The sequence below is a fragment of the Xyrauchen texanus genome, chromosome 23, assembly GCF_025860055.1.
Source record: "Xyrauchen texanus isolate HMW12.3.18 chromosome 23, RBS_HiC_50CHRs, whole genome shotgun sequence".
Classification (NCBI taxonomy): Eukaryota; Metazoa; Chordata; class Actinopteri; order Cypriniformes; family Catostomidae; genus Xyrauchen; species Xyrauchen texanus.
In genome coordinates this window covers 16,111,604-16,252,287 of record NC_068298.1, presented here as the reverse complement: position 1 = coordinate 16,252,287, position 140,684 = coordinate 16,111,604, and the positions used below count along the sequence as shown (strand labels likewise).

At 36.6% G+C, this 140,684-nt stretch overlaps 8 protein-coding genes across 15 annotated transcripts; 4 read left to right on the top strand and 4 right to left on the bottom strand.

The window, feature by feature from the left end:
* Positions 1 to 1,336: 1,336 nt before the first annotated feature.
* Positions 1,337 to 2,318, bottom strand: her5 (hairy-related 5). The gene is made up of 3 exons (XM_052155054.1): positions 2,271 to 2,318; positions 1,956 to 2,051; positions 1,337 to 1,867 (listed from the first exon to the last, which is right to left on the bottom strand). Exons 1-3 carry the CDS (start codon positions 2,316 to 2,318, stop codon positions 1,337 to 1,339), a joined length of 675 nt encoding a protein of 224 aa, XP_052011014.1.
* A 27,259-nt stretch (positions 2,319 to 29,577) lies between these two features.
* LOC127617236 (fibroblast growth factor 20-like) lies at positions 29,578 to 31,902 on the bottom strand. The gene is made up of 3 exons (XM_052089176.1): positions 31,321 to 31,902; positions 30,720 to 30,823; positions 29,578 to 30,501 (listed from the first exon to the last, which is right to left on the bottom strand). Exons 1-3 carry the CDS (start codon positions 31,595 to 31,597, stop codon positions 30,256 to 30,258), a joined length of 627 nt encoding a protein of 208 aa, XP_051945136.1. The 5' UTR covers positions 31,598 to 31,902; the 3' UTR covers positions 29,578 to 30,255.
* Positions 31,903 to 34,378: 2,476 nt separating this feature from the next.
* On the top strand, positions 34,379 to 59,610 carry LOC127617323 (calcium uptake protein 3, mitochondrial-like). Of its 3 annotated transcripts, XM_052089302.1 has the most exons (15): positions 34,379 to 35,406; positions 37,339 to 37,480; positions 39,266 to 39,297; positions 39,391 to 39,469; positions 45,547 to 45,594; positions 45,714 to 45,796; positions 45,874 to 45,948; positions 47,056 to 47,097; positions 48,437 to 48,532; positions 49,403 to 49,494; positions 49,724 to 49,895; positions 53,426 to 53,534; positions 53,636 to 53,793; positions 54,539 to 54,607; positions 57,989 to 59,610. In XM_052089302.1, the coding sequence occupies exons 1-14, from the start codon at positions 35,149 to 35,151 to the stop codon at positions 54,605 to 54,607; spliced, it is 1,455 nt and encodes a 484-aa protein (XP_051945262.1). In that variant the 5' UTR covers positions 34,379 to 35,148; the 3' UTR covers positions 57,989 to 59,610. The 3 variants fall into 3 exon arrangements, with proteins under 3 accessions (XP_051945262.1, XP_051945261.1, XP_051945260.1); XM_052089300.1 differs by lacking the exon at positions 48,437 to 48,532 and having other exon boundaries at positions 34,380 to 35,406; XM_052089301.1 differs by lacking the exons at positions 47,056 to 47,097; positions 48,437 to 48,532.
* Positions 59,611 to 61,829: 2,219 nt separating this feature from the next.
* LOC127663526 (palmitoyltransferase ZDHHC2-like) lies at positions 61,830 to 79,329 on the top strand. The gene is made up of 13 exons (XM_052155145.1): positions 61,830 to 62,106; positions 67,696 to 67,722; positions 68,215 to 68,309; positions 69,288 to 69,408; positions 70,668 to 70,737; positions 70,833 to 70,865; positions 71,255 to 71,375; positions 71,788 to 71,920; positions 73,103 to 73,229; positions 73,325 to 73,417; positions 73,608 to 73,711; positions 77,806 to 77,879; positions 77,975 to 79,329. Exons 1-12 carry the CDS (start codon positions 61,986 to 61,988, stop codon positions 77,844 to 77,846), a joined length of 1,086 nt encoding a protein of 361 aa, XP_052011105.1. The 5' UTR covers positions 61,830 to 61,985; the 3' UTR covers positions 77,847 to 77,879; positions 77,975 to 79,329.
* A 765-nt stretch (positions 79,330 to 80,094) lies between these two features.
* On the bottom strand, positions 80,095 to 84,931 carry cnot7 (CCR4-NOT transcription complex, subunit 7). 2 transcript variants are annotated; one of them, XM_052089042.1, is made up of 7 exons: positions 84,787 to 84,931; positions 83,631 to 83,839; positions 83,014 to 83,207; positions 82,700 to 82,861; positions 82,260 to 82,404; positions 81,630 to 81,740; positions 80,095 to 81,316 (listed from the first exon to the last, which is right to left on the bottom strand). In XM_052089042.1, exons 2-7 carry the CDS (start codon positions 83,745 to 83,747, stop codon positions 81,185 to 81,187), a joined length of 861 nt encoding a protein of 286 aa, XP_051945002.1. In that variant the 5' UTR covers positions 83,748 to 83,839; positions 84,787 to 84,931; the 3' UTR covers positions 80,095 to 81,184. The 2 variants fall into 2 exon arrangements, with proteins under 2 accessions (XP_051945002.1, XP_051945004.1); XM_052089044.1 differs by lacking the exons at positions 83,631 to 83,839; positions 84,787 to 84,931 and having other exon boundaries at positions 82,700 to 82,932; positions 83,014 to 83,123.
* Positions 84,932 to 95,674: 10,743 nt separating this feature from the next.
* On the bottom strand, positions 95,675 to 106,862 carry mtmr7a (myotubularin related protein 7a). 4 transcript variants are annotated; one of them, XM_052154978.1, is made up of 16 exons: positions 106,802 to 106,862; positions 106,694 to 106,726; positions 106,348 to 106,597; positions 105,685 to 105,807; positions 105,359 to 105,521; positions 104,200 to 104,357; positions 103,841 to 103,969; positions 101,298 to 101,432; positions 101,052 to 101,184; positions 99,252 to 99,361; positions 99,057 to 99,182; positions 98,034 to 98,083; positions 97,276 to 97,476; positions 96,996 to 97,130; positions 96,481 to 96,607; positions 95,681 to 96,335 (listed from the first exon to the last, which is right to left on the bottom strand). In XM_052154978.1, the coding sequence occupies exons 3-16, from the start codon at positions 106,369 to 106,371 to the stop codon at positions 96,012 to 96,014; spliced, it is 1,938 nt and encodes a 645-aa protein (XP_052010938.1). In that variant the 5' UTR covers positions 106,372 to 106,597; positions 106,694 to 106,726; positions 106,802 to 106,862; the 3' UTR covers positions 95,681 to 96,011. The 4 variants fall into 4 exon arrangements, with proteins under 4 accessions (XP_052010936.1, XP_052010939.1, XP_052010938.1 ...); XM_052154977.1 differs by having other exon boundaries at positions 106,694 to 106,856; XM_052154979.1 differs by lacking the exons at positions 106,694 to 106,726; positions 106,802 to 106,862 and having other exon boundaries at positions 95,677 to 96,335; positions 106,348 to 106,380.
* A 9,865-nt stretch (positions 106,863 to 116,727) lies between these two features.
* slc7a2 (solute carrier family 7 member 2) lies at positions 116,728 to 136,924 on the top strand. Of its 2 annotated transcripts, none has more exons than XM_052089193.1 (12): positions 116,728 to 116,950; positions 118,381 to 118,768; positions 118,914 to 119,069; positions 119,281 to 119,446; positions 119,556 to 119,692; positions 120,271 to 120,493; positions 123,734 to 123,870; positions 129,290 to 129,392; positions 129,704 to 129,903; positions 130,044 to 130,210; positions 132,067 to 132,175; positions 135,171 to 136,924. In XM_052089193.1, exons 2-12 carry the CDS (start codon positions 118,399 to 118,401, stop codon positions 135,323 to 135,325), a joined length of 1,923 nt encoding a protein of 640 aa, XP_051945153.1. In that variant the 5' UTR covers positions 116,728 to 116,950; positions 118,381 to 118,398; the 3' UTR covers positions 135,326 to 136,924. The 2 variants fall into 2 exon arrangements, with proteins under 2 accessions (XP_051945153.1, XP_051945152.1); XM_052089192.1 differs by lacking the exon at positions 123,734 to 123,870 and adding an exon at positions 122,379 to 122,518.
* A 1,839-nt stretch (positions 136,925 to 138,763) lies between these two features.
* LOC127663445 (platelet-derived growth factor receptor-like protein) lies at positions 138,764 to 140,276 on the top strand (the record flags this gene model as incomplete). The annotated part of the gene is given in 5 exon segments (XM_052155053.1): positions 138,764 to 139,004; positions 139,174 to 139,227; positions 139,230 to 139,250; positions 139,253 to 139,296; positions 139,953 to 140,276. Coding segments are annotated over 5 exon segments (603 nt in total), but the record flags the coding sequence as incomplete, so codon positions are not given.
* Positions 140,277 to 140,684: the final 408 nt, after the last annotated feature.

Below are 140,684 nucleotides of genomic sequence, written 5' to 3'. Positions count from 1 at the left end.
TGTAACCTTCCCGTAGCCTAACAAGCTGAAAATATTGTTATTATTATTTTTAATAATCAACATTATCCCACAAATGTTGTCGATTGAGCTTTACTTATACTGAACCCGGAATATTCATTTAATGTTTAGTGTTTGTGTGATTTTGGTTTGTGGCTTTAACCATTTATTGTCAAATATCATCATTATCTCAGCAATCAAACAGTTTAAACACTTTTAAAATATTTTTTTAGGATATAAAAGGCCAAGTAATTTAATTACCATGAATATTTTTTTTTTTAGATACGCATGTCAAACAGGTTCTGATTAGCAATCATCAATTATTTAGACACTTCAATTGATGCTAACTGTTTTTAGAAAAGCCTGCAAAGACCACACCTAAATTCATAGACGGTCAGTTAAGCAATCTGCAACTCAATACTTTATATCTGCTAGACACTGGCCTAGATTAAGTGACCATCACTGAAATGACCAAGTGAATGCCCAATAAAAATCTGTAAATGTCAGGCCTGTTATCAAATTGAAATACTCAACATTAACACCATGATTGAAGAACAATGCTGAACAATTTAGAATATCTCTCAGGAAATGAATGAAATGGACATGCAAAAATGTAAAAACAGGAACAGACCAGATCCAAAATAAAAGAATATATCCCCAGAGAGGTTTAATTCTTTGTTCATATTCAGAAAAATCCACTTTCACTCAAAGAGTTCTTTGGAAATTCTACCAAAAACAAAATAAAAATTGAACAAATGTTGCCTTTAAAAATATAAAATATCTAACTCAATCAAATGTAGATAAAAGTAACATTTTTCAAAAATAAAAACATAAAGCAATTATCACAGTGGGAAAAAAGGATTACATGAACTTATGCTCTACATTCTTGATTCTTGACACTCAAGTTCAAAAAGGAATCCTGATGCATTCAACACATTAAGTACATGATTCCTCCATCATCAGTGGAGTTTTTAACAGTTCTTAGTCATTTCATTGACTGACTGCAATGATTGTTACAAAAATGCTAGCAAATCTGCTGCTAAAAAGTAATTAAAAAGGTTTCAGCTGAAAATATACATCAACACAACGTGTGTCTTGTTTGTTTGGCTGTAAGCGCAACAAACACATACGTACAGGCACAATTTTGTCAATGCCCTTCTATAACAAAATAAAATTTGGCATCTACTGTACAAAATCCACATATTTACACATGCTGAACATTTACACATTTCACATTTTCCCAGTGTTGTTCCCACTCTTCATCACTTTGCTACACATTAATCCTCATTGATGAAGGATTTGGGATGCATCGCTGTCGTCAAATGAGAGCCATAATCTTCTATTGTGGCCAAGGTCTCCAGACAGGGTCACATAGCATTACAGGTTGTTTAGAACTTGAAGTCATAGTGGGGACAGACAGAACAGTTATTTTTGCAAGTTTTGAACAGATGGACGGTGGGCAGGAATTGCCCAATTGGACATGAGTGAGTTGTTGTTGTGCTAATAGAGATGAATCATCATAGAGATGCATCTGAGTTTCTCTTTGGAGTGGTGTAGCAGACATTGTTGACAGTGTTGGGCGGTCTAGTGGTTTGTGTTGAAGGTTTTCACATGCTTCCTCTGCTCCCTGCTCAAACTCATGGCTCTTGCTTGCAATGAAATGGCTGACTCGTAGGAGACATGTCCTCATTCCATTACGGTAGCTCTGACGTTTGCAAGGTGATCTCATGTCTTCATCAGACTCTTCTGTGCGCCCCCTTTTTCCTCTGTTGATCTGATGAGGGTCAGTCTCTGATCCTTGTTCAGCTCTTAGGAAATGCACAACACTTTCCAGGATTTCAGCCTTTTCCACTTTTGGATTCATGAGTTTCTGTCGACAAGAATATGAAGATGGTCTGATAAAGGCATTTTATATACCTGTAGGTATAGGATCAATTAGAACAGAAAAAAGAACGAACCTCATTGTGTGTGTTCTCCAGTAGTAGTGTCCTCAATGTTTCCAGGCTTTGATTAATGCGATCTCTCCTCCTTTTCTCCATGAGAGGCTTTGGTACCTATAACATTAAATAGGTTCAGTATTAGTAAATATTTCCATCCTTAACGTCCTATGCCTATAATAATAATAATAATAATAATAATAAAATATTTTGTCATACTGACACAAAAGAACGTGTATATGGCACATGTGCATATTTTAAACACGTTTCAGTGGTCTGACATATTTGAGTAGCTAGGCCTAAATGTAAACTAGTTAAAAACGTTTCGTTTCTTACCCGTCTCGAGTCTTTTTGTTGCGGCATGTCAGCAGATTGGTTGCTCATTTTGAAACACAAACGGCGAATCATTCAATTGAGAGATTATGAGCAAAATGTTACAATTCACGACTTTTATTGTATAGCCAGGCCACGCCCAATCTCCTCCCCCCAGCGCTGAATAATAAATAATTGAAAAACATAGACCAATCGTATCTGCTTCCTTCAGTTTACCGCCCTCATTAATATTCTCCTGAGTCCTGGACGAACAGGGCAATGACTGTAGAGAATACACTTGTGAATAAAAGCCAACAATGACCCATTTAGGCTATTCAGTTAAGCTATTACTGAAGATTATCAAAGAAGGCTTGGGTCATTCAAATGCGCCAACAGTTAAAAGATCCGTTAAAAGGCGATTGTGTCCTTTTGTAAATTCAAAGTATCGTGATTATTGATAAACGATAAACAAAGTACACAGTGCAGTAGGCCTATAGGACTATATATAATTATAACTCTTCAATCGCTGTCTCTGTTCCATGTAGCCTGCTATAGCCTACAGCAACACAATCATGATCTGTCACAATTTAGTAATAATAATTACAGTTGGTTTTCCATCAGGTTACCTTTTCCATTGTATAACTGATCGGATGCAGTTTTCCTCCAAAGAATGATGCCATATAACGAATATAATTGGGTTTCTAGGACTGGTTTAAGTTATGAAGCGTGATCTTTTTAGTCTTCTGATAAACCGATATAAATAATTTAGTCTATAGATCCTGTCTAACGAATTAAAATTTTAAACGAAATGTAGCCTTTGCATGTGTTTCTTTAGGTGAGATTTCAATACTCAACATATCTTTCACCTCAGCCAATGACATAGCTGGAAATAGTTAATTACTTGCTTATGTCACACACAACACCTTCTTATCATGTTTACTCTACTGACTCGTTAAGTTTAGATAAGGGTAATGGCATAGAATTAATAAGTAGCCTATGTCATTAACGCTATGTGCGCTGAACTCGTGCTTATTTCCGCATTAAACATCTGGGAACTTGTCATTCTTGTCAAGAAGTCATAGGACTTTATGCCAACAACATCATAGGAGACCATATGAAATAGTCAACTCGTAAACTATGTACGGGTTTTCATCAGATCGTGTTGGTGTTTTGCAAGCGGTAGTGAGATCGCAAATCATTTTCAATGGGAGAAAGAGAGCGGCATCGCTTTCATCCTCATTCATTCCGCCAGTAATAAACTTAACTTAACTGCATAGGGAACACCAAGTAAATATTAAAAGTGTCTGTCATATAAAAAGACAAACAATGACCTCGAAAATGTGTCTTGAAAAAAGTGACATCCCTTAGGTGAGTTATCAGTAATACAATATTAATGGAACCATGTTTATATTTTCCAATTTCCTATTCTGATCAGTATTTTCATATTGCTATTTTATGTTGCAGCAGGTTACGATGATGACGAACAGTTTGCCATTGCAGTTATTTTGACCTGGAAAGGATGAGCGTCTCCTGGTGACGGAAACCTTTCTTTAAAAAGGATGCTTCAAAGTTATCAACGTATAGTCCTATTCTCTTATATTGCTTGATTGAAATGAAATTGATGCCAAACCTGTTCTGAGGACTTGACATAAACAAAGCTATACAATTTTGTTATTAACAAAAGCATAGTATGTGACAAAAAAGTAAACTACATACAGTATACAATACAATTGGGAAATATTAAACAATGTGTTTGTTCTATGGAGATGGACATAATTTTGCCTGACCCATAGACAAAACAGATAATAAATCACCCAAAAATAACAATTCTGTCATAATTTACTCTCACTTACACAATAAACCCTTGTGACTTTTTTTTTATACCTCTACACTAGTCTTTTCAACACAATGGCAGTTGATAGCAACTGAATTTAAAGCACCCATAAGTGTAAAAAAAATAAATAAAATTGAAATAAACTATGCAATTTTTTAAGTAAATGAAAATCAATATAAACAAGCTTCTCTCATAGCATGAAAACACTAAGATTTTCACTGAAAATGATGTAATTATTATTATTATTTTTCTCTCTCTCAAAAACCTAGCATATGTCTCCAGAAGACTTGGAATATGTCACACAATCTCTTGCTCCTTTCACACATACAGCATTTTCTAGAAAATGCACTGCATTTTCCAGGTTAGGGGTCATGTGTGAACACAACCTTTTTGAAAATACAGGTCAATTTTGCTCTGGCAATTTCCCATATTGAGAAGTTGTATCATTACACATTTCTATACAGATGGTATGTGTGAACAACACATAGTACGTTTAGTAAAGGCAACCCAGCAGTTTTCCTGTAATTTACCTGGTTGCATGTGTGAAAGGGGCTACTGACTTTTGTATGATACATTTGGGTCCTTTTAGAAGCTTTCAAGTGAATCAATAGCATCTGACATATTTTTTACTTAAATGAGACCAGTTGTTTTTTCATAAAGCACATTTTTGAGGATACCTGACAAAACATGTTTACAGTGTAAAATGAAATGCATATAAGTGCAATCGAAAAAGGATAAATAATTGTTTAAAATGTTAAAAAAAAGAAAGGGTTTACTCTAACAATGTTTTTAAAAAGTGTTTACTGGTATTGTAACAATGGGAATGGACAGTACTTTTGTTGCCAATAATAAAGAATGCTTTAACTTTGAAATATGTTCCTGAAATTGAGATATGATATGATTTAACTAAATAAATTTAATTTGAAATCAATCCACTCATTATATGATTCATTTTTAATGATCACATTCATTTTATAAAGTACTTTTTATAACAATGGTGGTCCTTTTTTATTTAATTTAACAAAATATTTTTGTAAAAAAATATTAAAAGTGTATTTATTTTTCTTATGTTCTGTTTGCATCTACTCATTTTGAATACATTACTTTTAAGGACCTCAATTGAACTCAATTTTAAGCATTTTAAAAATATTGCTTGTAATCTGTTGCCATTATTTAATTAAGTAGATCTTCTGTAATAGTTTATAAAGTGTAAGCTTTAACAATATGCTGTTGTAAATGTTGACATTAGTGCCAGTAATGATTTTTGGCTTGTTAACAAATAGCCCACACATGCATGAATCATCACGATAAAAATCTTATCAAAGATAGAACAACCGTTTTTTCTTTTTTCGATTATTCAGCCCATTTCAATAAGATTGAAGGATTTCAAATTCAATCCGGAGTTTTCAATTACTGACGATCACTTGACCATCTTGGCTCCAATAGTTCATAAGTATAAGCGTGGGACAATAATGGGTGGCTCAGTCACGCACACTTCATTCAAAGCACACTTAACATATTTCTTCTAAAAGCTTGAACATCACTCCTCTCCACCTCCCCCACATCAACCATAAAGCACTATTCCTGTGCTGGTCACGAGCTTGTCTCGCTTTGGCGCGCGACTCCATAAAGTGCAGGCACTATGTAGGCCTACTCATTACTCATTATTCTTGGGAAAAAATCTTCAATGATTTAAAAGTTACAATTTTCTATTAGCCACATCTAACACCATATTAAGCAAGAATAAAAAAAACCCCAGTAGTGTCAAGCACAACTCTCAATGTAGGCCTATTACTTACCATTTACATTTGTTTTTGCAACAATTATAAATCAGCTATAACCACCAACACGTCGCCGATCACCTACACAAATGTTAGAACTATAGCCCTCCATAATGTGTCCTCCGTTGTGCCCAGCTGTTTATCCAAAAACTTTTTGCTGCAACTTATTTCTCTTGCTTATTATATATTACAATTATTGCCTAACGAATTATCTAAATAATCGATGTATTAATATTGTTTGAAACAGTAAAAGTTGTCAATTTGGACATTTTTGTTTACTGATTGTTTAGTTAATGCAGTAAAATGATGGGTGGAAAGTTCACAATGTCTACGTCATTCCCACCTCTCCACCAATCAAGTCCGACATCAGTGTGCATTAAAATCCCTGTTTGTCTCGACTTCAACAGTTGTCCACATCAGCAACAAGGACACATTTACAGTTATTCTGTGAATGCAAGAAAAATAGCAGTTCAAACTTTCAGCATGGCGAAGACAGAGGGCATAAAACGAGTATGTTCATTTAAATATGTTTCTTTCAAAAAACAAGTTGTGTAAACTTTAAAAGTTAAAGCAACCAGCTACAAAGCATATTTGAGTTTACTCAACACCAGGCAAATTTGTTGTACCAACTTAATTCATGGTAAGTTTCATGAACTCAATACAATATGTTGAGCTAGCAAAAAAATATGAATGATTAACAAGTTCATTAAACTTGCATTTTCTAAGTACACCTGTCCATTATTTTCCATATTCTTGAAAATAACTTAGAAAGATATTTTTTAGTAATCAGATCTACTGTGATCAAACTGAGCATGTCCAAAAGCCTTTAAATTCTGCCTTCACCACCAATCTTGACATTGTGACAAATTTCAACATTTAAGTTAGTCTGACTTAAATGTCAAAGTTGACTTTATCGATTGTTTTAAGCAATCTCAGCCTTTTCTACATTTGATAGTTCAATCAACTATTTAAAATTGAGTTTATCTTATAACATCTGAGTTGGATATTTTACAGTGTATTTCCCAACATTTTTATTTTTAAACATATTAATTAAACTACATTTTATTGGATTCCACACAACTGCTTATTCTTAAACTATTTAATGCTATCTTTGGAAAAATTCAATTATAATTAGGCCTACTGATATCTTTTAACTTCTGTTTTAGAAGTTAAGAACACTGTTGACACCGTGAGTTTCTGTGCAGTTCCCTCACATCATTTCTGATCCACTTTTTTACTTGACAAATGCCTAAACATAGTTCTTCTCTTCCTCCTTTCCATCTTTCAGCATTTACAAAATCAAAAACTGGATAAGGCAGAGATTTTAAACCTCACAGTTCAGTACATCAGAGAGACCACAAGAAGGAGACAAAAGGTAATTTATCCTTCATCCATATGCCCAATCTGAATTTAATATCCATCTATGTTTTAAAGTGGTATGTGTAGATATTTATAGTATGTGTAGGTAAATATTTAGCTTGAAATAGCATTTTTAAATAGCCTTTATTTTCTTTCTTTACTCTTTAGGGACATCCAGTGAAATACATTCCAAGGCTACTATGAATAAAACTGTTTCTGTGGGCAGCATCTACAAAAATGACTTTCCAGCATATGTATTAGATTTCAATAGGAGATTTAATCCATCTGAGCAGAAAGCGGTTCTCCTAAAACTGGGGGCTAATCTTAATTTCTTAACTTTGGCACTTCCAAAGTAGGAAACAATCCAACAGTTCAGACAAGCATCTCACAGGTTAAGAACTTTTTGCCATCTGTAGGCAAAAACTACCATCAAAAACTTCTCTTACACACTTGTCTTTGTGTGGCTCGAAACATTCAAATCAAATAACTTGTCCTCTCAGTTCATCATCATCACACTATAATTCTCCACCATCATCTCCCACATTTACCAGCACAGCCTCCTCTCTCAGACGCTCTCCATTCCACATCTTGTCCCCAGCCTCTCTCTTTGTCATGGCATCCTGACGCATTGCCTTCTCTTTTAACAACACTAATTTCAGTATCGTCTCTGCCATTTCTCCATCACATTGCTAAAGATTTTACCCCACCACAATCACATGACCTTAGACAGGAACCATTTCATCTCCCATCCCAGTCCACATGGAGACCTTGGAGCTGAACTCATACTATGGACACTTTGGGTTAGAATTTTTTTCTCAGTGCCTGCCATTGTGTCATGAAGAGCATATGATATATAAAACTTTGAACTAAATAAATACAATACAATAATATTACTAATAATGCACTGCATCAGAAGTTTTCAAGTTTCCAAAAACAGTCCAGAATACACAAAACCCCCAAAGGTGTTATATATATTGGACACCGTTTCTCTAACACATAATAGGGTGTTTCTTCGAGTATGGTCATTTTGACCTTGTAGACTTTTAGAAAGTATTCTTATCTTAAAATACTAAAATACACTTTATATACTTAAATATATCTTAAAACATACTTTTTACACTATTACTTATTTCATTTTCCACTAACATTGTACAACAGTGGACATACTATAACCTTGTATGCATCAAAAGAGAATTCTGTCATTTGTGTAATATTAATTATCTAAACATTTCCACCACTTTGTCCTTTTCACCACATCTCAAATCACATATTGTGTTTAATAGCATTCTGTGGTGGGAATTTTTTATTTTCTTTTGGAAGAAAAGACTCTTTTCTCATATAGGCTAATTTCATAGATAGCATTTTATTTATCCTACATACACAAAAATAAATATATATATATATATATATATATATATATATATATATATATATATATATATATATATATATATATATATATATATATATATATATATAAACAGGGTTGGGGAGTAACAGAATACATGTAACAGGATTATGTATTTAAAATACAAAATATAAGTAACCGTATTCCACTGCAGTTACAATTTAAATAATTGGTAATTAGAATACAGTTACATTTAAAAAAGTAATTTGATTACTTAAGAGATTACTTTGCACTTTATTGTTTCATTTAATATTTAGTCCTTTCAGATGAAAAACATTTACACATATAAATTATGTGATCCAAAGTGCATTTGAACAGCAGTGAAACACTTTCTTATGATGTGTCACATTCATACGAGCAGACAGAGAAGTCAGTTTGAAGTTTGGAGCGCAAGAAATAGAAATAAACCTTGTGTAAATTGTCAGCTTTTCGCTAAGTTAAAATGCTACTTCTAGCCATTTTACATGCACATGTTACCAGACACGATCATAATTCTTTATCAAGAATATTCACATTGGACCGTAACATCTTTTTTTCTAGTAAGACCTTTGATATTAGGGCAAAATATGATTTTCAAAAAGATGATAATTTGTTTATTGTTTTCCTGTAAAAATATCAAAAAATCCTTGAAACGAGATCAAATTTGATTTATCTTGTTTTAGAAACAACACTGCATAAGATATTTAGGTTTTTCAGAGAATGTATTTTTAACATGTTTATTTTGTCTTACTGTAGTAGTGGAGTTCTTATAGTCAAAACAAGTATAAAAATCTACCAGTGCTGAAGAAGTAATCCAAAGTATTTAGAATACGTTACTGACCTTGAGTAATCTAACAGTATACGTTACAAAATACATTTTACAGCATTTATTCTGTAATCTGTAGTGGAATACATTGCAATAGTAACCCTCCCAACCCTGCATAAAAGTCATTTGAAAAGTAGCAAAAAATAAATAATGAAGGCTTGATTAAAAGTTTCATATAGCAAAAAAACAAACAAAAGTGTATGACTTTTAATGAAAATCCACCCCTTGTTGAAGAAAGGTCCAATAATATGTGTTATTAATAATTTCTGCACAAACTTTCCGAAATCTCGGCACACATTTAACGTATATTTCGATATCAAAATGGAATTGAGCCAAATTGCATGCCTGCCCAATACTGTTCTGCCATCTTGTGGTTACCCTTTTCAAATAATAAAATGAAACTCATTACAATTTATTTTCACCATGATAGAAAATTCTGCATTTTTAATGAGTCAATCAAAATGTTGTAAAATTGTTTTTGTGTTTGTTGCAGTTACATTTTAAATTTTAGCCTACTTTTGCCATATGGATTGAAGCAGATATCTGAACTTGGACTGAAGGCCTAGAATATTGTTCCATGTCAATGTCTTGCCAAACATAAGCATTGTGGATTTATTCTTTCGATAGCTCATTTTATAATGGTGAAAACGATGACAAGAAACATTTACTATACAAACCAATACCAAAACATGAGGAGTTCTTGCAGTAAAATTCTATTATTTGCATTTTGAAATATTCCCTTTCCACATTTGCTGAGAAGTGCATCGATTCAGGCTAATGGTCAGTAGAGGGCAATATAAGATAGAGCTTGCAGATCCAGCAACTGAACGTTGCTCTGATTTTCAGACACAAGAGGGCCCGTTATTGTTTCCAGTCTTCCTGGGCTATAAGCCGGGTATACATGACTTGTCTCTCTCATAAATGTCAGAATTTTTCTATCAGTCTTTCAGTCTCAGATAAATCCGTATAACATCTTCCTTATCTGCCATTCGCATCTCTATTACAAAGCCTGAATATTTTCTGAGCAAGGCACCAAGGGATTTGGCTGGAGAAAACAGAGTTTCTGACATGATAGAACATGTCTTTGGATAATGGTTATTTTTTTCTCTCTCCTCTCTCCTTCTCCCGTCTTCACATTCAGAACATCTCTCTGTACCAGTGCCATTAGGCTACTTATAAGATGGCCATTGTTCATTGTGAGGTAAAAGAAGTGAGGACATAATGGCTAGTTTGATTTTTCCTCAGTGTCTTTCTGCAAGTTTTGATCATTGTGACAACCTGCAAAAAAGTGAAAAAGTGAAGCACAAATTAAAGAGGACATTCTGCCTGGACAAAGGCATGCTGTCTCAATAATCATAATTAAATGTGTAGGGGATGAAATTCCCCCCCCCACCCCAAGCTTCTCAGGCCATTCTGATTACAGCTGATCCTGTTACCTGTGAAGTCTTTGTCTTGTTACTAGTGAATGCAGCTCATACATTCCTGATTTGGCACAGAACAGGGAGGGAGAGAGAGAGACTCAAAGAAAACACTGAACGTGGAGATGTCACTACTCTTGCCACGCTTTATTGGACTCAGAGTTAAATACATTTGTGTTGGCACATCTCAAAAGCAATCTGTCGAGGCAGGGTTGCTGTCAAACTCTTTCATCACACGTGCACACACTTGTACATGCCCAGTCCTTCAAAGAACAGGCAACCTCGCAGGCATGCACACACAAATGTTGTGACTTAATTGAAAATGGATCCCACTTTTATTTTCTTTCTTTGAGACATATAATCTGTGATAAACCTTGATGTCCCATCAATTACATTTCATTGCTCAGAATGGACATAGTCAAAAGTTCTAACTAGGAGAAAGAGTTTGCTTTCCTTTTCAAAATAATTCTACCTAGCTGCAGACCAATGGTAAGTCTCAATGTGCTCAATTTTAATGTTTAGCTGCAAGGTTAATGAGTCTACATTAATATTCCAACTTCCTTGTAATGTTGACAGATCTGGTAAATAGGGCAAAGGGGTCCATTTTATATCCTCATTCCACAGATTGAGAAAAAGTTTTTTTTTTAGGTTATGTCAAAGCAACGGAGAACTTTTAAGAACTGCTTAAAACCTTATTTATTATTATTAATATTTTTTGCATGTGCCAATACCAAACATTTTATAAAGACAAAACTGTGGGGTCAGATAAAAAAAAAAAAAAAAAAAATATATATATATATATATATATATATATATATATATATATATATATATATATATATATATATATATATATATATATATATTTTAATTACCATAAGTTAGACAACAATATTTTTTAATTGTGCAATTTGTCGAATGAGTTTCAGAGCAATAGCAGCACTATCGGAGTACTCTTTGTTCTAAGTTGACATAGAAATGCAAAGATATTGTTGAGATTTGGCTTGGCGTACTTAGAGGAAGACACCTCTTCCTGAGTCCATCCCAGACCTCAAGAATTCAATCTTTCGCTACTCACAACTAAACACCATTTTCCCCTCTTTCATTTCTCTTTTACCTTCACAGGGGCTTTTGTAGTTAACAGAGAAAGGAGCACTGGCTGTAGCAAATTACCTGGGCTGAAACATTTTTGACATAAGTCCTAAAAGGCGGTGTGAGCCACTTTTTCTGAAGGCCCCATCGGGAGCGTTTAATCTTGGGCCATGAGAGGCAGTGTTGCTGACAGAGTGACAGGACAGCTGAACATGCTTCCAGGCAGCAGTGATGGACAAGGCAGCCTTTAGAGTAGGGCCACTGCCCATGCACCACCACAAAGGTAACCACAGGGTGGGGAGACCAGCTCGGCTGTGCCATGACTAGTAGAAACCGCACTAGACATTGTTCTTAGCCACTTACATCTTAAATGTCAGACTGACCTCACAGTGAAATCGTAAAAAGTAGGTTGATTTCTCTTTAAATAAAATCGGTCTGTTCTTACTGAAATTCGAAACACTGTCCAGTGCCAGAATCAGTATTGGTGGTCATATGGGCACGTCTGAGCTTAATTTTCTGTATGAAGTGTCCACAAAGGGGTGCCAAAAGAGAGTTGCAAAACGAGTTGTTTTTAGCAGTACAGGGTGTTTTACTGTATAGTGAAGAGGATGGCATATTTTATAAAGTGAACTCCCCAACCCAAACCTAAACATAAACATTAGTGGAGTAATACTAGAATGTTAGGGGAGGAAATGCAATCTCTGAATTGCACTCGTCACTGTTTACGCAAATGCGATTGCTTTTTTTTGGTTTAAATATGAGATGCAAACCCATGCCTCCCATGCTGCAACACGCTTCCGGTTACGTGACAAGGGAAGGTAAACATGCTTGAGCTGATGCAAAAATGTCTGATGGGAGATGATGCTTGTCAGTGAGTTGTCATAATGTGGCTGATCCTAGGGTACTGGAACTATCGAACACAACATGCTGACATCCCGTGTGATCATGTTGTAAAGGTGCATTTAGTAAAATTGTAGTTTATGAAAAAAATTAGCTACACTCAGTCAAGTGTAGTTATATTCAAGTTATATCAGTCAAGTTATATTCATAGCATGATCTCATGAAAATTATGTAACTGTTGTGACAGTTTTGCTAAATTATATTATCTGATTAATTACATGTTGCGCCTGTTCACAGGTGAAATGTCAATTGTGTGGCGCTAAAAGTTAATTCTCAACAGATGAGGATTTTTAGATTTATGCTCTATCAAGTTTTAAATAAACAAAACCTACCTCCCGACCCTAAGCATTAAACCTAAACCTAACAGATAGACATAAAAGCAAATGTGAGATGATAAACACATTGGCTGAAGCAACCACGTAATTTTGTGGTGCTTGTATGACATTTTCAGCTCTTGCATCAACTTGTGTGCTCATTAGGACTTATACTCAACCTTTGCATTGCAAGAATTAGTCAAGAAGCATGTTTTGCCAAACATTAAATAATGGTTTTAAGTTTATATTTATGCTTTTGAAAAAGCTCTGTCATGGCAGCCTCCTTCGAACATAAACTGCAGTGTTGAATCTCAGCAGAGGCCTATTTTACCATTGTTCATGATCATATTTTGGTCAGGAAGTATGATGAATATTGTCCTTATCACAGATCCCAAGTCCTTAATAGCTGCTCTGTGGGCCAAATCTGTTTTTATAACCCACAGTTGTAAAGAGCAACGCCCAATTCTGTAACCAAGAGTAAATAGATGTGATATGCTCTATTCCCAGATAGTCATAACAAAAACTTTTAACAATAGCTTTGGAGACTGGCAATTGTGCTGCACTTGTCCATTTTCATTCTGCTGAATAATGTCTTTCAGTGGGGAACTATACAAATGCTCTATTAATTTGGAGTCAATTGTTGGAATTTGTCTTTGAATGCATCAAAAATAAACTCTTTCACAATGTCCAGCACAATTATTCCATCTTATAAATAGCTCCTTTGAAACCAACAATGTGATATTGTTTGCATTTTGGACGATGAACTCACAAATATGAAGCACATACATTTTTCCCCATGTTTATCAGTTTGAGCTTCATTGTTCAAGCGTTTGCCATTAACAGAGGCTTTGGTAGACGTTTAGTTTGTCATGCCCTGAGGTTGTGTTAACTAAGGAGTCTCTCTGCTTTCTGAGAGCAGTGCTCTCTGCTAGCTCCTTTGACCTAGCACCCCCTGCCATGGGTGGGCTTTGACCCAGATAGCCTAAAGTGATGCTGGATAACAACTTCTGCTTTGGAGGTTCTTGTAATCCTTCAGGATGTACTTCAGCTCAATCAAGAGGTTATACTATTCTACCATCACTAACACCCTTTTTTAAAAACCAGGGAGAACTTAATAGTTCAAAGGTCAGAGCAAGAAAAAGCTGGCGGCAGTTAAAAATAGTGAGCTATTTCTATTTTGGCTAAAAATACTAAAAGAGAGATGGTTTTGATCAGGCCTGAAAAGCAAAGTGAGATGCACATCAAGGTAATTGGTGGGGAAAAGATGGCTACATTCATTGTATCTTACGAAAACATGGACATGGACACTTTTTACTGGGTATTTAAAATGCTACTTTTTTTAGGCATTAACACCTGGTGTCATTGCTTCAGGACTGTATATTTTGAGAAAACAACTTTTGGCCTACATGAGGGGTTTCCCAAAGCAAATCTAGTGAATCCAATCGGAAAACCACCATAGTCATATTTGGAAAGTACAGACTGGCTCTGAGCCAAAAAAAAGATGCCTTTTATTGAATTGCATACAGATCATAAAAACCACATTACAGCTTAAAAAATGTTTTGGAGTGATTCAGATGCTACATGCAAAAATGTTTTTGTATATAATGGCATTTGTTTTTTTTAAATAATTTTTGTCAACTTAAAATGACATTTTATTTATAAATATCAATCATATGTATGGAGATAATTCCAAGAAATAAATAACCACTGTATATAAATATATGAAAATTCATTATAGGGTAGAGTTAGACTTTAAACCAATACATTTTGTGATTCATCACTGCCTATAAATTTTTCTTTTATGAACAATTATTAATAACCTTGAAATAATACTTGAAGTGTACTGTCCAGATACTGTCAAGGCTTCAGAATGTAAAGTGATTTTTTTTTAACTTGCACCCCATTTGAGAAGATCTTTCTATATGAACTTGAAACAGCACCTTCAGCCAAATCCACATTAACAGGAAAGCACCTTCTTCAAGAGGGGCTTTGCAATTCCTCCCAACCACAGTCACCTTCATCTTGCCCTCTGTGTTTACAATACACATCTTCTAACAGCCCGCAGATCAATGGTCAATGCAGGATGATTGTGCTATTGAGAAGGCTTGAAGACACATGGATACAAGGAGGACAGGTACTTGTCCCAGAGTATCAGAGCAATACAGATCACAAAGACTGTTGAACAATATAAAATCAACCACAAGGTGGTCCAGGTGGAACAAACTTTTAGTGTGGCTTTGGTTAAGCTGAACAGGTAGGTAGATAGTCGTAGGTGTCATGATTTCAGACTGAAGGTGGGGCTGGGTCTTAAAAGTGTGAATGGCGCTTCACTCTTCTTTTGAAATGGCTCATTCCATCATTGTTTTTGCTGTCCTTTTTCCTTTGATGTTTGAGACTGAGATGTTACTCCAAAGAAAAGCTTTGTGGGAAGTTTTTAATGTGCTGGCATGCCATCAGAAATAATGGCTGTTTTGACATTATTCGTGCAGAAACATTAATCTTGGCATCATTCATGTGTCATTCAGTGGAACAAAAAAATTATGAAAATGCATTACATGTCAGTGCACAAAATAGCACATGCAGGGCGCACAGTTGTTATGACTGCGGTCTGCATTTTTTACTTTTTTTTTACATTGTGAGTGCTGATGAAAGTGCTGCATTGTCCTGTCTTGAAATCAACACCACAATGTATCCATCAACCCCGTAAGAATAGCCTGTAAGTGTGTGTGGCTCCAAGGATCTGTGGCAAGACTTTGTTCCTTCTTATTTGTTAAACCGAGGTTAAAACGCCATGATATCTCCTTTGGATATATACAAGCGTCATCATGCGGTATTCAGGGTAGATGTGTGGTCCACCAGGCAGAGATCCTCACATACAGGAATAAAGGTAGCATGATTTGAGCTTAACTTCTTATGCTGAGAGTGATTATGCTCTCTTAAGTGGTAGAGGTGCTTTGTCTGGCTCATCTAGATTTCAGATAGAATGCAATGATAAGTGCCCTGAAAGAAGCTTGTCATCAGTTTTTTTTTTTTTTCAACAGCACCATGATGATGGCATCAGGGGGCAGCTGAAAGGGCTGTGGAATTGGCAGAGATGCAGCATGGGTTGACAGGCAGGCAGAGCTTCTGTGTCTTTGAAGAAAATAATCTGAACAGTGTGTTCTCCACAGTTTTCAACTCATGCCAATTTTTATATTCAGTTATATAATATGTATATATATCAAGTAAACACTCCTTCACCTATCTACACCGATCAGCCCCAACATTAAAACCACCTCCCTAATATTGTGTATGCCGCCCTCGTGTCACCAAAACAGCACCAACCCTCATCTCAGAATAGCATTCTGAGATGCTATTCTCCTTACCACAATTGTACAGAGCGGTTATCTGAGTTACTGTAGACTGTGAACTAGTTTGGCCATTCTCTGTTGACCTCTCTCATCAACAAGGCATTTCCATCTGAAGAACTGCTCCTCACTGGATGTTGTTTGTTTTTGACACCATTCAGAGTAAATTCTAGAGATTGTTGTGCGTGAAAATCGCAGGAGATCAGCAGTCAAACCAGCCCGCCTGACACAAACAATCATCCATGCGATTATCTAATCAGCCAATCGTGTGGCAGCAGTGCAGTGCATATGCATACCATGTTATGATTGTTGGTGCCAGACGGGCTGGTCTGGGTATTTCTGTAACTGCTGATCTCCTGGGATTTTCACGCACAACAGTCTCTAGAATTTACTCAGAATAGTACCAAAAAACAAAAAACAAACATATGTCTATCTATCTATCATCTCTCTGTCTGTCTGTCTGTGTATCCATCTGTCCATCCATGTGTCTGCCTGCCTGCCTACCCACCCCCATCCACCAATATATATGGAGAAAGAAAGAACATTTTAGTTTTGTAAAGAAATTCAATTACAGGCAAAATTTATATTAGTCTTCAAAGAAACTTTAGGTTAAAAGCTTTTCAACAAGGCTCCATTTTTTAACATTAGTCAACAGCATTAGTTAACATTAGTTAATGCATTATGAACTAACTTGAACCAGAAACGAATCATTTAATTTTTTTACAAGCTAACATTAAACAAGATTAATAAATCATCTAAAAAAATTAGTTGATGGTTCATGATACCCAATGCATTAAGTAATGCTAACAAATGGAACCTTATTGTAAAGTGTACCAAACGTGTTTACTGGTAGTGGGTCTATAGAGTATATACATAGCATATATATATATTACATATATTTATGTCCCCATTATTACATTGACAATACCAATTTAAGTGTACTTTGTGAATTTCCCAAAATAAGTTGTTTGCTGTTTTTGAACCCCCCATATCACACAAAGCACACTAACCCTTTGTTATCAGTTCTACATGTCAGTGGACATCAATGTCAAGTTTAAAAAGGCTATTTCCTCCCAGCTAAAACGTTACCTTTATGTATCTGAGGCCAATATTATATCTGTCATCGGCCCAGTGGCCCCTGCATAAATTAATCTTTTGTTCGTGTTATAATTTGGACAATATTCAGCTCTCTGGTGCAAAAAGACTACAGACTACAGAGAGCAACACTATACTGTATCTGCTCTTAAACATGGCAAAACTGTTTCTTGATGACAGAACAAGATTTTTTTCAGCATGACATCACTACATATTTAATTCCCTGTTTGTTTTTTTCTTTCAAACACTTCATGGTTACAACATACACAGAACTGTACATACCTAGCCTGCTAATAAGGAATTTATTCCCATGATCAAGGGTCTGTGATATTGCCAGTTTGTGATGAGGAAAATTATAGCAGTTAACAAATACAGTGGCCCTAAAAGTATTTAGACACTTTAGCCATATACTTCAAAAAGCATTAATGTCATTTTGCTTGATAAAATAATATAAAATCAACACAGTGAACCAGCAGATTATCCTGTCCACTCTCTCTGACCTGGGCATCACAGGAACTTCATGGTCACCTGGAGAGGAAAGGTGTCCAAGTCACATCAGCAGACCACTGGTGTTCCTCATCTTCTTGATCTACACTACATTACTTGGCCGTTTGTTAAGGCACATGGCTTTTCCTACTACTGCACAGATGACATGCAGCTCTACCTGTTGTTCCAGCTAAACGAAATCATGGAGATCTCTGCCTGGATGAAGGAATGTCACCTTCAGCTCAATCTTGCCAAGACAGAACTTCTTGTGATCCCAGCCAACCAGTCTGTTGACCACAACTTCTCTATTCATCTTGGTTCAAGTATGCTTCCGCCAACCACCTGGGAGTGATGGTCGATGACCAACTTAACTTCTCTGCCTACATCTCATCAACAACCCGGGTTTGCAGGTTTGCACGTTACAACATCAAGAAAATCAGACCTGTCCTGTCTGAATATGCTGCACAGCTCCTGGTCCAAGCTCTGGTCATTTCAAGACTGGACTACTGTAATTCCCTGTTGGCTGGCCTCCTAGCTAGCACTATTAAACCACTGCAGATGGTCCAGAATGCAGTAGCATGTCTAGTCTTCAATCAATCAAAGAGCACTCATGTCACCCAAATCTCGATTTCACTCCACTGGATAACTGTAGCTGCCCACATCTAATTCAAGGCTCTGACCTTCCGGACAGCCAATAGAACAGGACCCTCTTAATTCAGTTCATTCCTCTAGGTCTATATTGTAACTCGCTCACTTAACCAATAGCACTTAACCAATTCACCCTAATTGCACTTACTATCTATCTACAATTACATATATTTATTCCTTGTCTGTCTCTTTCTTCTGCTTCTATACTACTCCAGCCACTTTGAGAACTTATATAATGCATATAATGGTAATGCAAAACTGCAGATATTGTTGAAATTTGTATGACAAATTGCTTGGCATGTTCCTCATTTTTATGTTGCTTGGTATAAAACTGTATGATAAATTACTAAATGTAAATGTATGGAAATGTAAATAAACTGGCATTTATTTTATAGAAAGATAACTTGAGGGGAACTGACTCTTGGAAAATGTAGCCTTTTACTGTCAATTCTACATATTAGCGAGTTAATGTAAACATTACTGAAAAAGTAATGTAAAAATATTGGTAAGCTATTCCCCAACACAGCTTCATACATCCACTAAAATGGGTTTACTTGCAGATAAACTTTTATATTCAAATATTTTGCATTGGAATTTATACATTTAAATGTTGATTAAGTGTCCACATACACTTAAGCAACAAAAATTACTTTTTGTGGACACTTTAATTAATAAATACATTTTAAAAATCCTCCCCATGTTTTCAGCCTTTTATCTTTTTTGAAAGGTTTTCAAGAATGTAAGCAGAAACACTGAAAAGAATAACATATGATGCCTTGTAAGTGACAACATAAACCTTACTGTTTCTTGCCTCTAGGCAGCAGATTGTGTACACTGTTGTGATTGGTCACCATAGCTGAAGCTCATCTAGGATCTTACACCCCTTTCGAGAGAGAGAGAGAGAGAGAGAGAGAGTGAGAGTGAGAGTGAGAGAGAGAGAGAGAGAGAGAGAGAGAGAGAGAGAGAGAGAGAGAGAGAGAGAGAGAGAGAGAGAGAGAGAGAGAGATGCTTTTGTTTGATGGTGACAGGGGAATGTCAGAGTAAGCAGCACTTCAGCTCCTTAAAACCTCAGAAAAGCCATAGTGTGCACAAAGATTTACTTGATGCACAGATTCTACACATCTGCATCAAGCGTAGAATAAATCTGAATTCTTTTTACACTTTTGTTAGACAGGCCCATGTGAACTTAGAGCCTTATATTTTCTGGAATCATTGAATGTATTATGGAACACTTTTGTATAGAAATATGCAAAGTCTACCTTCTTAACTGATAAAATAGTTTCCTACTTTGGACAGCTCAAAATCAGCTCTACAGCACAAAACATGTTTTGTGGCATCATGCCTCACCAAGCAATCCTTTGGATCAATGTTCAAAGAACATCTTTTTCTGATTTTGTTGATGCCTCACAGATTGTCCACTAAGACCAATTATAGAATTATTTAATCTAATTTTAGAAATGTAGTAGCCTACATGTATTTGTTTTTATTCAATTTGAAAACAATTTCAGTTTGTTATAAAACACTAATGAGAATTTTGTTATTGCACATCTGTAACTAGACGAAGATGCCCAGGTGGGCCATACTGCAACTATGCCTCTCAGATCAGACTGCTTGCAATGAAACTGATTTCACTTCATAAGTATTATTTACTTTTAGGTACTAAAATAAATATGTATGAATGAACTGTACATATGGATTACATTTCTATTAAAAAGGGTGTATAAAAGTCAGATCTGACAACAATGTGTTGAACACCCTGAATTATTCATGTTCCCTGAGACCTGTTGTTTGATAAAACAGGACCACATTCACACACAGAAGGTATTTTTTGACAGGGAAGAGATGTGAGGACTACAGGGACATGGCAGGGCAGAGGCCAAAGGGGGTGTGCATACATTACTGTGGGATAATTAACATCTAAGGTACTGGGTCATTTTAAGCCCTGCTCAGTAAGGAAACGCTGGCACATGCATTCTTCAGCTACTCACTCGTCTTTGATCAATTGTGATATCTCCTCTGGATCTATACAGGAGCATTAATAGATTAACTGAAACTCAACTAGTATAACTACTTTGATTTAAAATCTCTATTTGGAGGAAGAGCATGCCATTTTTATGCTTATTGCTCAGGACCGTGGTACTTAATTTCGGTGGGAACTCCAAGTATACCTACACGCACAGCAATTTTCCCTTTCGGATAATTACGGCTGGGGTCAGATTGGTCTCGGGAGCCGAACTTAAATTCAGAGGACAGGAAGTTTTTCCAAGCACTTCACAGAAATAACATTTTAACCCCAAATTATACAGATTCAGTTCAAAGGAAGAAAAGTACAAGTTTAAATATTTTTTTCTTAAATTAATTGGTAAAAATCTTCTTAGCTTTCAGGATTAGTGATCGTCTTTTTTAAAAAGGTGCGTTATTATAAAACTGTCATTATAATTTCAGATACTGAATTAATGACAGCCTACCTGTCTGCCACACATAGGCCTATTATATGAATTGGTTCCCAAACCATCTTTTAGTTTGCTGATAAACTCTTTTTTGCCTTGATTATCGCACCCTTCTGTCTTCTCAAACTCGTACGATTTTCTTTCTTCCGCTGAACACAAACAAAGGTATTTTATTGACGATGTGTTGTCGGTTTGTTCATACATTGCAGGTGAATGGTGACCAAATTTTTAAGCTCCAAACAGTATATAGAGACAGTTTAAAGGTAATCCATAGGAATCCAGTGGTTTAATACATGTCTTCTACAGTGATCCAATAGATTATGGATAAGAACAGACCAAAACATAACTCCTTTTTCACTATAAATCTTGACAAAAGCAGTTTCCTTGACGATCATGATTTCAAGCTCGATTACATTTCCTAGCACCCGTCTACAGTAGCTCCGTGCATGTGTCAAGCACCAGGAAGCGCAATCAAGCCTGAAATCATTATTGTGCCACGAGACTGCAATATTATGATGGATAGTAAAAAAGAACATACACTTTGATCTGTTCTCACCCAAAATCGATTTGATCGCTTCAGAAGATGGATTATCTTGATGCCGCCTTTATGTCCTTCCTTTTTAGAGTTTGAGTATTTGGTCACATTCAGTTATTAATATTTTAATTGCTTGAAATTTAAACCCCAAATTTAGACATTAGGCTTGGAAATGCCCTTAGAGAGATTTGAACTGAACCATATCTAATAAGTGACCTTTGCATATCAGAATCTCACATTTCTAATTCAGCAGGTACTCTCCAGAAATTCTTCTGCCTGTCAGATGTTATACATCTTATCACGTTGTGCAGCATCTTGTTGTGGTGGCTTGTATTGCCTTTGATATCGGAGAACATAGAGGTTTCACCAAAATAAAGGGCGCCTTTGTACTCCGCTGATTAACTTCTGTACCTGAGCTCCCTGATAAGGCAAGAAAAAATCCATCCTCAAAAAGCCGACAACCGTGGATCCTGTTGGTTTTATTTATTGACTTTTCCATGACGGGTCTTGATTTTCTTTCAGTGCTTAAAATGTCATACTCTTTCAGGCCACTATTGACAGTTGCTATCTTTGCCATGATCAGCTTTTAATATACAGTACATGTTACAAACATTTAATGGAATGGAATGTCTTTTATTCTTTTCATTGGTTGAGTCTATTTCATGGTAAATCTTGTTCTTTTCCTTCTTGAACAGGCACATGATCTTTCGAGCTCAGTGACATTTATGTCAGTGACTTCAATGCATGTTATGAACTGCTAACATTCAGCAGATTCAAAATTATAAGTACATGCTCGTTTGATAAACTGCCTGTGCACATTTGATCTCAAGCCATTTGAATTTGTTAGTATCAAGTAAAATTTAGAGCCCTAAGGCAATATTGTTTAATAACATAGCACAGAAGAGACATCACATCAAATTAATTGTGATGTTGGTTTATCAGTCTGAGATTTAGAACATGGAAATACACACATCAGTCAACTATCTTCTGATGCATAAGTAACATGTGTTCAACAAAACGAGGATAAATATGGATGTAATGTCATAAGTATGGGCCTTTAATGTTGTAGCATCTCGACTTAGCAAATTGATCTACAAAACCCTTGCAGTTGTGTCACAAGACATTTAGATAAATAACCAAGCTGAATATGATGTTTGTGTGCGCAAACTCTTTATCTCTCTCCACAACTTTCGATCAGGGTAATAGAACTCTCAAAGCCAGGGGATTTCCTTTCCTCAGAAGGCCTCCGAAATTACTGTGAAGGAAGTTTAGTGTTGTGCTGAAGTGTCTTTTTGAAGTCCCCCACAATATCAGGTATAGCTTACACTCCTGCGTGCCAGTCGAGCCCAATATATGCTCTTATTTTCAGATCTTTAGAGAGGTGAGGGATGCTGGCATGTTCACTGACATGTTAAAATTAGTGTGAAAAGGGAAGGTTGTTTCTCGCATTCATTAAAAAAACCCTCTTCTATTATGTTTCACAGTGTCTCACCTACATTTTTGTATACGTTTGTCTTTTTTTTTTCTGAGCAGTTCTGGATCTTTGTATTGTGGCACTGCTTATGTTGCTGTCTCCCTATGATACGTCTTTGCTATAGATCCAAGTGTCCTATAAACAAATAAATGTAGACTCAGTGGTCCAATTGTTTATTTATTTATTTTGACTACAGAATAATGACAAATCCTTATCAAGTCATTTAAGCTCTTCAGTCATCTTCACATGCTGCTCATGATTCATTGTAGTGCTTTCCTTCACTTCTGATGGCTTGTCTGAACCTGCAGTGCTCACCCCTATGATTTATAAACTGTCTTGATGGGAGTGTTTTAATTGCATAGGTACACATTGATAGGTGGGCACTCTTTTTGATATTTACACTTTGATCTATATATGTACAAACACTGCAGGCCATGTCAAAGAAATCAGGACACTGCACATGAGATTTTATCAAGGAAAAACATGTGACATTACAGCTGATGTAGATTGAAAAGAAAGTATGCACATGTGTTTTGGTATCATTAAAATTAATTGAGAATTATTTGTGTGGAACATAAACTGACAGTGTATGTCCTTTCCTTTGGAATTCCTTTATACTTTAGAAGGTTAATAAGATTAGTTGTAGTAGAATGAAACAGCTTTTTTCAATGAAAAACATCCACAGGACCCAATGAGGGAGGAGACTATTGATTTAGGCAACTGGAATCCAGAAAAAGTGCCTGACAAAGCGGAAATAATTTCTCCTCAAGAGAAGTCAATAGATTCTGATGGGGTTATTAAGGGGAATCAAAGATATTTGCATTTAGACAACAAGCAATTTGTCATGTAAACTGAAATCGTCACTCAACTTTAAACGTAGAACTCAAATCAAAGTTAATTTGTAATGATCAAAGCAGTATTTTAATGCTGAGCCAGGAAAACCAACAAAGTAATTTCAATGTAATGAGTTTGTGGGAAACAACACAAAGAGCCCTGTTAATTGTTTTCTGAATCGACAAAAATTACCTTTGAGGCCAAAACCTTGTAATAATTTCCTTGTAGTAGATCTGTTGTTTCAGGCTCATAATAAATTCTGGAAAAGGTATGAACTAAAATGCTATGTACACTTTAAAATTTGCCAATTGATACCTTAAAGGAATTGTTCACCCGAAAATTTTGATTCTCCTTCATTTAATCACCCTCATGCCAGCCCAGATGCGTATGATTTTTAGAATAATATTTCAGCTCTGTGGGTCCATAAAATGCAAGTGAATGGTTTCCAGAACGTTGAAGCTCCAAAAAGCATATAAAGGCAGCATACAAGTAATCCAGAGGACTCCAGTGGTTTAATCCATGTCTTCAAAAGCGATAGGATAGGTGTGGGTGAAACAAAGACCAATATTTAAGTCCTTTTTACTATAAATCTCCACTTTTGACCAGTAGGTGGCGATATGAGCGAAGAATACAAAACAACAAAATCAAAAGAAGAATGTGGAAGTGAAAGTGAAAGTGGAGATGTAGAGTAAAAGGACTTAAATAATTATCTATTTTTCACCTAGATATATATTATATAACTTCTGATGATTTAACCACAGGATTCATATGGATTACATTTATGCTGCCTTCATAAGCTTTTTGGAGCTTCAAAGAGCAACAATTCACTTGCAATGAATAGACCTACAGAGGTGAGATATTCTTTTAAAAATCTTTGTTTGTGTTTTAAGGAGCTGAAGAAAGAACGTCATACACATTTGGGATGGCATGAGGGTAAATAAATGTTGAGAGAATTACATTTTTTTGAGGGCACTATTTCATTTAAGGAGCTATTTCTACATGATTTAACCCTTAAAAATGTAGCTTTGTTGGTGGAACCTAATGTTATCAGGCTGATTCAGACATGTTAATTTATATTTTTAACTTGAATCAGACCATTTAATTTAAATGTTTTAGGTTAGATATTTTAAGGTTAAATTTTTCCAGTGGTTATCATATACCTGGTCACGGTGGGAGTTGTATACTTTCCTAATTTCATTTTACAGTTTAGTTGATTTTGTGATAAAATCACAAAGATTTCCTCTGTCATTAATGGTTTATACCCTCTATTCATGCTCAATGACGATGTATAAATGGGTATGCTCAGGCAAATTGAACGTAGCCAGTAGGAGTTCTAAGATGCATGACAAATTCCTCTAACCTATCAGTTTTCCTTGGTCTACAAGGCAGTCCTCCGCTAAACCCTCTTTTCAACTGCGCTCCCCTTGTTTTGTTATTTTACCTGGCAGTCCAGGTGTGAAGGGGTGAGGCCGTGGAAAAACATTCAATTCTGCAGGCTTGTCATGAAAGAATCCATTGATTGACCTTTACATCAAGGAGCACAATGACAAATGGGTTAGCAATTTTCCGCCTCACTTGTGGCCAACAATGCACATTTCCACTTTCACTTGCTAGCATAGAGTGTACCGTGCACATGCCTTTCGTGGACTCTGCAAACTTTGCAGCGCTGTCTTTACACGTCTTTACAAATAAATCTAAACTATGACCTGATTTTATTATTTCCTTGCAGTATGTTTAATTTTTCAATCAGACATGGTTATTTTGAACTGAATAGCTTTAATCTACCATTCATTTTTGTCTTAGCGTGTAAAACAAACACTTATGATTTCTATTTCATTCAAGGATGTTATTGCATGTTAAAGCTACTGACTGAATTACTCTCAGTGCTTTAAGAATGTTTTGGGTGGAAAGTATGGAAATTAACCAATTGACCTTTGTTGTGACCCTTAGGTTAAGGGAGCCTTGTAGGAAAAGCCACAGTTGGCCTGCTCCAATCCTGGAGAATCAAGGACATCCATAACGCAACTCAGAGTCAGACTTATTCTTCAATTCCCACAAGTGGAAATGCTAACAAATGAATTTTTAACAACTGATTGATCTAATTGAGATCCTACAGGTGAGAAGTGATTTTTTTTTTACCACATAAAGTATTATGTAATTAATATGATCATAATCTGGATTCAGTTTTATTACTGTGAGTCAAGCTATATCTGTGATCTGTGAGTGCAACAGTTTGCTTTGAATTAACTCAATGAACCCAGCTTAACATGTATCTCGGTCTCTGTGTCCGGCCCGGTCAGGCAGTGGGCAGGTCCTGTCTCCAGAGCAGACATATCCTATAGGGATAAGCTGTCACAATGCTGGGAGCCTAATTGATGCCTCATGCTTTTGAGGAGCAATTATAGTGCCCAAATGTCAAGAGCTAATTTGTGGCTTTATAATGTGGACACATGGGCCAAGGAGAGGGCCAGATCTGTGCCCCTCCGGGAGAACTGGAATGGTTTGCTCAGCAGATGTGAGATGGTCTGGGTAAAAGTCTGGGGGTGGGGAAGAGCCTGCAGAAGGCATGAAGTATTCGACCAAGGGTCACACATGACTGCAGAGAGACACTCAAAAGGACAATTTCAGAGATCTGTGATGAATTCGCTATTGTGACATTTCTTGCTTAATATAAAGATGACTTTGATGTCATTTTACCTGAATGCATGATTAGTCACTTCAAAAATCATATACCTAAAAATGCACAAATTCAACAAGACCTATCAATGTTTGTTAAGTTCTTATCTTAAACCCACAAGCCGACTATGTTCACTCTCTGAAATAGATGGCAAAATTAGGCCCATTGTTTGATAGTTTGCAAAAGACATGTTTAGAAATTCCCATAATTTGTTAAAATGCACAGCATTACTCATTCCTAAATAGACCATAGAACAAAGTAATAAAACAATATATTTGAGGTCAATCGTGCAAGTCATTTTTGATGTCTCCATAGTGATGCAAACAATAAAACTCAATCTTGCTGCAGCTGACAGCTGTAAAAGTCAAAAGTCAATCACATTTTTATTGCGTACTTGCGGTGTGGTAGGATATACACAGCAAAATTCAGCAAGATGAATGTGCATGTGCATATTCTAACATAATGAAATAACATTATTCTAATCAAACTTCATTTTAATCTAGAATCTCATAATGGTAAAATGTGCCATTATATGTTGAAAAAAGTTTAAATTGTATTAATGAAAAGACTTTTCAGGTGTCAGCCATGCATGTCAACATTTCAGTATTGTCCTTTGGCTTTAAAGAGTTCATTGACAAAAAATTGCTCTAGATAAACAGTTGCTGAGGATATTGTCAGACACCACCCTTGTGCAAACACAAATCTGCCATGAGACTACAACTTAAAACACCAGGTGATACTTCCCCTAGTCTGTAAATATATGAATTATGCACTATTGTTATCCACACAGACTACAAAGCTACTAAGGCTGTATTTCCATGGGGTGGTGTGAATGCCCACCCCATATTCACAGCTGACAAACACTGGGCCTTGAAGATCAGAGAGCCAGGACATGCTGACATGTGCTGTGGGAACACCTGCAGTGTCTTATTGGGCCACAGAGGCAGAAGAGATGGAGAGAGAATCCTAATTTACACACCTGTCTATGGAACCATGCCACACACTCTCTCTCATGCACACACAGGCACACACCCCTATCTTGAGAGCTCTTTGAGGCCATGTCTGAGGTGATAAAAAATAAGAGCACATCCATTAAGTGCAAAAGGCAGGGCTGAGAGAGGGCATGGATGAAGGATTTAAGTGTAGCCTGTAACGTGCCTCAGACCACCTGCTGGAGGGACGGACAAAGGCATCTATTTCAATCCAGACAGACGGCAAAATATCAGTTCTTCAAGCGCCAGGGAGTATTTTGTGACACAAAACTCTCTTCCATTAAAGTGGCGACCTAATAGTTACTGAGACATTTGCACAAGACAAACAAAATGATTTATTTTTACAAACATTGTAAAATATATTTTTATTGGCTAAAGATAATATGAAATAATGCAATTAATAGGTTAAAATGATTGAGGAAGTTCTGTATGTATCATTATAGGTTTTAAAGGGATAGTTCACCCAAAAATAAAATTCTGTCATCCTTTTTTTTCCTTACGCTCACGTTGTTCCAAAACGGTGTAATTTTCTGTCTTCCAGCATGGAATACAAAAGAAGATGAAAGGCAGTATATTAGCTTCAGTCACCATTCACTTTCATTGCATAATTTTTCTATTCAATGAAAGTGAATGGTGACTGAGCGTACAATGAAAGTTAATTTGTGTCATTCTGCCAAACGTCTACATTTGTGTTGAATAGAACAAAGAAAATCATATGGGTTTGGAACAACATGATGTTAAATAAATGATGGGTGAACTATCCCTTTAAACAAAGTATATGATTATTATAATCAGTGCATTTGTGGTTTAATTATACAATAGTGTTCCATCTCTGCTTTAGATGTAATTATTTGTTCAGTTGTTCACCTTCATATTCAAGGTGTTCATCTTTTAGCCTTTTATGGTCTGAAGCACATATACACTCATCCTCTACCTTCCTATACCTGTTGTTAACAAGCTCTCTATGGTTTTGAGATGGGGGAAATCCCACATTGTAACACCGGCAAAAAGTTACAGGTAAACTCCCCTCTAAAGACAGACCCTGGCTCTCCATCACAGAGAAAATGAGATCATAGACCATAAGCTTCATGCTTCAAAATAAGATGTCCTCTTATCTCCTGCTGAAACTGATTATAGATTTGCCTCTTTAGTCATTGTTGTGGAAATTGCTCATTCAGCCATTGATCAACATTAACGCAAGTTTAGCCCATGGTGTCTAAATCTCATATCATCTTGCTCGGAGCGTCTTGCTTGGGTTAATGTGACAATGCTGGTTCTCAGAAGTTTCTATCGCTCTTTTTGAATAGAAGGGGTATTTGAAAAGAATATTTCTATTTTTGGAAAGTATTTTTGGAAACTTTTTTGATCTTGATACAAATGCCCACCATTTATAACTTTTCTGGCATTTTAGTAAGTATCATACAGAGATTACTGACAACTTTGGGGCTTGACCCAAAAGAAAAGGCCAGTGTTTATATCACTCAGATTCAATCATTGTGTAGCTATTACCTGAGAAGGTCTCCAAGAAGAACTTTGATGCTGATGAGCGGCTAAATGGCAACCTTGAAAAAGAAGGCACTTTTGATTTGCTTTTTTTTCCTTTCTTTGATTTGATGCGCAACCTAACCTGTAGTTTCAAAACTGTAGTTTCAGAATCTGATGTTGCCATGCCAATTATAAATCAATTAGATCTACCAAGTTTTCATGATCATGTCAGAACAAAGAAAATATATCAAACCAAACAATCATTTTCTTTTAATTCTTGATTTAATGGCCTGTAAAATGTAATGTGCAGCATGCCATTATGGGGAAACCATGTTTAATACAAATCTATGAAAATCACAGAGTCGTGTGGCATTCTTCATAAATTTGCTATTGGAAATCACAATCTTTCTTGCCGTCCATAATATCATAGCAGTGATAATAAGTAACTAGTTTCAATCATATAAAGAGAACAGTTAAGTCGCTATTTCAAAGCACCTTCTACTGTTTGGTCTAATAAAAACAATCTACTTTTAGATGTAAAAATATATATATATATATTCAAATAAATAAATACATACAATAAATAGCCTATGCGTATCAATAACTGTATAAATAACATCTCGTGAGATGGCATCTCTCGTTCTCCACTGTTCCAGTTCTGTCATCTCTGAGCATCATATAAGCATTGTTCCTTCAAGCCCTTCTTAACCCATATAGAATATATCCAGAGCAGAGAAGCACCATGTTAAAACCTCCAAATCTCTCTTTAGGTTTTCATGGACATCTTATGCTACTACTCAGTTTTCATTAAGATTTATTTTTGTATGGGTGCATTTAGAACCATATAAGCAACCAGGGCACAAACTGCTTCTTGACGTTCTCACTTAGGGAGTCTTTCGTTACTGTTTTCTTCACCATCAGTACTGGCCTGTGCATTTCTAGAGCAGATATCAGTCACTTCTCACATCTTTTCATAGCTTGGACCCTGTGGTCAAGGCCAACCATTACCATCTCCTCCACTCGAAGATTGGAAACTCGGCATCTCTCTCACATCCCTTAAATGTGACTGATGGTCTCAGCTTTGTCCAAGCACCTCTTTGTAAAGTTCTGGAACTTTATCAGGGTCCACTGGTCTTGGAAGAAAGTGTGTGAACTTCTGATGTCTCCTCGATTTTGTCCCATCACGTGGTGTGCCATCTTTGTTCAGAGCCACAAAATATCGTGTTCCTCTCTCCCCATGCTTGTAGAGATTAGAGGAGTATGTGTTGTACCAGTTCTCCTCAAACTGCTCACGGAAGACACATTCAGCTGTGAGTTTCTCCTATGAAAAAAAAAAACAACAACATATATAGTAACTAAATAATGCAATATCTTTCTTATTCATACAGACATAAAACATACACGTCATCTGCTGGGCTCAAATAACAAAAACAAGAGGAAAAAGTAAACATTCAATATCATTCCATACAACATAGGGCTATTGATATCATTTTAAAATGTCAATGCTCACATAAATACATTGAGTAATAGTTGACTTACAGAGCCATAAAGTTCCCCCTTGTCATTCATCCCAAGGTAAAGACCACTGTCCACTCCTCGGATGCTTATTAATCCAACTGCGAGGCTTATGAATTCCAAAATACCTGGAGAAGAATAAATCAATTGTTCCAATGATGTTCTTTGAAGTTTAAACCCTCAGCTCATATTGTGATAAAGTTGCTTGAACAGCAGTGCATTTCCTATCTCTGTCATGCACAGGCAATTATATATAGCACAATTCGGATACTCTGTAAAAAAGTGGAAACCTGCAATTTATACCTAAAGGAACTATTTCCACCTGACCTAACCCTTAGAATTAGTTTTGTTTGTGCAACCCAATGCATTCAGATTAATTCAGACTTCTTAAATAGACTTGGATCAAAAGAGTTAATTTAGGTGTTAAAACATGAAGGTCATTTTTTCAGTGTACACTATAAAAAATTTTAAGTTTACAATTGTATTTTAATAGTTTTTTGGGGGTAAGATAATGTAAAACTAGATCCTTGAGCTAACAATTCCAAATACCAAAGCGTTCAATGTTACACACGCGTTATAAATTTAGATCAAGCTCAAATAAAAATGCTGAAAAGTAGTGTATTACCAAAACGACTGTGGTCCTTTCTCGTTCCCTGCACAGTGCCATCCGGGAGTATTTCAAGGTGAAATCCAGTCCTGCAGTACAACTGTCTTCTCCGCAGGATCCCTTTCAAGTGTGTGAAATCTGCGGAGGCGCTCCTTGACAGTCTCTCCGCGGGAACTAAATGATCGTTCAACAAGCCGAGGTTTTCTCTTTGAGGTGGTAGAAAGAACTGTGATCCGACCTGTCCGAAACCCTCTTGGCTCTGTAAAAAGATACCGATCTCTCCAATAGCTGCCATTACAAAACTCAATTGACCAGGATCGGTCAGGTAAACTTGATCAGGAAAGTGACGCAACCGTCCAATGCTGCAAGTTACGACGAATAATATCCATATGAGCACGTTACTTGTAGTGGTTCCATGCTGAGCGCATATTAAATATCACTTGCCTCCTGTAGAGTATAAAAGATCCAGTGGGGAATATATTTACACGCACTTCAAATAACTGGATTTTTGTGCAGAAAAGTTAAATAAGTTCTTTAATCTCTGCTCTCATCCACATGGTGGCCAGTGGAGTTTGCTGAGAGCGAGAACATGTTCATGAATAAATCTGCAGCAGGTCTGAGACAGCAGCAGGTATGTGTTGTTGTGGGAAGTAGGCTACTTTGCGCAGTGAGTGGCTGGTATGCGCGTGGGGCAGGTGCAGAGCTGGGGGTTCTGTGGGCGGGGCCATCAGTTCGGTCCAGCCTTGAGACTCTTAACAATCACAGTTAGAATAGTGCATGTGTATTCATTTATGTGTGGGTAATTTCTACAATTCGGTGCCTTAATTTTTAGAAAAATGTAACATACTTTTATACGAATCTTCATGTTTCATTTTTAAAGGGACATGTTCAAGATTTTATAGCTAAATCCTACAGGTTAATCTGGGTAGGCCGACAAGGGTGGAGAATACAAGGGTGGGCATTTAGCAGGTAAAAGTAGCCACTACATGGTCTGTGAATGATATCTAACATATTTATACATTTGTGGCTCGTTCTGCACAGTTGATGCTTTTTCCATTTCATATCAACAAAATCAAAATATATATTTTTAAACATTTTAAACATTCTATCACAAACATAATGTAATTAAGAGTTAAGAAATTGCACTATGCCATCTAAAGCTGTTGGGATATAGCTATGCATTTAAAAAAGATACTGGGTTGATTGTGACAGAGTTGACAGTTTTACAGTTCATTTAACCATTACTAGGTCATGACACTAAAAGGTGTTTGTTAGAAAGATAATTTAATGCTGATATTTCAACAAATAACCACTTTCTTAATTATCAGTTGTTTTCTGTACACAATCATGGTGAGAGGGATGAACATTTAAATCATCACCATACTGACAAACCTAACAAAATCTAAGATAAAGTGAAAAACAAAAAGAGGAGAAACTTATACTGGTATTTTTTGAGTTCACATCCTGAGAGGACGATTTTGTCATTATGACAGTCTGTGTTTTTTTAATTTATGAAAGGAATTGTACATTATTTTAATAAGTTGGAGTTAAAGTATGATGGTAACAAGGTTTACAACACTTGAGGAAGAAGTCTTTAAAAATATATATTATGTCTACTATAACATACACATATTTACATACTAAATAGCTTTTATTACCATGTTTTGCTAATACACATGGAGAAGTTGGAAACAGGGCTGTTCACAGGCCAAAAGTCATCCTCATAAAGAAAGACAATTAAAATGAAATAAAATGACTGGAATTTAGCTGATATTGCCTACAATAACACATCGTAAAAGTTAGCAACAGATAATCATTGTTAAAGTCATTGTTTGCATACAGATCACTGAGGACATTATTAGGAACACCTACTTATTCATGCAGTTATCTAATCAGCCAATCTTGTGGCAGCAGTGCAATGCATTAAATCACGTAGAAACAGGTCAAGTGCTTCAGTTAATGTTCACATCAACCATCAAAATGGGGAAAAATGTGATTACAGTGATTGTTGGTGCCAGACAGGCTGGTTTGAGTATTTCTGTAACTGCTGATCTCCTGGAATTTTCATGCACAATCTCTAGAGTTTACACAGAGTGGTGCCAAAAAACAAAAAAACATCCAGTGGGTGACAGTTCTGCGGACAGAAATGCCTTATTGATGAGAGAGCTCAACAGAAAATGGCCAGACTGGTTCGAGTTGACAAAAAGGCTACGGTAACTCAGATAACCACTCAACTGTGGTGAGCTGAACAGCATTTCAAAATGCACAACACGTTGAACCTTGAAGCGGATGGGCTACAACAGCAGAAGAACACGTCGGACACTTTATTAGGACCATAGTGTTCTGAATAAAGTGCTCTGGGATATGTTAATGAGGGACACAAAAGGCACAGATTTTGCAGAATGACCCGTACTGATTATTTGATTTTAAATACATAAATATGTTAAAAGTACATTACATTATATTAATTCTGCATGCATCTTCCCACTTAACAGAGTGGACAAGTTATGCTTGACTACATATGACTAACAATATCATAAAAAGGAAAACATAAATAAAACAGAAGAGTTGCACACTTCAAATAACAAAACATTATTTTGCTGTATGACTGATATCATATCCAGTGTGTGACATGATGTAATTTGATAACATAGATCTTCAATTAAAGGTCACAGTTTCATGACACAACAGGGTGGACAATAATTCAAGGGATACACAAAATCCTCTAATACCAGTGCTAAAATTACACATTCACCACAAATAATAACAGATTGGTGAGAGAATGCAATACAAAACACCCATTGTATAGAAAAATGGTAGAAATCCAATGATTTAGCACATATGTTTGTCACAGATGTTTGATGTGGATCTCTGAGAACATGAGTAAATGACACTGTAGTGTAATACATAAAAAATATTTTAAATTATTTTACTTTTAGGCCGACAGTAGTGTGTAAGATTACAAATACTTTTATTTTCTTTTTAGCAAGCCCATTATGTAGAAATCGATTGAATATTATCGATTGAAATTGATTGAATATTAGCCTATACCATAGTTATGTGGCTAATGTGATTTAAAAGGCACCAAATTGTAGGAATACCCTATGTGTGTTTGTCTATGGTAAAGGGAGAGGATATGAAATGTACCATGGTTCTCATGATTTCCAATAAAATAGTTAATGCAGTTATAATTAACTACTGTAAACTCATAATTATTGAATTGATTTGTATTTGCACCTTTCAGATTGTTCAGATTTCTGATTGTTCCAAATCAGTTCTAAAAAGATCAGTGCCTTAGCCAGACCTAACAAACTCCTCACTGAGCATGCCAAAGACAACAATGGCAAAGTTGTTTTAGTTGATAAATGTATAAAGATCAAATTATAATGAATTAATATGACATCTTCCAGAGTGTAAGAAGGTTTTAAAATATTTCTGTCATTTTTTTATTTTTCATTCATTCATTTATTTATTTTGATGTCACTGTTGCTTAAACCACGATATTATAGTTGTAACAATGACTAGGAATGAACTATGGTATTTTGGGACCATACTATGGTGACCATGGGCCTTTTATTTTTATTTTTTTTATTTTTTTTGCAAGAAGGCGATAGAAAACGACACTAAACCACACTTTAATCCCAATGTTTTCAAACCAGTATTTTAAAAGGAGGTCTGAGGGCTAAACTCGACTTCCCAGATACGGACTTCCGAGGAACGTATATATATAACCGCAGAAACAGCAGCCTACACTGTTAATGTGTTCTTGCAGAAGCATGCACGAGTGAGGTAGTATATTTCATCTCGCGATGAGTGAGCGCAATCTGACCGTTGTGTGACACAGTCATGATGGCCGCCGTGCGTCGGTTTCTGGCTCTTCGAAACAAGTTCACCAGCTTCACAAATAGTCCAAACATTTACTTTAACAGCAGACAATCATTCAAGGGAAGAGCTGTTCTGAAATGTGTAGGGACAGGTCTGTGTATCACTCTCGGTGGATTCGCTGTTTACTGCCATCACAATGCGACATCGGATCGGGGATCCAAAGCGAGACGGCTGCAAGCATTGATTTCTCCGCTCCCAGCAGTAGCTGCAAAAGAGAAGGCAAGCATTACAATTTAATGACATTTTTATAATATTAGCGATTAATCCGCACATTTTAACACTGATTCTTGCTATAGCATCCCTTTTAATTTATTTTATTCTTTAACATTTAAATTCGGTGGAGTGACATCAGTGTAGGCGCTCTCCACCAGAGAAGTGCTGAATTCATTTGGTCTCAGTTCTTCAGTCAGGTGATGTACTATGGGTCTATAACGATATATTAAAGAAATAATGAAACAAATATGTTATATGTATTTTAGATTGTCACAGATCACGTATTCTGTATGTTCCCTGTTGACTAAAGCTCCCATGGGTTATTTTACTAAGCATGCAAATTCAAACAAACCCAGACAAACAAGGCTTTTCTGCAAACATGATCTTGGCATGAGTCTGTCAGGCAGGGTCGCTGGACAGTGATCTACGTTACTGTTGCCGAAAAGCCTTCATCAGATTGTTGGATAATTAAACCAAACAGGATTGAATCACTCTCTACATCTCTTCCTGCACCTTGTTCTCGTTTGTTTTTGTACTCTTATCTGCTCGGGTTGGATGCAACCTTGACTTGTGGATTGAGACGCAGGAATCCAGGGTTGAGGTAATTGGACACGGTAGTTTGGAGCGAGGTTGACGTTTGAAGAGAGAAATAAGTAATGGGGCACACATTCCCAGGGTGTTTGCACAGTGCCCAGTGGGCCTGGCTGTCGGCCACTGTTGAATAAGAAGACACTATTCATATGAGGTTTAGCTCTTACATGTCTGCTTGTGGATGTTTTTGAGAAAATTGTGTACAGGAATGGTAGCAGTATTAAAAAATATATATTTCTGATGTTTTCCATTAGGAAATAAATAAAGAAAAACAAAACAAACACAAAACATAGGAGGTCTATAAATACCTGGAGAAAGCTGCCTATTAGCATTCACATTCATCTCAATTGCAGTTGCTCAGCATCTACCTGCAGAGACTACCTGGACCAAATCATAACTCAAACCTGGTTATCAATAAAACACAAAGAAAAAAAGAAAGACTTCACAGTGCCCGCCCACAGTGCCTGTATAAAAGTGTTATTAGCCATTAACCAAAACTAGCCAAATCTGAGGTGCATCACAACATTACAAACTTTGATTTGAAGCAAAAAAGTATTTGAAAATTGGACAAAAAGTCAAAGGTGCAAAACTGATGGAACTATTGATTGAAAGTTGTTGATTATAAGTATAGAAACAATATTAGAATTTTAATGCAAAATATTCTGATATTTGCAAATATACAAGTAGTTTGAGAGTGTAGGGAGACCGACTCGATTGCGTCATTCATAGAGCGTCATTCATAGAGCGTCAAAAACTGTTTTGCGCAGTTTGTTAGCCGTGATTCTCTGATTGGTGTATCTTTCTCTGTTGGAACATGAGATGTGTAGATTTTCACAATCATTTCACAACGATGTTGAAATAGAGTGGTGGTGGCGTAGTGGCTAAAGCACAGGGCTATTAATCAGAAGGTCACAGGTTCTAACCCCATGGCCACCACCATTGTATCCTTGAGCAAGGCACTTAACTCCAGGTTGCTCTGGGGGGATTGTCCCTGTAATAAGTGCACTGTAAGTTGCTTTTGATAAAAGCGTCTGCCAAATGCATAAATGTAAATATTCGGACTGATGGCTTCAACAGCAGCATAGGCCATCGATTAACTGCCTTAGAGCTCACACTAGGTCTGTCTTTAAAGGTTTTAAAGTTAGCATTAAAAATCAATTGCCCCGTAGAGAAAATAATTGGGATTTTTACTTCTGGAACCCGACTGTTGCATTATATAATGTTTTATATTATGATGGCCCCCATTCATGAGATAAGTATCTGGCAATTCATTTAATAATAATGTTTCTTTATATCCTATATTTGTACAATGTCCTCTAATTGGTATGTGTATTTGTTTTATTATAGACCAATGCATTGGCTGAAGATGAGGTTTCGATGTCAGCTCACGAGCGCAGGTTCAGACTCTTCAGCTCATTGGAGTATGACAGACAGCTTTACATGACCCCCCTTGACTTTATTGAGTCTGTCACTATGAGTGAACCAAAGAGTGAGTTTCAGTTCATCTACCTAAGCCAACCTGATTTCATAGTAAAAAAGTGACTCTTTTGCTAAACTTGTTATATGTGTCTCCAGGTACAATTTCCACAGTTTTCAGGTGAAATGTACACTAGAGGCACTTCAACAACTGTGTGTTTTATTCACTTTCACTCAAATCATGACTTTATTTGCTGATTATGACTTTAAAATACTTATTTTTCCTCGCTTTTACTCAGACCCTGCTATTTTATATCCACACACTTTTACTCAAAAACATCTTTTGAAAAACAATACAATTTAATCCTTGTATTACAGACCCACCTACATATATACACTTATTCCAATATTACTAGTGTTTGCAGTAGATCACTTAAAAGTTGGAGAACTGTGGTTCAAGTCCAGATATGAAATCAAACTGACACATGACATTACAGATTTGTACAAGTGACACAGAATTATGTCTTTTTTAAATGGCTCATTTATATTTTAAAACACTTTTGGTTAGGTTCTAGCAAAAGTTTTAGTTTAGGGAAGTATGTTTTAAAAAAATCCATCTAAAATTCACCTTTAAACCTCCTCTGAAAAGACACGATTTTACTTGCTTTTGGCGCCCCCAGCTGGACATACAACCTACAGGTTAACGTAAATTTCTTGAAATCTGGCTGTCCTAAGCAGAACATATGAACTCAGATTCTAAATGTGAAGCTCTCAGATTGCTAGTGTCTGACCAATGCAAAGTAACTTTGATTGAGATAAACAATGAGAAGCACTAGTACTACCTTAATTTGAGTTCATTTCAGAGTTTTGTAGTAACTTTGACTGTGAGGTTTTTTACCCCTTTTATCTTAAAAGCAAATGGCCATGTAGACCAAAAACAAAATATGTAGCTTTAACACCTGCATGAAGATAATCATCTCTCTCCGCCAGCATCACACTTATGGCTCATTTCTGTTACCAAAATCTGAAACCAAATAGAAAGACAGCTTCTAATCATGTGTGTCAAGTACAGAGGATTTCTCCTAAGTCCAGATGGAAGAGTACTTGTATAGGAGTTGAGTTTCAACCAGTCATGTTTGCTGCTATCTGAAACTTAGACTTCCTGGAATGTACAGACAGGAATAAAATTTGAACTCTAATATTGAGGGCAGGCATTGCGTCACCATCTTTAATGGCATACGCGTGATGGAATGGAATCCTGACATTTATGATTTTATGCTGTGGTTGTAAAGCACACTTTGAGTGCATTATATAAAAAGAAGCTATAGTTCGTAGTTTAACCTATAGTTGTTTTGATTTTTACCAAAGACTTTGAGACTGTTGAAGGGTGTTTTTTTTTCACACACACAAAATGTAATATTGAATATATATATATATATATATATATATAAAAGCAGTCTTGCATTGAAGGACATTTTATCTGTATTCACTTGCTTTTTTTGTAGATAATGCTAAAAAATAAAATCATGGTTATATATGTAGGTACTGTCAAACTGCTGAGAAAGGGGCAACTGATTTACCTAGCCAAAACATTTAAGTGTTCTGCTTCATCGTAAGAGTGTATTTTCAAGGTTATCCAACTCTTAGGTTTTCAACTCTTATTTTTCTTATTCTACAACTTTCTCGACATATTTAAAAAAAAGGTGGAATTTTTGTATGTTGTGAGTATTTTATTAATTATTTGTTTTATTAGCCTATATACAATTAGGCCCATTTTCTGATCTTGATCAAGATTCTCTGCATGTTTCATGTACCATTAATGACAACTTGCTTTAATATCTGTTTTTTTGTTTTTTAGAAAAAAGTTTTTGGAGATCCCTCACAAAACAGGTACATTGATTTTCTTTTAACTGTTAAATTAATTGATCAATTTTTGAGTTTCAAAATTTTAAATGATCCTGAACATATGTACTCTATTACAAGGATCTAGACAAGATTATATCGGATACACCACCAGTTTGGAAAGGATCTTCCCGTCTTTTCAGAGACCTGCGGGAAAAAGGTGACCTCATAACATCTCACTTTGAATATTGAAATATATTGCACAAAGACAGCATCCTTTGCTTTGCCGCTTGATCACTATTTACTCATCGTTGGGAAATCCCTTTAAGAAGCTTGATTTTGAGAGGATCTACTTTCAAAGTGCAGGCTATTTGTAGATTTAGTGTGCAATAGCAGCCAAATTATGGATGATATGCATAAAGATGCAACATCCTTAATGAAAAGATGTTGTGATATAACTGCAATTAGGAAACACTTTTTACAGATGCTTTCTCTATGCCATCCACAAACACAGTATTATGAAACATTAAGGATTCTGAAACTCGGCCTTGAGAGAGAACAATGGCTGTAAATTGTCTTTTATCTCTCAAACAGGCTGGCATTACTGTGACATTGCTCTGGGATAATAGCAGATTGGAAAGTGACAAAAAAGCACCCAGTGCATAATGTGTGGTGTCCGAGAGTGAGACAAAGAGACCCAAGAGCAGAGGAACATTTCAAAGGATTTATTAACAATAAATGATAGCTTTAACGATGCTGGCAAATACTGGAGATCCCAGCAATGGCTGCGTTTGAGGGAAGAAGGTTTGGGGATGAGTGCACGCTGTAGCTGCACAATGGGCAGATCCATGAAGAGCGTGTTTGCGTGTGTGTGTTGTGGAAGTCAGGTGCAGATTTGTAGGAATCCTCCATTGAAGCATAGTGAGGCACAGAGAACAAAGGCCAACAGATTGAATGGCAATCACTTTCCCGACACGCAAGCAAAGATGAGGAATCCTCCGTTGAAGATTCTTGAACACAGAGAACATGGGGGCAGAGATTTGCAAAAAAAAAAAAAAAAACAGATACATGAGACAGGTCCAGCTAGGCAGAGAGAGTGAGTTAAGTACACACAACAATAACTAAAGACTACATTCAACAATCCAGCAATGACAATGACACAACAAAAGCTTTAAATGGACAGGGAATCAGTGGAGAGGCAGGTGCTGTCAGTACGTTAATTAGCGGCATGATCAGCATTCCCATTTGAACAATCAGTTTTCCTATGGAAACACTGATCATGCACACCTGCAGTGGGAGAGATGGATGAGGGAGATAAAGAACAAACAAACAGAACATGGAGCATGTGTCCAGATCCTGACACAGACCCAAACGAACCACACAGGAAGTCAGGATCCAGACACCTTGCTCCGGACACGAACAAGACAGACCGAAGAGCGCACGGTAACTCACAAAAGAATGTACTCTAAACTCAACCTGACAAAGTGACAGGACCATGACATTACCCCCACCTCCTGGTAACCCTTTGGGGGGTCAAAGGACAGGGGTCAGTGGACTGGGCGGTGGCCGCTGGACAGGGTTCAGGAGGGAGCGGCTCAGGGGCCAGAGCCATGAAAGGATCAGGGGTGGAGCCAAGGTAAGCTCGGGTGTGGGTGCTGGTCGCTGGTCGCAGCAGGGGAATGGCCTCCGCAGCTGTGAGCATTGGCAGCTGCAACTGGGGAGCGGCCTCTGTGGCTGTGGGCACAGACAGAGAATGGGGAACAGCCTCCATGACTGTGAAGACCGACATGGACTGAGGAACAGCCTTCGTGGCTGTGAGGACAGTTAGTGACAGGGGAGCAGCCTCCGTGGCAGTGAGCACAGACAGTGCCAGGTGAAAGACCTCTGTGGTCGTGGGAACTGGCAGTGACAGAGAAATGAACAACCTCCGTGGCCGTGGGCATAGACAGTTACAGGAAAATGACCTTCGTGGTTGTTGGCACTGGCAGTGACAGGGAAATGACCTCTGTGGTCAAGAGCACATGCAGAGAATTGGAAACAACCTCCAAGGCCTTGAGCGCTGATAGCGGCAGGAGAACGGTCTCCATGGCTGTGGATGCTGGCAGCAGCAGGGCAACAGCCGCCATGGCCGTGGGCACTTTCAGCGGCAAGGAAATGGCCTCCGTGGCCGTGGAGCCTTGTCAGTGATGGAGGAGAAGGCACCTTGCTCCTCCTCCACCTTCTCCGGGCAGTGACAGGTTCGTCAAACTCGGAAATCGGAACTTGCCACTTGGACACCACATCGATATCCATGAAGCTGCCTTCAGCTCTGGAATCCACCAATGCAGAAACAGCCTTACTGGCTGATCCACACTGCAGCAGGGCCGGATCTCTAGGAATGACGTGTAATAAGGAAGTCCGTTGTCCCACATGGCGGTTCCCTAAACAGCGGCCCTTCTGGTGAGGACCGTGATGACGTATGCCACCTTAATTGATGGGAAAGCAGAGGGCTGCAGTGAGAAGTACATGGAACACTGTGCAAGGAAGGTGTAACAGCTCAACTGAGAATGGGGATGTAGGGTTTGGGCAGGTCTTGGAGCATCCAGAAACATGGGGAATCGCTGGAGCGATTTGAGTGTTGGATGACTGAGGTGAGCTCAGTGAGCTGAGCCGCCATCTTCTCCAGAGCCTGGTTATTATAAAGCTCCCTGCTGAGACAGGGTGGAATGAAGAGTAGATTCCTCTGCTGTGTCCATCTTGGCTGGATGGTTCTATCTGAGAGCGAGACATTGAGACTCAATTGCAGAGGAACAGGTCAAAGGATTTATTAACAATAACTGATAACTAACTGTGCTGGTGAAGACTGGAGATCATGGCACTGGCTGCAGTAAACAGAAGGAATTTTCAGGACGAGTGCGTGCTGTAGCCGCTAATGGGCAGATCTGTGAAGAGTGTAAGTCAGCAGCAGATTCATAGGAATCCTCCATAGAAGCGTAGTGAGGTGCAGAGAACAACGGCCAGCAGACTGGATGGCAATCACTTTTCCGACACGTAGGCAGAGATGAGGAATCCTCCATTGAAGATTTGTGAGTTCATAGAACAAGCGTACAGCAAGCTGGAAGGTAACCACACTCCCGGCACGTGGGCAGAGATGGGCAACCAAACAGATACATGAGACAGGACCAACTAGGCAAATAGATTGAGGTAAATTATTTCACATCAAACAGCTTTCTATAATGATAGCTCACAACAATCACTAAAGACTACATTCAACAATCCAGCAATGACACAAACGAATGCTTTAAATGGACAGGGAATCAGCGGGGAGACAGGTGCTGCCAGTACCTTCATTAGTGGCATGTTCAGCGTTCCCCTGGGAACAATCAGTGTTCCCATGAAAACACTGATCACACACGCTGGCAGTGTGAGAGACGCATAAGGGAGAGAAAAAACAAACAAACAAAACATGGAGCATGTGTCCGGATCCTGACACAGACCGAAACCGAACCAGACAGGAAGTCAGGATCCAGACACCATGCTCCGGACACAAACAAGGCCGACCGAAGAGTACATTTGTGTGGGTTCTTTGTGAGAGCACACGGGTCCCGTTGTGAGTTACCACCATTCGCCCACACAAAGAATGTACACGAAACACAAGACAGACCATGGGGTGATGATGTCATGGTCCCGTCAGACAAAAACCCAACCTTACAAATTGACAGGACCATGACAGTGTGGTATGTTGTTTTAAATAGAAAAAAAGAGCAGAGTGGTGCACATGCACACACAATCACACACTAATCCATAAATTACCCAGCTCTATATTGCCCTGAGGTTTTACTTTGTAGACATGCCTTTTGAAAATACAGTGTTTGCATATCATTCTTGACATATTAACAACAGTGCACAAATTAAAAAGCAATTTATGCTATTGCATGAATTCTAAATATAGTACTACATTCAGAACAGATGTCAAAAGGGTATTTTTTATTTATTTTTTATTGGGTCTTACTCATGAACACAAGCAGAATGTATTTATATTTAAATTGTGTGTGAAAACTTTATTTTGTAAATTGTTGCATTCAATTCAATTGAACAATTTACATAAGAACTGATTAATTTACGATTTACACCAAAATTCATTCTGCTCTTGTTTCATGAATAGGGCACATGGTCCCAGTCATTATAAAATAAAAGTAGATTTAAAACTTAAATTGAACAGATTTGTTCCCAAGGAACAAATACCCAAGGAACCAATCATCAAGAAACTAACAGTACTTTCCTTGTAGGGTTCTTTCTTCCACTGAAAACATTAAAACGCTCTACGTAGTGCATGATATCTCTGCTTGCTGTTGCTCTCCTTGAGCGCCAGTGCCTGGATTTGGGCTTTTAATCCACCTGTTAAATGTTAAAGCTGCACTTAGGTAAAAAAAAAAGAAAAAAGAAAGAAGGAGATAGGCTTGATCTGTGAACAAAGCCTTGCTTCAGAAAATGAAAAGAGCTGTTTGAACTTTGCAATGTTGAGACTTGTCCTAGTGGCAGCCCCGTATCACTCTGGACAGTATGAATTCTAAGAATGGCCTTGGATTACATCTCCATCACTGACTTTGTGTTCTGACAACTGTTTGAGCTCATGGGCTGGGTTTCTTTCTGCAAGACTGAAGGTGTGTGGCTCTAATGAAACCTGTCTAGGATCCTAAAGACTAAATGCATGGGTAGCCACAATTCAAAAATCTTTGCCTTTAGTAAAGCTCTACACATTCTCTCAACTAACTTCACGAGAAGCTTTTTAAACAGTACTAGTAACAGTTAGGAGTTCCCATATATACTGGCCACATGTTGGATGCTTCTCCTTCACCATCTGGGACACCTTATCCATTTCCCAAAAAACTAAATCAACAACAAAACAAATAAAATTAAAATGTTATGTTCATGTTGTAAAGAAATTCAGATCTAGCCACATTTATTTTTGTTTACAAAATTAATTTCGAGCATATAAGCACAAACCTTTTGATCAAAAAGGTTTTTAAAGATTCAGTTAAGTGTGTCCAAATTTGTGACTGATAGTGTGCAGTAAATATATCAAATATAATCAAATAGAAGGAACATCAAGAATCAAGGTGGCCTGAAATGTGAAAATATATTTGTGGTCGATAATATGTTTTATCCACACCTTACTTTATCCTTAGACACGCCAAAGTAATTTTCCCACTGCACTCAAAGCAGCCCTCCTGAACTATCTGTGCACAAGTCACTATCATCTCCTTCAAACAAAAGCTTGGGAATGCTTTCAGCGGCAGGAACAATTCTCCTTATGTCTCTCCTAGACAGAGACCTGACAGTTACTCTTCCTTTCTTCTCCTCTCACACAACAAAGGACTTGCAGACCTCAAAAAGGAAAATAAAAACCCACATCAGGCTTCAACAATCAGTTACAGATCACTTGAGAATGTTTTACACCTAGGAAAATAAACAGAGGGAAACTTAGGAGCAGTGGCCTGCTTTAATTTTGTTTGGGTTGTGTCCATTCTGGTTAATTTATGTTTTAATGTCTCTGTTTGTGCAAAGAGAACACCAAACATAAGTAAAGAATGGGATCTGCTTAGATCTTATCAACGTAAAAGAAGAAAGGTTCTCTATGTTAAACAACGTGATTACACATGAAGTCGGCATGATGTTTTCGATAGTTTTGGTATACTAGGATCGGTAACTGTATGCCGACACGCTGACATGCAACATTCTTATCAGCCATGTTTGCAGTGGTTTCAGTGTGTTTACCTTTCCACCTGGCATGATTGGCGTGTTGCATCAACTGTGTGGGAGACTAGGGTTCAAAGCCAGGCAGTAACCACGTTTGAATAATCAATGACAAGCATGATTCTGAGGTTTCACTTTTCCCTCTAACATTACTTTTTTACACCACTAATGGTTAAAGTAAGGTTTGGGTTTGGGTTGGGGGATTGAATCTATAAATATTAGCTTTTCTCTTCATTTTATAACTTCCTGTAAAGCTAAAAACAACTTGGTTCACTGCTAGCTTTTAACAACCTCTCCTGGACATAAATGGAGCTAACATGGTGCCCATATGCCCTACAACACTTACCGCGTTTTCCTCTGGGGGCAGTGTTTCGGAATTTCAGTCAACTTATATCGATTTTGACGAAAGAAAAGTTGATCTACTCTTTCCGAATTCACTGTGAGATCAGGCTGAGTTTAAAACAACATTTGATGATGAAAATTATTCTGGAAACAGGTTCCCGGATGTTGGAACACAAGCTTTGTTTAAACTCTTAAAAATGTTTATGTGCTGTTTTTCAGGCATCATCGCTTACACAGAGTATCTGTTTCTGCTTTGTATTTTGACAAGTGAGTATGTGTTTTGGTTTGATTCTCCACGCTTGTTTAAGCCAAAAAACATCACAGTCGCAAACAGTATAGATACTAAAGGATCTATAGATGTCTCATGTGTTTTTGTTTTCTTTTAGAGCCGCATGCAGGTTTTAAAATAGCTTTCAACATGTTTGATGCAGATGGCAATGAAATGGTGGATAAGAGGGAATTTATGGTGGTAGGTGTTGTTTGTGTTTGTTTATAACATATGCATGCCAATCTACATGAAGAAAAGGTCTTCTTTATTTCATTTAGCTTGAGGAGATATTCCGAAAGAAAAATGAAAAGAGAAAAGAGGGGGAAGAAGATACTGACACTTCATCTACACTGGTAAGACAAATGTGCAACAATTCTTCTAATCTTTCCACCAAAAGCCTTTTATAGCCCTCAGTAATATGAGGACATTATTTTGCCACATCTAGATAAAATGGATATTTCTGATTCTAAATTCTGATTGCACGAGTTGCTTTCAAAGCAGTTTTGAAATGACTATTAATACACACCTGTGACCATACATTATATTTTGATGTTCCAGGTTGCTATGTTACTTGGTAAACACAAACAGCTGATGGTTTCGGCTAATGATATATATCCCTTGGCAGAACATTTGTTTATTCCAATTATCCACCGTTTTCCTGACCAACCACTGGGCACTGCCATGTTGATTCTGAATGCCGTCGTACTGATTTTTGGTTCCAGTATACATATGCAATATAAAAGCTACAAAAACAAGCAATCCAGAACAACAACCACTTTAAGTGGAAACACATTACAATAAGGTTCCATTTGTTAACATTAGTTAATGCATTAGGTATCATGAGCTAACAACTAACAATATATTTATATATTTTTTACAGAATGAATTAATCTTTGTTACTGTTATTTAAAATACAATTGTTCATTGTTAATTCATGTTAGTTCATAGTGCATTAACTAATGTTAACTAATTAAGTAATCCATAAATAAGTATATGTTGAAATGAACATGAACCAATAGAAATAAATGCTGTAAAATTATTGTTCATGTTAACTAATTTTGTTAACTAATGTTAACAAATGGAACCTTTTTGTTAAGTGTAACCTTTAAGTGTTAGTCGGAGTAAAAATGAATCAGGCTCAACTTGGCTGTCAATACAACTCAAAGAATTTAATAACAGCAACGCAACTAACCTTGGGCCATAGATTCAAATAATCTATGCCCACTACTTAAACTTTGACTAGCGAGATATTACGACCCAGCAAAGTACCGTTACTATGGAGCCAAATGTTTTTTTGTGTTGCTGCAATTTTTACAAAGGTTTAATATGCAGAACATCACATTAACCACTAAGAACGCACCTTGCATTGAGACTTCATTGTCTTTTAAAACGTTGTGAAAAATGACAGATGCTGAATGATGATTTTATTTTTCACTCCACAATAATCTTCTGTGTGTAAGAGTGTGGAACTGTACGGATATCAAGGCTCTGTCAACAAAAATGTATGTATCTGTAGAATTCTACAAGCATGAATTTGACATGTATTCTAAGCATGCCAGTTAACATGGTTGGTGCATTATTGATCTTTTATAGTCTTGGTCTTCAGCAACCATGCATGCCCATCCACTAATGTGTTGACTTGCAGCTCAATCTTAATTAGTGGTCAATAAATCAGAAGACTAAAACTTTGGGATACCTTTGGCTTCTTTTAGTCAAGCAGGCAGCAATATTATTTTACATAAGATGTTTGGGTAAGGTGTAACGGGGTGACTCTCATGCATGGCTCACCTCCAGAGAAGAAGGACAATGCAGCTCTAATGGGGCTCAGCAAACGCAGTCTGAAATGCAGCTCTATTGTCTAGGAGACCAGAAAAATCATCCAGAGACTTACACAGATGATTTATGTTGCTTGTCTACTGTCAGCTGCTTTTTGTTAAAGAATGGTCTCACAGAATCATGTTAAAAGGCCCTCAACTGAAGAATGACAATTCAACCTGGACCCCCATGTTTTATTTTTACTGTTGCTTGATAAGTGGTATTTGGGTTTGGGTTACTTCTTTCAAAGGCTTGACCATGAAGAGTTTTGTGTCATTCAAAGTATATAACTCAAGAATGAGTCAGTCTCGGCACCAAACAAGAGATGGAAGGAGCTGTAACAGCATTGTGCAGTACGTTCCTGCTGTCGTCTAAAGGAACTGATGTTGATTTAAAGGTGATATGTGTACATTTCTTTTGTTTTTAAAATACTTTGTCCTATGTCAACGTAATATGCATAAACAACTTTTAAAAAATCATTATAGGTTTAGTCCCCCCAAAAGTGTAAACACTGTTACCCTATGGCGCTATCACATCATTACTCTATTTGTTTGAGCATACTGAGTATCCGACACAGCACCATTGGCATGAATTTTGGGGCAGGCCTGTCATTTTGTCCGACTAATAGAAAACACATAAAGTCATAAATCACTGCAGTGAAGTCAGTAAAATGTGGGATAATCATTGACTTTGTTAGACATGTTTGCCCTCTCTAGCTGAGAGCTTTGTTTGGGTCCTTGTATTAAGATGAAGGAAACAAGCCCTGCTCATTCAAAGACTAAAAAAATCTAGAAAACAAAAAACATAATTGTGTTTCTTTAAGGCCACAATTGTGATGATCTATGATAGAACAGCATTGATCCCTTAGGGGACATTCTGTGTAAAGGTGTGGCTAAATGTGACATTTTGTTGCATTATTCAGATGGATCTTGCATGTGGATTAAACATTTTACATGTGTTGTCATTCTGCTTGATATTTTTGGTGAATCTTGTTAAGCCTTTAACATCTTCACCTCTGATATGCAGGTACTTAAAAAAGAACAGCCTCAGTTTGAACCCAGAAGTTTCTGGGATGTTCTAAGGCATGGTGCAAGAATAATTGTCTTTTCAGATCTGATGGAGGTACAAATATCCTCAAGTTCATGTGTTTTTTCATTCTAAATCCATTATTCCTTTGGCCATTCACTGTCCCACCATCTCATGTAAGGTTAAGCTCATTTTATTTATGTTTTTGGCATTATTTAATTTTGTAATTATTAATTACTGTATCACATTTCATGTTGGTCGAGTTAGATATAAGACTAAAATAAATTGCAATTGTTTCCTAAAGGATCTATTTCTACTTTTTTTGTTTATACAGTGTAACATACTTTCTGATAGTAACATTAAGAAAATTGTAAATAGGCTATTCAGCAAAAGATATTTTTTTCCATTTGAATACATTTGAAAAGGTATTGTATGACGTTTAGTAAATGGATCTTGGTCTTGACCCATTTACCATGACTGTATGCTTGGTTGTACATGCAAATTTAGTATATAATGATAAAATATATCTCTAAAATAATTTCAATTGACATTTCAATGCATCATTTTGAAAAAGAAATAGCTACAGAAAATGATACAGAATAGCTCTTGTTTTGTATAAGATAAAGTATAAGGCTGCAAAGGAAGATTGAATAAGGTACAATAGGAGCATGTTCCAATAAACAAACAACTACAGCCTGAAATGCAAAACACTGACATGCAGATGTCTGCACGAGGAACCTGTTGTCTGCTTGGCATGAGAGGATGCGATGGCTGCTCCATGAAGTGACTTTGCTTTCACTTTATTGAAGTCATGCCTAGCTTTTGTTTTTGTTTTTTGTTCATGGTACATACTGTACCATGGTCAAACTATTTTTGTGTAAATGTTATGGTTTTATTCTGATAATATTTATTTCCTCATTCAGTTAGTACAGCTGAATAATGTGTTTTCATAATTTGCTTTCACAGCACAAACCAGAAAATGCCACCGACACAACCCTGCTGGTGCATTTTTTTGGAAGAAAGGGCAAAAGTGAACTCAACTTTGATGACTTCTACAGGTGAGAGACAAATTATGAGCATATTGTGATATTGAATCTTGGCTGCTGGTGATGTCATTATTAATGCATTGCCTTAAAATGATGTTTAATGCCCAGAGGCAATCAGAGAGGAGCATGTGTGTTCTCATCAAAGCAGGTTAGGATGGTTCTGTCACTCAGTCTGGTGTCCCACTGAGCAAGTGATGGCATCTTCTCTTAACACTGTGTCTGTGTCACACTCTGTCGGCAGATTCATGGACAACCTGCAGACAGAAGTCCTTGAGATTGAGTTCCTCAGCTATTCTAAAGGAATGACCACCATCAGTGAGGAGGATTTTGCTCGGATCCTGCTGCACTACACCACAGTGGAGAACATTGCTGGCTACCTTGAGAATGTGCATCAAAGCATACCAGATGAGAAGGTAATATGTTTACTCTGGACACACACACTCAAAACCATCATCACTCAGCAGAATAAAATGTAAGGTTTGAGTCTTTCAGAAGAAAGCACCACAGGTACCACATCTAGATTTCATGCCCATTTGCATTTGGTTAGTTGACAAGAGATATTTCTGGGAAGCTGACGTCCTGCAGTGTGACATGGTGAACTATTTTACAAAACTGCATTTTGCTTATTCTTTTATAATATGTATTAATTTGCAGATTTTATGATTTCATATTAATTGAGACTACATTGAATATTTGTACCTGTAAACATTAATTTGCCACACCACAGGACCATTTAAAATGAACTAGTGAAGGCAAATGGTGACCAGTGACAGCACCTAAAATATACACTTTTCCTTACACTTAAAATTACTAAAATTTTACCAAGAGGTAAAATACAAATAAAAAAATAGAGAGGACCTAAGACTGAGCCCTGTGGAACCCCAGTATTAACATATGAAAGCTTTGATGTAAACTGCTTCAGCTGTACAAATGGAGTAAGACCCATAAGATAAGATCGAAACTAAGTCAGGGCAGTGCCCATATATAAATGTTAACCTAAAATCTTTGTTTTTATATATTAAACCATATTCAAAATGTATTCCAACATGTTGTATGGTTGCCTAATGATTATAAAGTAGATCAGATTGGTATTAAGTATGTCATGTTCACTGTTGTCTTTTGTTTTTGTGCTTTTATGTTGAAGTTTAGTTTAGCTCCTGTTTCCTGTTTGGGTTTCTGTGACGAAGTGCAGCTTTTATTAATAAAAACAGGAAAACTCAGGACAAAGGAAACCTGGCACAGAGCATAATAACACATGCAAGAACTAACAAAGCAAACAAGAAAAACAAGGGCTTAAATACACAAAGGAACAAACAAGGGAATGAGGAACACCTGGGGAAACAATTATGGAATGAGAAATAATCAGGGGAAAACCAATCATAAAATGAAACTACAAAAGGACTACAAAACCCAAACAGGAAACAGGAGCTAAACTAAACTTCAACATAAAAGCACAAAAACAAAAGACAACAGAGAACATGACAAAGTACTTAATCAAGTAACACCATGACAATATTCCACTCCAAGATCTGCATTGCTACTTCTTTATCTTTTTGAATTAGTTCATTCATATCAGTGCATAGCAAAGCAAAGACCATCACTAAGTGGATAGAGGAGGATATTTATATTCTGTTTTTATAATCTGTGTTTATAAAGGTTGTTTACCTCGTTGCACATTGACCATCACATTTTGAGGTTAGATTCCTTTCAGTTGCTTGAGGAGGCTGTTGGTGGATGGTAATTGATATATAAGTGGTTCTTTTTCTTAAGTTAAGAGATATTGCAATACAGCTTAACTTGTAAAAGCAATGAAGCGTCACATATTACTCATTAGTTCATTTGTAAAACAGAAGTTGTTAGTTGCAAGAGGGTGTTCAGAGAAAGACATGGGTCTAGTGCCTGGAAATGGATGAGTGGAAATCAAAAGGACTGCTGTTCAGGTAATCTGTTAGTGGTGAAATATTTTGGATACATACCCTTTGTTTTTATTTATGCAAGTATCAGGTTAATCTTCTTTAGACGAGTTGACAATCCACCCGACCTCTCCTTACACAAAACAATCCAGAGGTGTTGACAGCTCAGATTGTATAGATAGGGAGCAAGGGCTGGAGACGTGTGCTGGGATTGTTTGACTGCGATTTTCTGCCTTGGGATCTGTCTCCTCTTGTTTGAAAGGTTAGGTGTGATACAGTTTTGCATTGATTAGATAGTTACATTTATTACATGGATAATTATTTACATTATAATTGATTAAGTCATCAATTTTCTGTTTCTTCACAGCATGAGCGCTATCATTTTATAAGGAAACTGGCTTAAGCTAATTACCTTTTTATTGCCCAAAACGTCTTAAAAGGAACTTCTTAATTAATATTTAATAACTGGAATGAATTGTAAATATATACAGTTCATCCGGAAAGTATTTCCACATTTTGTTATGCTACAGCCTTATTTCAAAATTGATTGAATTAATTATTTTCCTCAAAATTCTACAAACAATACCCCATAATGACAATGTGAAATAAGTTTGTTTGAAATCTTTGCAAATTTATTACAAATAAAAAATGAAAAAAATCACATGTACATAAGTATTCACAGCCTTTGCCATGACACTCAAAATTGAGCTCAGGTGCATCCTGTTTCACTGATCATCCTTGAGATGTTTCTACAACTTGATTGGAGTCTACCTGTGGTAAATTCAGTTGATTTGGAAAGGCACACACCTGTCTATATAAGGTCCCACAGTTAACAGTGCATGTCAGAGCTCAAACCAAGCCATGAAGTCCAAGGAATTGTCTGTAGACCTCCGAGACAGGATTGTATCGAGGCATAGATCTGGGAAAGGGTACAGAAACATTTCTGCGGCATTGAAGGTCCCAATGAGCACAGTGACCTCCATCATCAGTAAATGGAAGAAGTTTGGAACCACCAGGACTCTTCCTAGAGCTGGCCGCCTGGCCATACTGAGCGATCGGAGGAGAAGGGCCTTAATCAGGGAGGTGACAAAGAACCCGAAGGTCACTCTGATGGCGCTCCAGCATTTCTCTGTGGAGAGAGGAGAACCTTCCAGAAGAACAACCATTTCTGCCACACTCCACGAATCAGGCCTGTATGGTAGAGTGGCCAGACGGCAGCCACTCCTCAGTAAAAGGTGCTTGACAGCCTGCCTGGAGTTTGCCAAAAGGCATCTGAAGGACTCCCAGACCATGAGAAACAAAAGATTGAACTCTTTGGCCTGAATGGCAAGTGTCATGTCTTGAGGAAACCATGCACCACTCATCACCTGGCCAATACCATACCTACAGTGAAGCAAGGTGGTGGCAGCTGTGGGGATGTTTTTCAGCGGCAGGAACTGGGAGACTAGTCAGGATGGAGGGAAAGATGAAATCAGCAATGTACAGAGACATCCTTGAAGAAAACCTACTCCAGAGCGCTGTGGATCTCAGACTGGGGCGAAGGGTTGTTGTCCTGTTGGAAGATTAATCTAAGCACACAGTCAAGATAACAAAGGAGTGGCTACGGGACAAATCTGTGAATGTCCTTGAGTGGCCCAGACAGAGCCCAGACTTGAACCCGATTGAACATCTCTTGAGAGATCTGAAACTGCCCAAAAATAGGTGTGCCAAGCTTGTAACATCATACACTAAAAGACTTGAGGCTGTAATTGGTGCCAAAGGTGCTTCAACCAAGTATTGAGCAAAGGCTGTGAATACTTATGTACATGTGATTTTTTTTTTTTTTTCGTTTTTTATTTTTAATACATTTTCAAAGATTTCATACAAACTTCTTTCATGTTGTCATTATGGGGTATTGTTTGTAGAATTTTTATGAAAATAATGAATTTAATCAATTTTGGAATAAGGCTGTAACATAATAAAATGTGGAAAAAGTGAAGCGCTGTGAATACTTTCCGGATGCAATGTAACAACTGGGTCTTTTATTACAGGGAGTCACCTTTGAAGAGTTTAGGTCCTTCTTTCAGTTCCTCAATAACTTGGAGGATTTTGCCATTGCCATGCAGTTGTACAACTATGCAAATCGCCCAATTGGACAAGGTAAACGTGTTACTATAATCCAATTACTCCACAAACTCTTGCTGACACAAATTACTCTGGAGATCAGCTGTTTCTAATCATGTTTGGCTTTCTTGTCACAGATGAGTTTGCTCGTGCGGTCTATGTCGCCACTGGTCTAAAGCTCTCAGGACACCTTGTGAACACCATTTTCAAGATCTTTGATGTGGACCATGATGACCAGTTAAGCTACAAAGAGTTCATTGGGATTATGAAGGATCGGCTGCACCGTGGTTCTTGGGTAAATTTGTCTTGAAGGTTGATGGTTGATGTTGTTTAAATGCCATTTATCCACATTTGAAAGCACAAAGGCAGTTATAAATCTAGACTTCAAGCCTTTAAATGGATACATGGCATTTGTATTTATATTTAGTAGAGTGTTTCCAAGATTTGTTTATGCTGGGGAATTTTTTTTGTCAAAAGTTTGATATTATGAGTGCCTGGGTTTGCCAAAATTTGCCTTCAAATCTTTTAAAGATATATTTAAATATATAAATAAATTATTAAAATAAATTATATACAATATATATACACTAAGGCGCGCACACACACACACACACACATATTACCTGCCCTTAAATGGCACAAAAAACGAAACAAACTGTTGTTAATTGCAGGAAATGTTGGCAAGATGATCTCTGCATAAGTGGCTGTTTTCTGACTAGGCTGCAAGTGGAACAGTGATTGAAGTGAAAAGTATAGCTACATAAGGCTAATGTTGTTTTAATACATTTAAACCCCATACAAACCTATACTGTTGTTACTAGCTTTATTATTATTATTACATCCCAAATTCACAATAAACTAGAACAAAAATATAATTTGTGTTCTTGTGGGTGAAAATTTGCTGCCATCTAGTGGCTATGTATTGACCTTTCAGTATGCTAGTAATCTCGATGACTAACAGCCAAATCGTCAAAAATATATATATTTTTGTCATTGTCAACTAAAAGATAATGTGTGTCATGTTACCATTTTGACCTCAGGGATACAAAGGTGAAGAGAGATTCACATCCTTTAAAGCCTGTATGAAGAAGGAACTCACTAGCAAATAGGTACGTTCATGGTTGAATAGCAGAAACAATTGCACCTTAGTGTCATAGAATGAACATTACTATAACAACATTTTTGCAAACTGACTTTTACTTGCTGGTTGTTATGTTTTGCTCCCGTTTTTCTGGTGAAATTAACATTAGAGGTGCTTTGACAATTGTGTGTTTTATTGACTGTCACATAAATCACGAGAACAATTGCTGATTCTGACTTTATAACACTTATTTTCACTCCATTACTTAGAAACTGCTATGTTATGATACCAAAACACTTTTACTCTAATGCATTATTTGAAACATGATACATGTTAGCACCCATATTTACACACTTATTCCAAACAGTGTAAGCTTCGGCTGTAGCTCACCTGCTAGAGTGTTTGACTTTACATTTGGAAGACTCAAAACAAAATCTCAAGTAAAGCAAATGTGACAGATGCAACACGAAATGACGTGGGTGCTTCAGAAAATAACATTTGCTTTACTTGTCGAATTTGCTTTTAAAACACTATTGGTTAGGTTTAGGCTAAGTTTTAGGTTAGGGATGTAAGTTTTACTCATTAAAACATCCATCTAAATTCACAATTGAATTAACCTTTCAAACCTTGTCTGATTAGAACATCATTTCACTTGTTTTTGGCACCCCCCACTGGACATTTCACAAGGAAACTGCAGTCAAATGTGTAGTAGGGTACAATGGGGCTAAAGGCTCGATGGAGTAAAAGGCTCCTTTGATTTTATTTTCTCCCAAAACACTAAATAGCATCAAAAACTACCACAGGACTTCCCTAAAGACCTGTTTGTCACTATGAACTGCAAAATGTTCCTCTTCCATGAGAGCAATATGTGTAATGTATAAAGGTTGATTTTAGAATCAGAATCAGAATTAGCTTTATTGCCAAATATGCTTACAAATACAGTATATGGAATTTGTCTTGGTGACAGAAGCTTCCAGTGCACAAACAATACAACAACAAGACAGAAATAATAAAAACATTGAATAAAAATAAAAAGCGAATGAAAATATATTTTCATATGTATTTTGTGTGTGTATTGCACATAATTATTGCTCAATGGGGCAGTTTTAACTGTTCATGAGATGGATAGCCTGAGGGAAAAAAATGGTTATTGTGCCTGACAGTTCTGGTGCTCAGAGCTGTGAAGCGTCGGCCAGAAAGCAACAGTTCAAAAAGGTAGTGGGCTGGGTGAGTGGGGTCCAGAGTGATTTTTTCCAGTCCTTTTCCTCACTCTTGAAGGGAGGGCAAGGGGCAATCAATAATCCTCTCAGCAGTCCGAACTGTCCTTAGTAGTTTTCTGATGTCTGATTTCATAGCTGAACCAAACCAGACAGTTATTGGAAGTGCAGAGGACAGTGCCTGTGGCAGGTTGAATTTCCTTAGCTGGCGAAGGAAGTACAACCTCTGCTGGGCCTTTTCACAATGGAGTCAATGTGGGTCTCCCACTTCAGGTCCTATAAGATGGTAGAACCCAGGAACCTGAATGACTCCTCTGCTGCCACAGTGCTGTTCAGAATTGTGAGTGGGGTCAATGTTGAGGTGTTCATCCTAAAGTCCACAATAATCTCCACTGTTTTGAGCATGTTCAACTCCAGGTTGTTTTGACTGCATCAGACAGCCAGCTGTTCAACCTCACTTCTGCATGCAGACTCCTTGGTGGTGCATGTCCTTGGTGGTGCAGTCATTTGTGTACAGGGAGAAGAGTAGTGGGGAGAGCACACATCCCTGGGGGGCACCAGTGTTGATTGTACATGTGCTGGAGGTGAATTTCCCCAGTCTCTGCTGCCTATCTGTCAGAAAGCTGGTGATCCGATGACAGATAGACGTGGGAACAGATAGTTGGTTTAATTTAGTCCGGAGTATATTTGGGATGATGCTGTTGAAAGCCGAACTGAAGTCCACAAAAAGGATCCTTGCATATGTCCCTATATATAAAAAAGTCAATAACTGTCCAATTAGTGAAAGGATAGTATTTTGGGTAAATAAGCTCCCCTGTTGCAGGGGCTGAAGGCCTGAATAGATTTGTTCTGAAAAATGTTCAAAGTGGGTTCACAATGACTGATCCAATCACAATGGAGACTAATTAGTTTATAGAATACTCGAAATGTTCTGAGCATTATCTTCTATATAATATATATATATTTGTTTTACTAAAAACTATTTTGCATAATTGACAATTTGTGCCCTATAACTATTGCCTCAGTATCTACATGATATCACTAAAAAAACTCCTGTGGGCCTTTTACCCCAGGTGAAGGAGCCTTTTATCCCTCACCACTTTCATTTTTTATTTTTGTCTTATGAATTTTATTTAAAACAACCTTCTGTTGTTATTACTTTTCACACAAATGATGTTGCTCCTTCAATATTCAATCAAAATAAATGTATTTCTTGAATCTTGATACACTTTCTGACCATTTAAAAAGCAAATTTTCCTTTATCCCCATTGTACCCTACAGCATGTAATTTTGGTTTGCAAAAATGTTGCCATGTTCACGTAAATTTCATGAGATCAAGCTGAAAAATTAAGATAGTATCTTAATGGTGCGCTCAGTAATTTTTGTTTGTGTCATCTTGGACTAACAGTGACACCTAGTGGTGTGATATGAGCATCATTCAATAGTTTTCAGTTACAGATGCCATTGTATAAAATCACTATTCACAATCTAAGAGTGAAAGTGTCACATAACAAGATGGTTACTGCGATTAAGCAAGTAGAATTCTGTTGGTCATGTAATTCTAAAATATCAGCCCCCATGAGGGCGCCCCTGCCAAATGTAGAATAAACAGCTTTTATAAGATTACTGATATGACTAGATGAGTCCTCATCTCATGTGAGTGGTTATGATTTTATACACATGTTTCAAAATTACAATTAACTTCTTTAGAAGTAAAACTGTTTTAATGGGGGGAAAATTGAGTGCACCTTTAAGTTATGCAGTGTTTTAAGTTTAGCTTCATGATATTGCTCTGGGGAACTGTGAATTAATGATACTGAACCACAGCTCTAGCACTGCTCAGCATTCAGGCAAAGCTCTTTCTCTAGCATCAGATTACTCTGTAAAATTAATGTGTGCTATCAACAGATACAAGATACCAGCCTAACATAGTGTATTCAGACTTAACATAGAAATAGAATACAATGGCCAATGGCCAACCCACAAGCAAAGTACATTACACTATTTTTATCTTCTACAGTGTATATAGTATATTTTTTATTATGAATGTAGTAATTTATTCAGAATATCACTTAATGGATACAGTTATGTTGTTCTTCAAAGTAGATAAATAATCAGAATGTTCTTTGTTTGATGTTTATTCCTCTGTGAAGTGATATTGCTATTCTTCTGTGTGCCTTTGATTTCTGTAGGTACACTTCCTGCTCAACTTCACATCCTTAATCATCGCGGTGAAGGAATCTCAAGTTGGTTTAAAGTTCTCAATGAATCAATGCAATTATACCTGACCCGTTTCAAACTCTTAAGAAACAAACACTGCCATAACTAGATTAACATGCTACCTCTTTGGTCTACTTTTAGAGCTTTGTCAGACCTTTTCTAATCTCTTTAAAAGCCATTAACTAAAAGATATAATAGCCATGACTTTTATTTATTAAGCAGGGTTATTAATTAATGGTCTTACAAATTTAAATCCAGTGCCCACATTTTGGGATAGATGATGCTGCTTTAATGGTTTGTAAAGACTCTCTATTTTCAAATGTTACTAACTAAAATGTTTAATTTTTTTCAGGAACTGTTGTTTTTCAGGAATATTGTGAATATGCCATACTTGTATTGTAATGCTTTGTGCGGGGTTCCCACAGTCACTGAAAACTTGGAAGTGTCAGGGAATTTTAAAATCGTGTTTTCTAGGCCTGGAAAAATCATGGAAATCATTAAAGTCATATAAATATCTTTGAATAAATACACACACACACACACACACACACACACACACACACACACAGTATGTCATATAAATGTAAAAAAATATAAATAATATGCATTTTTTTATAGTTATTCTCTAAAATATTTTATCGAGAGTAAAACTTGCTTGTAAGTCATACTGATATCTGAATTTTTATTTTTATTTTGTTATTTTCAATGAATCGGTCAAACATGTTCACAAATTAATTAATCATTCACAAACAATTATAGGGTCCTGGAAAATTCTTAGAAATGATTTGATCAAAAAGTGTGGGAACCCTGATTGTGGCATCCCACAAAACATCCTCTTTATTATGTTGAACTGAAAATGTCAATGATAAAAGTGCTGAATTCTAATGGAATATAGAGTTATTGAATATCTATTTATTTATATCTATTTTATGTAAAGAAAATGTTCTCCTGGGTTTTAATGCTGAGAGACTGAAAAGTTTGTATCTTTCCCTACTTTGGTGCTGCATCAGTAACGCATTGTTGAGTTTGATTCTGTATGAGATATAAGCCAGCTAATCTTTCCTTACAATGAGCACATTGCTAACAGTTTCTCTGAGCTTGTCCACTACTCACCACCCAGATCAGCTTACACAGGGTCTGACAGTACAGAGCCCACTGAGCAATAATTATTCCTCAGTAATCTTACAATGTGCTGCACATACAGATCTCTCCTCTCCTCTTATGAGTTGCTTTCTTTGTTGCTCCTTCACCTTGCAAAAAATCAGATGCAACAGAACTCTAATAATATTAGAGGAGACACCTAAATTAAAATGTTTTAGGGATATGCCATCAATCTCTGTTAATGTCATTATAACAGTTGGCCTGTCTCACTGAATATAACTGAATGATGCATCAGGCTTTAGAATATTGACCATGTTTTATTATTCACCTTTTTCATTAGCTATTTCATATCTTTCTTCTAGGCAATTAAGGTAAATTATGTTTTCTTTTTGCATATGACAGTGTGCATCTTCCAATACTGCTGTCAAAAATGAAGTATGCTTTTTATGCATTAGTATTCAGATTGACTAGACAGTTTTAATGACTTATTTAATACCACAATCAAAATAAAATATTGTGATGTTAATTGTTTGTTTCATGTCTTGTTTATGTATTGCTTGCAGTGGTGTGTGGTCTAATACTTTCAAATCATTTTAAATAACTCTAAATAAAAACAAAAAAGGAGCAATTATTTTGGTAGTTACTTACAATTTCATTCAATAGCTTGTAATTCGTTACAGAAACATGATGCATGTGTACACTAAAAAAAGTCTATTAACCTAAAAATGTGCTTCATGTGGTAACAGCTAAATTAACTGGGGTTTTTATTCAAGTCTGTATTAACTATGGAACACTAAGATTTTTACAATACATTTACAATAAGATTGCATACTGTATGATATCATTAGTAAATACATTAGTGTGACGAGGAGGAGGGAGGGTCAGGGCCTGGAGGACACATGGGTGGCCCTAGATTGGGCTAATCAGCCGGGAGGGGGATAAAGACGAGCCAGAGGTGCCAGTTTGAGAGAAAGAGATGCATTCGGCCGCTCTGCATGTGTGTTCGTCTTATGTTTTATGTTCTATGTTGTTTTAAGTTTCCAGTTCCCGCCTCCTCCTTGCCCGTCCTTATACTGTTACAGTGCTGCCGAAACCCAGGAAGGAGGAGGGATGCGCTGTCGTGGAATCCTTACTGCTGCCATCTGCGAAAGGAGTGGCCGCGGCCGCAGCCGTCTGCCTGGGGATGGAGGGGTTGCTACCGGCAGCCGTGAGCCAGAGGAACCGCTGCCGTACGATGAGAAGGAGAGGAGTAGTTCCGTCCACCAGGGGTCAGAGGGCTCGCTGCCGTCTGCTGTGGGAGGAGCGATCTGTCGTCTGTAAGAGGGCAAAACCTGCTGGCAGGCACGGCCAGAAGGGCAACTCCCCCCCTCCAGAAAGAGAGGGGAGTGTGTCATGCCGGAGCCGGGTGATGGAGTAGTGTGGCGAGGAAGAGGGAGGGGGCAGGCCATGAGGAAACATCGCCAGCCCTGGATTAGGCTAATAAGCCGGGAGGGGGATAAAGATGAGCCGGAGACACCAGTTCGAGAGAGAGAGACACACGCATCAGCACTGCATGTGTGTTCATCTTATGTTTGATGTTTTTTTTAAGTTTATTTATGCCATTAAACTTTATGTTGACTTTTCAGCCAGTTCCCGCCTCCTCCATGCCTGTCTTTATACTGTTAGAATTAGGTATAATAAAATACCAATGAAATTTTTTTTTACAGAATTTATCAATGTTAATTTATGAAAATATATAAGTTCATGTTAGTTCACAATACATTAGCTAATGTTAACACATTTGTTAACGCAATTCAAAAAATTTAAAATGAACATTAACCAAGATTTACAGTATGCATGCTGGAAAAGTATTGTTTGTTTTTAATTTAGAGGGTGTTTTAGTTAATTAACTAATGCTGGGTACAATGGGGTAAAAAAGTCAGTATTTTATTTTCTCCCAAAACGCTAAAAAGCAAAAATGTTTTGTAAATGTTGCAAATATACGTAGCTAATAAAAATCCCTGAAATTACCACATTTATTTTGAGACAAAATACTTATTTGTCATTTTCAGTTTTGTTCAAGGTGATTACATAAAAAGATTTCAATTAGTGCAAGGATATTAATTTGCAGTAAAAATTATTATTTTTTTTTGCTACAAAGGGGCCTTGCAGGGGCTTAATGCCCCTATTAAACACACACACACACACACACACACACACATATATATATATATATATATATATATATATATATATATATATATATATATTTTTTTTTAAGAGGGGGAATTTATTTGTAACGTTCAATGTAGGCTCACATTTACATATTCAATCCCAGTGGAGTATATTTATTTGTTTAAAGACTTTAGAATACAGGCTATGTGATGAAATGCCAAATGTGATTGAAATTAACAGAAAATGGTGCACCCATCTCTGCAGTGGTTATTAAGCATTATCTTAATGTGCTTCTCAAAAAAGCATCTTGCTGTCCACAAAGTATTTGAATAAGTTGACAAATGTTGCCCTTTTGCTACCATATCACTATTACTAGTCAAGCTTTATGTCCAGTTTTAAAAAGATATTTAAGTAAATCGCCTGTAGCTCAACTAAATTACTACCGACAGACCAATGTTCATTCAGCATATGATTGAATTAGGTTGTAGTGTAGTAACACATTCACAGCATCATGTCAAATTTGTAGAAAGGGGCGGTACCGTTATGTTACACCGCAAACGAGAGCGGTCAGGCGAACCGGAGGATGGAGGAGCAGACAACCCGTAGCGGGTGGTCAACAGCTGTACGCTGAAGATACAATGCTTTAGCATCAGCGCAGTCAGTCGGTGTGGCTAAACTTGTCGTTTTGGCCACTTTTGGTGACCAAACAGAAAGATGGCGCCGTCGGGTTCGCGTAGCGTTGACTGCTGGAGAGTTCTGTACTGGATCCCCGTGCTGTTCATCTGCGTGATCGTGGCATGGTCCTACTACGCGTATGTGGTGCAGCTCTGCATAGGTAAGACTGAAAACAACTAGAGAGCTCTCTCTGGATAAAGTTGGAGTGGTATCGAGAGGAATTAATAAATAACACTTATCGTCGACCATGTGTTTTGCATATGCCTGGTTACATATATGCGTACTTCAATGTTATTAGTGCTTTTGGGATCCATTTGTCTATTAACTGATTTACTTAGTGGATATCATAATTAGTGTCATAGTTATTCATATGTTATTGCATGTTAATACCATCAATAATCAATAGTAATTATCTTCTTTAGTCTCAGGAAAAACAAGTTTTGTGATATATATATATATATATATATATATATATATATATATATATATATATATATATATATATATATATATCACAAAACTTGTTTTTTCCTGAGACTAAAGAAGATACAATCACATTTATATATATTCAATCACATTTATATATATTCTGTTAAACACCCCCATACACAGTGTATACATACAGTGCATTCTTAAAGTATTCAGACCCCATAATTTTTTTCATGTTGCAGCCTTATGCTAAAATGCTTTAAATTATTATAATTGTTTTCTCATCAATCTACACTTCGTACCCCTTAATGACAAAGCAAAAACACGATTTCTGATAACTTTGCAAATTTAAGAAAAACAAAAAACTGCTACCACCACCATGCTTTGCCATTGGGATGGTATGGTGATGAGTTGTGCCTGGTTTCCTCCAGATATGAAGCTTGGGATTGAGGCCAAACAGTTCAATCTTTGTTTCATCAGACAAGAGAATATATATATGTACATATATAATATAAACGTGTTATAATATTATAATATCGGCACCCTAATTACAAAATAGAAATCCCTATGTGCATTACCGTGTACAGTGAATCTGGCATCACTATAGCTACTCCATTGCCCTCATACTTGAAATCAGTAATTGCTCTGTCCCAATACTTTGTTGCTTTCAAGATGGGATATCACCACTGTACCTTGCGCTTTATTATGCAATGTATCATATGCTTAGACTGTGGCTTGTTTACAAGCAAAGACTTGTTTACACATAGACTTAAACATATCTAACATTTTCTCATAAAACCTTGCATCAAGAGACTTCATTGTTCTCTTGAAATGTGGGTGATCATGAGGATGCCCCATTTTTCCTCTGAAGACTGTTGCTGCATTTGTTTGGACTCCTTTAATAGAATCAAATGACGTCCAAGTACAAAAACAGCTTCTTTGTGATGAATTGTGTTTTCCATGTCACATATGCTTTTAATATCACTATCAGTTAAAGTTTAGGGTTGGAAGGTACACTGTAAAAAAACACTGTTGTTTTTACCAAGAAATTTGGCAGCTGTGGTTGTTAAATTTTCAATAAAACATATACATAAACATGTCTTCTGAAACTGTACAAATTAGTTGTTTACTTTATATGATATTTGTTAATTACTGTAGTAACTACAGAAGGGCACATGATGAAATGAAGTTTATCAGTAGTGCCTCTTCCAGGAGCAATGGCCAATAAACATGTAGAGACAGTGCTCAGTTTCACTCACAAACACTAAACACCATCATGGTAACACATATGAGATTTAAATAATGCAATAAACATGAACTAAATTACATCAAATATAACACAGAACACCCCAGTGTATGTAACTGATATAAAAAATAAGATGAAACATAACTATTCCCATAAAATATAATGAAATGTAATGGGTCACGCAGTGAATTGTGAGAACCCCGATTACTGTTTTTTTTTACTGTAATTTTAACAATAATTTACTGTAAAAAGTACATGTACTATCTTGTTCTTTTTACCATTAATTATACAGGAAAACCTTACTTTTTACATTGAAATAATGACATTTTTACACCATTTTCTTGTAAAAACTACTGTATTGTCTTTTAAAATATATTAAAACCATTTACTGTATATTTTACAGTTAATATTTGTTAATCAATTAACATTTTATTTCTGTAGCATTTTTACTGTTAAAATTACTGAAATTTTTTACAGTGTAGATATTGTTGATTTAAAGCTTAATAGAGCTACAGCCTTAAAACATCATCTGTTTGGGTGAAAGTTTAGCTTGCTTTTAGTTCCACAAAGTGGATACATTTCAACTTAGAACAGCTGCAATAGGTATAAGGAACCATGTAACATCATTTTGCAAAAATGCTGTCACAGTCACAGTAATTTTTATTAGATCAGGCTGCATTCAAAGGTTTTAGATCCAATTGCTGTTTTTTCATTGGAGCTGCTACCACCAGTTTTGTGGTCTGGGAGTGACCCAAATGCTGCACTCTACACTTTAAAATTAAAAAAGCATTTGAAAATGCTCTAGGTTAATTAAGATTTTATAAAAGAACATGTGCCTTAGGGGTGTAATGCATCAATGCATCGATCTGCCAAATACATTTCTATGCATCGATTATGGAATTTTTATATTAATACCAAATGTGATACAGAGACCATCTCAGATTACACAAGCCCTCTTGCAACAGATGAGGAGCATGCAAGATTAAAGGAAAAAAATTGCTCTTTGAATTAAGAAATATCATGCTGCCAAGATCTCTTCCTGCGACCTTACATAGGATAAGCAGGTAAATAGATGGATTGATGCTGCCGAGTTTGGCTTTCTGTGTCTTTATTCATAACAGTTTGCATCCAGTTGACCAAATAGTCACCACTTTCTTCTACAATTAAAATATATTATGTTTGTATTGTTCTATATCTTCACAACATTATTTATCAATAAAATAGTTTAACCACTAATAGAACACAGTCTAAATAAATGAGAATGAGCGAAATCACTCTCTCTATAGTGAATAACACATAGTGCACTATAGGGAATAAGGAGTGATTTCTAAATAATTAATTTAATAACTAAATAATTAAAAGCTAAATGCCTGTTGATTGAAGTTACCTCTAATTCGTCAATGGCACATGGACGCTGCAAAAAGACAAAACATTCTCGTGAACATGCTCGACAAGCTCAGCTGCTTCTGTTCTGCCCCCTCCATCTCTGCTCCATTGAAAATGAAAAGGGAACTTGCAGGTAGGCCTATGACATACTTTGTAAAACCACTGTTTATATGCTACTAACTGATAGTTTTGAATTCTATGACAGACATTATGGGTGCATTAAATGCTAATGTTACATTATATGTAAATCTACAATGCTAATTTCAAGATTTACATACTGTCTTTTGTGTGTGTTTGCATGAAGTCATTGTCTTGCATTATGTTATCCTTTATTCCACACATGAGCCAAACCTTCTTGGTCGTAAATGCATGTGACTCTAGTTCTCAAGTCTTGTGCATGTCTATGCTGTCTAAATTAAGAACGATCACTAAAAATGTTGAATCTTTTTTTCTGCATATCTTTGGAAATAAATATGAATCGTTCTTAAGTAATCGGATCAGGTCAAATCATGATCAAATTTCAGATTTCATGATGGGGGATATTTACAACCATACTGCGTCTTTATTGGACTTCATTGGAAGACTTGTTAAATAGCATAGTCAATTCCAGTGTTATGGAAGTTGCTGTTACTGTCACTATGGTTACAGGCAATATTCATGGCTATTGCAAGAATAGAAAATGGGCTTGACCTAGGTTATTCGTTTATACAGACTGCATTTGAGCTGCTCTTGTAAACTATTGTATGAAAAGGACAATTCAAGAGTCACACCTGTTTGTAAATATGTATGTCAATCTCTAACACTTACTGTGTGAATTTAGCCACTATGTTTGAACTTCAATCTAAATTGAAGGCTTTTAAATTGATTGGATTTTGGGGAATTACCTGAGCCTAGTTGGCTCAGAGCAACGAGCATTTAAATGTAGAGAAATGTAACAGTGCCTATTTTAAAGTAGAGTGATTTACTATTGAAAATAGCACCACTAATGGTTCTGTTGTATATATCTGTAAGTTTTACCATCATGCTTAAGGTGGTCAGTGATAAGCATTTACACAAATTGTGGTGCACATTTGAGACAAAGGTTGTTAAAAATGTACTGTCTGCTGATCCTTATGTCTCAAAGCTAATCTTTGCCAAGCTGTCAAACACAACCTCACCAATCTCTACTTGACCTATTTCTGCTGTCATCACTTGCACTGAGTTTAGCAACAAATGCATTTCTTAAACAGCAACATCGACATTGCTGGAGCAGAAACTGTATAATTGTTGAAATTTATAAAAATGATTCTCATCATTTGTTGATACTTTTCCTTGCTCTAAATGCAAGGTTTTTTTTTCCAATGATGGTATGTTATGATAACAACCCTGTACTACTGTGTATGTGATTGCCATTTGAAGTTCCTTAGAGACAATTCCCACAGGACACTTACTGCCTTCAAAACAGCTAGATTTGAATATAACACAGGTGCTTTGATTTGCAGTTTTAAAAGTTGAATTTCATGGAAGAAGATGGTAACCTGCAATTGTAACCTTACACATCTATTTCTACATAACCATAAAAATGACATTTGTCAGGTTAATTTCATCAGATTAGATAATTGTTTTTAATAAAACCAGTTCATTTAGATGCTATACCTCTTGATGCACATTTCTTAGGTTACCTGAAAAAACATTCTTTACAGTGTTTTTTAACAGTAAAAATGCAGTACTTATGGTGTGACACTTAATAAACAGTGAGACACTATGCAATATGTGCAAATTTCCATTGAATACAAAAACAATGCAGACTGTTGCAAGAACATTTCCTGTGTGAACGCCCCCTTACACCTCTAGTGCTTTTCTGCACATTTCATCTCGAAGCGATTGCAGTACATCTTTAAATGTTGTTGTTGTGTAGTATTGTAAGATCATGATGTTTTTGTTATGCCATAATGCATCTTAATGATGCAAGCCTTATCAATACTGACGTTGATTTTAGAGCTATCCAAGTAAATCTGAGCTAATGAAAATGAAATGGTAAACTAAAATACCTGGATGGAGATGCATGACATTCTTTTGTATTTTGTGTACATCAAAAGAACTATAATAATTTTACTTTAGTGCCAGGCCTCATCATTTTTCAAAGAGCATATTTTGGCCCGAGAGTAATGCAGCCCATATTAGAGGCTAAACTATGAGGCTTTTAGGCCACTGTAACTTTGGTAAACTTAATGAACAAGACATAGATCACTTACAGAACGTCTGGCACATATGTAGTTAGAAAGAATCAGAATAATTGCTGACAGAATATTTATTCTTAAAAAGACAAATGTGCAGAACAAAACGCCTCAGTGTAATCAGTATGGACAGTCATATTTTGATATTGAATATGTTGGTATCTCTGCCCTCGTCGCCACAATATAGTTGATCTCTTCTAAAGAGTACCAGTTGCAGAGATGCTTGTATGAGCTAGTGAATTTGGGCATGTGATCAAGAGTCTCCCTACAGTGTGGGTTTCAGTAACAGCGATCAGAGCAACTGTGCTGAGAACCATCTGCTGCTAGCTGACCTTCTATGAAATGCACAAGGAGTTATTGAGCTACTGTTTGTACAAAGACACTGTTTATCCTGCTTTCAGAATTCAAATTATAAAGTGTGATCAAATGTATTATAAATGTTACCTAAGCTCTGTCTTTTATTCCTCTGCAGAAACTATTGAAAACATGGGAGAGAAAAGTAAGTCAACTTTTTCACACAAAGTTTTACTATCACTTACCAGACAATTGAAATAGCAATGCATTTCCTTTGGATAAATATAATTAGATTTGTGGTTGCTTACTGGCCCAAGTCAAAAGCCCACCCGAGTCTATCTGCTATCCCTAAATATGGGTTGGGTACCTCCTTAAATGTAAGTCTATGTTATTTTTTTCACCTGCTTTATTGTCCTCCAGGCGAAAATTCTCATTGCTTAGAAAAGTAATAGCACAACTCTCTTCTAAAAGTTGCATGATTTGACACTGAAACAAGTGTAATGCTTAGGGTTAAGGGTTTGTTCAAATCCCCAACCCCAAGTATGAGCAATAGTAATGGTGATTTTTGTCTTTGTAGCTACCACCAATGATGTAAAATTAAAGTGTCAAGTTATCATTTAAAAAGACTTTAGAGATACTTTAATCATGATGTCTCTCTGTTTTTTAACCAGTTGTGAATATTTATCTTGTATTACAGTAGTTTACCTCCTGGCATATCATGTGCTTTACATCATGTTTGTGTGGTCATACTGGCAAACCATCTTCACAAAACCCATGAACCCTCTCAAAGAGGTGAGAATAAATTATACTCTACTGCCACGTGATTTGATTATGAATACTGCAGTTATGTGTTAATGATTATTAATGTCATGGTAAACACCAAGAATGAACAACTGAAAACCATCAGACATTTGGTGTAAACTGCTTAATCTCCTACATGATCACACAGAAAATCAACATGCTGATATCGACCCCTTTCTGCCTAATTTCTGACAAGCCCCACCTCCATCAAATATTTTTGCATCAATTCAAATGAGATCACCTCTTAATGTGGCACTACTGATAGTGAGACACTTGATCTAGTCTCACGGAAACCTAGAAGTAGTCACGTAAGAGTTTAAACATACATTTTTACTTCCCTGATTGTTAGACTTCTATTAGGTTAGGTGGTAAGGTTTATAAAATATACATTCTTGTTGACAGTATTAAATCACTAACAACTGAAAATACATCTTGCTTTTGCCGATACTCTGTGGAAATCTCACCTGAAAACTGGCCAACAGAACTTTCAGCTACGGCCACTGGGGTGGTGGTTTGAAACGTAAGCCCAGATCTATTTTGCAGCAGCAGAACTTTGGCGGATTTCGCCAATTTCACAGTGTGATTAGTCTGTATTGAGTCAATTTGAATGTGATTACCCAGCGTATTTCGGCATGACTCACGAGGTGTTGGCCCACAATGAATGTTATTGTCAATTGGTTGTGATTGCTGTGTAATATTTATAAATATATGGTATAACACCATGTTGGGTTGTAAACTGCATGTGATCTTCAGCGTAACTATAGCACCTCACTGCAGGTGGTTATTATTTCAAGCTGAGAGAATGAGATACAAACTGTAATAGAGAAACCACATACAGCTCAAACTGGCAATCAGTTGCAGTGCTCTCAGATTTCTGATGTCTGAAACGTTCTGGTTGCAGTACAGGAGGCGCAATGCTTGTCATGCAGGAAATATCAAAATGTTTTGCTTTTTGTCTGTTTCCCTCAGTTCCACCCTTCACAGTCTGACAAAGAGCTATTAGAGCATGAAGATCGGAGAGAATCTCAACAGGAGATCTTGAGAAGAATTGCTAAGGATTTGCCCATTTATACACGCACAATGTCTGGAGGTGGGCACAATTTAATTTGAGCACATCTAAATTGTGCCAAGACATTACTGATAGCAGGCCAAGTCAGAGTCCCACACTGTAAACATTTTTTGTCAGGTAACCTCTACACTGAAAAAGTGGTAACCTGCAATTTTTACCTAGCTATTTATACCTGATATAGCCATTACTAATGTGTTTTGTTTGTGTAATCTAATGTATTCAGGTCAATTCAGTGATACTAAAAACAGATATGAAACTAATTTTAGGCTAACATTTTTTATTTTTTTTTTTGGAGTAAAGATGTAGTAGCATCTAAATTAACTGATTAAACACATTTTCATTTTCACATTTTAATGTTCACTTTTCGAGGAGGAGATTGAGGAGATTCCCCCAATACAATGTCAAATGATTTGAATGCCTAGAAAAGTGCTAAATAATTGCAAAGAATTATTATTATTAACTTTTGGCCATTGCTCACATTCACTTGTGAACGCAAAGTCCTATCTGAACAAAACTTGGGAAACTTCAACATAAAGACAGTTTAAAGTATGCCACATTTCGTCCAATTCTGCCCATAGGTGTCGCTACAACTAAAGACCAGTTACAGTATAATATACAGTATATATACAGTTTGATTGAGGAAAATATTTTGATTGGAATTTGGTGTGCATCTTCTTGTTTTAATATGTCCCTTAAAATATTGATTTGGACTACTATACCAACAGATTTCATCAGATAAAAACTTGTGTTTTGAACATCCAATCATTATAAAATCTGCTTGGATCCCACATTTTGTGAGAATCGGTTGCAAGGTGATGCTATAAAAACATTAAATATATATAAAAATCTATATATATTTAGTAATAATTCCAGAATTGCAGTTGCAAGCATACTTTTTTATATCCTTAAGTGCTCCTAAATAAATCAGTCATATGGATTTCATTTTTTGACAGAAAAAAACTCCAACCTCCAATATACTTTTTTAAACATATCCTTAGGAGCTTTCTCAGATTTGCACAAAATTTGTTGTGTGTCATCTAAAGAACTTTATGACAAAAAGTTTTCCACTTGAATACATCGGGCTACACCAACAAAAGTCATTTTTAAGTGTCAGATCAGGCAGAAATAGCTAATTTAAGTAACAACTTCACTTTTTTTTCAGTGCAGAATTGGGCTCAGAAACAAATAATGGCCACAGTCAATTACATATGTTTTTCAATCTGTTTTCAGTCTTCAGTGAATTCTATCGATCTGTATTTTAACAAGCTGTCTTGATACAGCTGTCCGCTACTGTGAGCTCTGTCTGCTGCTGAAGCCTGATCGATGTCATCATTGCTCTGCCTGTGATAAGTATGTCTTTCCTCATTTTTTTTTAAGTACAACACATATTTATAAGATTGTTGTGCTCTTACATTTTAACAGCCTCTCCTTCTGCTGTTTTACAGGTGCATTTTAAAGATGGATCACCATTGTCCGTGGTATGCACTAGCTCATTAAATTAAATGCAAAGCAAGAGTAAAAGCATTTTAGTCGTGGAAGGAACACATGCACGAAAGATTTCTGGATTTCATAATTGATTACAAATATTGTTTTTGAATAATTGTAAAAAGGCTACTAATGTAAAGTGTTTTTCCCCCCTCTGGTAACCTAAAACCATGTTGTAACATCTACAGTAAATTAGTTTTATTCAAGTAAAAATATACATAAAATAAGTTTGATGTTATTGAATTAATGTTAAGGGGTCAAATCAGGTACAATTAGCTACTTAAAGTAACAACATTTTCACTTGTTACAGTATATACATTTTTTGAAAATAGATATTAGTACTCATGTTTATTAAGCCTATGCATTTTATCTTCTTTGACAGGGTAAACAATTGTGTGGGCTTCTCCAACTACAAGTTTTTTATGCTCTTTCTAGCATATTCTCTGTTGTATTGCCTCTTCATCACTGCCACAGACTTGCAGTATTTCATTCAGTTCTGGACTGTAAGTATAAATTATTAATTTCTTAGGCTTATATGAAGAAACTGTGCTCATTTGAATGTGCAGATAGGGTGTCTCTAATTAAATAAAACACTCAGAGATATTTTGATCATTCCTTTTTCAAAAGTGTCTTTGATGGTAAAACGCATCAACGTCTTATTGAATATTTGGTAGGACTGAGTCAACCACTGACACTGATGATGTGCTATGATTGATCTACAGTATATATTCCTCTTTGATTGTTTTATAGTTTGCCTCAGCACAACATATTAGTGTAGTATTTCATCCCCTTAACAATTCCCATTAGTTCCAGTAGCTAAGCAAATCATAGGCCTATTTATTTTTACAAAACATGTTGTCAAGTTTGCCATGTATTAAGGATCATTCCCATGTGTTTACAACTGAATTCTCACAGAATAGTCTGCCTGATACTCAAGCCAAGTTCCACATTATGTTCCTGTTTTTCGCCGCCTCCACATTCTCATTGAGCCTGGGGTTTTTGTTGGCTTATCACTGCTGGCTTGTCTGCAAGAACAGATCCACATTGGGTGAGTGGGCTGCGCTTTAATTAGCCACTTGGATTGCACTGAATCACACTGGCTCATCAATACAGTTATTTTCAATTCTAAACAAATTATTATCTGTCCAAAATGTCTGATCAAATACAGTGGCCCCAAAAAGAGTTTGAACATTTAAGCCACACTTAAAAATGCATGAAGGTCTTTACATTAGATAATAAAATATCAAACCAAGTGGCATTGGAAACTGTCACAAAACTTTTTTTCAAGCGAAACTGGGTGTGCTAGTTTATTTCCAATGCAATGAAATTCATGCATTTTTAAGTGCAACCAAAAACATCAAAATAAATTTCTGTAACTCTAAGTCATACAGTACATCAAGAGATTCAGATGTGGAGCAGTTGGTGTATAGTAGTGTGTCTTTGATTGTGCCTCTGTTGCAGTCTGTCCTTTGTGGCAAATTCTCAAGGGAAGATGTAACTGTGACAACATTCTCAGTCTTCTAGCAAAAGCGAGTATCTTCAAGGCACATAATGGTTTAAAGTTTGTCAATGTTGAAAACTCATCTGAGCATCTGGAAGATCCTCATCCTTAGAAATCTGAAATGTTAATATTGCTCCTTTTCATTGATGTACAGTTTAGTTTATGGTGTGCCAGACTACGGTTAATGAGAAAATTTACTTAAGGCATCTTTACACAGGCTTCTCTGTGCCTGCTCAAAATTCTGCATAAGACACAATGCTGCATAAAAGCCAGACTAAATTAGTCCTTAGTATCAAAGGCAGTTCTGATACTGATTTGGTTATGTGTATAAAAAAAAAAAATGCTGCATCAGAGCAGCCTTAAAATTTGTTGTTGTCATGATAGAGCATATACTGTATTTCACAATTCAGTTTCGTATTTAAAAGTGTATTTTTATATTTTCATTAATTTAATATATATGTGTATGTGCAATTGTGTATATGTGTAATTATATGTTTAAAACATTAATCTCATAACATTATTTATGCAATTGTATTTGCTGTGTAAATGCATTTATGCCACTTCTGATCAGAATTTAATAGTGTGCCTAAAAAAATACATCTATATGCCACTTCAGATGCAGCTTCTGTGCCACCTTAGCAGTGTGAAGATAGCGCTGTGTCCTGGTAGCATTGTTTATAATGCATCTTCATATATTTGATTGTGGTTTTCAAACAAATCTCCTGTCAGAGGCTTTTAGGGCACCTGCATTCCATTATGGACCAGACAAGAATGGCTTCAGTTTAGGACTAAACAAGAACTTTCGCCAAGTGTTTGGAGATGAAAAGAAATACTGGCTTCTGCCTATATTTTCAAGGTAGCAGTTAAAGTGGTGTTCGGTGTCACTTATAATATTTGCGTCAGTGTTTCGTTATCTCACTCTCTCTCTCTCTAATGCATGTGTTTCTGTAGTCTGGGCGATGGCTGTTCTTTCCCCACTTGTTTAGTGAACCCAGACCCTGAACAGCCCTCCTCACCTCCTGGACACAATCCTTCAATCAAAAGGTTCACAGTTCATATGAATCAGTAATTTATGCTACCATGTGTTTTATTTCATAGAAGTAAAATTATCCAGCTAATCTTGACACGAATAGTGTAATTTCTTAAAGACTAACACATTTAAAAAAAAAACTTATTATAGACCCTCAGTCTTTAGTTTGTTAGCTTTCCATTCATGCTTTTTTCATTCTGCTAGTGCTGGAGAATCTCAGCAGTTTCCTCCAAAACCTCTGAGAGAGTCTCAGAGCCGGCTGATCAATAACACGCAGTCAGAGGGGAGTGAGGACAGAGACAAACGAGGTGAGTCTAATGTAGAAAACAGAGAATCAGAGCTGTGGCAGAGTGGCTAGCTGTTGTGCTCATTGGGATGCAGGTTCGAATCTGGCCCATGTAATTTCCTGTTCTATTTCGAATCAGTTCAATCGACATTGCTGTAAGCACAAAGGGAAGTGTCCTTCTTACACAACCTTGTTGAAACCCTAATACAATCATCCCAATCCTCTGATTGGCAATGGTGTCTGAGCCCCGCCCCTTTAGTCGGGAACAGGATGTTGTTCAAAATGTTGCTTCTGTGTGTATTACTCAAACACACATTGTTCTCGCAAAAGAGAAAATAGCGCCCACTGTACAAACACAGGACGTTCATACATTCTCTGAAAAAGGGCCATTTTCTCTTTACATATCATACACACCCCACATTATGCTCAACCGCTTCCCTATGGTGAGCGCCGCTTTATCGCCTATAGCAAGCAAATCAATAAGCCCGCTGTCCTGCTGCATGGATGCGTGGCAAGCCATCATGGGCGTGTCAGACTGGGTGCTAAAAACTGGTGTTCTGCAATCTGTGGTCCATCACAAGCGTTTTTTGAGATTTGCATTCAAGGGAACTGCGTATCAATTCAAAGTCCTTCCTTTCGGTCTGTCTCTGGACAGGTGCGAAACGGGCATGGCACATTAATCGCCTAGAACTACTGGCTGTTTTTCTAGCTTTGAGAGCTTTTCATTCCAACATTGTGAATCACAATGTGCTGATTCAGTCGGATAACATATCAGTCAGGTTTGTTCTGCCAGGGCATTCTCCAATCGCCACAATTATTGAGCATGACACAACGCCTCCTCCAATGGAGTGGGCGTCATCCCCTCTCATTGCGTGCGACATATGTCCCGGGCCATCTGAATTTCAGAGTGGATCTGTTATCACGCCTAGGAGCATGGCCAGGGGAATGGAGACTTCATTCTCAGATAGCGATGGGGATTTGGGAAATATTCTGCAAAGCGGAGGTCGACCTATTTCCCTCCGTGGAGAAAGCCCACTGTTCCCTTTGGTACTCCATGTCCCAAGCCCCGCTGGGCATAAACGTGCTGGCTCACAAATGGCCGGAGAAACAAAGTATGCGTTTTCCCCGGTGCGCCTCCTTCATTCTGTTAACAGCAAAGTCAGAGTGGACATGGAATCAGTTCTGTTAATTGTGCCAAAAAGTCCTGGTTTCTGGAGATGATAGAAATACTAGACTGCCTTCCATGAGAAATACAGCTGAGGAGAGACCTTCTCTCTCAATCACAAGGCATGATTTGGCATCCCCAGCCATAACTTTGTAACCTATACGTGTGGCCTCTGAACAGAGCACATCGGATGGGCCAGAATTGGCTCAGCCAGTGATGAACACTGTAGGCTGGCTTGTCATTTAAACACCATTAAGCCTACAAAAGGCTACATGCCTAAGGTTTTATCAACGCCCTTCAGGGTTCAGGTGGTTCATTTGCAAGCTTTTTTTTTACCACCATTTAATTCAGATGCCCAGTGAGGACATTGCATACATGTGTTGAGTGCATCCGTCAGCTTAGGCTGTCAGATCAGCACTTTATTTGTTATGGAGGATGCACAAAAGGAATGTCCGTCTCCAAACAAAGGCTCTCTCACTGGATCAGTGACGTGATCGCCCTCACTTACGAATCACAGGGTGCAAATTGCCCTATTGGTGTCAAACCGCATTCAACCAGAGGCATGGGCTCTTTATGGGCATGCATAAACAGTGTGTCCTTACAGGATATATGTTTGGCAGCAAGACAGTCCTTGCAAAACACATTCACAAGATTCTATAACCTGGACATGGCGTTCATCTCCTTACAAGTCCTCTCTGTATAGAGTGCTTATTATATTCAACCAGGTGAGCCCAAGCCCATATTATGGGTGGGCTACTGTCTATAATCAACATGCTGTTGAACTGCCCGTTGCCCAAACAAACTTGTTCATATTTTTAAGTCTGGGCTTCCCAATAATTTTACACAACCGCCTGCATATAGCCAGTTGTAAATTTCCCATAAAGTCATTGTAATAAAACGTATTTCCCGACTAGGCTTGTGAAGGGGTTAATTCATACTCTATGACGATATAGTTAATATATCCATTCTAAGTGCTCCTCTCCTGGCTCACCATGAGGGTTATTCACTTGTGGTATACTTATGTCGGTCGCCTTCCCGCAGGACTGCAGCATCATGCTCTTTCGATAAGTACTCCCATAAGAAATAAAACCTACTTTTCCAACTATGTTGTGAGAGGGTTAATAAATCATACTGTGAATGTCTATATGGTTCATATAGATTCCAGTATAGATTCCATCTGGTGTCCGCCATGTGGGACTATTCGCATACATTTGAACATGACTTATAAGTCATCAGCCTGTGGCCTTATGAATATCTCTGTTTAGTGTTATAAATCTGGGAGTGTAATGTTACGTAGTGCTGCGTGATGGGATACTGTTCCCCATTGTGTTTACGGCAATGTCGAGTGAACTGAATCGATAGGGAATGTCTCCGGTTACACATGTAACCTCTGTTCCCTGAGATGAAGAGATCAAGGCTTTGCCAAAGCTGGACGTACTACTACTTCAGAGTTTATAATCGAATGACTCACTCTTGTCCCTCAGTCAGAAAATTATGAAGAAATGGTGACTGAACCCCCCACTTATACAGGCACACTATTTGCCTAAAAGGGGCAGGGCTCAGACACCAGTGCCAATTAGAGGATTGGCATGATTGTTTGTGGGGTTTCAACAAGGTTGTGTAAGAAGGACTCTCCCCATTGTGCTTACGGCAATGTCTTGTTCCCTTCATCTCAGGGAACCGAGGTTACATGTGTAACCAGAGACGATCCTAATAAGCCTATAAAAATGTATAAAAAGAGATACAAAACATGTAACACAGAGATCTACTATAAAACATTACAGAACACATTTGGGGATCTGTGTATCCAGAGTAGTAACAATTTTGAGTGACTGGTGACACTACAATAAGGTTCCATTTGTTATTATTAGTTAAAGGAATGTTCTGGGTTCAATACAAGTTAAGCTCAATCTACAGCATTTGTGACAATGTTGATAACCACAAAAATGTATTTTCACTTTTCCTTTTCTTAAAAATAAAAGCACAAATCTGGGTTATAGTGAGGCACTTACAATTGTAGTGCATGTGGGCCAATTTTTAAACATTAAAATACTCACTATTTCAAACGAATAGCCACAACACATAAACAGTATGCATGTAAATATGATTTTAGTGTGATAAAATCACTTACTAAATGTTTCTGTTTCTGTGCCATGACGATGTAATGTCAGCAAATCGTAAAAACCTAAAATGACTGTACAAATATCAATTTAAACACCTTAACAGCTCAAATAATACATGAGTTTTAACAGAACAATTAATGTAAGTGCTTTTATCAAATTATAAACTTATAATTTCTTCCTTTAAACCCTCCAAAAATTGGCCTTATTCACTTTCATTGTAAGTGCCTCACTGTAAACTCGATTTTTACTTTTTTTAAGAAAAGGAGTGATGAGTCGAAATAGTTTTTGTGGTAATCAACACTATTCCACAAATGCTGTCGATTGAACTGAACTTTATTGAACATGGAATATTCCTTTAACTACATTTGTTAACTTGAATAACAATGTACAATACATTTACCACATTTATATTCCTTGTTAATGTTAATTTCAGAATTTATAAATACATTTTTTTAATTAAAAGCTGTACAGTATATGTTAACATTAATTAATGCAACATGAACGAGCATGAACTAAACATGAGCATGTGTGCTTTTACAACAATGCTGTTTAAAAATAGTGTTCATTGTTAGTTCATGATACCTAATACATTTGCTAATGTTAACAAATGGAACCTTATTATAAAGTGTTACCAGGTAATTATACATCTGTGCCAAATCAATGACCTTGATATATATTTTAGTGCCACGATCTACCACCAGAGCTTCAGAAACATTTTATGGTAGAGGATTAATCAGCAGTGGATGTGATCAATGGACTCAAACAGTGTTAAGCTGACTCAAACAGTGTTAATGAGCATAAACTGCTCATTCTGGATTTTCCTAACAGGTACAAGCAACCCAGCCTTGACTATTGAGAAGGAAACTTAGAAACATGAACATTTGACTGGTTTTATTGGAAAGGTTTGTTCAATCTATCATATTTTTTCAAATTTATTTATTTGTACTTATTCTTCCAATAATAAATGAATACTTACCTATCTTCTTGGTTTCTCTAGGAGTTTTGTGGTAGTGTTATCTGTGTTAAAGAGAGGAATCCTCTATTCTTGTAAGGCTACACTGCTCATTCACAGACCTCTACCCACTCTCTACCTAATAAAATGTTATGATCTTTCATAAGAACCAACAGTGCAGGATTATGGTGTGTATATACATGAAGGACCACAGAGTCTCTTGTCTTCTTTGAAAACTGTATTGCTGAAATAAACAATGTGCCTAAAAGATACCCATAGAAGTGGCTGAACATTTGGTAACATTACTCTTGGCCCTTACATGATAAAAATGCCTTGAATATAGCTTGCGTGATGCAGGTAGTGCTGAAGAAGATGGCCGTGAAGTACTTATGCATGCTATGTGATAATGGTGGGACATAGTGGTTTGTAATGTTTAAAATGTGAAAAGCATCTCTAAAGAACATATATTTTTTTCAATCACTACAAATACATTTGTATGTCATAAATTTGGACATCATGATCAATAATCTGTTTTTTTTTTTTACCAAAGTTTCACTCACACAAATTGGATTTTCCCATATCAGCCATAAAATCTGGATCCCATATATCCAGAATTTTTCAAAATGATTTATGAAGCAAATGTTATTGCTCATTTTCAATGTAAATATGCCAATTTAAGATTTTTTTTACACTAGAAAAAAAAAAAAGTTCTATATGCACTTTGAACAGCGCTTGAAGCTGCACGTTTTTCCAATTTCATATTGTCTGTCTTGTTGTTTCCTATTAGATCAAGTATGTTATAGTAAGGTATTGACATATATTGGATACTTTATACTTTCGCTGCAAAAAAGAAAACAATTACTTTATTAATTATCAGTATATTATTATTGTTTTTTTGCATACTTTATATAAACATGTTTGTTTGCACAATTAATGCAAAACTCAAAGATGTGGGTGGTTTTTTTAATGATAAAGATCACATCCGATTGATCTAAGGGCTCCCAGCTACCATATTTCTCATCTTATTTTGATTCCAGTTATTGCATGTAAATGTACTTGAATGAACATTTACTTGATTTTGGCTGAGGTGTGAACCAAACCTCGTATATAGCAGAGTTGTGGTATGTTTAGTAGTGTTTATGAGAATGTGTCGTGAAAGATTTCTGGTGCTTATTTTGTCATTAGACAGAAATAAACTGATACAAAATTTCCAGCCCTGGTCTCTGCTTTTGTGCACCTACCAGCTGATTGTACTGTACACTGAATTTGCTGCTTTTGTTCTTTGAGATTTCTTAATTTCTGATAGCTCTTTCTTTGTAACTTAAACTGTTTAATTTTTTATATCATATCTGTGTGATTAAGCTGCTGAATTATAATTGGATGAACGTTTTAAGCTGTGAGAGAAATAAACTGATATTTTATTAATAGTGTTGTTCAGTATTGATTCAAAACAGTACTAAACTGAATAGTTCATCTAAAAATGGCAATCCTCTCATCAATTACTCACCCTCTTGCCATCCAAGATGTGTATGACTTTCTTTCTTCTGCAGAGCTCAATCTCAGGTCTGTAGGTCCTCACAATGGTGAATGGGTACCAAACATTCTAAGCATCAAAATAACAAATTCAGTATGAAAGTAATCTATATGCATATGACTCCAGCAGTTAAAACCATGTCAGAAACCATATAAGTGTGGGTCAATAACAGACCAATATTTAAGTCCTTTTAACCATAAATATCTTCTTTTGTTTTTGTGAATAATTATTTGTGCATATCGCCACCTACTGGTCAAGGGTGATAATTTATAGTAAAAAAGGACTTAAATATCTGTTTCTCACCCACACCTATTATATTGCTTCTGAAGATATACATTTAAACATTAGCATTTTATGGATTATTTTTATGCTGCATTTATTTACTTTTTTGGTGCTTCAAAGTTCTGGACACCATTCACTTGCATTTTAAGAACCTACAAAACTGAACATATTCTTAGAATAAATAGAAGAAAGTCATAGACATCTGGGATGGCATGAGGTCGAGTAAGTGATGCGAGAATTTTTGTTTTTGGGAGAATTACCCCTTTAATACGCCATAAGTCTGAACAGACTTTGGATATGTAATAAAAATCTGAGGCTTTTATTTCCAAACACTCTAAAAACAGTCACTCTTTTTATTGCATAATACCAATGTGGCTATTGTACACATTAAGTTGAAAGACAAGGGGATGAGGGGGAATTAAGAGCAATCATAATCATTCACCAAATCAGACTTTCAACAAAAAAGACAAGCGGTGTTCAAGCATTCAATTGTCTATAAAACCTCAGATTAGTTAACACAGCATTTATTCAAATGTTTTTTTAAGTACATGCAGCAGATCTAGGCAACACAGAATTGTAAAACAATACAATACAAAACAAAGAAAATAAAAGGAGAAAACCCCAAACAGCACAAAATGTGCACTATTCAAAAACCAGCACTTCAAGTAAAACGAATTTAACTGATACAGGTACTTGAGTTGGCTAAGATTATTTAAGAGGCATTATTTCTTAAATGAATAAAAGGCTTTGAATGTTTTAATACTAAATACTACAAAACCTTTAAATCTCTTTTAAAAATGAAAATGGAAAGACAATCTTGATACAGAAGTATGAGGTGACCTCAGATCACTTAAATAGTGGCAGTTACATTATCACTCTAAATTTACTTTTGTGGTAAAATCTGTGCTAACCCAACATAAAGGGTAAAATCAGTGCAAGGCTTCACTTCACAATTACAAGTGCCTGTATTTCCTTGTTTCTGTGAGATCCTCCATCTGTCTAAAGTTATTGCAAATTGTAAGAAATCAAAACTCCTGTGATCAGGGAATGGCAGGTCACGTAGATGACTGGCATACTCTGTTTTGCCAAATTAGTCAGTGAACTATGCAACAGTACACAAGAAAAACAAATACAATAAATTAACAATAAAAAATGAACATAAAATGTAGCTTAATATTAAGGCTGAGCTGTGGGGGAAAAACTAAAACACCAAATGGTTCCTCTTCTTTAACTATAAAAGATGAACATTGTGCGAACAAATTTAACCCAGAGAAGGCAACAAAGGGAAGAAGTTTTTTCTCTTCTGTTAGATGGGAGCTTTAAAGTGCAAATTCCTATAAAATATCTCATGAAAAAAAAAAAAAAACAAACAAAAAAAAAACAAACCTATGTTTAAGCCCTGTATATGAGGTTCTTTATGGTGAGGGATTATTTTTGTGTCATGACTGCTGCTTGTTCGCCTCCTCCTCATAGGCATTTCCGGTACCATTCTGGACATAGGATGAGCCTGAACCCAGTCCATACAAGTGACCACAATACTTAGCATCATCTATGTGATCCTCAAAAAACATCTGCAATGAGAGTAGATAAGTCAGTTTCTGTCAGTACAGTCTATTATGCTGGATGCCATGCAACTTTACTGTCAGTAATAGGCTCAATATATAAGACAAGGACAATGCTGAGAGGGAGCCTACAGGTTGTAAATTGACTCAACTAATTTCCTCGTAATCGAATGCTGCTCTAACTTCTCTCTGGCATAGTCTGTATCATTGAGTGGTTGAGTTACTCATTTCCACACTAAACAAATGTTTTTTTTGTCTTTATATAGACTTTTGGTATATTTAATAAGCACACGCTTAGATGATTTCTCAGTTGAGGGTATACCTCTCTCATCTTGAAGAATGCCATTCCTGTGAGAAGTGAATCAGACCCTGCCTGATGCTGAGGTCCAATTCTCTCCAGCTCAAGTTGCTCTGCCACCTCCTGCAGACCACCCTGAACAGCAAATAATGGAAATTAGAGACTGATTACATCTATTTACATTGACTACTGCAAATTGAACAACTCCATGTTATACATATTATTAAACAGATCGTTCTGGTCCTGTATGTGTAAATACAGTGTTTCAGTCTGCTAAAATCCAAGATATTGGGTAAATTCCAATGGCAAGTTTGTGCTCTTGAAAGGCGAGGGGACACTATTCGAAGTGCCGTTCCAAATGAAAGTGAGCAACTTGATCTCTTCAAGAAGTGAATATCTAGTGTTTACTTCAAATAAGTAATTTAGCTGTTTATGATCACGTTACTCCTCTGGGAGGCGCATCCTTGTTAATCATTTTGAAAACTAAGGTAATTTTGTAAAAATGTTACCTGAGATATAAACCCAACGGGTTGCTTAATTAAACATTGTATTGATGAATGTGGTGTCATCCAAAAGTATCAAATAAGATAACAATCTCTAAAGACAACAACCTCATGCACATTTCAAACATTACATAAAAAAACACTAAAATACCTTCAGGTTCTTACAGCTCTTCATGAGGTATTTCACATCATAAATGATGGGAAAAAATAAACGAAGAATCTCGAAGAAGTCAACCTCTTCCTCTGGTAATTTTGAGTTGGACAAAATTTTTATCAGGTACCCAAAGTCATAGCCACTATTTGGGAGACACAAAATGTGCTTTAAAATAGGTGTATATTTGAATACAATTTCATAATTCCTACTTAATGGTTAATCAGTAGCTAATGTTTGGTAAAAACATTTTGATGCAATATAAACTTGAAAACAATAGATTTCTGAAGCCGGGCAAATTTTTCCACTATTATGCAAGTAAAACAGTAAACAAAAGCATGTACATCCATTGGCAAAAAAAAGCTCAGTGTAGGTGCACTATTAAGGAAGTGACTTGAATCTCTACTTGTATTCATTGCAGTATTGTATTTTAAAATTACCTATGGAATGAGAGCCACTTGACCCCCTCACAAAGCACCACACCCGAGGTCATTAGCAGCTCAGCAAAGTACAGTGTCTCAATGCCTTCCTCCTCATGCTTCTTAAACTGGATACCTGACGAAGTGAGCAGCTCAATGGAATCCTGTGCATACATGTCTTCCCTGCAAAAGACAGTACCGTTGGTGTAATGTCCAGCTTTCATAAAGAATCACACTGATGGTTATGGATACACCTGAAGACGAGAAAAGTGATCTTGTCATATGTCTTCAACATTAAGTATGTATACAAAAAGAGTGCAAACTGTAATGCTTACGTGAGGTTAAATTTGAAATTAAACTGCCATGTTGATGTCCCTGGTGGGTATTCACCCTGATCGTTCATAAATGTAAGGCCAAGCTGGATGATCTTTAACAAGTCAACGTTACACCGTAGCAGTTGGTACTGGTAATCTGCATTGCTTCTAAATTCTCCAATAGGTCTTGCAACTACACCTGGAAACTCTGTATCCTACAAGAACAGACAAAATGCATCATTAGGTGTTAAGGTACCTTGGATATACACAATGCAAGATCTCAGGTGAAGGCAGTGACTTGACATAAGCATATCAATATGTACTAGTAGTGCTGGAATTTCAAGTGGATTCAGTCTTTAAATAACATTGGTACATCTCATATTTAATTCAGATTTCAAAAACACTTTGCACAATATCATTCTGGCTATGATGTTGCTTGGTTAACAAAAGTGTATCAAATTGCCAATGTTTGTATATTATAAAGTTAGCATGTTTCCAACTGCAATCGTACATTTATATGATGATTGTGTATTAAAAGCATTCACAGACCATGATGAACCACACTCACTGTACATTTTGCAGACACAGTGGGTATCTTCTGTGCTAATGGACACATACTGTTAGACCTTCAAGCTCACCATTGCAATGTAGTTGTATTTTCGGATCACCTGTCGGATCCTATTGAGCTCCTCATCCAGGTTGCTGGCCCAAACCTCACATATTCTTTGGCTATGATCCACAGTGGCTGCGGGCATAGTTCCACTCTCAGGTGCACGGCATCAAAACCAAACAAACACTTCCCAGGGGATATTTTCATGAAATAATAGTCACCTTTTCCCTCTTTTACCTGTATTAACATAAAATTACACTTACAATCAAACTATCATGAGGCAGCAAATTTACATCAGCACAAGAAACTTTCCAGTCTGAATGTTCTGTTTGCCTTAGATTGTACATTCTGCAATGGACACATATTGCATTTTCTACTTAGTCTTCAAAAAAGTCTACATAAATTCTCAGATTTATATGCACTGTAAGTGTCTTTGCTTTGAGGGCAATTCAACATCTTCTGCCACAACCTGGCTGATTTACTGAACTATTGCTCATGTGTTTACTGACTTGAAACTAGATGTTAGATGAGTGCTCTGTGATCATTCTACAAATCATAATAACTATAAACAAAGAGAGACTTCACTAGAATACTCCATATGCTGTTTCCTGCTATTTCGACCTGTACTTAGCAAACATAACTACTCATCTACCATTCTGCTTCATGACAGCATATGATTAGGACATAATCAGCCCACAAACAGCACTTGACAAAACTGAGAGTGACTACACATTACAAGTGCCAAATGACACAACTTAGTCGCATGCTAAATGGAGGAGCATTAAAAAAAAAAAAAAAAACGAGTAGGCGGATGAATGGCAGTGTGCCAAAAATGCTTTTGAACACATGCACATTTTAGAGCCCTTTTAATTCAACGTATGCCGTTTCGTTTAGCTGTATGTTCTTCAATGCATGAACCATTTATGGAAGTTATGACAGGTTAACAGAACCAGCTAGCACAACTAAACATCGAAAACGTGCTGAAATTATGAGTATATACTCAGCTTTTTGGCGGTATTTGTAAATAGTCCCTCTTGTAAAATGAGAATGGTGAGTGAATAAAGGAGTACTGTCTGGTGTCGGGTTGAATGTTTATTTGTGTAAGTGGCTAGCGTGCAAGCAATTAGCCTAGCCACTTTGGCCTGTTCTCGTGATCAAAGTTGACTTTTCCTATCAGGACTTACCTTTCCTCAAACAAGGTAGTTACACTCAAAGCGTATACTGTGATACACTATCACCTTGTTTAGAAAGGACTGGGACCTTGCTCTTGACTTTTATATAGTTTTATTGGGTTAGCACCGATATCAACAACCAGCCGCATGCCACCTCTGAAACTACATCACAACGCTTCAGCGTAACGTCAACACACCACGAGGGGGACCTTTCAACTGCGCGTGGGACAGTTTTTATATTCTGCATGCCGAATATTATTACATCCACAATAAAAAATTTGCCAACAATAAACCAAAATCTTACTCTTTTTTTTAGAAATTGATATTGTGAAGGAATCTTTAAAAATGATTGTAAATAAGAAAAATTAAACCTTACCTTAAAAATTAAACCTTAAATCTTGTTTTGAGAAATTCAATTCTACCATAGAGCACCTTGTAATTTACTATGTAACATTTACTTTACACAATCAATAATTGAGCAATAATTACTCTTTTACATTCTGTACCTTCTACTACCTTTAATATTTTGCAGTTTATTTCCTCTTTTTTTTTTTTTTTTTTTTTTTTTTTTTTTTGCGGTTATTTTTAATTTAGGCGATTGACATTGTATGTTTGAGTTTAAAGTTTGTCAATGATAATTTGGATTATGATACTGGATGTATTATTATTATTTTTTTTGTAAATTTGTTAAATGAAAATAAATGTAAAAAGAAAAATAGAGAAACTGCTTTGACACATTACTATATATATTGTAATCTTGCCCTTTCTTTCTTTCTTTTTTTCTTTTCTTATTAATTTCCTTACTTTGATTTATATTCTCTTGTCACTCATCTGGTATCTGTTTACTTTATTAGTCTTGTTTTATCAATGTTTAGGTGCTGTAGGTGTTTTTTTTATTTATTTATTTTAATTGAATGACATATATAAGACGTACTTATTACCAGTCAGATATAATTGAATTAGATACCATGAATAAATAAATAAATAAAAATAATAAGTGCCATGAAACATCCCACCTGTGTCTCTGTAACGGCCCTAAACTCGATAAACAGCGGGCCGCGGTCAGAGCGTTTGCTTAGCCAATCAGAAGGCTGTAACTGAATTATGCTGATTGTTATTGTATTGTTACATGTTTAAAAAAAAAAAAAACGGAAATAAACAATGGTTTCAGTTTAGTGGATAATTATAATATAATGCTCCCATAACTACTGTATGATTGATTTGTCCCATCCACCACCCACATATATAACATAACAGTCTATAATATACTATAAAATAATATACTATAATTTGGAGAATTGGGCAGATATGGGTTTTATTGATCTTGAATAATCAAATTTGTGTTTCTTTGAATGTTGCCATAATTTGATATCTATATCAATATTACAAAATTTGTGACAGATGAGAGAGTAAATCTGCAACTTGGAATCTGCACCGTAACGAACACCTGATTATCTCCATCTGATCCTTCAAAATTATTGTCAAGAACATATTTTTTCACTAAAGTACCAAAACTGCTTGAATAAATACAACTTAATGGAACATTCAGTATGTGTGCCGCATCTAATACAGTATATCTTATTTGGTGTTGTAAGGTTTTTTTATTTCTTTCTTTCTGTAAATAAAAAACATCTACTGATTACAATGAAGTTGATATGAGAATGGTGAAAAAAATAATTGAGGGGATCTCAAAATCAATAACATACGTTATGTAAATTATCATTTCAAACCAGTACTTTTCCAAGTAAAATGAAAATAGCTCTATAAAACTGGGGATAGACACAACTTCACAAATTACAGGTCTGTTTCTCTACTTCCACAATTCTCCAAATGTTTTGAAAAATTGTTCACTAACAAATTAGACACATTTTTAGATAAGCATAACTTACTTTCTGATAGTCAATATGGAATCAGATCAAACAGCTTGACAATATTGGCATTAATTGATTCAATAGAGGAAATTACAAAAGCCATAGATCATAAAAAGTATGCAGTTGGAGTTTTCATAGATCTTAAAAAAGCTTTTGACACAATCAATCATAACATATTAATCAATAAATTGGAATGGTATGGGATCAGGGTGTAGTATTGCACTGGGTGAAAAGTTATTTAAGTGACAGGAAACAATTTGTGAAGTTGGGGGAATATTCATTGTCGTGCTTGGACATTGTTGTGGCATCCCTCAGGGGTCAGTACTGGGTCCAAAAATATTTTTGCTTTATATAAACGACATTTGTAAAGTATAAAAAATTATAAAATTAGTTTTATTCGCAGATGACACTAATATATTTTGTTCTGGGGGGAATTTAAAAGAGCTACTGGAGATTACCACTTCAGAAATGTGCCAATTAAAAAGTTGGTTTGAAATTATCATTAAATATTAATACAAATAAATGCATGCTGTTTGGTAACTGTGAAAGTAGTGCACACGTCCAGATACAGGTAGATGGTGTGGACATAGAAAGGGTTAATGAAAACAAGCTTCTTAGGGTGATAATAGATGACAGAATAAACTGGAATTCTCATATAAATCATGTAAACAATAAACTTTCAAGAAGAATTTCAGTACTGAATAAAGCAAAGAATGTTCTAGACCACAAATCACTCTACATTCTTTATTGTGCTCTGATATTACCATATTTAAATTATTGTGCAGAGGTTTGTGGCAATACTTATAAAAGCAGACTAGCATCACTATATATGTTGCAAAAAAGAGCCATAAGGATAATTCATAATACTGGTTATAGAAATCACACAAATTCATTATTTTTAAAATCAAAGACATTGAAATTCACTGATCTGGTTCATTTAAAAAACAGCCCAAATAATGTATAAAGCAAAATACAACCTACTCCCTGGCAGTAATCAAAAACAGTTTTTTAATCGAGAAGGGTGATAAAAACATCTTTGTGTCTGACCAATTTTAAAAAGTTTTTGTATTTCTATATATATATGAGTGAAGTTGTGGAATGGATTAAGTTCAGTGATCAAGCAATGTCCAAGCATGACCCAGTTTAAAAAGCAGTATAAAAATATGTTTTTTACAAGGTACAGGGAGGAAGAAGGGTTTTGACTAAGGGGTCACACAGATTATTTATTCTTTATGGTGGATATTTACATATGATAATATGTGTTTTCTTTGTATTTTTTTTTTTTTTTTTTGGTGTGTGGAAATAAACAAATATACATAGTAATTGTAAGAATATATTAAAATAGGATTAAGATGATAGAATTATGAAGCCAATTTGATGATTATTAACTAGAGGTTATGGAATGATTTTCCGGACATTATTCAAAAGGAATTGCAAATTGTATTTGCAATTGCGTTTTCAATTTGTGGACGCATAAAATGTGACATAATCCAAACGCAATTGCAAATCGCGCATTACCGTTTGCATTTTCGTTTAAGTGAACGCACAGTGACTGCCAGATTTCAAATGGAAAAGCAAAGTCCGTTTGCAACTGTGTTTCCCATATCTTACGAGTTTTGGCCCTGTCATATTTAAATAGCAATTTCAATTACCATGTCTGCTTTTTCATTTTCTCAGCGTCGCGTATGTAGCCAGCCAAAACTCAAATGGAATACTAATTCCCTTAGTATTTCCATTGATGCCTTACACGGAAACCTGTCAATCAGGGTCAAGGGTGGGATTATGCTATGGGGCGTGTTTGTCTTGGGAAGAGACGTCACTCACAGTCGACGGTCAAGATCAAATAAACCGGTGTCTGTTCAGGGCATCACCTCTTTATTTATTTTGTATTTATTTTAATGTTTATTTGACAGGGACAAATGCATAGAACATTGCTTTATAAAGAATAGGCCTACAAAGTAGATGCCACGCATACATGTTTCTAGCCATGACTAATTTGCAACCCCTGTCCCTGGTTAGGCTTATAAATTTAAAACAAAAATTACAGAGTATTGAGTTTAAGATTTATAATTAATAAAATACATACAACAAATACATCCCATATATGAAATAAGATATGGGCTTAAGTAGATGTGGAAGTCACTATAAATCAAAGTCTAGACACCTTTAACAATACAAAACAAAACAATACAAGAACACAAAAGGGTGCATATGTCTGTGCATGCTCACATATGCAACATTATGTTTGTATGCACTGTGTTATGTCCTAAAAAAAAATCTACTCTGTTTTTCTGAATTAACGACTTAATTATCTCAGAATTACGAGATAATTTTTCATGGAAAAAAAAGTTTTTGCTCTGTTTTTCTGAATTAACGACTTAATTATCTCAGAATTACGAGATCATTTTTTATTAAAAAAAATATTGAGATCCCTCAAAATCCTGCCAGGAGCTCTATTTTAGCTGGATTGCATGGAAGTAAACATGTCCCGCCTTTCAAGTTTAATCCGGTTTTATTTTACTTTGGGTCTGAGACAATTTATAGAGATATATTTTAAACTTGGCCTTCAATACAAAGACATTACTGTCTATGACATTTGTAATACTGTCATGGCTGAGACACGCTTTGATATTCCAAAGGACACTAATCAAGCAATAGACTTGTACTTGCATTTAACACGAGAACTACCGGAATTCTAGAACTACTAGAATGGCCATAGTGGTCATTCTGACCGTTCATACTAGACTGTACCAAATGTCATGTCATATTTACATTCGAAACTTCTATTGAGGTTTTAGAATGAAGCTTCTAATGTCTGTCGTCATATTTTATGGCGTCATCACCCTAAAAATTTATTGAATAAAATAGAATAATATGGATCAAATGGAGCGCATGCTAACACGAGATAGTCCTACATAATACAATCTTTTTTGTAATATATAATAGTGCTAGACTAATTAAATACATAGGCCTATATATATTATATATTAGCTGCTAGACTGCCCCGGAAGGTGCGTGCCTCGCTTTGTTTACAGCAAGTTTTTTCCACCACACACTCTCAGAAATAAAGGTACAGTGAGGGTACAATTAAGTACTTTAAGGTACAAATTTCACAAATGTGCCAGCAAAGGTACAAACATGTATCCAGCTGAGTACCAAAAAGTACTTTTCCAAAGAAAAGGGGTACACAATGAAATATGCATGGTGAAAGGTACATATAGGTACCCTTTGAAAAGGTACATTGTCATATAAAGTAATAGTTAAGGTACAACATTCACAAATGTACCATTAAAGGTCCTATCGTGTTCCCATGGGGTACTAAGAAGTACCTTTCGGGTACACATCCTGTAGGGTACAAAAAAGTACCTTATTCAAGTCAAAGGGTACACTTCCTGTGGGGTACTAAGAAGTACTTTTCAAGTGATAGGGTACACAATCCTCTGGGGTAGCAGCTACTTATGCGTGCCTTTTCTAAGACTGATAGAGCCTTTGTCATAATTTGTAAACAAGTCTGCCGAAGAGAAACGGGTATTTCTCTCTCCCCCACCTCTGCCTGCTGCGCTGTGGCCGTGTGTGTGTGTGTGTGTGTGAGCCCCGGCGCCAGAACATTTTAACAGGGTGTTATAAACAACTAAGCAGTCAAAAATAAATAAAATTACACCAACCTGCCTGCCAGAAGAGCTGGAGTCTGAGGTGCTTACTGTCGTTGAACCTGATAGGCTGATTCAATACAAATCTCCGCCTACCACCTGTCTGACGGTCATGTCATGTTTTTGCCTGATCTCTTATGCTATGATTAAAAATCGATCAAATTTAAAATGAAAGAATAAATTTATGTTTCGTTTTTCATATATATATTTTTAAATGAGCATCCCATTTTATGTCATATTATATTTATTTAAACAAGCCCCCCCCCCTTGACGCCGGGCCTGGTGTGTGTGTATGGAGTTTAACTCCAAAAAGACAGTTAACCACAGGTTCCCGTTAATCTTATGATGGACATGTGTTGTGATATTTAAACAAACGAACCGTCAACGGTGAAATAAAAGCCTCTTATTTACGAGACCGGTCTGAGACAGCGGGGTCTCTGAGCAGGACTGGCCAAGCGACGAGCTAGCGGCCGGGGCAGGCGCCTGCTGGCTGTCGCCTCACTTCATGGAGCTTCTCAACTCTGAAAACTTTGAAGCAAATTGTTAATTCGGCATCAATTTTCACAAGACTACCTATATTCGAAATCTAAACAGTTCATTTCTCGCCTAAAACATTCTCATAAGTGAATTTAGTGCTGAATAAGATGGCGAAAATTGTTAAAATTGTTCTGTTGTTGGTCTGTCTATGACTGGCTGTTTTTTCGAGCCGGTATATGCGTTCAAGGTCAGTGGTCACGCCTCTTTCTTTCACTCGGATTGGCGGCAGTCGCTTGATGCTCAACAATGGCCCTGTCAACTTTATCCTCAAATGAGCTGATCCAAACATTGATAGAAGGTGGTTTAACTATGACAGAAGGAGAAGCGCAGAAATTCAGAGGTGAGTAATACGTAATATTGATTAAAGTTGGCTGATCAGCATTTGCTAACGTGATGTTAGCACGTTAGATCAAGCTAACATTATATCGGGACTTATTTGTAAGTTACCACTAACGTTCGTTACATGTAGCTAGTTGTAAAGATTGTAAAGAATAAAGCATAATGTTAACTGACCTTAGCTAACGTTTGCCAGTCAATTCAGCTGGCTAGCAAGATAGCTTAAAGTTGACTACAGTTATCGTTTCCCTCATACAGCCAACGTACTCAACTGAAAAGTTGAGTTAAAGTTAAGTTGATGCCCAAATAGCGCTGCAGCTATGTAGATAATCAATTATGTAAGTGTTTAGTGTACGGGTATTGTATATTTATATGTTGAAGATCTTGGATGTTGTTCGATTCCATTTGTGCACGTGCAGCTGTGTAACACAGTTTAACGTTAGAAGATGGCGTCCATGTTATGTACGTTAGAATTCCCGGGTCTTCTCTACAGCAGTGTTTCTCTAACCTTTTTCAACATTGTACCCCCTTTGAATTGGTTTTTTAAGCCAAGTACCCCCTAACCAATGCAAAACATTTTTGGTAGAATTTTTTTTTTATATATAAAGAGGAAGAATACAGCCCCGATATTTACTAAACAGCCTTTTTTAAGGCGAGACACTACAGGTGAATAGGGTATTTTTTTTAACTAGCAGATATCACCATGAAACTTTCCCAGTTGATCACCTACATTAAGATGAAAAAAAAATATTTTATTATCTAATTATATATAAAACGAAATCTGAGTATTGGAAAAAGGCAGGTTCAAAATTATTTTTCATTGTGTTCACATATTAGATGGGGAAAAAATTACAGAGGGATTTATGGATATCTACTTTTGTTATCCTGTAAATCAGAATATACTGCCAAATGATTTTCGCCATGTTTTTTGGAATAAAATAAAAAGTTTGGTGTATATAGGTGCTACTGAAGTGGAGATTTTGGACTTGGAGTATGAGAGAAAAGTCATTTTGAGAAAACAGGCTTTAAAGATTTAGCATCAGCCAATGAGATTCGCGCATTTAGAGTTAAATCCCCCCTTTTACTTTCACGATTGGTTGCTGATAAAAAGAAAATGACCATATTTGGATCCGACAGCATTGTACAGGAGAGAGAGAGCTTTCTGTAGGGTAAGTGTACCTATTAAGCCCACCAAAATCTAAGTCTAGGTTTTTTTTATAGATATTGACATAGTTTATAAGAAAAATAATTTGTTAAAATGCAAGATTTATCTCTCATTTGAAAATGTATTAATTAGTTAATGTACAATTTAGAATATAAAATTAAGATAATTTAGGAATAAAGTCAGAAGTCTGGCATGGGCTTAATTGGTAATTTGGCACCATTTAAGCCTGCATGTGTTCCAAATAAGCCCACATCCTCATTGATTCACAAAATATAAAAATTAATTGATTTAAAAAAAGATAATGTTTTCTTTTAGAAATGTAATATATGTTTACAAATACATGCATGGAGCTTAAATATACTGTGGACTTTTTATTGTGCCCACATTGAGAAATGTTTTCATTCAAGATTAGCTTGTATTGGCTATAGTTTGCATGCGTTTTGTGGCACTGTACCATTTAAGCCCATCTTTAAAAAAAGTTAATTTATGAAAATAATCTTCTCTACAAAACAATTTATGATGTATTTATTTGTAAATGAATGTAAAATGAATCACAAAACATTTAGTGTTTGCAGTTCACATGCTTAATTCTTTGGCAGTCCTTCTTTTTGTAAGGCTAATGGTTTGACCTAGAGATTAGCTTTGAAGCAAGCTAATAAAACTCATCTTTCCATTTAAAGGAACATGATATAAAATGATAAAGTATTATCTGTTCATACACAAAAAACAATACATTTAACTCTTATTTGACATATCAATGTAGTTACCAAAGAAATGGCTGAAAATTGCAGAAATGTGTTGATTTCTGAAGGGTCCCGAAAAAGTTTTGAGGACTCAACATTGCCAAATGTGATTGGTATGCAATAAAAAATGCCAGGTAAGTAACAAATCACTGGATTGGTTAAAATAATGAGGAGCATAAAATATTCTTTTATTTTTTTTATTTGACTTCAGAGTTGAAAATGGGCTTAAAGGGTACATGGGCTTACACTTACCCTATGTGATGACAGGGTGCAGACAGCGATCGCGGAGCAGCATGTTGATTTAAAACGCCAACTTTTGATGAATTTATAATAAATCTACAGATGCAAACAGACAAAGTGTAGTAAAATAAAGACCTAAATGTGTATTTCAGACTTTTTTTCACCACAAGTCTGAAAGAAGACATGTTAGACAAATATCCCAAAATCTCAAAATTGACCAGTGAAAAAAAAAAACGCCTGCCGTGTCTCGCCTTAAAGAAAAACATTTAAATGCTACATTTCAAATGTAGAATCCTTCACTTCATTCATTATTATAGTATAATTATTGTAGGAATTAAAAAAAAATAATTCACATACCCCTAGTATCCCTAGGGGTACACGTACCCCTATTTGAGAAACACTGCTCTACGGTACAAATGAAATCTGTGGGAATTTCTGAAATGTGGACAACCAGTTACTGTGTATATACCCATAATGCATGAGTAATGATCAAATTCAATGTGCTATTTATTCTGTAGAAAATGAAGTGGATGGAGTGACGGTACACCTGGGCTTAACTGACTCAATGTTAGACCATCTATTCAAAGGCTCGCCCTGATAGTCATTGTTGCATAAACATGACATTTGGTACAGTCTAGTATGAACGGTCAGAATGACCACTATGGCCATTCTAGTAGTTCTAGAATTCCGGTAGTTCTAGTGTTAAATGCAAGTACAAGTCTATTGCTTGATTAGTGTCCTTTGGAAGATCAAAGCGTGTCTCAGCCATGACAGTATTACAAATGTCATAGACAGTAATGTCTTTGTATTGAAGGCCAAGTTTAAAATATATCTCTATAAATTGTCTCAGACCCAAAGTAAAATAAAACCGGATTAAACTTGAAAGGCGGGACATGTTTACTTCCATGCAATCCAGCTAAAATAGAGCTCCTGGCAGGATTTTGAGGGATCTCAATATTTTTTTTTATGAAAAATGATCTCGTAATTCTGAGATAATTAAGTCGTTAATTCAGAAAAACAGAGCAAAAACTTTTTTTTCCATGAAAAATTATCTCGTAATTCTGAGATAATTAAGTCGTTAATTCAGAAAAACAGAGTAGATTTTTTTTTAGGACATAACACAATGCATACAAACATAATGTTGCATATGTGAGCATGCACAGACATATGCACCCTTTTGTGTTCTTGTATTGTTAAAGGTGTCTAGACTTTGATTTATAGTGACTTCCACATCTACTTAAGCCCATATCTTATTTCATATATGGGATGTATTTGTTGTATGTATTTTATTAATTATAAATCTTAAACTCAATACTCTGTAATTTTTTTTTAAATTTATAAGCCTAACCAGGGACAGGGGTTGCAAATTTGTCATGGCTAGAAACATGTATGCGTGGCATCTACTTTGTAGGCCTATTCTTTATAAAGCAATGTTCTATGCATTTGTCCCTGTCAAATAAACATTAAAATAAATACAAAATAAATAAAGAGGTGATGCCCTGAACAGACACCGGTTTATTTGATCTTGACCGTCGACTGTGAGTGACGTCTCTTCCCAAGACAAACACGCCCCATAGCATAATCCCACCCTTGACCCTGATTGACAGGTTTCTGTGTAAGGCATAAATGGAAATACTAAGGGAATTAGTATTCCATTTGAGTTTTGGCTGGCTACATACGCGACGCTGAGAAAGTGAAAAAGCAGACGTGGTAATTGAAATTGCTATTTAAATATGACAGGGCCAAAACCGGTAAGATATGGGAAACACAGTTGCAAACGGACTTTGCTTTTCCATTTGAAATCTGGCAGTCACTGTGCGTTCACTTAAACGAAAATGCAAACGGTAATGCACGATTTGCAATTGCGTTTGGATTATGTCACATTTTATTCGTCCACAAATTGAAAACGCAATTGCAAATACAATTTGCAATTCCTTTTGAATAATGTCCGGAATATCATTCCATAGAGGTGGAGAAGTAGGATTAAATAAACTTATGCTACTTCCAACTCCTTTTCGGACATGTATAAGTTAATATTGTTTTGTTTCTTGTCTTATTTTTTATTATTGTATTATTTTTACATGTTCGAAATAAACTTTGAAAATTTTTCATTCATTCATTCTTTTTGGTTCTTTGAATTTGTTTTCAACAAACATATGCTAGGCCAAGTTTTAGTGTGTACAATTTTAAGAGTATGCATAAACACTGTGGTTTCAGAATTTGAAAAGTATGCAAACTACCCAGAACTTGCTGAATGCTCCAAGGAATAAACATCTTTAAATGAGTACATTTACAATAAATAAATAAATAGAATATCATATTCATAATCATTTCACAACAAACAGTATTTTTTATGTAGTCTCATTCAAGAGCATAAGGTGTAAAAAATTAGGATGAAATAATTTATTGTACACAAGTATTTAATGTTAGCATTCATGGCAATGTGAAATCATAAATATAAATCATGTAACATACGTATACACGTACATGTCATGATAGAATAAAACATCACACATTACATACTGTAGTACACCTGCAATGCACAATCAGACAGCTTCTTTAGTGCAACATGAAAAACAGGTCCACACTGTCCAATAACTTTGCATAATTTAAAATACCCATGCTCTCATACTAATCACATAGACGCTTTGGAAATCCTCTAGCTTTCTCTTTTTACAATGTGTGCTGCAGTTGTTTATGCTCTGCTGGAGCTGGTCTCATCGGAGTCAGGATCCTTCACACTGTCCTCACTTGGCAGGGAATCTTCACCAGAGGAATGACAGCTGAATTCAGCCACTCCCAACTCCTGGTCACCATTACCAGCATCTGTGCATTCTCTCTCCCTCTGTTGGAGGTTGAAAACATTGAAAGCGCCACCTACAAATCCACCAATGTAATCCTGAGGTGTATTGGCCAGGCTAATATTTGAAGGTGCAGCCCAAAGTGTCTGCTTGTTGTCCAACACACCCTTCTGCATGTAAAGGGCTTTTGCAAACTCCTTATCCAGGATAGACAGTTTCTGAAAGAGGAAAAAAGTTAATCACTAAAGCTAAAATGTTTGATGAATGCAAATTCTTTATTAAATTAACAAATGTATTAAACTATTTAAAAATGATTAAAAATTATGAAAACTAATGCAAATATGGAAATATATAAAGTTCTACCTGCTCATAGAGAGCTACTTCTTCTTCAAGTTGTTGTGTTTCCACTTTTACAGCAATCAGACAGTCTAGCTCAGATTGACGTGGGTGTAGCTCACGATCAAATCGATTATACAAACCGCACCAGTATCTGAACGCACAACAGACAAATAGTTTTTTTGCAGCTAAAAAAATTAAAGGAATAGTTCACCCATACATGACAATTCTGATGACAGAATAGTGAAATAAATAGCAATATATGTAACAGCTATAGTGTCACATCAGAACCTACAAAATTACATTCATACCCTTTCACGTTTATACAGTACAATTTGGTTCATAACTAAGAGGATAGAATTTTCTTTTTGTAGTTGTAGTGACTTTAAAATGGGTGAATACTTAGGACCAATGCAAGCAACTGTGAGTGAAAAAAACTGAATAAAACCTTTAACAGGAAACATGTATTAAAAGTAATTTTTGTTTGGTAAAAATGGTGAGATCAATGAAGGGCAAAGACAGTTTAACATGCTCTGACATACTTGAAACTGTAGGGGGCAGTACTGGGCCTCAAAAGTCCCTGAGTCTGGCTGTGATCGGGTCTGAACAGAGGGTTCATGAAGTCCAGCTTTTTCTCCCATAAATGAGGCCATATGGAATGTGTTTTCTCTTTGATACTTCAGGAAAAAGAAAATAAATAATTCAGTAGATGCAGAGAATACTAACATCTGTAATACCAATTCGCCACAAAATACCCCATAGTTTAATAACAAAATTATTTTTGTATTTTATTTCATGTAATCAGTTACACAGTATAATTACCAAAGTTCTCTCTTTTCCTTCTGGCTGTTACAAATAAAGTTGCCATAGTGACAGGAATAGATGTGGCTGTGGATGCTGATAAGAAACTTCTCATTGTACTCAAAAGAACATGGAAACTGCTGCATAAGCTGCCACACACATTCCAGGAACTGATCAATGACAGGTGACACTTCCTTGGCTTCTCCATCAAGATGACTGTATCTAAAAGACAGAACAAGAGCCAACAAACAGTAAACCACAAACAATCTGACTGATACACTATAATGATGCACTCAGAAACAGAATTACATGCATAAACAACATTTCAAAATGTTCAGAAGACAATGTGAAAAGTGCTTGCGCAAAGTTGTCGCCACAATGCTACAGTGTTAAGAATTATTGTCAGGGTTTTGTTAAGCAGTTGTTAAATGGTTCTCACTGTTTTTTTAGCATGTTACTATGCAGTTGCTAGGATGTTCTGAGTGGTTTCTAGGGCATTGCATGTGGTTGCATACTGGAGTGTAAAAGTGTAAAACATATTTGACTGTTGCACCACGTCTTGCTGTTTTTTCAGCATCTTGTTGCTTATTTAGACTGCGTTTGAAGTGCAAATAAATGTCAGCTTTTTAAAGCGACACCTGCGTTCTGTTATATGTGTTGTGCTGCATCTAGCTTTTTTTAGTGCAACATGTTCGGTCTGAACGGTCCCCTAAGAAGCTGAATTTTGCACTGCAGCAGTATGTCAGAAAACATATCGATATAACAAAATGAAGGCCAACCTGTGCGAAAACTTGTGTCCAAATGATTCCCAGTCTTTCTCAATCAGCACCTATACACAAAACATGAACATTGTCAAAGTGTGGTTTTATTTCCTAACAGTAAAAAAATGGGTCACATAAATGCATTATATCCACAGCATGTACATGTAGAATCGATTCCTTGGAATTCCCACTCTTCAAGTGTATCAGGAAATGAAATACTAGACAGAACTAATCTGTGCTACAAGGCACATTTCCCTTTCATGTTTATCCCTTATGAGGGCCAGTTTCTAAGAAGTAACAGATGATTCTCCAAAACTGCTATTGATTGAAACGTCTCCAGCAGAGATCCAGCCTCCCTCCAGCAGAGATCTAGCCAGAGTCAATCCCTACGATAAAATGAGTAAGAGCTATGCGCAGCTTGTCAATTATGCCTGAATCATCTTAAACAGTGAACTCTGTGACTGGTGAATAGTAGTTTCTATATTCTATATGTGTGTGTGTGTGTGTATATATATATATATATACACACACACACACACATATAATAAGTCACTATGTTTTTTGAATCTTAAAGAAACATGAATGATGATGCAAACAAATGATGCTGGACCTTCTCTTAAAATGAACTAACTTTTCTGAGCCATTTTTGCACTAACTATAACCAACTGGCGTCAACGTGATTTTTTAAATGGAGAAGTTCAAATGGAGGTGTTCATTAGTTCATCACATTCACTATTTACATATACCACTACGTTTAACACTAAGCAAGTGAACAACTACCTTTTGCTTTCATTTTAAACAGTTTATCTATCATTTTATAATTTTAAACCTAAAAACATGTTTTTGCTTGGGCTATCTTTCTTTAACCCAATAATATTCATACATTTAAAGTGTGGCTAAAGTGTTCAAATTAGAGGTAATCAAATTAATCGTTTATCAACCTTTTCCACCAACTTATTAAAACCCATTATCAGTTGACCTTTAGTTAAAATACTCTTTGGGGCGACTGTACAATAATAAAAAATGAGTGTAGTTGTTTACCATTAATCCCTTGATGGTCCTGTAGTAGGGGTCCAGAAGCACACTGGCCACTGAGCACACCTGTGCTGTCCTATCCCAGCCATCAGAACAATGCACCAAGACACTGACCCCCTCCTCTGCTACAGCCTGTGTGCGTGAGAGCATGCAATCAGTACCAGAGGGGTCTAGTGTTGAACTCTCAAAGATATCTTTTACCTTCAATATGAAGATTCCAGCCTCCAAGATTGATTTGATGTGTTTTAACCATTCTGAATTTTCAACACCCAAGAGAAATTCTTCAGTGGATGGAGAACGCAGTGCAGAAACTATAAAAAGCAAACATGACAACAAATATTTTGAAAAGGTCCAGACAAAATTGACTGGTAAAGTTTGGCAGAGAATGGGGCAATGGCAACGGAGCAAAACACTCTAAACTTCTTCAATCACAAACAAGTTTTATTCAACTTCGAGAATTTTTTTTTAACAAAACAATTTCAAGGTATAAAAGATGTCCAGTATTTTTCTTATGCATTCTTAAGTTTGGATGATTTGAATTTAAACTTAAGTCTATGATTTGAGTTATATTTGACCCCTGTCAAATCCATATGACCTCCTCTTTAAATTGGACAATATTTATTTTGGCTCTACTAATAAAGCTGGTGAATCATATGTATAAGAAAAGTTTTAGCATCCTCTTTATTTTTGTTACTTAAAATATACAGGACTGATAAATCGGCTTTGGTTTGCGAGGTCAAAAAAAAAAAAAATCACATTCTTGATGACAGTTTCATCAGACGGCTCATTAATTATTATGACAACCAAATCAATCTGTATTTCTATAAGTAGCATTCCATCCTTTAGAAACCTACAAAAATATTCACAGTGAGCACTGTACTGTAAGCCTTGATATTGTATGTAAACAATTCAAATGAGATAAGAAAGAGGGCTGGTGACCTCCTATGAGAACACTCCAGATGAGAGCTCAAGCCAATACATTGACAAACTCAATGAAAACTAACAACGTTTCAAGGAAACTACCATTCTAGAAAGAACAAGAGCTCTAATGGTTACATTGGTCCAGCTTTGCTGGAAGGCTAATTTATGAACATTCATCCCGATGACTCCCTAATACTGTCTAGGTCGAAAAGCTATCACGCCCAGTGGATAGAGAACGCAGTGCAGAAACTATAAAAAGCAAACATGACAACAAATATTTTAAAAAGGTCCAGACAAAATTGACAGGTAAAGTTTGGCAGAGAATGGGCCAATGGTAACGGGGGCAAAACACTCTAAACTTCTTCAATCACAAACAAGTTTTATTCAGCTTTTCTCAGGAAAAGAGAACTTTAATATCACTTTGTGATTAATTTTTTTGCTCCACGTGGTCGAAAAGCTATCACGCCCAGTTCTGCTGTTATTTCTTTAACACTGGAGGATATCATTCTCATGCCCTCCTTATCTAAAATGGGGGGAAAGGGTCCCCGATCATAAAGTCAACAAAACAAAAATAGTCAAGAAATAAAAGCCAGATGGATTCAAAGCACCCCTACTAAACTGTCTGCTTTGCAAAGAAACCCTCCTGTGATACAATCTAGTGCTTCATTGGTCTCAAGTCATGGTATTCCAAACTCAGTTCAAATACGACTATGGGAAATTGAAGGAAAGCTGCTAGGTACTGGTTCAAGCTGGTCTAAGAGAAGAGGTTTGCCAAAAGTATGCAGACACCCATTCATTTAAATTCATCCCAAAAGTGCTGAATGTCGTTCAGGTGAGCTTTGAGCAAGCCATTCAAGATCTTCCACATCAGACTCAGTAAATCTCACTTCGTGCATAGGGGCATTGCCATACTTGAACAGAAATGGTATGCCCCATTCTACTGATATTTGTTGCCTATAGGTGTAATTAGAAATAGGGGTTCACATGCTTTTGTCCATGTAGTACCATACTAAAGATGTGACTATTGTGATGGCATTCATTTTCATGCTTAATAACATGGAGACATAGGTGAGAGGATACCCTCTATAAGTTTCTGCTGACTGTTCCTCATCACATGGATGTTTTCAATGCCGATGAACTGGAATTTAATGTTGCAGTAGTTGTCCTCATTTTCATAGCCTTTGCCTGCAGCCCGGTTTGCCATTGCATTTAGCTGGGAATACATAACATTTTTGAAATATCTCACATAACCACATAGGCCACAGTGTCTTTTAAGTGTCTCTTAATTTTGATAATTGTCCAGATACAAATATGAAATGGACTCACCTTGGGTCTAGTGTCCACAACATACATGAACCTGCTGCCTGGATTGGCCTTCATGATGACCTGCAACATTTGTTCATCCTCCAGGCAGCGTGCACTGAAGCCAGAGAGAGGCTGACTGCTGCGACATATCGTGGCCTAGAAAGGTACATTTTTAACGGATGAGTTGGACAGTAAAGTGAGGGAGAAGCAGCCAACAAAAACCCAGCAAACATGTGAACTCATTCACTATTGTTTCAAAAGCATCCCAGGTGGATACTTCATGAAGCTAGTTAAAAGAATGCCCATAGTGTACAGCGCTGTAATCTAGTAAAGCGTGGCTACTTTGAAGAACCTGTTATAATATACAGTAGATTTGAGTGTTTAACATCTTAGAAGGACCTATGGGAATTATGTTGAAACTCAGTGTTATTTAATAGTTTTGATGCCCTTACTACATTTTGAAAATAGTATATGTGGGGGGCCTGTGTATCTCAGCAAGTAAAGACGCTGACTACCACACCTGGAGTCACAAGTTCGAATCCAGGGCGTGCTGAGTGACTCCAACCAGGTCTCCTAAGCAACCAAATTGGCCCGGTAACCTCCTCGTGGTCGCTAAAATGTGGTTCTCATTCTCGGTGGGGCTCGTGGTGAGTTGTGCGTGGATGCTGCAGAGAATATGAAGCCTCCGTGTGCACTATGTCTCCGCAGAAACGTGCTCAACAAGTAACGTGATAAAATGCGCAGATTGATGGTCTCAGATGCAGAGGCAACTGAGATTCGTCCTCCGCCACCCAGATTGAGGCTAGTCACTACACCACCACAAGGACATCGTAAGCGCTTTGGAAATTGGGCATTCCAAATTGGTAGGAAAAGAAGAAAATAGTATATGTAATAATAAAGTATGAGTAGGTTTGTATGTTCCACACTTTTGCATGGTAGTGCAAGTATTTGCACATTTGAATAATTCATCATACTTTCCATCTCAATCTTTCCAATTTTCCACCCCCAGGTCATAAAATCAAGAAGAGCACTGTCCTCAGTGGAATGGGCTCCAATTCATGAGAATTTGGCCATCCTGCTCAAAAACCTCTAAAGGCTGAGTTTGCAATATTACATTTTTAGACATTTTCCTGATCATACTTGGGCTTTAACAAAGCATGAAAAGGGGCAGATATTAAACTGTAACTGACTCCTTTGAGTCCCACCATCATGATCCTTATGTGGAAGTTGCACACAAGCTTCTCGATGTGGTTTGAATTCAAGAGTCCAAAAGTAAACACAGAAAAGACTCCAAGGGGAATATTTGACCTCAATGAGATGAATGTCCTTTACCAGAGAGGCAAACCCACAAGAGTGCAGAAAGAACTTGATCTAGCTTTTAAAATATCCATTATTTTTGTCGTAATTCATAAATCAGGCGTATGCTTCATGACACATTTAGTCTCTTGTCATATTAAAGGAACAGTTTAATGTTCAACTGACTGTGAGTTGGTGTTATGACAAGCTGGAGGAAACCATGTACATTATTAGCAAAGAAATCATATCAAGCTAGAATTTAGAGCTAAAACAAGCCGCATCCCATAAACATGGCCTTTACAAAAAATCTAGTCTGAAAGAAAAAAAAAAAAAGTGTTCTGGTAAACTAGTCGTAAACTTGCCACTTGTTATTTTCACATGCAAACGAGTTTGTGATCCACCTCAAATGTTTGCCAAAAGTTTGCAGTTCTTCACCCCTAGTGAAAGCTAACCTTTGACAACAATGGAAAATTTGCAACAAACTCCCTATTTGCCAAGGGGATTATTTAGAATATTTAGAATTTGATTATAAATAAAAACACTTAAAGGAATTAAAGGAATATTCCAAGTTCAATACAAGTTATGTTCAATAGACAGCTTTTGTGGCATAATGGTAATAACCACAAAAATGTATTTTAACTTGCCCTTCCTTTTTATAAAAAAACATCAATCTTGGTTACAGTAAGGCACTTGCAATGGAAGTGAATGGGAACAATTTCTAAATGTTAAAATACTCACTTTTTTTTTTTTAAGTATAGCGACAAGACCTAAACCATGAGTGTTAACATGATTTTATTGTAATAAAATCGCTTGAGTAAAGTTATAGTTAATTTTACAAAGATGTAATGTCAAAAAACCCTAAAACGACTGTAAAAATGTCAATTTAAACAACTTTACAGCTAAAAAAACAGATGAGTTTTAGCAGAAGAATTAAAGAATTTCACATTTCTACCTTTAAACCTTCCAAAAAATGGGCCATATTCGCTTCCATTGTAAGTGCCTCACTGTAACATTGATTTTTGGTTTTTTAAAGAAAAGGAGGGACAAGTCAAAATTAATTTAAGCGGCAATCAACATGCCACAAATGCTGTTGACTGAGCTTAACTTGTATTGAACATGGAATATTCCTTTAAGAACACAATGTACATGAACCCAGAACCATGGCAGGCAGGGAGAATCAGGACAGGGCAATTCTTCACAGCCTCACTAAAAATGGCAGAAGAATATTGAAGCTGCAGAGTGACTGCCAGATCTAGACTTAGACTCACATGGTTTTCTTTGCAGTAGTATGACAACGTGGGAAATCGACCTCTGCTACGAAACTTGGAGCTGCCTATGATGACAGGGAGGGTGACTGATTTAGGAACAAACAGGTCAGCTGGGTAAGTATCACACACCTGTCAAAAGAATTATAAGATACACACACAAAAAAAAAAAAAATCACATTCTTAGGATACATTTCTTATTGACTTATATTAATTTACATGATGTTGAATTAAAACATGAATTAATCTTTGTCTTTTTAGATTATTTAAATGTTTTTTGCCATTTTAAATTTTAACTACAATCCAGTAGTCTGTTGCAAAAATGATAAATGGTAACATAGGTATTAGGGTAATGTACTAACTCTGTACTCTCGGTTGATGGGAGTGACATGCCATAGTTTATTTGGAAGTCCCATTCGACTGTACTCTGCCTTCAGGTCTAAAAATTGCCACGAGTGTTCTCTTTCAGCTTTGTCAACATTAGGATTAAAAGAAAAGCAATACAATTCCTCGTATTTTTCTGCAAGACAGGAAAAACAAACAACAACGTTCTCCTGAATGAAAGATATGATTATGATATGTATATTAAGTACAGTGGAATCCCAAATTCTGAGACGATATTGAAAATCTGGTATTCAAAATGTAATTTAAACTTGAAAAAAATAATATAAAGATGTTAGGATTTTTTTTTAAATGTAAAGCACCCTCATGTGTATGACATTCTTTCTTCTGCAGAACACAAATGAAGATTTTTTTTAGAATAATTCCTCAGCTCTGTAGGTCCATATAATGCAAGTGAATGGTAACCAAAACTTTGAAGAAGGTCCAAAAAAGACATTAAGGAGGGATAAAAGTAATCCATATGACACCAGTGGCTAAATCCAAATCTTCTGAGGCAATATGATAGACGTGGGTGAGAAACTGATCAATATATAAGCCCTTTTTTTACTATCAATCTTCACCTTTGACCAGCCCCAACCAATAGGTGGCTGACTGTTGAAGTTATTTCCAAACCAGAATGTTGAAGTGAAAGTGTAGATATACAATTAAAAAAAGGACTTAAATATTGATCCGTTTCTCACCCACACCAATCATCAGTTCTAAAGATATGGATTTAACCACCGGAGTCTTATGATTACTTTTATGCTGAATTGTGGGCATTCAAAGTTCTGGTCACCATTCACTTGCATTGTATGGACCTACAGAATTGAAATATTCTTCTAAAAATCTTAATTTGTGTTCTGCAGAAGAAAGAAAGTCATACACATTTCGGATGGCATGAGGGTGAGTAAGTGATGAGATCATTTTAATTTTTGGGTGAACTACCCTTTAATTTTTAGATCAACTTTTTACTCAAATTGTTATGTAGAATAGATTATACTATTTTGAATTATAAAAATGCTAAATAGAATAAACCCCTTTTCATTGGTCTCAGACTTATCCATGAGATGGCATTGCCATCACAGCAAATGTTTAAAAAATTATGCCAAAACGTGCACTAGGTGACATTACAAAGCCCACCTGGCTTGGAGAGACGCATGAGTGAAATGAACACATCATGGCAGAAGCTCTCTTGAGGAATGATAAACTGTATGAGCTGAAAGTTCTTGCAGTGAACCAATAAAGGGTACCCGCTCTGAGATGCTTTCTGCTTTACCACATTATTCACTAAACTGTGCAGAACCTGTGATTTAAAAATACAGTGCCATATATAACAACATACCAATATATTGTAACAATAAATTCTATATAACTAGGTATAACAATTACCTCCAAATGACTTACTTATGATGACATACCAATGATGTCAAAAGATGTTTGTGCAAAACATGTGACAGATCACTTACCCACAGCTCATTTCTGACCTCAGATCCTTTACCTACAAAGATAGTGTGTGTAGCAGTCAGGTAAAGTGTGCCCAACTGAGTTCTTTGAGAGGAGTAACCGGACACTAAACGGACATTTTCAATCTGCAAATCCAATATATAACCAAGGGAAACAAACACAACTATTAGTGATGCACTGTAAAGTACCATGTCACAGAGACCCCCCCCCCCCATGACTTTTAGGCTACTTGTCATAACTGTGCATTAAAATTGAAATATAAACGTTTGCATAATATGCATTGAATTACAAATTGTGATAGTTCACCTTACCCATATTAGTGAACAAACCTCTGGCTTGAATAATTTGATTTGAGAGTTGTCACACTGATTTAGGCTTTAACATATTAAGAAACTAGTCAGATGTAAGGTAGCCTACTGCTTTTATACAATGTTTCCTCTTTGCACATGACATGACGACACTACAGCTAAACCAATGGGTGTCAATTACAATCTTGAGCTCTCACTCACATTTCTGAATGAATGCATTTAAATGTGACAAATATCCCCAGATTGTAACAGTCGTGCATATGGAAGCAATGCATGGAGCTATCATGTGCATGATATCAAAAGAGATTTTACTGGATAAATCATCATTGTATCTGTGGAAGGATGCTGGACATTTACCTTTGGCATTCTGATGTGCTCCATCCTTGATGACCAAACCTCAGAATCGAGCACAATTTATCAGCGTACTGAAATGATAATACTAAATGTCATACTGAAAGAGTGTTCTTATGTCAATTTAAACCAAATATTTGAGAATATGACAAAACGCTGCTTGTTTCGGATGCATAAGGCCCCTCCCGAGTTTGTAGTGATTCACCATCAGGTTTCAGTGCTGCTGTTCCTCCACGTCGCTGCATGGTCCTAAAGCCTTGGGTGTTGAAACGTAAGCCACAACATGGATCTGTTTTAGCTGAGCAACGCGAATTGTTATTTTTTTTTTTACATGTATGCAAGCAATGGTTACCTTGACACACATGCAGCTGTGTCTGATTTTCTTCTGCAGAACACAAATTAGAGTTTTAGAAGAATCCCAGCAAACACACAACGTTCCCCTAACGCTAGTGTATGGTACCTGTTTGGTTATTTGTTCGGAGTGTCTATTCTATTTGCACCCCGGTGTAAATAGCATCTGCCACACAGTGCTGCTATTTGCATCCCAATATTCTGGTGAAACAACACAAATATACGATTAACTAATCAAGATATGTTGCTTCAGTTGCGTGGAGTGTAAAGACGGTACTGACTACGGTTTTCCTGACACCTGCGGATTAAATCCACGGTTTGTTGCTGCAGTAAAGTTGTTTTTATATTGGACATTTATTGCCACTCGCTGAAATTTTCAAATTAAGGGACTGTCGCAAAAGTTCATAACATTTAAAAAATAATAAAAATTCCAAGATTCTAAAATATGCGTAGCATCATACAAATACAATGTAATGGTGTGTGAATGTAATTAAGCGCAGTAGCATAAATAAATAATTTAAAGCTGTGAATAGGTTATTCACTAGGAACTGTAACATTGTTATTATATTGAATTCTAAAATGTTCTTCTAACTCATAGAAACACATAGCACCTGCCATGCATTCACAAACACATGCAACATAGCTTGGAATATTTATTTGATTTTTATTGATTGGTGTAATTGTTTTATGAATTTTTGAAATGTTCAAATCCGGATAATGTCCTGATCATGTTACCTTATGATGTCACACCACCTGTAATGCATTCACACACATCTGACACACACCCTACATAACTTGAATTTTGGAAATATATATATATATATATATATATTGAATATATATATATATTGAATAGAAATACAAAAGATATATATCTTTTGTATTATAAATTTTGGAAATTTTCAAATCTATATAACTTCCTGCTCATGTGACCTGGTGATGTCATACCACCTGTTATATATTTACAAACACTTGACACATATTGTTCACAACTTGGAATTTGGAAATTATTTTAAATTTGTTTATATTAATTTTTGACATTTTCAAATCTATATAAATCTTATGTAGACCTTATGATGTCACACCACCTGTTATATATTTACAAATATCTGACACACATCTTACACATCTTGGATATACACATAGTTTGGTGTATACACATAGTTTGGTGTATTTGTTTAGAAATTATTGAAATGTTCAAATCTATATAACTTTCTGCTCATGTGACCTGTTGATGTAACACCACATGTTATATATTTACAAACACCTGACACACATCATACAATACTTGGATTTTGTAAATATGATTTAGAGTATTTATGGATTTTTGAAAAAAACAAAAAACAACTTAAAACACATTTTTATATGAGCACTTAACGAGTCACAAAGAAAATAAACTTTGTAATATGGCACTTTATGTTCCATTGTCTCCTTAAGATGATTCGCTTATGTTTTCCTATTTTGTAAGTCACTTTGGATAAAATGAATGAATATATGTAAAAAATGTAAATGCTAATTTTAACCAGTTCCTCACTAATATATGGCTTTTGTGACTTGGAATGTATCACACAAGTTATAAGGACAATTGAGTTGATTGAGTATTGTTCTTTTGGATGACATCCACCAGCATCTAATTTCATTGTATGGAAAACATCTGCTTGGATAATCAGCTTAATGACTTAAAATAACAATTTTGTAACATGGGACATGTACAAATAGTATCTGACACTATTTGCAGCAGGGCGCAATTAGTAGGCTATCTACCATTAATTGCACCAGGGTTAGAGTAAAATTATATCTACCACTATTTGCACTGGGGTGTAACTAGCATATATTATTATTTGCAACAGGGTGCTAATAGCATCTGCCTTACTTTAATATACACATAATGTCTGGTGCTAATGTAGCTGAAGAAATGCACAAATCAATGATCAGTTTTCAGTATGGTACAATGTCAGCAAATCTTACATATTAATGGAAAAGTACATCTTATGTTAATTAAATCCACCTGTTAGTGTTTCCCTGGCTGCCTTCAGCCCGAGTTATACCCACGACAGCGCAACCATACATAAGTGGCAAAAAAAAAATTATAGATGGAAATGAATTTATCCATTAAATTATCCTTCACTCCATATCATGTCTGATGATGTGTTTAACTTATTTTGTAACTTACATTGCATATAGCATAAACATCCTTAAAAATAAAAACATTAATCTGAGAACCAAACAGCAGAGGATTAAGTGTAGGCTATTTTATCTTTCATTGACAAGATTTATGAAAACAATACACAAAAAAAGTCTTAATATCTAATGCATGTGTGCTTCTCATGTTAATTTACATTTGCTGTTGCGAATAACATCACAAACAAGATGCAGCCGTGGGCACACTTCATGATATTAAAGGCCTATATAGTAGTGACAAATTATTTATTTTATTGTTCATCTAACTGTTTAATCTAATGTCCATGAAATTTACCTTTGCCATTTCTTTGTTAAATTTACAGATGACAGTGGTGGAAGAAGTTCACCTGTTGTTGTTTTTTTTTTTTCAAGTGGAGAAATTTACCAAAAATGTATCAGTTTTCTTTTGTGTATTTGTTTAACTATACAATATTCTTGCACTTTTATCTATGAAAATGTTCTCATGTTTTTTGTAACATGAAAACATTAGCAGATCGTTCTATTTCCATAAAGAAACCTTTGCTGGCTAACCAAAAACAAATGTTCCCAAGACGTTCTGGGAGCCAAAAATTGTTAGCTGGGATATTTCAGCTCTCTAGGTGCAGACGATGCAAGTAATTGTGGCTAAAATTTGAAGTACATTAAGGCAGGATTAAAGTAATCCATAGGACTCCAGTGGTTAAATCCATGTCTCCAGAAGCAATATGGTATATGTGGGAGAGAAACAGATAAATACTTAAGTCCTTTTTCCAACCAAGTCTCATGAAAATGTTTACATATTTTACAAATTGGCTATTTTGTATGATTTCTTACAAGTTTGTTTGTATAAATTTGTATGCCCGGATGTCTAATGTGGAAGTAAGCGTGAGTTTCACGCACGAGGCATTAAGGACATACTTATTAATATTATGCCATTACCCAAACCCCTTATCTAAACCTAACAATCAGTAGAGTGTGACAAGATAGGTAGCTGGTGTGTGTTTCAGAAGCAAATAATTGTCGTGTATTAGATGGATACGATGTCCAGTGACGTCATTGGCTGTAGTGAAAGTCATAAGAATTCATACGGGTGCAGTTGTACGATATCATGAATTTGCCAAATTTATAAAAGTAGTTTGAATCCTTAAAATTTCGCCATGATAGTGTGTAGCCTTTTTCATTATAAGTCTCCCCCTTTTACCAGCCCCGACCAGTAGGTGGTGATATACATGAAGAATCGAATCGGCAAAAAACAAAAGAGGAAGAACGTGAAAGTGGAGACGTGCAACATTAATGATCAAAGAGAAAGATAAATTAGAAAATTTAATTTTAAAGGAACTTTATTTATATAGCACATTTCGCACACAATGCTAACTCATAAAAAAGATATATAAAAATACATTTTAAAAACAATTAAGAAATATTATTTATAAAAATAAATAAAAAATTATTAAAATGAATAAAAAAAGAAAAAGAACACAGACATTAAAGTAGATGGAGACTGAGTGGTTGTGGTGTAGTGGGCTAAAGCACATAACTGTTAATCAGAAGGTTGCTGGTTCAATCCCCACAGCCACCACCATTGTGTCCTTGAGCAAGTCACTTAAATCCAGGTTGCTTCAGAGGAATTGTCCCAGTGCACTGTAAGTCACTTTGGAATAAAGCATCTGCCAAATGCATAAATGTAAATGTTTATATTAAATAAGCATATCTGCAATGTATTTAGGTCCTAGGCCACTGAGTGATTTATAAACTAGCAATAGTACTTTAAAATAATTTCTAAATGTAACTGTAAGCCAGTGTAAAGACCTGAGGACAATCAATGAATGAAATATAAAATGAATTAAAATCAGTGAAATCAATGAATCTCAGTTAAATTTATTTTGTCTATTGATCATATTGCACCATTTATTTTACAGTTACCCCCACAAGTTTACAGTTGATAACTAGCTATCATGTTCAATGAACCTATCTCTCAGTTCAAACATTCACTGACTCTCTCTCCCATCTCTCTCTACAAAATACATATTGACACTACTGTGACGTCATATGAATCTTTTAGTCAGGTTAATGAGTGAGCCCATTTAGGCAGTTTGTATTGCTGCTTTGTTCAGTACATATAGTATTAATGTTAAGAGAGAAATGGTGTTAAGGACTTTAGGTTGGTTCAGCAACTGAACATTTCTCCTCCAATCGCCATGATTGATTTAGTTCATACTGTTTTTTTTATTTTTTTTTATTATGGGGGACCTTTATATTGTTTGTGTATATTGTTAACATATCAAACAAAAAATATTATTCTATGTCAAAAATTTTTTTGAAACTGCATGTCCTTAGTATGTATGCTCGCTGTGTAGTAGGCACAGAAAATGTACTAGGCTGGAGAAACATTGGGGCCATTCCTCACAGAATCACTGCTCAAGAGGATTTAGGCAAATCAAGCATTTATTAATAAAGAGAGCATTAGTAGATCTTGCCATATGCACACAGGTGATCATTTCAGCCTTCAAATTCAATATAAAGTAGATTTGCCTGTTTTTTTTACTCCCCTTTTCCCCCCAATTTGGAATGCCCAATTCCCAATGTGCTTTTTAAGTCCACATGGTCGTGCAGTGATTTTCCTCAATCCGCCTCTGAGACCGTCAACCTGCGCATCTTATCACGTGGCTTGTTGAGCTTGTTGCCACGGAGACATAGCTAATGTGGAGGCTTCATGCCATCCACTGCAGCATCCATGCTCAACCCACCATCCTCGCCACCGAGAACGAACCACATTATAGCGATCACGAAGAAGGTTACCCAATGTGACTTTACCCTCCATAGCAACCGGGCCAATTTGGTTGCTTAGGAGACCTGACTGGAAGATTAGCCTTTTTAGGAAGATTGTGCTCATTAAGGTGGAGACCAGATCAGGATGTCACTATCCATATCCACCCCGTTCTACATACGCTATGTTATTATACTGGTTTCTTTCTTTGGATATACAAATTTTAACTGATGCATTACCTGCGTCGTCTTATTTGTCTTATTTCTTCAACATCAACCTCTTAGTAAATGCAGTGATGTCAGTTTCTCATGATGCTCAATTTAATGGATCAAATCTGTCTAGAAATTAAATTCTGACAAAGTTAGCATATCATTTTTAAAGTCTGTAATATTTTGCCAAATAGCTGTACTGTATGTGTCAGTCTGTCTCCCTCATGTTTCCCAAGGACTCTTATTTTGAAGTTTTCCCCTGGACTACATCTCCCATAGTGCACTGCCCTCATAAATTCCATCTGTTCCTCAACAAGATGGATATACCTGCTGGTGTCAAGCTCCTCCTCGAGCAAGGGGACCGACCAGTTGAGGATCACATCCATGAGTTTTTACAACTGGTGAATTTTGTGCACTTTAATGATCACTCTCTGGTGGTTTTCTTCAGGACTGGTCTTAATAGTGCACTAAAGGAGCTAATGCCTCCGGCAGATCCTCACTGGATGCTACTCGAGTTCGTGGAGGTGGCTCTACAAGATTGCGGCTCTCCTTTCACTGTGGGTGTCGAGGATGAGGACTTGGAATCTCCTCCCACAGTGGATGCCACCAAGCCTTCCACGGATCCTCCCTCAAAGCTTGCTACAGTCAACAAGCCAGCGCCCACGCCTGCCATGGTCAACGAGCCAGAGCCAGTGCCAGTAGCCCGACTGTCCCAGAGCCAGTACCTATAGCTCCGACTGTCCCAGAGCCAGTACCTATAGCTCCGACTGTCCCAGAGCCAGTGCCTGTATCCCCGACGGTCCCAGAGCCAGTGCCTGTAGACCTGACTGTCCCAGAACCAGTGTCTGTAGCCCTGACCATCCCAGAACCAGTGCCTGTAGCCCCGACCATCCCAGAGCTTACATTCACAGAGCTCATTGATCTTGATTCCATTCCCACCCAGTGTACTCCTCCTCCGCTGGCTCTGTCCAACATCATGGACACCCTGGTTCCATCCAGTACCCTTGTCCTACCTCCTCTGCTGTCTCCTCTCAGGACACTTCCTCCTGTTCACCGGCTCGACCTTTGCCCCCTGCGAAACCATGGTCAAGGGGAACCTCAAACCCTCCTACTCCGCCTAGACACTGCAAGCCTGGGAATCCGCCTTGGCCTCCCTCTCCCTGTTACCCAACGTTACAGTATGTTTCTGTGTTTTCAAGGATCTTTTTATTATCATGTGCTCTCATTCCTTGAATTGGACTGGTCATTTTAAACACTGTAATTTTTGGTCATGTATTTCAGGTCATTTAACAGTTAATTCAACTCTAAGGACTGTGTCTAAGGACACTGTGCACCATTAAAACAAAAGCAAGCACAAAGTGATGTTCTTTTCTTATATGTTATTTGATTTTCAGATAAAGAGGGAGAGAGGGCAGTTCATATTTGTAATAATTGCATGCATTTTGGAACAAGGGCTATTTCACTATTTGGACTATCTGAATAAAGCAAGAAATAGGAAATGTTTTAGATAATTGGTATAGGTTTTATGAAATGTGAAGGGGGAGGTGGAGGGATGTTGGAAGAGTTGTCACTGGTCTGAGGGAAGCAGCTGCTTATATATCCTTGGGATAATGGAAGATCACTAATAATTGACTTTGACATTTCCTGGTGACATCTCTGGTAAGTGGTGTGAGGCGTCCACATGGCAAACTGTTTACGGTGCTGTATTGTGGTGTCAATCTGTTGACAGTGAAACCAATATTTTCACATTTAGATTAATTAAGTAAGGCCATGTGTGGGACATTGGCACTCAAATCTAGTAAATCATATTGGAGAGGCAGAGGGGAATTTGGCCTGAAATGAAAGCTTAGGCATAAAAACTAAAAAATAAGCAGTTCACTGGGTTTCTTCCTACTTCTCAAAAGGTTCTGTACTTCTTTGGTCTGCCTGCTGTGTAGGACTGCATTAGCAGATGTACATAGCTGCTGTTTGGACTTAATGCCAAAAGAAAGGCCTCTCTGGGTTTCAGAGCAACAGTGAGAGTTGTTTGCCAATTTATTCAAACTGCCCACTGAGTAGGTTTTTTTTTATAAATCAATTATAAAGGCTGTTATGGAGAATTGAACCTACAATTGACATAATTATATCAGAATGTATCTATTCTGTTCACAAATATCACATGAAGTCATTTTTAGTAAGACTACTCGAAGTTGTATCTGGCATTTAATCTAATTTCTTTTGATTCATGCCAGATCTGTCTTTACCTGATGAATGTGCCAGCACTGGCAAATCCAATGGACAGCATTTTTAGAATTTCTGCTCAGCTGTTTCCCTGGATAGAGTATGAATGTTTGCAGTGATGCCTGTTACTTACCCATCCATTAAGGGTGGCATTTGCTTTCACTGTGGTGTTCAGATAAATAAATGGCACAGAATGGACAAAGGCTTTGAATTGATGACAAACTGAAAGAGAAGAACTTCACAGCCAGACACGTGATTGAGAAATGCTATTGCAGAAAGACTCATAGTCCCACAGTTTGCTCGCAATTCTGTTACCACATAATTTCCCCTTCTATAAGTTATATAATTTGGAACTTTCTACACCATGGCAAGTGAAAAGGCAAGTTTTCTAAAGTTACAAATACATAATTTAATTCCAAATATTGTTGTGTTGACTGCATTTGTCAAACTCATCCAGCAACCCTGTTCAGACACGTGAACACATAGACATCAAAGGGGGCTTGAGCACCTGCCCTTTTTCTTCCTTGAGAGAAAGTGTCCTTTTTCTGGGGTACTTTTATTTATTATTTTATTTTTTTTAATAAATGAATATATATTTATTGAATAAAAAATCTAAATATCAGATGAGACTTTGTCAAGTTCCGATGCCTCCCTCTCTCTCTCTCCCTTTCTCTCTCTCCGCGCAGCAGTGCAGCACACAGCAGACACACAGACAGGCAGGCAGCAGCCCCTCCCAGCTCCTATCCAAGATGTTTTTTTCTTGGCTTGTGTGGAGGTGAGTGGTGATGAAAAAAAGACTAAGCTACCAGTGCCTCAACTTTACAGCTAATTAGCCAAAAGGCAAATATAGTTAACTTTTGTCTTGCTAACATGCATGACTCATGAGCTACTAGCTAATGTAATATGTTAGCTAAACTTTAGCTATGGCAATATCATGGCCATACAGCTAATGTACTGTACTCAATTGAGACACTACAGGTGAATACAGTAAAATTTGGGTCTAATAACGTCATCACAATCACCACATTGATATGCATATTAGCCGTTAACTAATTAAAATGCACTAATTTGCATACATTTGTCAAGGCACTGCAGGTGAATAGGATAAACAAAATAACTAAAGCATATCACCACAGAACATCCCCAGTTAAATGACTTACATCAAGAGTCTTTTCCCCTGAAATGTTATGATTAAATATGCAGCTTAGCTTGTTTTGGTTCATTTAGAATAAATCTACAGATGCAAACAGATGGAGGGTAGTAGGCTTAAAACAAACACCATCTAAATGTGTATTTTGGAAGTTTTGTATGTTTATCACAGACATGCCTGAATGCAGTTTCAAAAAGCTTAAAATGAACCTAAAATAACTATAACAGTTTTAACAAAATGTATAAAATGTAAAAAAAAAAATAAAAAAAAATACATAAAAACTGTTAGAATTGGTAACATGGTTATTCGGTAGAAGCCAGCTAGTTTTGGTGCAAATTTGGTTTGTAGTTATTGATAAACTAATATTTCCCATAAATATTTGCTTAAACATTTTTTCTTATTGGGTAACAGGGTTAGGGATGTGAACAGACATTTTGGGGGGCAGGGGCTCAAGTGGAAAAAAGGGCTCTTCTCATAATTATTTATTTAAAAAATATATTTTTAAACAAAACTTAAAATATATTAACACAACTCTGACTTCCTTACCAATTTAGTTGAATTCCCTCACACTCATGCAATTGTTTCATACTCAACAGATTTCTACAAAAGAATCAGTTCACACAGAGACCATGGTCTTCTTTAGTTTTCACTTGGTTTACCACAAGTGCAGGCAACAGCAAAGGAATCTATGCCAAAATGTGCATGTTTTCTATGCTACTAGATTCAAGTTTATATTTAGACAAAATGACTGCACCAAGGAGAGGGTAGTAGTCAATTTTGAGATTTTGGTCTATTTTGCTTCCATGTCTTCTTTTACTCTAATGGAAAGAAAACTAAATGATAAAATTGACAGAAACTTAAACAGCTCATATATATAGCTTGACCTCCTAAGGATGACAGTCAACGTTTTACAAAGGTTTAGCACAGCCTTTTACTGACCACTTGTTGAATTTTTTTAGACTATACCATTTACAAAGGTGATCATCTTACCATTAAAATTGTCCTAACATGTAACTCACTTCACTTCGATTTGTGATATCAGCACGTTTTGGAGAGGCCTGTTGACCCAGTATACCTGAGCTCATGGGCTTATATATTTAAGGGAAACTATCATCCATTAAAGCACTTTACGTTTGATAATTCTCGCAGGCTTTATTTGTCCAATCAGCGTCAATGCTTTTAGCGACTCTTCCACATTGCACTGGGCAAACAGATCTCAATGTTTGTTAATGTCAGTTGCTGAACCATTTATCCATGGTCAGTTTGTGCACTGGCAGCAGGGACTTTCTCAGACATGTGAGAATTTGCAGGCATATCAACACCAAAATGAATAATCTGCCTATTGAACATAAACACAAATTTCTTCCTGAGCCCTGGTGACCTGGTCAAATAGTGTTTTTGGGGCATTGCCTTCTTGAGTCTGAAAAGTGTAACCTCCCCCTTGCCCCTCCTCTTTGGGGGCAGTGGCCTCACCAGTCCTCTGGAGGGCAGGACAAGTTAAGACAGTGTAAATAAAGGAGTAAAAGTAGTACAGTTGGGGACTGCATATATTTGAGCTAAAGGGAAGGAAGGGGGAAATTTGAGACTTGGGAAGGACTGACTCGACTAGGAGCTCTGTGAGCTTTTTAAAGAAATCAGAGGAGATCCCTGAGAGTTGTGTGTGTTGGGGGCGTGTTTGTGGGAAAGCTGCAAGTTCTTAAAGGTATTTCTTCCCCAAAGGTGACTCATCTACAGCTCCAGACTCATCAGGTGGTAAGTTTTTAAGTCTTTTTTTTTTTAAATGCACAAGTTTTAGATTATTTTTTAGATGAAACTGTGAATAATTAATGTTTCAAGAACGTATTTAAATTAAATTGTGATGATGATATTAGATTAATGGGAAATACTGCAGATAAAAGTTGATTTATGACCATTCGATTGGCAAAGTCCGTACCAGCAACTGTTACTGTAAATCTAATGATAGCCAGCACTTTATTCCTTACACATTACAGCATGAATTAACTGGGGTTAATTCGTGTTAAATATGCTGTGCTGTAACTGCAGCTTTTGAGTTGCTTGTCAAGTTGTGCTTCATAAAGAGAGAAAAGCCCTTGGGCATGCAGCTCGCAGGTACGATACAGCCTCATGCATGTGAATCTTCTCAGCTTGTGACTCGTTAACATCTTCCTGTCATTTTATGGAGACAACTTCTGTACTTTGTAGTACTGCCACTGAATGAGCATGCAAATTGGCTCACGACCAAAAACAACATGTTTATGGCTGTAAGGTGAGATATGAGTCAGAGACAAATCTATTTTTTTATTAGTTTGTACATTGCCATTTTTTTTATTTAAAGTAATACAAAACACTTTAAAGTAACCCATAGTATAAATGTTAGAATGCTCTTCTAAACATGTAAACCATTGTCGTTAGTGAAAAAGTTTTTTAATAGATCAAGAGTATTTCTGACCAATAAACAACGTGTAAAATTTAGGTAAAATCACTTTATCTCTTTATTATGCAATGTCACCCAAGGCTTTCTGCATTATTCTTTGTTATGCAATGCTTAAACCTGCTTAAACTGCAGACATTTGCAAGTGAGAACAAAGGCCGGGGGTGTTTTTGAATAGTATGTTCTCTTTCATGCCCAAGTTCCACTTTATTCCCGATACAACTGATCTTGCAGTACATTTTGCATTTATTGTGCTTTGTGCATAAGCAAAAAACAAAACAAACTGTGAGTCTGTGAGTGTGTTTTCTGAATGATTATGAGGATTTGTATGAGGGTTAATCAAATCATCTACACAAAAGTTCTAAAGGCAGCAAGTTTGAGTTGTCATATAGTGTGAATAGAGGCAAAGTAGGACACTTTTTAATAATTTGTCATTGGCTTTATTTTTAAAATATGATCCAAATACATAAATGTCATGTCAATTCAAGTGAAATGTATTTGTATAGCGCTTTTCACAACAGGCGTATGTGAGTGTACAAAAATATCCTTGTACAATTAAGGATGAAATGAATACAGATTTTTAGTTATAGAAGCAAAATACTCATAATGATTAAGCAAGCGTGAGGCTTGCATTTTACCTGTATTTAACCAAAGTTCACTTGGTGTGTACTCAACTCTAGAAAACAAATAAACCGAAAATGTGTACTTGATTTAATATCTGAAAAATACAATAAATAAGTTCTCTGGACAGTTTTTGCTCACAGGAAGAATGCTGAAACATTGCCTCGCTTTTGGCCGTTCCCTTGTGAGGAGGAAGAATGTGGACCAGGACTGTCTTGAGGAGTCCAAGTTGTGCCGTTGCCTCTCCACTGTTGATCTCATTGCCCTCGGGGTGGGAAGTACACTGGGGGCTGGTGTCTATGTGCTCGCTGGGGAGGTGGCCAAGGGAAATTCTGGCCCCAGCATTGTGGTGTCTTTTCTTATAGCTGCACTAGCATCTGTGATGGCTGGGCTTTGCTATGCCGAGTTTGGTGCACGGGTACCCAAGACAGGCTCGGCTTATTTGTACAGTTATGTGACAGTGGGTGAGCTCTGGGCATTCATTACTGGATGGAACCTCATTCTGTCATATGTAATAGGTAAACATGAATTATTAATAGGCTATTATTGCAATCAATCAGCGTTAATACATTTTTCCACTGTGGACATAATATACAGTACGTACGAATATGAATCATAAAAAAATATATTTTTTCAACACAAACTGATATTTTATTGGAACAGGGACCTCTAGTGTGGCACGGGCCTGGAGTGGGACATTTGATGAGCTCATAGGGGGCCACATTGAGAAGTTCTGCAAAATGTACTTCAAAATGAGCTTGCCTGGCCTAGCAGAGTACCCTGATTTCTTTGCAGTTTGCCTCATCTTACTTCTGTCAGGTAAACAAAAAAAATCCCTGTTAAAATTCTGTTGTTCAATTAATAATGCTGTTTTGCAAACCTTTGATATTTGTCTATAATTGAATAATTGAATCGTGTTAAGTAAACAAACTCCTGAAAGCATTTTGAAAATGTGTATATTAACTTAAATTGCCATAAATATTCCCTAAGTTCAATTACAATCTTTCTGTCATTGTCATTTATGTCACAGGTCTTCTGTCCTTCGGGGTGAAAGAGTCAGCGTGGGTCAACAAAATCTTCACAGCTGTAAACGTGCTGGTGCTTATGTTTGTTATTGTATCTGGTTTTGTCAAAGGAGACTCACTCAATTGGAATCTGTCAGAAGAATCTCTCATAAATGCCACAATTATCACAAGGTGAAGAATATGTGTTCTTTTTTACTTGGATCAAGAATGCCAGCTTGATGTATAAACTTTTAGTGATCATTACAATTTATTTGTAAAATATGAAAATGTCTCATTACAGGAACCTCTCACACACTGCTAATGTTACCAGTGATTATGGTGCAGGGGGCTTTTTGCCTTATGGCTTCAGCGGGACACTGGCTGGGGCAGCCACATGCTTTTATGCCTTTGTAGGATTTGACTGCATTGCAACAACAGGTACTCAGACACAGCTTTTCAAGCTATAGATAAACATACATTAACTCTTCAGTAATCACAGACCCACACAGAATATGTACATGGATTTCCACAGATTTAGGGGCTGTTTACACAGGATGCATTTTTTGTGTGTGTCCATATACACTCTTTTGGTATTGTTTTTCTAGTTCAATAAAAACTCAACTTTTAAAAGTGCATCTCAAGACACTTGCATTATGTTCCATTCATGGCAATGCATCTAGCTTTCTATTTCTTTTTTATTACGAGTTCTGTGTGAATGGCCCCTTAGAGTGACCATCATTTACAATGATCTATACATCTCCCACCCCTTGCATGTTTCTAATATCTCAACTAATTTGAGCTTTTATCAATCAAAAAGTGTACTACTCTCAAATACGTTTAAAACACAGTGTAAATAAGGGATTCTGCAGATTTCCCCCCAAAATTACAACAGAAAATGTGAAATAAGTTTGCATATTACAATTGAGCCTGCCTAATAAAAACCACTTGACTTGACTATTACCTCAGTTTACTATAACAGACATGAATACATTTCCATAATGTGGTATTGTGATCAGGCGAGGAGGTAAAGAACCCCCAGAGAGCCATTCCCATTGGTATAGTCGTCTCCCTGCTGGTCTGCTTCCTTGCCTACTTTGGAGTGTCTGCGGCCCTCACACTTATGATGCCTTATTACCTGTTGGATGAGAAGAGTCCTCTGCCTGTAGCCTTTGAATATGTGGGCTGGGGACCGGCGAAATATGTAGTGGCAGCAGGATCACTTTGTGCTTTATCAACCAGGTAAATGTACTTCTTTTCTTCTTCAAAGCTGTTTTGCAGGTCAAGGCTTCTTATAAGATTCAATATTGAGGCAGCATGTTGAGATCAATCATTGCAGATAGTAAAATAACATTATAGAATCAATCAGTCTTATTTGTGAATTGTCAATTTAGTTACAGGATTGTTTTTCAAAATGATCTCATCATTTACTCACCCTCATGCCATCCCTATATGTGCATGACTTTATTCTATAGAACACAAAATTAAGATTTTTAGAAGAACAGCACAGCACTGCAAGTCCCCACAATACAAGTGAATGGTGGCCAGAACTTTGAAGCTCTAAAAAGCAAATAAAGACAGCATAAAAGTAATCCATTCTACTCCAGTGGTTTAATCCATGTCTTCTGAAGTGATTTGATAGGCATGGGTAAGAAACAGATCATTATTTGTCATTTTTACTATAAATCTCCACCTTTGACCATCCCCGACCAGTTGGTGGTGATATGCATGAAGAATGTGAATCGCTAACAAAATAAATAAAATAAAATAATGTGGTAGTGAAAGTGAAAATGTAGATTTATAGTATAAAAGGACATAAATATTGATATGTTTCTCACCCACACCTATTGTATAGCTTCTGAAGATATGGATTTAACCACTGGAGTCATATGGATTACTTTTATGCTGCTTTTATATGCTTTTTGGAGCTTCAAAATCCTGGCCACCATTCACTTGCATTGTATTGACCTACAAAGCTGAGATATTATCCTAAAAACCTTTGTTTGTGTTCTGGAGAATAAAGAAAGTCACATACATCTGGAATAGTCTGAGAGTGAGTAAATGAAGGAGATGATTTTCATTAAACACAATTCCTTCCTAATCTTTGGATATTCTTTGTTAAAATTTAATGTTGGGTCTTTGTTGGATTGATTTCTATGCTTTGCATCTCTAATGACTTTATGATGGTGATTTGTTTGAAAGAGAGCCATTGAACATAGCATTTACTTGTGATCAGGTTTGTTCTTGCTCTCTTTCAGAACAAAATGTACTCGTGCCACATGTGTTTTTAATTTTTTCCTGGTGATCTAAATCAGTGAAATGAGAAGTATTGTTTGGCATTAGGCAACAGCCACTAAATCCACATGAATTACATTATCCACTCATCCCAACAGAATTTGTATTATCATGATTGTTGGATATGCTTTAATACCGTTCTGGAATACGTTCATTAAAGATTTTTGATTGGTGCCAATTTTATTTGAATACTTGCTGGATATTATAAATCCAAAGTACTGTAGCCTATAGGCCTTTTTCAAAGCTCCCAGGAAAAAAATAAGATGATTTAACTGTATGTCTGGTCCCATTTGCTTCATTTGCTAAGTATTGTACAATGCTCAGATTTGTTATTTCTTAAAGTCAACATGAAACTGTGTTTGCAACCCAACCCAATTTACTTCTGTAATGTGACATATTTATGAGTGAAACAAGATTTCCAACAAGACCAAATGTGGGATGGGATTTACAATTTTTAATAGGAAGTTGATTGAATTATAAAAAGTGGCCTCTTTATGACCGGCAGTTGGAAGAGGGTGTTTTGGAAATCTAGGGATTGGTGATGTCACACAAAAAAAGAAAAAGTTATTTTAAAGGTGGATCAAGTTGTTACATTTTGATAAAATATGTAACTTAAGGCAAACATTTGTTTTGACAAATGTCCACAGTAAGACCTTGAGTTTGAATTAAGATAGTATATAAGACAAATGTTTATTTCATGTTGATTTTAAAAAGAAAAAGAAGAAAAAAAAAAATTAACCCTCATAACAGCAGAAGAAGTCTTTGGGATCAGCTCTTCAGCACGCAATTAATTGACCTGTTGATTCTGCTGATGTCTTTGCCTCACATGCAGTCTGCTGGGCTCCATTTTCCCAATGCCTCGTGTAATCTATGCTATGGCACAGGATGGGGTGCTTTTCAAAGTGTTAGCCCAAATCAATCCTAAGACGAAGACCCCACTTATTGCCACAATGTCTTCTGGTGTAGTTGCAGGTGAGAATTGGAGGCACGATTGCTGTGCAAACTGCCGCTGCAACCTGGTCTCATAACGTTACTCTATATACAATTTTGCAAATTGACTTGTACATGCCGCTTTCTACTTTTTGCTGCAGTTTCCTGGTGAAATGAACACTAGATGTGCTACAACAATTATGTGGTTTAATCATTGTCACACAAATAACGAGTAAAAATAGTTGATTTTGATCTTATAAAAACGTATTTTTCACTTTATTACTCACCCCCTGCTATGTTATGAAAAATAAAACATTTGTACATTTGTACAAAGACAAACACTTGTATTCAAGACCCACGTACATATACACACTTATTCCTATGTCGTTAGCTTGCTTGGTAGCTTCACCTTGGCCACGGTTCGAGTCCAGACGAAAACTCATGATAGTCAAAGTGGCATAGAAGTGACAAAAAATTACGCGGTTGCTTCAGTTAATGTGTGTTTTTCTTTTCTTTTTAAATTTTTTATTAAAATGTTGGGTTAGGTGTTGGTGAAGGATGTCTGTTTTTGTTTAGGATAAAGTTTTAGGTTAGGGAGGCATGTTTTACTAATTAAAACCTCCATCTAAAATTCACCTTAAAAACCTCATCTGATTTCAACTTCATATGCTCGGTTTTGACATTTCACTTGAAAACGGCAGCCAAACATGTAATGAAGCACGTAATTTCAGTTTTGCAAAAATGATGCAATGCTCATGTAAATTTGATGAGACCAGGCTGGCCAATGTGTTCCACCAGGCAAATGTGAGAAAGAGTGCAAATTTAAAATCTTGAATCACAATATCTATGGGATCATACAATTTATGTATTCCTGTAACAGGATTCCCAAGGTCATGGAAAACCTAGAAATATTAGGAGATTTTAAAATTGTGATTTCCAGACCTGGAAAAGTCATTGCAATTTATAAAAAATTTAAAAGGCATGTAAAAGTCATGGAAATATCTATAGTGAATATACTTTACATATTTCAATTTTGCTCAATTCTAAAATGATTTTTATGCCACTGAAGTTCATTAGACGAAGAGTGTGGGATAGCTATTCAAAACTATTAATTAGCTATTCAAAAAGCACTAGTGAGTTAACAAAATTGGCTGAACTTGGCCAGTATTTGCTCCTTCACACTTGCCAGTGGTGGTTAATATGTTTTTTCCTTCCAGAGTTCCAGTTGTTTGAACCATGACCCTTTTTTATCTTTAGCCTGTTGGGTTCCTTGTTCCCTCTTCCACGCATACTATTTGCCATGGCACGAGATGGCATACTTTTCAGATTTCTTTCCAAAGTGAGTAAGCGTCAGTCACCAGTGGCTGCCACTATGGCAGCAGGCACTACTGCGGGTAAGCTAAGACCGAGATAGGCCTTGCATGGCCTGCTGTCCCGTTTGTGTCAGTCTGGTGGGTGTGCAGTGTGTCTACTTAATTACTGGGTGCATGCTTTCAGTGTGATGGTGTTACTGGTGGTGGTATAGATAACATGAATAATTAAATACATCATGAAATGCTGCAATAATTAAAACTGTATATATTTATTTCACAATATATTTATTTTTGTTCGTTATATTACATTTCAAGCCGCATTTCATGGCATATTTTGTGACTTGGCATATTTCATGGAATTTTTTATTATTTATTATTATTATATTCTGCGATGGACTAGCGACCTGTCCAGGGTGTCCCCTGCCTTTCGCCCAATGTTAGCTGGGATAGGATCCAGCCCCCCGCGACCCTGTACACAGGATAAGCAGTTGACGATGGATGGATGGATTATTATTATATTATATTTGGGGGCATTTCTCAAATAAATGTATGTACATATTAAATTGTGATATTCCAAATAAAGGACTTCACTATGCTATCAAATAGCTTAAAATAAGAGAGGGGGACATCTACAGGGAGAGATTCTTGCATGTAGTTGTATTTTGGAATACAATTCATTTTATCCTCATTATTTATCCATCATTATTATCATCCTCCTTTCTTATTGTGGCTGCTAATGGTTCCTGGGCAAGACAGAACAATAATGGGGAAAGAGGGCAACCCTGCCGGATGCCCCTATCCAGAGTAAACATTTTTGAAATTAATCCATTTGTTTGTACTGCCACTACCGGGTGTCTATAAAGTAACTTAATCCATTCAATAAAAGTATTCCCGAACCCCTACATTTCCAAAATTTTAAAAAGATCATCCCATTCTACCATATCAAACGCCATTTCAGTGTCAAGTGAGATGGTAGAGACTGGAGTCTGATCAATCGCCACTGACCACATGATATTGATGAAAAGACTAATGTTATCAGAAGAGCTGTGGACCAGAATAAAGTTCACCTGATCTATATGTATAAGATATGTCATAACTTTACTTAATTGGTTAACCAACATATTTGAAAAAAAAAAAGAATGTCTAGCTGGATCAGGGAAATTGGGCGGTAACTCTTACACTCGCTTGGATCTGTGTCCTTTTTAAGAATCAGACTGATCCGGGCTTGTGTCATGGTTGGCAGAAGCTTTACATTCTTTTATGATTCCGTATAAATTTCTAACAAAAGTGGAGCCAGTTCTGTAGCATTAGATCTAAAAAAATTCAGCGGCAAAGCCATCTGGCCTCGGAAACTTGCCTGTAGGCAGGGCCTTAATTACCTCATCAAGCTCATCCAAGGTTATCTCAGAATAAATTTGTCTCAGTCATTAATTTAGGGAGATCATATGGTTCCACAAACTTTCTAATAACTTCATCAGTAGACAAAGACGTGGAACTATAAAGCTCAAGATAGAATTATTTAAAAGCTTTATTAATATCAATGGCTGAGGTAAAAATGTCACCACCAGCAGATTTCACTAAGGGAATGGTTGAAAAACATGCATTCTCTGCATTCTATATCTAGCTAAATGCTTCCCTGCTTTGTCCCATGACTCAAAGTATGACTGTCTTGCCCTAAATAACCAAAACACCACCTTCCGCAACAAAATAGTATTATATCTGTATTTCAATCGGGTTAATTCTCGGAGGCCATCAGACGACATTCAATGCTTCAGTCTTGGTACTTTGAATATTCTCTTCCAACTTCACAAGTTTTCGTGCTTTGGATTTTTTTGACGAAATAGGCATACTGTATGATCCGACCCCTTAAGTGCCTCCCAAGCCACAACCACAGAGGATACTGAGGACCAGTTGGTCTCCAAACACTGATTTTAGCCTTTAACATTTGTTGGAAATCAGGATTTTGCAAAAGGGATACATTAAAATGCTAACTATATGATTTATTTTTCTCCATATTTGGCAACATCTCTAAACTCACCAGGGTGATCTGAGACTAAGATGTTTCCAATTGAGCAATAAATGACAGAAGAATTGAGGGACTTACATATTAAAAAAAAAATCTATTCTAGAATAAATCTTATGGACTGATGGAAAAAAATTATTGTCACTAGCAGATGGGTTCAAATGTCTCCAAATACCTGTAAGACCAAGATTTTTACACATCCTGTGAAGTGTCAATTTTACTTACTATCCTTCCAATGTCCTGCAAAAAAATACTCATCGAATCGAACTCCATCCAATAGGAGGCATAAGCACAGAGAATGAGTAGATTCATCCACAACTGTCCTGATGGAGTGTTATTACACAAAACAAACTCCAGCCGCTATGCAGAACAAGCACACAAAGAAACAAAAAACGTGCTCAGCTTCCTCTGACTGTCAAGTGTATGTTCAGTGAGACAAGCTCACTTGGAGGCACGGGAGAAACACACCATGACATCCTCAGTCCACTGATTTTATGAAACACCATTGTTGTGGGCATGTAAATATTTTGCAGCCATCCTTAGTATCTATTCTCAATTTGTCCGGGAACTTCAGTGTAAAAGCGACCCTTCGTAGATGCAAAATTTTCTTGGAGTGTTATTCCAGTAAACATACTTCAGTCGCTAGGCGGAACCAATACAAAAAGAAACAAAAAAGGCCTCCAGCTTCCCTAGACAGTCAAGTGTATGCTCAGCAAGTCAACTTCACTTGGGGGCCACATGAGAAACACCAAATGGTTTACTCACCCCATTGTCTCTATGAAAGACAATGCTTGCTGTGGGCATTTAAATATTTTGTGGCCATCCTTAGTATCTATTCTCAATTTGTCCGGGAACATCAGTGCAAAAGGGACCTTCTGTTGATGTAAGAGTTTCTTGCATTCCTTGAATCGATCACATTTCTCTGTTGTCAAATTCTCAATGTCTGGGAACAAGAAGATGTTGTGATTCTTCCAAGAAAGCTTTCCTTTGTTCCTCACCTTGTACAACATGAGATCTTTATCGGATGATCTCAGAAATTTGTCCAGAATTGATCGGGCCTGTCTCCCTCCGTGGATCACTGAGCCGGAACCCCGTTAGCTTGTTCGATTTCCAGCTTATGACCTGTTATGTTGAGCTGACTCGGGAAGAGCTCGTCTAGGAATTTCACCATATCTCGACCATCTTCATGTTCAGGAATTCCAACAATTCGGATGTTGTTTTGCTGGGTTTGATTGTCCAAATCCTCAATTTTTTCCCAAACGCATTCCAAGTCTATCTTGGTCACTAGCGGGTTAGCAGCTAACTCCCTCTCCGATGACTCCAGATAATCGATCTGTCTCTTGACGTCCCCAATTCTTGTTACCAATTCAGAGAATTTGGTTCCCATCACAGTAATCGTTTGACGTAATAAAGCAAGATCTTCTAAGTCAGCAACAACTTTCGTCAGCATCACAGACATGCTCGCCAGTTGCTGTTTAATTTCTCCCGCCGCACCATCCAAACCGAGTCCCTGGTCTGCGGGCCTGTCTGAGGTATCAGCTTGAGCACCTAAGGGTGTTTTGATATCTCCAGAGCCCGATAATTTTGAATTTTTTGACATGTTGACTTCATAGAACAGTTATGTAGCAGGGTGAATCGAATCTCACTGAGCAAATAAAACTAGCAAATAAAAAGTGCTCAGAGCTCACCATTTACACTCTTTGCATGGCGTCACGTGACTCCAGAATTTATTATATATTTAATCTTTTCTTTATATTTTAATACCCCCCCCCCGCGCGCGAAAATAATGGTAAAGCTTCACAATAAGGCTCCATTTGTTAGCATTAGTTAACAACATTATTTAACATGAACTAACAATGAAAAATACTTTTACAACATTTATTAGTCTTAGTTAATGTTCATTAAAACATAGACTTTTTTTTTTTTGAGCTTTGCAGAGTTGGCTGGAAAAATGAAAGGATATCACTCTTGTGTTGCTACCATCCTGAAAAAGCCCAGTCTATTTGTTATATATATTTGAAGTCACGTGTCAGGTGCAGATGTGTAATGTACTGCTGACAGCTGCAGGAAGAGATTCTTAGTATTTCCCCTATAGTGGATGCTGTGGAAATAGAGCACTTTGATGCTAGCAGGGGTCAACTCAGTGGATGCTTATGGATTCTAAAGACTTCTAAGGAATGAGTGAGCAGAGGGGAAGCATAGCCAACGGGCGAGGGCGCAGGACAGTTTTTGGTTTTGGAAGCCCCTGCATATTACACATGTTTCGCCTAAACTGTAGCATTTTTGTTTGTTATTGTACAGTGCCTCCTTGTTGTGAGGGATGATTGAGCACCTGTATTAGGAGTTATAGGGCACACCTGGAGCTGCTTTCATCAGAACATACAAAAGCTATTCAGTTACACCCTGAGATTGAAATTTTCCATTAATTAGAATCGAGAGGCCTATTGATTATTGATAATGTGTGTGAATTATTTACAAAGTTCCACAGCATATCAGTATCCCATGTAAAGTAAAAGGCACTTTTATGTAGCTTTTATTTACACTTGGGTTATTAAGGAAATATTAGTGCAGTCAAATCAAGCTCTTCAAAATAAGTAGATTTACCTTGTAAAATTGATATAAATGAAATATGCTGTGCATGCTCTTGTGCTGTTGCCCCCAAAAGTGTTTGGACACTTAAGCCCAACTTAAAAATGTCTGAATGTTGTCATTGCATTAGATAACAAAATATCAAAAGCGACATTGCTTTCAATAGTACAGGAACAGTTTTCAAGCAAAACATTTCACAAAAAGAAGTGTATTTTCAACATTTGTACAATGCAAGACAACAATTAGCAAACAATTTGGCAAGTGAAATGGCTAAGAAAAGTTAGGGCTGATAAAAGGTCAAGCATTTGTTGTTACAGTATCTATTACATCTAAATGCAATTCAATCTTTGCAATTCAATTCATACATTTTAAGAGTCCAAATATGTTTGTGGCCACTGAATGTAAAATATTTTTTTATACAGGTTCCTAAAGTTTATTCCACATAGTGCATACTGATTTTTATTAAGTTATATTTTAAGCAAACACTTGAGGGGCTCTTTAAGAGGACTGTACAATATGTATATTTCAAAGTGCATTCTTTGCATTGAAAGTTAGTGACACATAATAACCCATGCAATCTTTAACAGAATTAAAATGCAGATGAGCTATTCAAATTGTGAGGGTCATCAGGGTCATATCCTTAACACAAATCCTTATCCTTAAAACCAACAATTTTTCCCTTTCAAGTTCAAACCAAACCCTATAACTTAGTATTAATAAATGCATAGACTTGATCTTTAAAAGCTGTAAACATGACAGTAGTATTATTAAGCCCTTTTCAAGTGCCCTTCAAATGTCTCCTTTTTGGCTTTCATTTATCTTATGTATGAGTTGTAATGTCTGAAATAAGTTTCCTCCACCTGATCAGCTTTTATTTCACACCAACAGCTATTATGGCTTTTCTGTTTGACTTGAAAGCGTTGGTGGATATGATGTCCATTGGAACCTTGCTGGCATACTCCTTAGTAGCTGCATGTGTTCTTATCCTCAGGTTAGTAAACATGGTTATTGTATCTGAAATACAATGCTCAAGTGTGTTTTATAGAATCTACTGCAAGCAGGATGTTTTTATCTGCCCTCTTGTACTCTAGTGCAACTGTAAAACTTACAAATATTTTTGGTGACCCTAGTGGCAGAGAAATTAAACACTTCATTATACATTTCTTGAGATATTCTCTAGAGAGTGTATACTGTAAGCTGTCTTATTTGATTATTATATTTACCATGTTCCCTTATTCTAATGGTATGAAACAGAAATTCTAATACAAGTAAAATGTAATTGCAACAACACTTTCATGTCAGATACCAGCCGGATGCTGTATTTGAGAAGTCTAGGATCAGTGAAGGGAAGGAACAGGTTGGTGAATCTGAACTGACAGAGTCTGAGTCTCATCTCAACATGCTGAAAGATGGTGGTGTAACCCTACACTCTCTGCTGAACCCTCCGTTGCTGCCCACTGAACGGACCTCCACAGCCGTCAATGTGTCTGTTATTATTATTGGTTAGTACTGTAGTGTTTAAAGATTAGTTTGACAGATCTTTGGCCTTTAACTTCCAAATGAAATACCAAACAATCTGGACTCTGCTCTGAAAGTTTACATATGTAGTTACATTGATCGGTGTCTGTTTTCTTTCCTGCAGCGCTTATTGTGTGTGTTGTAAGTACACTCAACACATACTATGGACAGGCCATTGTTGCCATGGAGCCTTGGGCCCTGGGGGTGTTAGCAGCATCCTTGATCATCTTTATTATGTGCATCTTTTTGGTTTGCAGACAACCTCAGACAAGGAAGAAAGTTTCATTCATGGTATGTATTTTTTGATCAATCAAAAGTTACAATTGCCATACACTGGTGGCCAAAAGTTTGGAATAATGTACAGATTTTGCTCTTATGGAAAGAAATTGGTACTTTTATTCAGCAAAGTGGCATTCAACTGATCACAGTGTATAGTCAGGACATTAATAACATGAAAAATTACTATTACAATTTGAAATAAAAAAACAAAAATATTAAACTACTTCAAAGAGTTCACATAAAAAAATCCTCCACGTGCAGCAATGACAGCTTTGCATATTCTTGGCATTCTAGCTGTCAGTTTCTCTAGATACTCAGTTGACATTTCACTCCAAACTTCCTGTAGCACTTGCCATAGATGTGGCTGTCTTGTCGGGCACTTCTCACGCACCTTACAGTCTACCTGATCCCACAAAAGCTCAATGGGGATAAGATCCATAACACTCTTTTCCAGTTATATGTTGTCCAATGTCTGTGTTTCTTTGCCCACTCTAAACATTTATTTTTGTTTTTCTGTTTCAAAAGTGTCTTTTTCTGTGCAATTCTTCCCATAAGGCCCGCACCCCTGAGTCTTCTCTTTACAGTTGCACATGAAACTGGTGTTGATCGTGTAGAATTCAATAAGGCTGTCAGCTGAGGACATGTGAGGCATCTTCTCAAACTAGAGACTCTGATGTACTTATGCTCTTGTTGCACATCTGGCCTTCCACATCTCTTTCTGTCATTGTTAGAGCCAGTTGTCCTTTGTCTTTGAAGATTTTGTGTACACCTTTGTATCAAATCTTCAGTTTTTTTTGGCAATTTCAAGCATAGCCTTCATTCCTCAAAAGAATGATTGACTGACGAGTTTCTAGAGAAAGCTGTTTACTTTTTTGCCATTTTTGACCTAATATTGACCTTAAAACATGCCAGTCTATTGCATACTGTGGCAATTCAAAAACAAACACAAAGACAATGTTAAGTTTAATTTAACAAACCAAATAGCTTTCAGCTGTGTTTGATATAATGGCAAGTGATTTTCTAGTACCAAATTAGCAATTTAGCATGATTACTCAAGGATAAAGTGTTGGAGTGATGACTGCTGGAAATGGGGCCTGTCTAGATTTGATCAAAAATTACTTTTTTTCAAATAGTGATGGTGCTGTTTTTTACCTCAGTAATGTCCTGACTATACTTTTTGATCAGTTAAATGCCACTTTGGTGAATTGAAGTACCAAGTTCCTTCTGAAACACAAAATCTTTTGGCCATCAGTGTATGTCATTACAATGCATAGACCACAAAGTTTGGACAGAAAATTAATACAGTATATAAAAAGCTCATTGTTTTTAAAAAAAAAATAATAATAATAATAATTAACTATGCAACCTAATGGGTATTTTAGTTATGTCACAGCCCTGAACCATGATTCGTTGGTTTCAGGTGCAAATAGGGGGAGGGACATTCCCAAACTTCTAGACAGCATTTGATTGGACAAACATCTGTGTGGTGCACAATGAGTCAACACTATTTTTGTTTGTTTTTCCAGAAAAGATTAAATGTGTACATCTGCTAAAAGGTTAATTTGGTCAACATTTGTATTTATTTTTCTATTTCATAGGGTCTAAATTAACAAGCTGTTGCTTTTGTGGTTTGCTGTGTATTCTGGCCAATAGGGCACTGGGTTTCAGTCTAATAGCCTGTATATAACAACTGTTTGCAAAGCCCTCTGCAGGGTCACATTGTGCGTTATCCTTATCTGACATGAAAAACAAAGTTATTGGACCTGAAAAAGCCTCCATTCACAGTGTTTTTGACTCATTTCATTAGTGATTGCTGAGCAGAGTGCAGTCAAGCAGATGTTTGAAGCAGTGTGAATTTTTTGTTTCAGGTTCCTCTGTTACCCTTTCTACCCATTTTGAGTATATTTGTCAACGTGTATCTCATGGTTCAGCTCAGCGGAGACACATGGATCCGTTTCTCCATCTGGATGGCAATAGGTAAGTGCTAACTGTGCTGTTTACTTTGCTATCTAAATGAGAACATAACATAGACTTCTATTTTTTACATATAAATAAACTTAATTGTAATTACTATATACTAACCCAAATCAGACCCTAACTCTAACCCTTAAGGAAGGCGGTTTCTCAATGTGCGTACTTTTTTGTTCTTACGTTCTCGGACTCGTTCTACATCATCATTCACTGCCGAAGTTCGAATCCAATCATCAAGAACGCAAGTACCGAGATTCGAAGAATGCTGGAAATTACCCGGATGTGTCCTTGAAATGGAGGATGCATCAGATGATGTGTCTCATTTGTAAGACTGCATCCTTCAGAGGTTGCATTTGTCAGCCGCATACGCCATTGAGGATGTCTTGTTTCAGAAAACCGAGTAGGACACTTCAAATGCAGCCTTTGAATGCGACCTTCTTTCACAGGAATTCAGAGAATGCATGAGGTGTGTCCTTCATGGTGACTCACAACCCACAATTCTTTGCTTCAATAGGATTGCCCGTAAATACGATGTTCAATACGATTTGCCCGTAAATACGATGTTCAAACGCAAGGAATGTTCATTCCCAAGTTGAAATACCTCAGTTGATGGATGCCGAGTACATAATATGTATAATTATATTAATATATAATTAAAATAAATTATTGAACTAAAACTAATTACACTCAAAGTGCTGGTGCTTGTTAAAAGAGTGGTGTGCTGTCATAGCAACCATGTTACATTATGTTTTCGTTTGTCCTACGAAGGCCATCTCGTTTAAACGAGGCTTGTTTAAAGGAGGACACTCTGTATACTGCAGCCTTCAAAGGACACATCCTACCTAGCATGCGGCCTTCCAAACTAGTCTCTAACATCAGATTACATTACACAATTTACATATCTAATATACACAGAATTACACAACACAATGTACAATAATAATATACATGAATGTACAGTATACAATACATGCAATATAGAATACACAGCATACAATAAAAATAGTATAAATAATATACAGTATGTTGTATTGTGCTGTATTGGGATTCAGGCTGTCGGTTGAAAGTCAGTTGCCAGTATTGTTATAGAATATAATTTATGACAGTCCAGTGTGAGATATAAGATTATAAGATTAATAAAGTGCAGTGATCGTGAGAGATCATGAGATCAGAAGTCTGATTGCTTGGCTGAAGAAGCTGTCATGGAGTCGGCTGGTGCGGGTCCTGATGCTGCGTTACTGCCTGCCTGATAGCAGTGAGAGCAGCACATGGCTCGGGTGGCTGGTGTCTCTGATGATCCTCTGAACTTTTTTCACCACGCCTGGTATATATGTCCTGGAGGGAGGAAAGCTCATCTCCGATGATGTGTCACAATTAATGATTAATTGGTTAATTGCACAACAGGAAGATCACAGCACATCTCAACAAGCTCACAATAGATGCGTTCAAAGCCCCCCTGTCCTTCTGAATTTGTTCTTCCAAGGTAGTTTGGCAAGACTGGTCTACACAGGAACACAAGTCCGTTCCCTGCATTCTTAGAATTGAGAAACACCCGAAAAGAATAATAAAATATTTTCAGAATTTAGAAAAAATAAACATTTTACAACAACAATCATAAAAAACAACAACAGCATGAATTTGCGTATGGACTGTTTTTCCAAATGAGGATATCCCACAATATCCTCAAAGGGAGGTTGTTCAATTGAGCTAACTTCTAAGGGACAAATTTGTTATCAAACTATAGCCAAGTATGTACGCACGCACACACACACACACACGTGCACGCATGCACAGACTTGTTTTTATATAATTGTGGGGACTCTCCATAGACTTCCACACATTTTATGGATTTTATACAGATCTAATGATAATTTCTATCCCCTAACCCTACCCGTAAATCTAACCTACACAGAAGCCTTTTTGCATTTTTACATAAAAAAAACAAAACAGTTTAATATTTTCAATTAGCCATTTCCCTTGTGGGGACCAGATTTTGCTATACTAGTGGGGACATTTGGTCCCCACAATGTAGTGTACACACACACACACACACACACACACACACACACACACACACACACACACACACACACACACACACACACACACACACACACACACACACACACACACACACACACACACGTTGTGTTTCCATGTTTTATGGGGACTTTCCATAGACATAATGGTTTTTATACTGTACAAACTTTATATTCTATCCCCTAAACCCCTAACCTAACCTCACAGAAAACTTTCTGCATTTTTACATTTTCAAAAACATAATTTAGTATGATTTATAAGCTGTTTTCCTCATGGGGACCGACAAAATGTCCCCACAAGGTCAAAAATTTCGGGTTTTACTATCCTTATGGGGACATTTGGTCCCCACAAAGTGATAAATACACGCTCACACACACACACACACTCACTCAAACCATGAACAATGCAACAACGAACTACGTAAGGTAAAAGAAAATAAGACTTATTACACTAAATACAGGCACTTGCAACAGGGATAAAAAGGTGTTTTGTGTGCTGAATTATTGGCTGCTGAGAGAATGACACCACTGAAATTCAAGAAACATTTACAGACCAAACACTCAAAATATATTCATCCTATGTCATGTTAATAATTGTACATATTATTGAGGAGTTTAATGTTGATATATTTTAATGTTAGATTGTATGCACATACTTTTGTACGATAAACAATCTCGGTACTGCGACACCACTTGATGTCCATATAATTTGGGTCCTGAAGCAAAACCAGTTTACACACACTGGTCTAACTGGTGGACCCACTTAGCCAAGGTATTCATACCAGTGGAAATGGGTGACCAAGGAAGTCTTTCTTGTTGTTAGGCTTATTATCCATCCTAATGGAACAGCAGCACATTGGCATCCACAACACAGAATATGCTATAACCAGCTGTACTGTTATTTTCAGCAAGAAACAGGCAAACACATTTCATATTAACTTAACTTTGATATAAATCCACAGGTTTCCTCATCTATTTTGGTTATGGGATGTGGCATAGTGCTGAACGCAAGAGGTATCTACAGAACTGTGGTGGTGTAACAGAGAAAAAGAAACTGACAGAAAATGAAGGCGCTGTGGAGTATTTGATTCACACAGAGAAGACTAGCCCATGTTAAAAAATGGCAGATATAGAGTCCCACAATAACTGGCTATTATCCACAGCATTCACCTAATGGCTTACAGACCTGAGCTCTGTGTGTACAGTTTTGCCTTACAGTCACTGCCATCATGAACAATGTTTTATCACTGTAGCTCCCAGTGCAGATGCTCTCACAAGTGCTGTGATCAGATCATGTAGTAAGACATCGGGGGTGTAAATGTATTGATGCCTACTGATCTGAAAATGATTATCGATCTGACAATGAAAATTCTGTGCATTATAAAATTGATTAACTGATTGACTCAATTAATTGATAATAATTATCATGTATTGTAATTTAATATGCAATAGTGCCCCCCCAATACAATTTGCAATACATTGCATCCTTTAATAAACAACCAGCAGCAAATTGAATTGTTGTCAGAACAAATATTTACACCCCATAAGTCACACGTATGTCTGTCTGTGAGTAATTTGCATTGAAATGTATTTGGAAGCTTAAAGGGAAAACATAATCACAAAAATACTTCATTTTACGAAGAGTAAAAAATAAGTAAGGTTTAATTCTAACATTAGTTTAAGTAATAATAACAAGAATAATTAAAAATATAGTTTAACGTAGCCTTTATACTTAGTTCTAAAAATGGGATAGTGGCATTTTTAACATAGGTAGAACATTGATTAGATATTGGAGAAAGTATGCAGTGCAGATGTAGGCAAATGCCCAGGATCACAAAATAGTTATTTAATGTCTTGATAATTCACTTCAAGTGTTCAATTCTCAGATATAGATAGAATCAATTCAATTGACCACATATTATTTTAAGTGCCAGATACATTAGGCTGCTCATTTACAGTAACACTACTTGTTTTCTTGTATTCTGATAACACTGCTTTTTGTTTTCATTCTGTAATGTTATATATTACACATGCTTCTTTATTTTGTTTGAAGTTTTGTCAGGAATATCTTGCTATGTTCAGTATTCATATGTCAACCTGTGTTTTAGCTACCAAAAGGTCTGATGATCTTGATAAGGAAGAAGTTATGTAATGAATGTTTGAAGTCAAGTTGTAAAATACCCATTGTTTTTTTTTTTACTTTCAAGACCCTTTTTCTACAATGAGTATTAGCTATGAATTTTGTATAAATTGTTTGATAAATAAACAATTTAAACCATCAACAAGTTTGCACACAAGGTTTTACATCTGCAAAAGTTAGAAACGGTTGACTTGCACTCCAGTATTGCTGTTATCACTGCAGTCGAAGTCAGTTTGATCCGCTTATGTAAGTGATACTTATAGTCCGCTGTGGTCCGTCTTGAACCTGAGCATCTGAAAGTGTTTCTTCAGTATACCAGTGCTAATGTGTTTGTTTGCTCGAATCATAGTTGTAGATTGCAGTGCAATTGAATCATTAAAGGCAGGAGTTTTGGTTTTCTGCACATTTACACAGTATTTGTATGTGTGTGTCATTAAAACAAATGTACATTCATTATTATGTTTCAGAGGCCTATGTATATTGCTAATGGAAGTAATGTAATGATTAAGCCTTTTATCATAACATTGCAAATTGGTTGCATACAAACCAATAAAATATTTCTCACCTCCTTTTTAATCAAGCATTCCTCATTTTTGTAAAGAATTAGATCTGGAGCTAGAATTGTACAGAACAAGTATATAGACTATATATTATGGATATAAATTGTTGCATAATGCAATTGGCAGAGCACACAATTAGATTTCAGCGTTACATTTCAATAATCAATCAAATTAGAAGCATCAAATTCTGCCCATTGTTCCAGTTTAAAGGGCTAGATAACTTTAAAATGACAATTCCAAATCTGTATGATGACTTTAGTGGAACACAAAATATGTAGGCAGAATGACTCTTAAAATAGCAATGATATAGTGTACCCATATTTGCAAAGGTGACAAAATAAATAATCACCCTGGGACAATTTGTTTTTAATTCTCACAATAGCTTTAAAGTTATGTACACAAATGGGTCAGGATTTGCAACAGCCCAGCAGAGGGCTTCAGAGGATAAGAAGATGGGGCTCAGAGTGAATCAAGAGGAGGATCTTGGAAAAATTCCTCTTTTTTCACAGAGGATGGAGCTTACTGTGTGTAAGCAGGTCAGACAGTGGTCGCAGAGTTCCTGTGCTACTCGCTGGAACTCCTAGGAAGCAGAATAGCCCTGTGAGTGCTGCTGGAATGCTCCACTTCAGTCACCATGAAGCTCTGGCTATTCTTCACACTGGCACTGATATGGCTGGAGCTCCAAAATGGTGAGCGGATCTCTCTCTCTCTCTCTCTCTCTCTCTCTCTCTTTATTTTATTTAATTTATTGCTTCTTTTGCCTTTAAAAAGTAAATATTGTCAGTTTCTAACTCGTAAGGAAATACGTTTAGACAGTTTGTCTGTGTGACTTGTATGCTATGTGCCATATCTTGTGACTTGTATGCTGTGACTTACAGCGCACTTATTACAGGGACAATCCCCCCGGAGCAACCTGGAGTCAGGTGCCTTGCTTCAGGGCAAAAAACAGTGGCATCTTGGTGGTGCTGGGGCTTGAACCCCCGACCTTCTGGTCAGTAACCTTGAACCTCAACCGCTGAGCCACCACTGCCACATATAAAGTATGACCATGCTGAATAGACCAGTTTTGACCAGCATTAATTGTAGGCTAATTTATACAGGTTAGTGGTGGTCTGGAGTTGATCTAGCTAGTGGACCATTCTGGTGACTAGCAATTTAGAATTTTCAGCAAGATACACTTCGTTTAATAGTCTACTGCAGATTTAATCTCGTTGTCAACCACACATGAAAGATGAGTAGATGAGAAGTACATGAGGTTTGCATGTGGTGATCATACAGTATATTATGTGTTCCAAGATGGCACCACTTTCTCCCGTTTATCCAGGCATGTGCCAGGCAGGAAGTAAGGGCCAATCTATTCTTACCCAGGTCCTGCATAAAGGCCATTTCATTAGACTTGGCGAGACTCTTTCTTTAAACCCTGGGAAAACTTTGGAACTGAGATGCAAAGGAACTAAGATTAGCAGGGCATATCCCTCTTATCTGGACACCTTCAATGACAACCTCCTTAGGTATACTTTCCTTTTTACTTTATCCATTAATTAAGGGTGTTTGGACTTTGGATTTTTTTTAAATCGGGGAAATGAAAGATGATTTCTTCATCTTCAGTATCATCAAGGTCCAGGTCTGACATTTGACTGATGCTCTTGTTTCAACGGCTCCAGCATCGAGAGGTACAGACAGCTGATTCTCACATCGCCCTCTGCTGCTGATACGGGGTAGTTCAGCTGCTGGGTGAGGCTCTGTGTTGACAGTGAATCTGAAAAGGATGCAGGTAACACCTCAAAAACCTACATATACTTTACAGGTACTGCATCTAACACTGCACCACCAAAAGTCAGTATCATGGTAACATAATATCACAGCATATATAGATATTTACCCAGATATACAATATACAGTACATTCTCTCAAAAAGCTTTTATTAATTTTTTTATTATTATTATTTTTTTTAACTACTCATCGTCATCTTCAATCAAGCTTCATCATCCAAAATCCCAGTCCAGAGCACAAAGGAGCTTACTACCGCAAGGCCAACAGCACCACTAGAACCATCCCACAAATATCCACTAAGTACCAGTTGCTCTATGTGGAGGGTAAGAGAACAGAAGCCCAAATGTTAAAACGCAATAGTGCTGTTGATAACCAGTTAGAGAGCTGATTATTATAATTCCATTATACACTTCTTAGTGCAGTTGTTGTTGGTGGATGTTTTGTGGCATTGCATGCATCTAAAAGTATTTTTTGTCCTTTTCCTCCTCATAGTGCCTAGTGATTCCACTTTTGCAACTATTGAGACTTCTTCAAATGCAGTAAGCGGTGAAATATCTTTAATCTTACATGCAACCTGATATAAATGTGAGCTTCAATTGGAGGTACCCTGGTCAGGTTAGTGGAACATCATACTTTTATGCTAGTTTGCTCAGATGAGCTTCTTATTTGGGTTTGATTCAATTGTAGTTGATAATGTGCTTATCACAACAACAAAATGCCTTTGATGGCTAGTACAGATCTACTCATAAGAACTTTCCAGGGGTAGGTTTAAACAAGGTCCAAAAACTGAAGTTCCTGCCAATGGCATACACACACACACACACACATATATATATGTCACAAAAATGTGAAGACCCATCATGATTTTGTTCCTCATACTTTTGTTTTGTTAGCTTAGTGTGTAGCCACATGGAAATCTGGAAGAAAAAAATTGGGCATCCTAGATAAACTTATGATGGTAAATTTTGAGGTAAAACTGAGGCAAAAGTCATATGATAACTTGGGTTACGTAAGATAAAAACAGCTAGGATCAGTCATTTTGCAATTTATGTTGGAGCCAAATGGCATTATATTATTCAGAAAACTAATATATATTTTTTTGTGTTTTGCAAGTGTTGATGATGATCAGAGGTGAACCCCCAAAAAGAAGCTGATTTAAACACGTGCCATTCAATTCTAAATATATTCAAGTCTATAAATGAAGAAAGTATTATAGAAAGTAAACCTTAATTTACAACAAACTTATCATCTTAAACATGTCTGTTTCTCAGGATCAGAGGCCAGTGATCATTCATGACTCTTGGAGGTTGAGAAACCGAGGTGTGGGACACAGCACACGCATCTCCCAGAGCGTCATGATTGTTAAGGATGCTGAAACAATTGACTTTGGAAAATACATCTGCAGAGTCAAAAATAAGAATGGAGAGACACCAGTGGCTAAAACGGTGAAGTCGGTCAATAGTTTCTCCTCAGAAGACAATATAGGAGAACATAAGGATTATATATTGTGCTGAGCTAGACTCACATGAATTCACATTTCAGGCTTCTTGCTGCTTGATTCACATTTTAACCATTCTAAATCTATTTTAAATATGACTTGGAAATAAAACACTTCTTTTAAACTGAACCTTAAAATGAATATCTTTTAATGAAGAAGAAAACTATTGGGAGCTCCTTGTTAGGTGTTCAATCAGTGTGCATTTTACGCTCCATTAACTGTAATTTAACAGAACAAATAGTGTTGTTAGAATTGGTCATCTGTGAAATTGCCACCTATGTGGCACTACATCGGCACATTTCAATCATATTAACCTAACAAAATGGAATGTGTTAAGGCCTAAGACTATATTTCTGTACTACCTTGTGTTATCATGAAATATGGCTGAGAAGTGTGAAGACATTTTGCTTTCCTCTAATGGAATCCGTATGTGGAATGTGCAGTGGGAGAACAGTGCTTATTTTGGTTCAGTGCAACATATTCAAAGCATGTTTCTCCTCTCACA

What these genes read in the sequence shown, in the direction of transcription:
- her5 (XM_052155054.1), bottom strand. Translation starts at nt 2,318, where the DNA reads ATGAGCAACCAATCTGCTGACATGCCGCAACAAAAAGACTCGAGACGG. An exon ending in AACAAAAAGACTCGAGACGG is followed by an intron (nt 2,052 to 2,270) that starts GTAAGAAACGAA and finishes TTAATGTTATAG; the next exon opens with GTACCAAAGCCTCTCATGGA. An exon ending in TGGAGAACACACACAATGAG is followed by an intron (nt 1,868 to 1,955) that starts GTTCGTTCTTTT and finishes TCTTGTCGACAG; the next exon opens with AAACTCATGAATCCAAAAGT.
- LOC127663526 (XM_052155145.1), top strand. Translation starts at nt 61,986, where the DNA reads ATGGCGCCGTCGGGTTCGCGTAGCGTTGACTGCTGGAGAGTTCTGTAC. An exon ending in CATTGCTCTGCCTGTGATAA is followed by an intron (nt 70,738 to 70,832) that starts GTATGTCTTTCC and finishes GCTGTTTTACAG; the next exon opens with GTGCATTTTAAAGATGGATC. An exon ending in TGAGGACAGAGACAAACGAG is followed by an intron (nt 73,712 to 77,805) that starts GTGAGTCTAATG and finishes TTTTCCTAACAG; the next exon opens with GTACAAGCAACCCAGCCTTG.
- mtmr7a (XM_052154976.1), bottom strand. Translation starts at nt 105,918, where the DNA reads ATGACAAGTAGCCTAAAAGTCATGGGGGGGGGGGGTCTCTGTGACATG. An exon ending in ACTACTGCAAAGAAAACCAT is followed by an intron (nt 101,433 to 103,840) that starts GTGAGTCTAAGT and finishes GTACCTTTCTAG; the next exon opens with GCCACGATATGTCGCAGCAG. An exon ending in GGACACAAGTTTTCGCACAG is followed by an intron (nt 97,477 to 98,033) that starts GTTGGCCTTCAT and finishes TCTGTCTTTTAG; the next exon opens with ATACAGTCATCTTGATGGAG.
- LOC127617236 (XM_052089176.1), bottom strand. Translation starts at nt 31,597, where the DNA reads ATGGCAGCTATTGGAGAGATCGGTATCTTTTTACAGAGCCAAGAGGGT. An exon ending in AAAGGACCACAGTCGTTTTG is followed by an intron (nt 30,824 to 31,320) that starts GTAATACACTAC and finishes ATTCTTCTCCAG; the next exon opens with GTATTTTGGAATTCATAAGC. An exon ending in AGGGGGAACTTTATGGCTCT is followed by an intron (nt 30,502 to 30,719) that starts GTAAGTCAACTA and finishes TTTTTTTCATAG; the next exon opens with GAGAAACTCACAGCTGAATG.
- cnot7 (XM_052089042.1), bottom strand. Translation starts at nt 83,747, where the DNA reads ATGCCCGCAGCCACTGTGGATCATAGCCAAAGAATATGTGAGGTTTGG. An exon ending in AATACAACTACATTGCAATG is followed by an intron (nt 83,208 to 83,630) that starts GTGAGCTTGAAG and finishes CTGTTCTTGTAG; the next exon opens with GATACAGAGTTTCCAGGTGT. An exon ending in AAGTGGCTCTCATTCCATAG is followed by an intron (nt 82,405 to 82,699) that starts GTAATTTTAAAA and finishes TCTCCCAAATAG; the next exon opens with TGGCTATGACTTTGGGTACC.
- LOC127617323 (XM_052089302.1), top strand. Translation starts at nt 35,149, where the DNA reads ATGATGGCCGCCGTGCGTCGGTTTCTGGCTCTTCGAAACAAGTTCACC. An exon ending in CTGACACTTCATCTACACTG is followed by an intron (nt 45,949 to 47,055) that starts GTAAGACAAATG and finishes TCTGTGTGTAAG; the next exon opens with AGTGTGGAACTGTACGGATA. An exon ending in AACTTTGATGACTTCTACAG is followed by an intron (nt 49,495 to 49,723) that starts GTGAGAGACAAA and finishes CTCTGTCGGCAG; the next exon opens with ATTCATGGACAACCTGCAGA.
- slc7a2 (XM_052089192.1), top strand. Translation starts at nt 118,399, where the DNA reads ATGCTGAAACATTGCCTCGCTTTTGGCCGTTCCCTTGTGAGGAGGAAG. An exon ending in CATTCTGTCATATGTAATAG is followed by an intron (nt 118,769 to 118,913) that starts GTAAACATGAAT and finishes TTATTGGAACAG; the next exon opens with GGACCTCTAGTGTGGCACGG. An exon ending in CTTTGTGCTTTATCAACCAG is followed by an intron (nt 120,494 to 122,378) that starts GTAAATGTACTT and finishes CCTCACATGCAG; the next exon opens with TCTGCTGGGCTCCATTTTCC.